At 33.0% G+C, this 144,179-nt stretch overlaps 3 protein-coding genes across 3 annotated transcripts; 1 reads left to right on the top strand and 2 right to left on the bottom strand.

Annotated features, from left to right (window-relative positions):
* Positions 1–45,606: 45,606 nt before the first annotated feature.
* On the bottom strand, positions 45,607–83,988 carry LOC115889584 (protein hunchback-like). The gene is made up of 4 exons (XM_030909636.1): positions 83,538–83,988; positions 75,563–76,954; positions 64,644–64,796; positions 45,607–48,017 (listed from the first exon to the last, which is right to left on the bottom strand). The coding sequence occupies exons 1-4, from the start codon at positions 83,673–83,675 to the stop codon at positions 46,665–46,667; spliced, it is 3,036 nt and encodes a 1,011-aa protein (XP_030765496.1). The 5' UTR covers positions 83,676–83,988; the 3' UTR covers positions 45,607–46,664.
* A 7,528-nt stretch (positions 83,989–91,516) lies between these two features.
* On the top strand, positions 91,517–92,489 carry LOC115889582. Its single transcript, XM_030909635.1, has 2 exons — positions 91,517–91,881; positions 91,994–92,489. Exons 1-2 carry the CDS (start codon positions 91,517–91,519, stop codon positions 92,487–92,489), a joined length of 861 nt encoding a protein of 286 aa, XP_030765495.1.
* A 6,988-nt stretch (positions 92,490–99,477) lies between these two features.
* On the bottom strand, positions 99,478–108,531 carry LOC115889581 (protein hunchback-like). The gene is made up of 2 exons (XM_030909634.1): positions 108,397–108,531; positions 99,478–100,852 (listed from the first exon to the last, which is right to left on the bottom strand). The coding sequence occupies exons 1-2, from the start codon at positions 108,529–108,531 to the stop codon at positions 99,578–99,580; spliced, it is 1,410 nt and encodes a 469-aa protein (XP_030765494.1). The 3' UTR covers positions 99,478–99,577.
* Between the last annotated feature and the right edge of the window lie 35,648 nt (positions 108,532–144,179).

The following is a 144,179-nucleotide window of genomic DNA, read 5'->3' as shown; positions in this document are numbered from 1 at the left end:
ATAAATGTTTTCGAAAATGACTCAACAATGAGGTTACGCAAATAGTATCGACACCTATTATATATTTTTAAAAATATCTTTAACAATGTTTTGGAAAAATTTGTAAAGTAAAAAATATATGTTATTATGCTGAAATGTTAATTTAAGCAGAAGAGTAGGTAGTGGCACGCCTACTTAAGTAAGTCATCATCGATTTATTCATATTTTTATTATAAGAACTAAAAAAGCAGTTGTGAACAAAAAAATCAGATATTAAGAAAGATTTTTACAAAATTATTACACAATATGTCAAATTAAGGTTAATATAATACAATATATGCATAAAGAAGACAAGGAATCAAATAATTAAGATTGTATTTGTATTCCTAATGAAAATTATTCATATAAATTTTAATAATGACTGACGCCTGAATCTCTGCTACCGTAATTATACTTTTCATAAATATTTTGTATAACTCTGAGGGGAGTTTTAGACCTTTTTTGGTTATTCCCAGCATATTTCGTTCCATTGAAGGTTCTGCGACCTGCAGTTTTCTTATAATGTCCATTTTAAGTATCCAGGTTTCGCATGCCTATAGGCCGAGACCGAGAGAAAAAAAAATCTCGGCCGAGAACGAGACCGAGACCGAGACACGATGCAATATTTATTCAATAGTTTATTATATGAAAAAACATCTGATAATAATGTAATAAAAACGTTATTTTCATGCAGAAACGGTTTTATTGGGATTTTCTATTTGATTGTTTTCTGGATTCTATTTTTTTAGTCTATGTTATAGGCTAAACGAGTAATTTTTCAGCATTGCATCCTTTCAAATTATGCAGTGTTTCATCATATTCTTTCTAAATATTTGTTTGCCAGAGACGCTTTTTGGTGGTGCAGACTAGAAATGTATAAACTGCTCGTTTCAGAACTCTGTATGGAGGTGAAACACTCAAAAATTTTACTTATTAGAAGGATATACGAGTAATTCATATAAAGGTACAATTCTGTTAAATTTATAAAACTTACATAATAAGACAGCCTATATCATTTCGTTCATTGTTTACGCATAGAAATACGAAGGCGATTCTTCAGCCGTCTAGGAAATCCCCTTTGTGATTCGATCAGATTATATATGGATTAGATACGATCCAGTCTTTTTTTTTTCGACTTCGGACGAGTATTTCATTCATCCACCCATCGATAGGTGGAACGATACGCTCAAAAATAAACTAATTTAATGATCGCAGCAGTCTCGACCGTGGCCGATAATCTCGACCTTTTTATGCCGAAAGCGAGACCGAGATCTCGGCCTCTTTTTTAGCCGAGAATGACTATAACCGAGACCGAGAGTTTCGAGACCGAGATCTCGGTCGGACCTTAGTCATGACTTGTAGTATACATTGGTTGAATGTTGAATGTAGTTTATATTGGTTGAATCTTTAGATAAAGTGGTAAACGCCTTTTGATTTCCTTCTATTTCTATGTTTTTCCTAATTTTCTTCAAAACGGTATGGACATTTTCAAAAGTATAAACGGGATTAACCATTTTAGAACAAGCAAAAATTTTTATGAAGAATGTATTTTTCTCAAAATATCAATAATAAAAAAGTTTTGCTAAAAAAATTAAATTCCAAAAAATTAAGATGTGTGTTGTGAGGTTCAAGTTAACGTCTCCTTTCTGCTGCAATAGCTAAACTGGACGGGACCTACTTTGTTTACGCGGAATCCGAACCGCGGTCCTCGGCCATATCATGGTCAATGGCCTACCGACTTAGGAAGTGTCTAAATTAACTCTTACTCACGAGATATCCGATCTCATCCGGCCTCGAACCGGCGTGAATGAGCAGTGTGTATCAATCTATGGTATCAATAGATTTTACACTTTTGCCTTGGACAACAGTAGGATGCAAAGTTTCGAACCGGTCACCCGTCCATCAACTAGCATCGCCTTACGTCGCTTAACTTCGGTGTTCTAATGGGAACCGGTGTTTCGACGTAGCTGGGCCGTTGCCAAAGAATTAAGATAATTATTGTAATATTTAGATCATAGTTATGAATAATTATTGTACTACACATCGATGGTAGTAACTTCGTAATATAAATAATTCTGTTTTTTTGCCACTAAAAGAAAAAAAAAAGAATCAAGAATCACCATTGCATTGAATTATTTTATTAGTAATAATATTTTATTAGTAAATTAATAAAGCAAATTTGTCTAACCGACAAAAAATGCTTAACGCGTTTCAGGGGGTACATCTCCTTCCGGTTATTTTTAGTAAAATATCACTGACAAATTGATTTCCGTTTTAAATTCAAAGTTTTAATTCAACTTTTTTGTTTTGCAGCTTTTTTTTAGTGGTGAAAAATCTTTTAAAGAAATGAACTTTGTTCTTTTCTTCCTTTTTAGAATCTATGGGATAGCTTTTGGTTTTGTAATTTGTAATACATTTTTGAATTATTGAGCTTTGCTTATTGAATACTAGTAATATAGCCAATAGCCAGTAGTCAATAATGCTAACCATTTAACTATTGATTAAGTTTCAATTTAACTCTTTCAGAGAAATAAAGCTACCCTGAAAACTGTTTTAAAAAATACCTGTCATTGAGTCGTAATTATAGATAAGTAATAATATCGAAGCTGCTATTTTTTTAATATAATTTTTCAGTATAGACCAACGCCTTTTTTAAATATTCAATAATTAGGTTCTTCAAAGCCTTAAAGTGTTTCAATTTAACAAAAATATAAATCTATTTTTCATTTCTTTTAAATATCTTTTAATCGTTTTCAAACATTGTCTTGTGATTAGAACAAATCTAATATTAGTTTTTAGCTAATAAAATAAATAAAAATAATAATTGCTTCTTTCACAATCAGCTTGGAAACCTCCATACGTATATCTATTTGCTTTAGTTATTAATTTAACAAAAAAAAGGTTAGACATAACAAAAATACCATAACCATTTGACTATAAAGAAAAAGATAATTTTTCATTATAAATTAATTTAGAGTTTAATGTGTTTTAATGTACATAATTACTTTATAATTTATAATTATTAAAATTTATTATTTATAATTATGATTAATAATACATGGCATTATACAGGGTGTGTCTTAAATAAGCGAAATAAGTGAATTTTTCGATTTTTTTTTAAGATTTTTTTTAATTCCTGGGGACATTTATGGAAACATAAGTTAGTGGATTAAATTTAGAAGAACTAAAACCCAGAAAAAATCCATTGATTCTCAAAATTTTAGTAAAAAATATGTTTTTTCAAATTAAAATAATTCGGTTATTTTGGAACTACCAGCCCAGAACATATTAACACTTATTTAAGACTTACCCTCAGCCTTATACCTTAACTATACAGGATGGCGCACCTCATTCGCCTCGGTTGATTATACGAAAACGGAAAGATGTAGAAACAAAATATTTTATGAGTATATGTGGGGTGGCAATGGGCACAATTTAAAATTATTTTGAAATGTACAGGGTGTTTCAGAACTAAGATACATACCAAAGTTATATTTTTTCTTACGGAACACCCTGTATTTTATTTCATTTTTGGATTCTTGGGCCCAAAAAAAGGTATTTGTTATAAAGGTTAAATATGTTTAAAATCTTTGGTTTTTGAGATATTTAAAGATATTTAAAAATGCATGCTATAATAAAAAAGTTTGTCAACATCTGACCTTTAAGCCAGAAAAATAAACTTTACTGAAAATTTTGATTGCTTTGTTTAATATATACATATCAAAAATTGCTGGTCTATTTTTAATATTTATTTTACATAAAAACTTCCTTATTTCAAACAGAACACCCTGTATTTTTTTAAATATATCGAAGCAGGTAAAATAAATGCTCTTTCAAACTATATTAGGGTTTCCTATACCTATCTAGCTCAGATTTTGAATAAAGAGCAATTTTTCAATAAAATGGCAACCAAGATGGCTGATGTCAAGTTTCTAGTGACAGTTAGTAGCTATTTTGAAAATCAAAATTAGTTTATGGACTTTATTTAAATTTATAGCAGTTTACTTTTGTTTAATTTGCTTACAGAATTTTTTTAAATAATATTTATTAAATATGTATTTATTATTCTATCAAGAAAAACGAAGAAGTAGTTCTTTCATTTATTTTACGTTCACTTGTAGATAGGTACCTATATGGATTTTCTATAAAAGAGCCACTAGGTTTTAATAAACCACACTACCATAGTTCTGCGAAATAGAAAAGTATTTTTTCAAGGAAAGCTTATCAGGAAGATTCCTATTTGGATATCTTTGAGCATAAGCCCTTGAGGCCAAGAAGCAATTTTCCTCACAAAATAAAATCACTGGTAACATATCCATTCGTTCCACCAGCAGATACTGCTTTATTTTTCTTGATAAAATAATGAATACTTACTTATTAAACTACTGTAGCTAAATTTAAGTAAACTGTTATAAATCTAAATAATAATGTCCATAAACTAATCTCGATTTTGAAAAGAGTTACTAACTTACTAACTAGAAAATTGCCATGGCGACACCAGCCATCTTTATTGCCATTTTATTGAAAAATTGCTTTTTATTCAAAATCTGAGCTAGATAGGTATAGGAAACCCTAATACAGTTTGAAAGAGCATTTGAATCAAAATTTATATTTAAAAATACAGGCAATGTAAAATAAACGATAGTTAAACGAAGCAATCAAATTTTTCAGTAAAATTTATTTCTCTGGCTTAAAAGTCAGCGCAGAAATTAGTGGTGAAGGGCAATGTACAGGGTGTTAATAATCTATTCTAATGTAGCATGCATTTTTAAATATCCTTAAATATCTCAAAAACCAAAGATTTTAAACATATTAAACCCTTATAATAAATACCTTTTTTTGGGCCCAAGAATCCAAAAATTAAATAAAATACCGGGTGTTCCATAAGAAAAAATATAACTTTGGTATGGATCTTAGTTCTGAAACACCCTGTACATTTCATAATAATTTTAAATTGTGCACATTCCCTCCCCACATATACTCATAAAATATTTTGTTTCTACATCTTTCCGTTTTTGTATAATCAACCGAGGCGAATGAGGTGCGCCACCCTGTATATATGTAGTTAAATCATTGAATCAAAAACTAAGGAGTAGGTTTGCCAAAATTATATAGCTGATAGCTGACTTAATCAGATTTCTCAAAAAATCCCCGTTCCAGCACATAATGTTTACATTTTATTTCTTAGTCTTAACATGATCTGGTTAACAAGATAATGCAAGACGTAAAAAACTTTTCAAGTATACCAGGCTATCCATATTTACTTTTTATAAGTTGCTGCGTAAATGTTTCTTCAAATTTGGTTAATAAGAATAATAAGGGTAGTTGATTTCAATATCTTCCGTTCATTTAAAAAAAGTGAAAAGAAATGATATTCATTATAAAATATTCATTGTTCTTTTGCTTTTCGCAACTTCTTTATTTCGATGTCAGGAACATGTCTATAAGTTTTTTATATAATTTTTTTTTTATTTTCTGTTACAAAATATAATACACTACTCAAAACTATTATCGCGTATTTTCTAAAAAATGTATTAATTTGAAAAACAAGAAACTTTGAATTCCCTGACTTACGAATTAAAATAGTATGGATTACAATAAGCCTACGCGTTGACCTGTAATTTTTAGTCCGACTATTTAGTTGCAAAAGTGAAAAGAAGACATACTTTAAGATCGGCCGGCTATTTGATTGCATGTAAGCGCGGATCCATAAAGATATATTGGTTATAAATATGCAACTAAATAGTCGGCCGATTAAAAATTGCCTGTCAACGCTAAGTTGCCTAAGGCTACGCAATGTAATCAACTATTGACCCGATCGGCTCCATAAGAATGTATTGTTTTCAGTTTTGCAAGAAAAATGCATGCTTCATTTAGAAATATGTAATAATTATTTTTAATCAAATATGCGATAATTGTTTTGAGTAGTGTATGCCGGTAATATGCCAACAAGGGTAGTACATTAAATTTAGAGGAACGAAAACTCCAGTGGATCTCAAAATTTAAGCAAAAAATTAACTTTTTTAAAATTTTGAAAGTAACCCGGCTATTTTAAACTTACTTGAAAAATGACAAAGAGAAAATTTATCTATTTTATCAAGATCTACCAGCTCTGAAAATATTTGCACTTTTTTTAGACTCAGCCTGTATAACAAAGTACCGTCGATTGAAAGTATATATCTTTCAATCAACAAAAGTATCTTTTACATTTAATAAGAAATCACCCCTTAAGATTTTTCTCATTTTTTAAACACCCTATACAAAACTAGTCTTTTTAGGGTTCCGTATACCTAAAGGGTAAAAACGGAAACCCTATTACTAAGACTTCGCTGTCCGTCCGTCAGTCACAAAGGTCTATCTTATGACCGTTATAGCTAGACAGTTGAAATTTTTACAGATAATGTATCTATGTTGCCGCTATTCTTATAGCGGCAACATTTGTTCTTATAAATACTAGTAAGTCCTCTGTGGCCGCGTGGTTAAAGCGTTAAGGCTGACGCTCACTAGACGGAAGCGCGACGGAGCGCAAGGCAGCGCGGCGAAAAGGAATTTTTATAATACATAGTTTTAAATGGGAGCGCGCTCACTTGGCGGAAACGCAGCGGTCGGCAGCGAAACGATTTAAAACTATGTATTATAAAAATTCCTTTTCGCCGCGCTACCGTGCGCTCCAGCGCGCTTCCGTCTAGTGAGCGTCAGCCTTTAGGACTTTACGCTGCAATGACTTTGGAGCCGTAGTAAGGCAGGTTCGAATCCTAGTCAAGGCGACTTTTTTTAATCGTTTGTTTTTAATTTTTACATATTTTTACATATTCATTATTGATTAATACAATTTTTAGTAATGTGTTTTTTCATTTTTTTTAAATTACTTTCCGAGTCCGACTCGCACTTGACCAATTTTTTAATTTTATGAGTAGAGTATATTATTATTTTTTCTGTATGAAGTTCATAGAAATGAATACAAATATCATCAGCTTAAACGACGCTGTTATGTGCAGTATATGCCTATTTTTATAAATTAAAAATCAAGGTCCACAAGTTTAATAAATGCTTAAATAATTTGAAAAAAATAGCCATTAAGTTGGTCGAATCGCAAAACAACTATTCTAAAAGGACGAAACTAGCATTTTTTTTCGTCAAAACAAAATTAAATATTCAAATTTGTCACCGGCAGAGATCATTATTTATGCTAAATGGAGGAGCGGCCGCTCGCCACTTCCCTGACCATCAGATATTACAACACGAAAAATGTTGGTTTAGTAAATTATTTGAAAAATAGAATAGTTGGGAATTTTATTTTCGGTAGAGACAAACAAATATTAGGTTCGTTCCAACACAGGTGAGAACTGTTCTTGGTAAGGTTACGCTTATGCGCAGCGCAGAAAATACGTTCCAACCACGAGAGAATCGTTAAAGGCGGATTTTTAAAGGGTTTAGGAAATCTGCTGGCAGACTGTCCGCCCTTGTTGGTCTAGCGGCGGGGATAGTGATGGGCATTACGATTCTTTTTAGTGAATCGAACCACACGATTCAATTTCTCATATTGAATCGACTCCTACGATTCGTTCATTTGAACGAATCACATGCACAATTTACGTTTCATAAAAACAAGAATCGTAACTGGCACTACCGGCGATAATGTGGTTGGATAATAATTACTTAAGGGGCCAGAAAAATAAATATACAGTTCTTTTATTTGTTTTTGAACACTTGGTGCCTGACTCGATGTCTACATCACCGCTGGCTCCGCGCTGCGTCGCTTCTTTGATAGGAACGATCGCATTGTGATCCGATTCATCATCGTTCGCGTCGTTCAAATCTTAAGGATCCGTGCTAGACACGATTCAATTGAACGAACCGTATTCTAAACAATGAATCAATTCTCACGACTCTTTGAATCATCGATCGCATTGTGATCCGATTCAATTCTCAGGACTCTTTTTTACGGTTTATCGTTCAAATGTTATGGATCCGTGCTGGCCACGATTCAATTGAACGAACCGTATGGCAAGCAATGAATTGAATCTCACGATTCATTTTTAATACTCGTTCAATCTTTGCCCGCATCTAGGCGGGGATTGTGTCGTGTTTGCTTGTAGTGACCGACTATAACCCTTTCCCCTGTTTTCTCTCTCAAGTGCGGTTGGAACTGCCCTAAGCATTACTTCAACCTCACAAAATATCTTTTATTGAGAATGCCTATACATTTCTTCTTCTATCTTCTATCTTTATTCGTCATTAGTCTGCTCACACTTTTCCAATCGTTCTCGCCTCTTAGGAGGACTTCTGCTACGTTGTATTTTGTAATTTTATGCCCTATTTCGTTGTACGTTTGTACCCTGTAAGCCTCAAAACCATGTGTGTTTTGGGGTTTCCACCTCTTCTGCATAAAACTAACAACATGCATCCTGCTGTTTTTTTCCTTTGCAGGTTTGAGCCAAAGACCCCATGACCAGTAACAGCCTGTGATCTGTGATGTATAAAAACTCATATCATCCCATTTTTTTTCGCACCGTTTTCTAATGTTTATGATGAAAGTCTTACCCCACTCTTGGTATTCATTCCATGTTGTTTGTTACTGTGCGTAAGTCATCTGCTTAGCCTCCGCAGTATAATCTTTTCCCCTTTGATAAATGAATGTTCTTTTACCAGCAGTTTTATATTAGAGTCATTCCTACCTGTCACTGCTTTTCTTGAAGCGGTTCTGTAGGCATATATGATGCTTGTTGCCATTCTACAATTAAGGCGCGATTCCCACTAGAGCGTACCGCCATGTTGTTTTTATAAATGCCGATAGGATTTAAACTTCAACCCCGATTTACAAGCTGGTGCCGCGTACAGCATTAAAGAAAGTACAGCTGTTGTTAGTACCCTTCACTTTGTTGTTCTTGGACCTCCGATATTTGGTATGAGTCTACTTAACTTATTAATGGCCATATTTGCCTTTTCACAGATTCTTTTAATATGCTATGTCATTCGTACGTCGTACGTCTAAGATATATTCCTAGGTACATGATTGCTTGTTGACTCTGTATTAGTAGGTACCTTTCTTCTACCAGATATTAATACCAATGCGGTCTTTTTATCGCCACTTGCAACTCCATTTCGGCCAGTTTCTACATTATAAATTTCATAACATGCTGAGTTTTGTCTTCCAGCTCTGTTTTAGATTTTGCTCTAGTTACAATCCAGGATTATCCTAGAATGGGAAAGAGGAATATCTCAAAGGGATATTCTTCTTTCCGTTTCAGTTTCTAATATTTTTCTATAGAAGATATTTTATAGTACTGGTATTTTTTTTACCCTGCGGTATTCCAACACTAACCTCATACTTCTTCCCGTGCTGCAATATTATCCAGCGATCGCTTAAGTAAGATAGTATTATTTTGATTACGTGTATGCCGATATTGGATTTGTCCATCGCAGTTATTATTTTTAGCCAGGGAACTGGGTTGAAAGGATTTTGCACATCCAGCGTTATAATGGCACAAAATTCACGGTTTTTGTTTGTTTTCTTCATGATTTCGGCAGATATGGCAAGTACTTCATTTATTGCACTTAAAGTGCTTCTTCCTTTTCTAAACCAATGTTGATGCTTATAATACTTTTTTCCTCGAGCTCTTTTTGAAATTGTGCTTTTATTAAATTCATTAATACTTTTCCCATAGTGTCCAGCAAACATATGGACCTGTATTCAATTGGCTTCTCAAAGTTTTTTTTCTGGGTTTCTCTATAAGCACTAGCCTTAAGGTCGTTAAAGGCGGGTTGACACGGTCCAAGTGTATTTGGACCAAGTACGGTTGGATAACGGTTGGTTTTTAATATGAGTATTTCCAATTTTCTTGTAAATATAATACCCCAAAATAACAAAAGAGAGAATATAGCCGTTAGAATTATAGAAGGAATTTCAGTAGTCCTGCGCTTAGACTCGAAATCGTTTCTTCGAAGGCTTCGTAAATTGAAGAAGTTACCGGAGAAAGCATAACAGAAGGCACCCGTTACCTCAATGCCATCAGATTGTTATAATCACGTATAATCGAACTTTACCATACCTAGGGATAGACTCTTAGGGGTGATACCTATCAAAACAGACATTCTGCTAATTGGAGTTCAACAAGCGGTCGCACTCGCCACTTCAATGAACCAACCGGTCCTGTGCTTTTTGACAACTGTAAACTGATATAAAAGTTTACAGAATTTATGAGGAACAAACTTTCTAGATGCAAAAATGAATTTTGGCAAACAAAGAAAAACTGCCTCGCTTTTTGCAAGAAACTTACCGAAAAACTAGTATACTTAAAAAATGGACAAAACATGATAAAAATAGTACATCTACTGTGAATAATCTAGGTTTGATGATATCTGAAAAAATTGAAAAAAACTGTTGACTGTCTTTTAAACGTGAAATTTTTCTATATTTTTCTGCTACCACGGTCCGTATCCTCAACTACATGGTCCCCAGTCGTAGTTCCATTCATTATTTTAAGTACTATTATTCAAAAAATAGAGAAGTTGTAGTAAAGAAAAAACTGTACATCTAGCAATGACAAACAAATAGCAGTATGTCTACAGCACATAAGGACATACTTCTGTTTGTTTGTCTAGTGCCAATACAGTACATAGAAAGTCTAAGGTATTTTCTCCATTTAATTCGAATGCGATAACATGTATTTAACACGTCGTTTCTAGCATCATATTGTAACTCTGTATAATGTAGTTTGCAATGCTACTTTTGGTTGAAAATCTTAAAAAATGGATAAAATTTAGTAACCATGTGTGAATCATGTTTTGGATTTAAATTGATGAATATTTTCAGTTGAACCGAAAAAGTTTTGTCCATTCAAAACTTATCGGTCAATAAATTAATATAAAATTAATGTAGGCGAATTAATATAAATAATAATAATAATAAATTTAATACGACAAAATGAGTATGAAGAAGTCTGAAAGTACTGTTACATTTTTTGCATTTACATCAACAGCATGATGTTTATGGAATACACAATTCGAAAGTTATCGAAACAAAAATTGACGGGATAAAGGATTTATCATTGTTAAATAAATGGAGAAATTAGAAGAATTCTCTTACAGACATTCTAAATTATTTTTGTAGACATCCTTTACAGTTTATTTCTTCGCTGTATGCAATTCTTGAGCTAAAATTGACGTTTTCCAGAATTTTTGCGAAATTTCGACAAAATGTCTGAGCTCTTCGTTTAACAGGAAATCTCGTTCGCAGCCATTTTAAAAACCACTACCGGATCAATTTTTGTTTATGCGTGTGAACAAATATTCGTTTCGATTTAAGTTGAGCAACTAAAATCTATTCGCGAGAACGCGTCTTTAATTGAGGCTCTTCATGATTACATTAAAAGAAGTAGGTAAAGGTATTCTTATAGAATGTAAAATGTATGGGAGGGGGGTTAACCACCGCGACCAATGAATCTAATTGTGTCTCCCTTTCTTGAGTGATAATGAGTTATAACTCATTATACAAAGCTTTGACAAATGCCAGTATCTGAGACGATTATATATTGCCTTCTATCCCTTGGTGGGCTGGCACCCAGAGTAGATTATTATCTTTGTCTAATTTTTTAGCTTCTTTGACCAACTTCGAATTGATGTTTACTGAGTTGATCGCGTTTAATGCTGCTTAATCGGCTATTTCTTGTTTCTTGATAGTTCCTGTCTAACTATCTACTAAATTTATTCTTGAGAGAATGCACCTTTAATTATTCATGATTACATTAAAATAAGTATTTATTTTAATGTTTTATGTTAATGTATTTATTTTTTCCTATTATAAGGAAAAGCGGCGAAGTTTTAAAGGCACAGACCCTCAGAGATACAGAGACACTCACAGGCTTATCAGAAATAAAATCAAAGAAGCCAAAGAACTGTGGATAACGGAGAGGTGCCGCGAAGTCGAGGAGCTCCACCGAAAACATGACTTGTTTAACCTACATAAAAAAGTCAAAGAAGTCACTGGGAAACACAAACCTCGAACATGTACCAGAATCGTGGACGGTGAGAATAAACCAATCCTAACCGAACAAAAACTAGAGGAGGTATGGACCAATTACATAAGGGAACTGTTCGATGACGGTGGCCCCTCTTTTCACTCCCAAATAGAAACTGAAAATGGTCCAGATATAATGATCTCAGAAATCGAGAGAGCTTTAAAGAACACCGAAAACGGGAAAGCAGCTGGACCGGAGAACATCTACCCAGAATTGATAAAACTAATAAACGGAGAGGCAATTTAAAGTTATTGGTAAACCTCTTCAATTCTGTATACAATACCGGAAACATACCGCAGGACTGGCTAAGGTCGACATTTATACCTATTCCTAAAAAAACTGGTGCAAAAAGATGTGATGAGTTTCGTTTAATAAGTCTGATGAGTCAAGTCCTAAAGCTGTTTTTAAAGGTTCTGCATAATCGAATCCGAAGAAAATGTGAGCTAGACATAAGTGAACAGCAAATGGGATTTCGCGAGGGACTGGGGACGAGAGAAGCCCTGTTTGCGCTATCGGTGCTTTTGCAGAAGTGCAGAGATCAACGAAAGGAGGTACACCTATGCTTCATAGACTACACGAAGGCATTCGACTGCGTCAACCACAGGGAATTGCTGAGCATCCTTGAAAGAAGAGGCCTGGATACCCAAGACCTGAAAATTATCCAAAAGCTATACGAACAACAAGTAGCGACAGTAAAACTACAGGACACTGAAACAACAGCAATACCTATCAAGCGTGGAGTTAGGCAAGGATGCGTATTGAGCCCTATGCTCTTCAATATGTACTCCGAACTAATATTTCGAAATGCGCTTGAGGGATCAGAAGACGGCATAAAAGTGAATGGCAGGCTGATTAACAACATGAGATATGCTGATGATACCGTCGTTATTGCAGACACCACTGAGGGCCTGCAAAGACTTCTTGATAGACTGTCCTCGGTGGGCGACTCAATGGGTCTCAGGATAAATACAAACAAAACAAAAGTCATGGTGATAAATAGAGATGCAAGACAGGCAACGGAGGTAGTCGTAGGTGGGACACCAATAGCAAGAGTCTCAAAGTTTAGATATTTGGGCAGTTGGATTAGTGAAGACCTAAACCCAGACATTGAGATCAGAGCTCGAATTGAGATGGCTAGATCAAACTTCCTAAAATTGCGGAACCTACTGTGCGATAAACGTCTCAACATCCATATAAAAGACAACTTCGTCAAGTGCTACGTACTTTCCACACTTCTCTACGGGGTTGAGTCGTGGACACTCAAAGTAAGCGCAATGAATAAGTTGGAAGCATTTGAGATGTGGGTATATCGCAGAATGCTGAGAATACCATGGACTGACCGTGTCTCGAATGAACGAGTTCTAAACCAAATGAACAAGGACCGAGAACTCCTCGACATAATAAAAAAGAGGAAAGCAGCCTATTTGGGCCATATCATGAGACATAGCAAGTATGAATTCCTTCAGCTCATCATCGAGGGTAAAATTGAGGGAAAGCGCGGACCCGGACGACGGCAATGCTCCTGGCTGAAGAACATCAGAGATTGGACAGGCCTGGACTCACATACTTTGCTGAGAAGAGCGAAAAATAGAGAGGAATTTGCCATGGTTGTTGCCGATCTTCACTGAATGGAGAAGACACTTTAAGAAGAATTTATTTTAATGAATCAGTATTTATTTTAATTTTTTTCGTCTTATTACATTAAAATAAGTATTTATTTTAATGTAATCATATGCTAAAGTGTAGAAATAACCTTTATTTATTAAATTTTGTTTTTTGTTGTATGCAGGTAAAGATCAATCTTTAGAAACAAATTTTTAGAAAATATTTGTCAAGCTTTTACCTTTTGTTTCTAAATTCAACAAAAAACATAATAAACTAGGCATCTAATTTAATTTGGCAAAGTTCATCATTGACATAATACGCACCGGTCGGTGTTGCGTATTGAATATTAAATTAAGTATTAATAGAAGTGTATTAAAATAGACCAAAAAAATATTCCTCGTATTTTTCTAGCCGAAAATGTAGTTCGACCCTGACCATCGGTCACCTCAACACGAAAAATATTGGTTCGGTAAAATATGCGTGAATCGGTCGTCGCGACTTTTATCAGCCTAGGCGTACAAAAATATTTTAATTTCTATTTTTTATTACGTTAAGCCATCTGCCGGCTGTTTTTATAAAATTTTCCTCAGCCTCATAAAATTAACTTTCTTAAACAGTTTTAATCTTATTTTCTGTTGCTTTTAATAAAAAAAGAAATTTGTTGTTTTAAGAAAAGGCTAATTTTTACCTCCAAATGTTTTGAAAGAATATATCTAGTTATTATTAATGCTGACGACTTATTTTTATTGAAATGAGAGGATTTTTTTTATTTGAATCTGTTTCAAAAATATTAGAAAGTAAATATTCATTAATAGTATAATAGTACCTTGTTTAAAAAGCTCGCAATATATTCGAACGAAATGGTTTTTATATCGGAGTACCTACATTGCCCATTACATTATCCTGGTGTAATGTCGTGTAGAATGTAGAATGTTTAGGAGGGGAGTTAATCACCGCGACCTTACAGATCTATTGTGTGTTCCACTTTCTTGAATTATCACGAATTATAACTCATCATACATAATTCTTCAAGGCTTTAACAAAAGCCAGTATCTGAGACGGCTCCAAAGAGGCCAGCTCTCCAACCTCGACATCAGCCGTACCAAAATTCATGGCACGAATGGTCGTCGTCTCGGTGAACTCAGTGATAAGGTGTTCTGGTGTTTCCCCATTTTCCCCACAGAATCTGCATTCTCCGTTGTTTCTCAGCTTCAGCCTACTGAGGTGTTCGTTGAGGAGACAGTGTCCTGTTAGAAACCCCGTGACAATCCGAAGATTGATTTTACTTAAATGGAAAACCTTTGATTTTTCTCGGTCGTAAGTTCTGAGGAACTTTTTCGAGTGTCTTAGACCGTTGGAGGACACCCATTCCAAGATACGGATGGAGTCTTCCAGATTCTTCAGTTCCGCTTTCAGTTGGTTCCCGTTTGGAAACCAGAACGGCTCTGGTTTAGTTAGTGGAGTGTTCGCCCCTTTTCTGGCTAGATCATTGCCTTCTATCGCTTGGTGAGCAGGCATCCAGAGTAGGAAGACTTTATTTTCTTTGCCTAATTTGCCTAATGCCGTGTGTATAACTAGATTAGATTAGATTCGATTTTTGAGGAGAACCTGTCCCTATACGACCTTTTCAAACCTATTGTGGTAGACCTCTTCTGATATCTAGGTTATATTCTCCAGTCCTATCCATTTCAAAAAGTCTAGTAACTTGTAGACTGAACCCTCCATATAGCTCTGTCAGTGGACTTCATTGCATATTGCAGAGAACCGCAATACTATGGATTCAGGGGAGTGCCGCTCGAATGGCTCAAGTCATATCTTGGCAACAGAAGGCAGCTTGTGATGATTGATACGTCTATGTCTATTTGTAAGCCTATAGAATGTGGTGTCCCTCAGGGTTCAGTACTTGGCCCTATTTTGTTTCTGGTGTTTATCAACGACATTGCAAATCTAGACATTAGCGGTAAAATCTGCCTCTTCGCGGACGATACCAGTTTCACTTGGAGCGGCCCAGATGTTGCGGCACTATATGATACTATATCCAGTGACTTACGCACCATTAAATCTTGGTGCGATTCTAATCTCATATGCCTCAGCCTATCAAAAACTAAAGTTTTGACATATAAAAGTACTATACAACCTTTTGTACTTAATAACACCACTATTGACGTCGTGGACTCTGTGAAATTCTTAGGACTTGTCTACAACATTCTTAGGACTTGTCTACAACAAGTCCTAAGAATTTCACAGAGTCCACGACGTCAGTTGTCTACACAACTCGTTAAAATGGGACTGTCACATCGAAGCTCTATCAAAGAAACTAAGCGCTGTCTGTTTTGCGCTAAGATCATTTTCTAAGGGGCTTAACTTATCAACCTCTAGAATAGCCTATTATGCTCTTTTTGAGTCACATCTTCGTTATGCCCTTCCATTCTGGAGTACTTGCTGCGCAACAAAATTTGATCGTATTTTCAGACTTCAAAAGAGAGGAGTTCGATATTTATTGGGACTGAGCAGTAGAACTCACTGCCAGAATTTCTTTAAACATTTCAAAATACTGACTCTTTCTTCTTTATTCATTTTTGAATCCGTTTGCTTAATCCGCAAGCACATATCTACATGCTATTCCCGAAAGGCCATCCCATAACTATCCACTTAGGAATGCGGAGCACGATCTTTATCTGCCAACCCCGAGCTCAGAACTAGTTAAAGGCTCAATACTGTACAATGCCAAAATAATGTACAATCATGTTCCTTTCAATATCAAGTCGCTTTCATTCTTTCCCGCATTTCGCAAAGCTCTGAAATCATACTTACTGGAGAGAGCCCTATATGCAGTAAACAACTTTTTTGTTGATGTTTAATCATGAACAATTTTGAGGTTTAAAATTTTGATCATCTCACACACTGGTCAAAGGTCAAGTATTTAAACAATTTAAAATTTTATAACTCTAAAAATTATATCTATTTACTGCTTACTATTCTGCAATTGTTCATGTATGTACTTTTTGTAATTATAATGACTTAAATTTTTTTGAATTGTATGATTTGTATTGTGTATATTTTGTTGTTTGTATATATATATATATTTTTTTTCTTTTGTTTGTTTTGTGATTGCTTTGGCGATGAAGCTGTTTTGGCTTTTTGCACAATAAATCATTGTTTGTTTGTTGTTTGTTTGTTTTCGTAATCGACAAACACTAAAACTAATGGTCTATTGTATTCGACCGATTTCTCAATTAGGCTTTTTAGAGTTTGAAGGTGATCATTTGTGCCGAAACCTGATCTGAATCCGGCTTGCTCTGGGAGTTGATATTGGTCTAACTTGGCATTGAGGCTGTTGGTAATTATTTTCGTAAAAATTTTATATAAGTGGGATAACCGGCTAATTGGTCTATATTATATAGTTTCCAAGAACGGTCGTATTCCCTTTTTTATGCATTAAAACAATAGTTGCTTTGTTCCATTGTGTTGGTGTTATGCATTTTGACAAGCACTCGTTGCACACAGTTGCACACACAGCTTCAGTGCCTTAGTAGTTCTTCTCCTCCGATTTTAATAGCGTCGATAACTACCTTATCCTATCCAGGAGATTTGTTATTTTTGATGCAATATAAATTTAATAACTGTAACTAATTAATATTATTTTTTAAAGTTAATTAAAAATCTAAAATGTGAAAACTGATCAATTAATTATATCATTTCGCCTTTTCAGTTTTACCCTGACCATATGACATTCGAATTAAAAAAAAACAACGTTGGGGTTTTTAATTATTCCTAAAATAGAGAGAATTTTAACGTATAAGTAACAATAATATATTTAAATTTTTGCATTTTATTAGGCATATTGTTAGTTGTTTGTTAAAACAGCTTTTATTAAAAAAATTCCATAATGGCATAAAATTAAAATTTCAATGCTAGCTGTATAGTTAAATTTCATGGAAATAGAAGATAATATATATTTTAAAACAGGTTTTTTACATATTGGTATATAAATCATAGGGTTTTTGATTTGGTTTTCAGAACTGGGGATATCTAAGAATAGTCTAGTATTAGAGAAACCTCTGAAACAAAGAATTAAAATATTGATTTTAATATGAGACAAGTTTCTAATTGGCTCTTCACCTACTTGTGTACAAATTAATCAAACAAATCAAAAACACTTGACATTTGAAGAGGCATATCTGCTCTAAGCGAGGCGCCTAAAGCAAAAAATAATAATTTCAAAGGTTTTTCATGTTTTGACTAAAAAATCGAAAGATTTCCACAAGAAATAGATTTCTTACGTACTTTTGAGTACTGGGGTCGTTGAACGACTATTACAGCTACAATTTAAAATTATTTTTATAAGATACAGAGTGTCCCAAAACTATTAAACTTGTATTTTATTAAATTTAACAACCGGTATATTATTACATTTTTAGTTTCTAGGATTTAAATAAAGGTAAGTTTAATAATAATAATAATAATAATCGTCTTTATTAACAATCAAATTAAAAAATATACATAGTTAATTCTTATACGTATGGCATAATTATTTTAAAAAATAAACAAAAAATACACAACCATCACCGCGCGCAAGATAAAAGAAACATTTTATATTTTTTTTGCAATTGACCAAAATTACATTGTTTGAAATCATTATCAAGGGAGTTATAACTAGTGACGGCCATATAGGTAAAACTTCTTTGAAAAAGGGCGGATCTATGTTGAGGTATGGTCAGTTAATTATGGTGTCTTATATTACAATTATGCATGACATTACGATTTATAAGTTTTTCACTGAGATATTAGGGGTGGATGTGCTCAGAACTTTAAACAGAAACTTGATGAAATGCAGCATGACAGTGTTTGAAATCTTAAGCCACTTTAATTCACTAATACGAGCAGAAATCTGATCGTACTTCCTCAGACCAAAAATGAAGCGACAGCAAACGTTTTGTACAGGGTGTCCCACTAAGAATAGCTCTCGGCTGTATCTCGGAAAGTATTAGCCGTAGGGGCTGCGGAAAAAAATATTTATAACTAAAGAGGCTATGAGAAATTGCTGGAAATTATTTTCAAGTTTGTAGAACGACCGCTAGGGGATGCAACTGGAACAAAAAATAAATAAATGGAGTTTTTACACAATTTTGCCTAGGTAAGGTGTATATTCGCTGGTGTACTACTAATAGCTTCATAATCTTCAGTAAATTTTGAATATTTTTTATTAAAGCCATTTTCCCACATCTACCAAAATAAAGTGGTGGGGGAAGGTTAGATCTATTTTTATTTAAATATTAATAACTTTGGACTGGATGATCGGAATCCAACAAGCGAGGGCTCGTTTAAAAGAGCGAGATCTTACTCTATATTGTACCATATAAACAACAATAATAAGCTTTTGAACGTAGATGCTAGGGCGCGTTGTCTTACAACTAAACAAACATTGCGCGTTTTTTTTTCAAAAAAATTAAATGCAATAGTATATGTAATTTTAGCTGATAGTAAAGAGTAGCAAAAGCTTAAAAAGTCAGCGAAAACCGCATTTTGATATGTCCTTTCAAACCGAAGATATTAGCAAAATTATAATAAATACCAAAAAATAAGCTCTTAATTACCTTATTTTTACAACACGGTATCAGTAGCCCTCTTAATTATGCCCATTCTAACAAAAAAATAAGATAGAAACAGTTAGTTTATTTTTAAATCGACAAAATACCAGAATACCATAATACCAGAGGTATTAATATCTAATAATTAAGATATTAATAACAGTGAACAAGAAACGATGATTCAGTGAAGTCATGGTAGGCTTGGAAAAAAAGTTGCTTTAGACGTAATAGCAGAGAATAGGTACATTAAAGAAATGCTAACTTCATGTTAAAAAATGGAAACAGACGCCACCTGGTGTCGCCTGGCAGTACTAGCTAAATTGAGGGGAATTGGAGGGGCGGGGCTTAAAAGAGGGAAATTAAAAAAAATATTTTTATAAGTATCACTGACTTACTGTTTAAAAGTTAATAAACATATTTTTATTACTTTAATATAATTCTAATGTATTAAAAATATGTCTATTAACTTTACACAGCAAATCAATGATATTATTAAAGGCTTATTATTTTCAGAGAAAATTCATAGTAAATAAATTACACATTAGTAAACAATATCATTTATTTTTTAGAGCTGCGATTTATATTACAATAATATTGAAATACATATATATATATATATTTTTAACAATGAAAAACAATATCCCGGAACCTGAAAAAGAAAGATGATCAATTAATGACTTAAATTAGTTCAAAATACATTTTGCAAATAACTAGTGAATTGGAAAGATAAACATACTATTAAAAAGACATTTTAGTAGTATATTATTATCTATTTACTGATAATACATAAGTATATAATAGGTAAATAACATGCATAAGGCACTATGATACAACTACCTGTATCATGATAATACACTAATATCACAAAAAATATATGCTAATTTAAATTCCTTTAATGATCTAATGAAACACTATCTAGCCTCAATGCACGCCATTCCAAAGGCAAAAAAAAGCTGTTATACCAAATAAATATAAGCTGAATAAAACATAAACCAAGCCAACGTGCATAAAAAACCAAAAAATGCATCAAAAAATACTTTTATCAGATCATACCCTTGGATATATTATGTATTTTATATATCGCACATCCCGTTCAAAAGTTTACTAACTCAAAATAGAGAATATAGAGAACATTGTCAAGAGAAGTAAAAGAAAATTTAAGTTAAGGCAATATGCTCCTTTTTGGATATTAATGGCCAAATAATATAATGTTGATTTAATAAAATTTTACTGGCATCCTTCTGAGGTATAAATCAGATTAAAAGGACATTGTTTTTGTAATAATTGTTTGTTTTGTAAACATTTTTTGAAGACAATACAGTTTTGAACGGGCTGTGCGATATAAACAAGGATCTTACTATTATTTGAGGTTAGAAAGTATTTAAATAACATAAAACATAATCAAAATCATTTGTCATCATAAATTATAGAGGTACTTACGTGTTTTGATATTATTATCAGGAAATAATACGTTTAGTTAAACAGGTACGCTGCCAGGCAAGTTCTATCGGCGGGTCTTTGCAAAAGTTGAAATCTAAAAATACAAAACTACGTTTACATCTTAGTTGTATTTACGAATAAAGTATTTGTGTGTAATTTCTGACTTACCAGTTAATTGAATAATCGCATTAAATACATCCAAATGGTAATTTATATTGTAAAAAGCAAAATTGTTTTAAATCACTTGCCAGGACAGCCCGGCCAGCTTCTTTGTTGACAAAATGGCCGCGGTATCATGATTTAAGCAATGTGAGTGACAAAGAAAGCCAATGCCTGGCAGATGTTGCTTTCTTTGTCGTTGGTCCTGGCACGTTTAAATTTGACTGTTGCCTGTTTTCCCATACAAGTGACACCCCCGTGCGTAATAGTATAAACGTCAAATTGTTATTATGGTACGTATACATTGGCGCGCTGCGCCACGAACGCGCGGCACGCGCGTACCGATTCGCCTCTATTGGTACGTGTTTTCAAGTTGCGCGCAAACAGCTAGCCGCTAACCATCTCCAGTCGGTTTTTCGACGCTCCGCTTTGTTTGTTCGTTGTTCAATTGGGACGGCCGGTGAAGACACCGCGCGCATTCCGCGCGCATTTATCAGTTACTATGTGTGTTTTCTTTGAATAAATTCTCTTTTTTGTGGTTTTCTTTGAATATTGTTTATTAATGGAGTGTTTAAAGAGTCGCACTAGTCATGATTAAAATTGCGTAGTTCTTTTCGGACGATAGAGACATGATTAACAACTAAACTAATGTTCGCGTTATTTCTATGGATTACGGGATGTTCGTTTAAACAATAAAAGTAACGCTCGGCCAACGCTCGGCGCGCGCGTTCGCGGCGCAGCGCACCAATATATACGTGCCATTAGATCTACATTTTGATAGTCTTATCAGCGTTTTTTATCTTTTGATTGCTTTTTCAAAATGCCAACAATTCCAACTATTTCAAATAATAAAGGCATTTTGAAAAAGCAATTAAAAGATAAAAAAACGCTGATAAGACTATCAAAATGTTGATCTAATAACAATTTGACGTAATAGTATAAACGTAAAACGTTTTTCCACGTTTGCTTTGGAAAAAAGCAACTTTTTTCCAAAGCCTACCATGACTTTACTGAATCATCGTTTCTTGATCACTGTAATTAATATCTTAATTATTAGATATTAATAACAGTGAACAAGAAACGATTATTCAGTGAATACCTCTCAGTAATACCTCTGGACCTCTGGTATTATGGTATTCTGGTATTTCGTCGATTTTAAAATAAACTAACTGTTTCTATCTTATTTTTTTATAGAATGGGCATAATTAAGAGGGCTACTGATACCGTGTTGTAAAAATATGGTAATTAAGGGTTTATTTTTTGGTATTTATTATAATTTTGCTAATATCTTCGGTTTGAAAGAAGATATCAAAATGTGGGTTTCGCTGACTTTTTAAGCTTTTACTACTCTTTACTATCAGCTAAGATTACATATACTATTGCATTTAATTTTTTTGAAACAGATTTAACAAACGCGCAATGTTTGTTAAATTGTAATACAACGCCCCTTTGCGTCTGCGTTTAAAAGCTTATTATTATTGTTTATATGGTACTATATAGAGTAAGCAACGTTCTTTTAAACGAGCCCTCGCTTGTTGGATTCCGATCATCCAATCCAGAGTTATTAATATTTATATAAAAATAGATCTAACTTTCCCCCACCACTTTATTTTGGTAGATAGCAGAAAATGGCTCTAACAAAAAATATTTAAAATTTACTGAAGATTGTGAAGCTATTACTTATAGTACACCTTATCTAGACAAAATTGTGTAAAAACTCCATTTTCATATTTTTTGTTGCAGTTACGCTCCCTGGCGGTCGTTCTACAAACTTGAAAATAATTTTTAACAATTTCTCATAGCCCCTTTAGTTATAAATATTTTTTTCCGTAAACCCTACGGCTAATACTTTCCGAGATACAGCCGAGAGCTATTCTTAGTGGGACACCCGGTACAACATACTGCAATTTGTTTTTAGAAATTAGATCCAAACATGGATAAAAAATAATATTGGCATAGTTGAAAACAAACAGTACCTGGGACTCTCACAGTTTTTTTCGCATCTTAAAGTTTAAAATGTATCTATTGGCATATCATATTTTAACTCTAGTGTAAGTTGTTTGCAAAAGTTTCTTTCTTCTTTAAACCTAAGATGCGTGTCAAGATATAGCCCTAAGTTCCTAGCGGAAGCTAAGTAGCGTAGCTCTTCATTACCTAATTTTAGCGTTATGCTTCGCTGGAAAGTTGCTCTTTTCTTCTCTGAACAAAACAAAAGAACTTCAGTATTATTGGCATTTATTGTCAAATTGTGTTCAGTAGAATATTTTAAAATAGACTGAAACCTAGGTTCAATAGAAGAGAAGCCACATGAGAATTTATTGGATCAAAATAATGGAGAAGCCGCGTGTCATCGGTGTATGATTGTACGTGGGAATTATAGACACTATCAAAAGTGTCGTTTGATTTAGCTTTACCTCACTCACATCATTTTTGTGAAGATACACTTACAATTTTGTTACTTAAAAAAATATATATTTATTTTAATCTCTAGTCTCAACTTTTAAAGACATATGTATATAGGGTGTCATATTTTAGTGAGTTTTATAGGGTTCCTCCTTTATGTCAGCTTAATAATATATTTTCGTACTTTTGTGCTTAGGCGTAAAAGCAGGGTCTATTTTTCATCTGGTCGGGCCTTAAGGCCCAAGCCAAAATTCGGGCCCTCTTTTCCAATAAAATTCAAGAAATTATGAATATTTTACAACCTTTAATGGACCACCGGGCCTAAGGCCCGGGTCTTATAGGCCTTATGGTAAGATAGGCCCTGTCCTTAGTCCCACCCTGATGAAGATGTAAACGAAACATCGTATCCAAATTTGCAGGGTGGAACCGTGTGCTCAGCGATTCAGTGATCGATTAAAACGTGACTAAAACTGTCTTTTAAAAGTGGGATAAAATCAGGGTCTATTTTTCATCTGGTCGCGCTCTAAGGCCCAAGCAAAAAATTTTTTACAACCTTTAACTTTAACTTAACTTTTTTTTTTATGGTACAACAAGCCCTGCGTAAAAGTGCTTTACTTTTATGTCTAGGCATTAAAATGAGTTTTTCATATTGTCAATCGCGTCGCAAAAATTAATACTTCTGTGAGGTTTGCAAACAAATATTCAGTATAAAAATAAATTATAACCTTCTGACTGTAAGCGCCATAAACAATTAAAAAAAGAGCACGGACAAAGTAAAAACATCTACGGCTTCATCTCGCCAAAATTATCGTCGATTGTCATTCCCAGCCGTCATTGACGCCGTTTTTTTCGATCGTATGGTAGGTATCTACTATTCCAATCCTTGTTGATTGCATCGTATTACCTGGCATAGTGCTTTAATTTCTTACAAGAAATATTATAAAATGATTTCTTAAAATTTGTTTAGGTAGGTCATTAAAAAATATATGAAAATAATTATATGATAATTTAATTTTATTGACATAATATTGCTAATTAATGAGTTCGATTATGTCCCGCATTTAGCATACACAACAACTAGGATATAAAAACAATAGTGTTAATTTACACTATGTTGCTATTTTAAACTAGATAATTAATATGTCAACAAATTATGTTATATGGAATGGAAATGTAAAAATATTAACTATTTTTTTCTTTATAAAATTATGCAAACTTGGCTTATAGGAATGCCAATTACAATTATCTGTATTATTTATTATACTGCCTTTAATTTATTAAATATTTAAACACGTACGATAATCGAAAAAAGTTTATTTTTTAATTTTGATTTAAATAATGAGCCTGACATTGAAAGTCATTAAGCTGTTTACACATTTTCGATATTAAAAATAGTTTTATTCGGTGAATTCGCTCGCTTTATAATAATTACTTAATGCCTTTTGATATTTATTTTTATTAATTAGGATATACTATAAAAGAGAATAATTTATAGCAATAACTCGATCGACTCAGGATATGCGTAAATAAATCTAAAAGAAGTGGCAACAATGAAAAAAATCTTTAAAATACGAATAGACATTGGCGTACCTACAGGGGTGCCCGGGGGTGCCTGTCCCCCCCAAGTAATGCTGTGCACCCCCTCCCCCCATAAAAATCTTGAATTATGACTCTTGGCTACGTATTAATTTTTATTTGCTTGTGATGTAGTAAAAATCACCTTTTCTAGTTTTGGTTAGTTAATATTATTTTCTTGTTGTTTAAGAATGTGTTATTTTTTATTTTTTAGAAAATTTGTAGGTATTTTAGTAATCTACGGGAACACGGATAATCAATTTTTTGATAGAGAAATTCATGTAAACGTTTTATTCCAAAAATGTGATTTTTAAAATTATTCTTCATTTTTTAAAAAAGCAAAAGCCCTAGGCCCTCCCCTGGGCTCAACTCCCGACCCCCCCCCCCTGGGTGAATTGCCAGTTACGCTAATGCGAATAGACCTATTTTCATTTTATATTTATTTTTATATTATGTGCCATAATACTGTTAACTAATGTACCATATGCATTTCTTATTTGTTTTTATTTCTCTGAATAAAAACAAAGAAGTACAATGCTATCCGTGTATTCATGCATGATAGACGGAGGTAGGTACCTGGCTAGGAATCATGATACAAAGAATACAAGGTATGATATTGCGCAGGTTGGTCATTACGTCACAGGTGATAAACGGCACCATTGGTCGGCAAGCTCCGCGCGCCAATTTCAAATTGTCAAACAGATGACACAAAAAATGTGAAAATAATTTTTCAAATGTCAAGCTCGATGATTTGACATAACTTTTGGGGTTATGTCCTAATTCTTCCCTATTTTAGGTCTTTTTTTATTAGTGGCAATTGAACAATATGGATATTTTTTTGTATGGCGTATGACGTCACAGGTGGTATGCGCAAACTTAACGAAATTGGAACCGCTATCGATTATACCTTGTTTTCTTTGTACCATGGGTAGGAATCCTTACCAGTTCTGTTTGATGTTTCATTTGACACATTTGAATTTGATTTGAAATTTTATAGATTTTTCTGTCTTAAGTGAGCAGGCAGTTCTAAAAAGTTTTCTAAAATATACAGAATAATTTTAAAATTTCGATTTTTTCTCGATTTTTATTTTTTTTGCGAAAAAAACCCTCATAGACGTGTTATACTACCCCTGAAAATATTTACATTTATTAAATACTCACCCTGTAGAGGGCTAGTCTTAAATAAGTACAAATATTTTCAGGGCTGCTAGATCTCGATAAAAGAAACATATTTTCTCTATACCGTTTTTCAAAACCAAGTTATTCAAGTTTGAAAATTAAAAAAAATGATTTATTTTTTTTAAAAAATTGAGAGCCACAGGAATTTTCTATATTTGCATCCCTTTTACTGCCGTAACCATGGTAAGATTAGATATTAAGAAATTATACAGTTGGAAAATTTTCGGTGAACAGGCAGTTCTAAAAAGTTTTCTAAAATATACTGAATACTGAAAATATTTGCACTTATTTAAGACTCACCCTATACATATACTTATATTTTTACTTTAATGTGCTTACACAGGGATTTTCACGAACTCTTTTATTCAGGTTTGGTAGGTATATGAACTCTGTAAAATATTTTGTACGGCGTGGGTATAACACAAAACTTACAGCGTGTTGCAACAATTGTAACAATATTAATTGTGAAAGAAATTCGTTTCTAGTTACGTATTTAATTCTGTAACTCTAGTAAAATTGTACTTAACTACTAAATATGATGATATGTTTGAAAGGTTTCAACAAGTGTAATCACAGAACTAACAGTGACTTATACAGTATGTCCTCGAATTGCTTAAACAAGAGGAAAAACTTTTTTATTATTAACTTTTGAGGAAAATGCATTCTTAATAAAAAAATTTGCTTGTTCTAAAATAGCTAATCCCGTTTATACTTTAAAAAATTTCCATACCGTTTTAGGGAAAAAGAAAATAATATAACACCTCAGTAAAATATTTTTTTATAATGCTGTTATACAGGGTGAGTCTGAAATAAGTGCAAATATTTTCAGGGGTGTATATCTAGATAAAAGAAAAAAAAAACATATTTTCTCATAACATTCTTACCGTTTTTCATATTTTAGGCAAGTCCAAAATTATCGAGTTATTATATTTTGAAAATAAAAAAAATGATTTTCTGCTTTTGAGAATCGCTGGATTTTTTCTTCTGCATTTAATATGCTGTCGTATTATTAATATGTTATGTTTTTCAACTAACAAACACTAAAAAATAAAATAGAATAGGACAAAATTGCCAAAATAAAAAAAATCATGAGAAAAACCTGGTTTCTAGCGTCGAGATCTACCAGCCCTGAAAATATTTGCACTTGTTTAAGACTCACCCTGTATAAAAAGACAGTTTTCCTTTATTCTGGATCAACAAAAATATTTTTTTTATGACGCTACGCGAAGAGAAGATTAGATAAATCAACAGATAGTTGAAAAACATAATTCTTGAAAATACTGACCTTCAAAACATTAAAATGATATACCTTAACTACTAAACTATTGCTTAAAATTAGATCTTTTGTCAGGTGTTATTTACCGTAAAAAATAAAAGGAAAAAAAAACATTTTGGATTATGATCTTGTTTATTCCATCAGACGAGATATGTGTAATGAAGAGATAGTATTTTATCTGGGATGTTTACAACTAAACGGAAAATAGTATGTAATTTTTAAGATTAAAAATAATTATCAAATAACAAAACCAAAAGTCATAATATATTAGGTCATATTATTATTAAAGTTCTCTGAGAAAAATTCTGAGATTAAAAAAGTTAATTGAAAACAAAATGACATATATGGGTGCAATTCCATTCTAATTGGAATTTTACACGTACTATTTGCTTTTACTAGTCGTACATTATCAGTATATTAATAGAATTTCTGTTTCTATGTCAGTAGAATCATCACAAATTTACCTCATCACTATTTTTTTAATATGAACTCTATGTTTTATTTAACAGCGCTTTCAGATGGAGCGGGACTGTCCGTCGTGTTTTTTCAAGATATCTGACGAAATCATCCGGACGGAGCATATGCGACCCATGTGAAATTGTTCATATAAACTCATGGTACTTGCTCACGTGGAAGTCGCGGACGGTCCGCTCCAATTGAAAGCGCTGTAAAACTTCTTTGTAACCCTAACAATAATTTACTGATAAACCCTAATATTTAGGGTATTCAGAAATATTTAGAGCGATACCTGATGCAGGCTTTCCTATTGAAGGTAGTGGGAAGCAAATGCAAGACCAGGACTAGGTTGGTCTTGGTCTTGTAGCTCTGATTAAAGGAATAACCAACCCATCCTATTCTTTAAATCAACGCTAATATGTAGTAAGGTCTGACCGAACCTGGATTTTTTGTCTCGGCCTAGAATGAGACCGAGACCGAGAGAAAAAGAAATTCTCGGCCGAGAACGAGGCCGAGACACGATGCAATATTTATTCAATAGTTTATTATATGAAAAAACATCTGATAATAATGTAATAAAAACGTTATCTTCATGGAGAAACGGTTTTATTCGGATTTAATGCTATAAAATTACTAATACTAATAATATTACTTTTTAGGCTATGTTATAGGCTAAAAAAGTAATTTTTCAGCATTGCGTCCTTTCAAATTATGCAGTATTTCATCACATTGTTTCTAAACACCGTATGATCGAAAAAAACGCCGTCCAGTTGGCTTGGAAATGACGATCTTTGACATTCCCCATATAATTTTACATATAAAATGACAGTGATTTCATAGCCATCGCTGACGCCGTTTTTTTTCCCATCGTATGGTAGTTGTTTGCTATAGACGCTTGTTGATGGTGCAGACTAGAAATATATAGTACTTCCGGAATCAACTCTTAATTTCTATGTCCCGACGATGCCGACAAAGACAGTGCCAGGTCCCAATCTATTCCAACTGACTTCAGATAAACTATATAAGCTGTTGGTTTCATTCTATTAAATTTATAACTTACATTAATAAGACACTAACATCTAACATTTCGTTCATTGTTTACGCATAGAAATACGAAAGCGGTACTTTAGCCGTCCGGGGAATCCCCTTCGTGACTCGGTCAGGTCATATATGGATCAGATATGATCCACTCTTTTTTTTTCGATTTTGGATGAATATTCCATTCATCCGTGCATCGATAGATCGTGAGTAGTCTCGGCCGTGGCGGATAATCTCGGCCTGATTTTTAGCCGAGAATGATTGTAACCGAGACCGAGATCTCGGTCGGACCTTATATGTAGTATCGGTCTGGGCCTAGCTGCAAAACTCTTGCAAGTCTTGCACTTTTCAATACTTCTTACTAGAGGCACTTTCTTTTTTTATGGCATAAAAACCTTTAAATAAAAAGTATTTTCAGTAATTTAATGCAAAAGAAACTTTAATGAAACAATATTATTTGTTTGATATATTATCATATCATCAATATATTATCGTTGATTGAAGAAACAAGAAGATGCGCAACCTTAGACGATTTTGTGGCACAAAAATTGTTCTACATGTAGCTGGTGTTAAATGTCCGAGATTTAGTTTCGCTCTGCGGAGTGAGTGGTTGCCGGAGACAGTGTTGCGAGAATTACGGATTAATTCGTAGATTTACGGATTTTGGGTACAGTACGTTAATAATACGGATAACTTGTCATTAAACAATTTTATATTATATTATACGATTAAACAAAGAACGGCGCCAGAGTTGGCTTGGAAATAAAGATCGCTGTTATTTCATATGAAAAATATTATGGTAGATGTCAATAATTCGTCATTTCCAAGCCAACTAAACGATTTTTTTCGACCATACGAAATATCAATTACCTATAAAAGAATTTTTATTTTTGTTGTTCATTCTATATTTAACACGAATAAATTTTCAATGCATAAATGCAGATTTTTCATCCAAAAATATTTTCGTCAAATGTATAGAGATATTTACATTTTAATATGGCAACGCTGTCGCTTTCAGTTCCACACCGTCTTCGATATGTCTTCACTAGCCGAATTAGAGAAAATGAGTGTTTTATGCGTTGGCTGCAGAACGAGTAGAGGCAGGGGCGGATACAGGAATTTATTTTAGGGGGGCCCAAATTAAAAAATTATGTAGAATATGCTTTTTAGAGCCCCATTTTTAACCCAAAAGGCTAAAAAAAACCCAAAAGGCTAACTATTGCCAGACACCGGGTACCGATCTAAACCGGAAAACATGGTCAACTTTGAATAGGATACGCTCTGGCCATGGAAGATGTGCGGATTCCCTTTATAAGTGGGGAAAAATACCTTCCCCAGAATGTGATTGCGGATCCCCTCACCAAACCATCCATTACATAACTAGAGAGTGCAACTTATGCGCTTATGGTGAAGACTGGAGGGACTGGACTTTCTGGAGGCTTCTCCATCAGCTTTGGAATGGATAGGGCATCTAGATGTTAATATATAGTGTTCGTAAATACGATTTTTAATTTGTCTTTTTATATTATACTTGTTTTTTTTTATATTTACATTGTAATGTTTTCATTTACATTGTAGTTTATTTTATGTCTATGTTTAAGTGTCTGGTTTTCTGGCATATATATGAGCCATACGATAAATAAAATAAATAAACCCAAAAGGCTAATATTTAACCCAATTTACAGATTCTAGAGGGGGCCCGGGTCCCATGCCCCCCCTCCCCTCTATCCGCCACTGAGTAGAGGCTCCATCGTACTGAACTTGAGACGTAAGCGGAAATCCAATCAGACTTGTCACGAATTGGTCCAGTAGGTTGCGTATCTTATTAATTCTTTCTATTAACGATATTATCGTTGATGGCACATGTTCCTTGAAAAACTATGTCTATGTACAGCGTGAGTGAATGATAGAGCAAAGTCCATTATTATATTATATTTATATTACAATATTATATCATTATTATAATTTTTTTTGTAAACCTCGAAACAAATCAGAAAATGGACTTTACTATAACGTTGACTCACCCTGTACAGTAAAATTTCATATTTACCTTTTTTTAAAACCTCAAATTAGTAATGAGCAAATCCAAGACCAGTACCAAGACTCCCTTAGTCTTGGTATTGTAGTTAATAAGTAGAGTTTGATCCAACTAAAAACATGCCACGAGCGCCATCACTAAGTGTGCGAACACAGTGCAAGCAGGTTTGCCGCTTACTGGTAGTCAGCGCCAATCTGGGTACCTATTCTTGACATCGTTCGCAACTTTGCGTATACGCATCACGTGTATTGTTATAAACAGGGTATCCCAGAAATAAGTGCAAGTATTTTAAAGAGTGGTAGATCTCGATAAAAGAAACATATTTTCTCTTTATCGTTTTTCAAATAAGTCCAAAATAACGGAGTTATTTTACTTTGAAAATTTAAAAAAAAAAATATTTTTTGCTAAAATTTTGAGAACCTTCTTCTTCATGTGCCTTCTCCTCATCGGAGGTTGGCGACCATCAATTGGAATTCCTCCCTGTCTTGAGCCAAACGGATAATTGCACTGGCACAGTTTAAAGAATATAAAATATATTTATATATTTTATATTCTTTAAGCTGTGGCACTGGCCTCTCCTATATTAAACCACTGGCGCAAATTCCGCAACCAGGAAAATCGTTTACGCCTGATGCCTCGTCGTCCTTCAATCTGTCCCTCAACGATCAGCTGTAGGAAACTATATTTGTTATTTCGAAAAATATGACCAAAATATGCTGCTTTCCGTCGTTTTATTGTAGTCAATAGTTCTTGGTCCTTACACATTTTTTCCAATACTTCGAGATTTGTTTGAGAACCACTGGATCTTTCTGGATTTTCTTTCTTGTAAATTTAATCTACTACCTATGTTGCCATATTATCAAGAAATAATTTTTTTTTAAATAAAACTAAAAAAAATTGAAAAAAAATTCCAAAAATATTTTCAAAAACTTCCGAATTTTCAAAAACAAATTATTTAGAAAAAAACCTCATAGGCGTGTTTCTGGGGTTGAACTATACTACCAGTTAAGTTAAAATACTTGCACGTATTTCTGGGACACCCTGTATATGGGTACATAGTAGCGCCGCGCCGCCTAGCGCTTATAACCTTGAAAAATTAAAGCGTGTTATCAAATCGGCTAGTTCACAGTGAAAGCAGGTAGGCGCCGTCAACCAGCGTTCATCGGCTTTCTCGCTTTTACCGGAACGAAAATTTATTTATTTCTGCTTTTGCACGCGCCGACGGCGCACAGAGGGTATTAAGAACTAAAAGTTGGCCAAAATTATGTTTTATGATTTTTTTGCTTTTTTGCTAGTAATATTAATTATTAGAGGAGAGGAGATGCTAATATGGAACCCCATTTTGTTTTTCCTACACAATATATTTTCCTCTACTCTGACACCCTTTCCACCGATCAAATAGGGCCATTCTGTGCAAAACCAAGCAATTGGATGAGGATGCTAGAACAAGAAAGTAATTTGTATATTATAGACGATATTTGAGCGAGGATGGGTGTTATAGGGTAAAGACTATTTCCTTTAAGAATCTATTTAAATCAATGTTTTTTTTGGCAGTGGCAAATATTGGCAAGATTTTTCTACATATTCCAAAGCTGGAGACTTTGAGCATTGAACGGATACTAATTTCCATGCGGAATATTACCGAATAGTCTTACACCTTATAAAAATGCCTCTGATTTTTTAAATATAAAACATTATAAAGAAATAGAATAGAAGGAAACGTTTCAAAATAAAAATATGGGATAAGACAGGACTTGCCAGCTGGCTCTGTATCCATCATGACAGTTATTATAAACCATTTGCAAAAAAAGCACTACAAACAATTCTACTATTTTATAATCTTAGAAATATTCAGAATACACTCAAGATAATTCATACTTATAACTGAAATATATTATTTATTTGATAGTCAACTTACGACTTAAAAAAAGCTAATAAACGTGCTTACATTTAGTATTTATAGATTTGTATTCAGTTAAGATAAAAAATGAAAATAAAAATATTTCACTTTTGGCCAGGTTTATAAACCAAATACCCCTATGTGCGGCGTTTGAATATGGATAGGTTAGTTAATCAGGTAAATTTCCTCTTAATTAACTACTTCCGAACCAAAGCTCGTATCTCTGAAAAGACGACAGTTCGCGCGGTACACGTGATGCATATACGCAGGTTACGCATCACGCGTATTGTTATAAATTTTCTTTTTTCGCGAGAAATGCGAGATGTGAGCGATATTTGAAGATGCGAGTGGTCAAGTATAGGTACCCTGAGACGGCGCTGCACATGGTCTAAATGAAAAAAATAGAAACGGGGAAATTACTCAATTTCTAAATTTTATAAATAAAGGAAATAATAATTATTTATAATGTTGTATGTAGAATTACACTCAATCAAAAAATATTTTTACATTTCGTACCTTCCTATTTTATATACAGGGTCGATGTGCGATAAAGACCAGTATCTCGTTTGCTATTAAGAATTTTAAAATAATGCTAATACAAAAGTTATAAGTAATAATGAATTGCTTCTTATTAAAATATTTTTAATTATACGGGGTGTATAAGAAAAGTGCTACAGACCAAACTTCAGTTTTTTTTTTAAATAAAACACCCTATATATTTTTTAAGATTTCAATTCCTGGTACTTTTTCCAGCATTTTGATATAGGGTTAAATGGTTTATACTATGTAAGAAAAAGACCTTACAGGCATTCTTTATAAGCACGCTCTATACCATTTACAGTACCTAATATTATTTTGTTTTATTGCGTCAGGATATTAACAAGATGGTATTTTTAATTGTATTTGTTGCAATTTACAACGATACTGAATATTTACAACTTAAAACAATGTTGATAATGATATTGTGTTACTTGGGTATTTTAACTGAATGTATTTACTGGTCTACAAAATGTTATCTTTATCAAGGCTTCCTCTGGAGAAAATGGTTAACTCGTTATTTAACCTTTCTAATTTTTTTTTTTATTTTTACCAACTCGATCTGGACTAGAAATCTGTAGCTTTGATGGCAAAAGCAACATTTCTCTTTCCTTTTGTATATCCAGTCTGAGTAGCAAACGCAAGTTCACATTTCCATATTGAGAAATACGTTCTTGTGTACGTCTTCTCTTAGTTCTAGTACTAACAGCACTAAATTTCTTGAGTTCTTTCAAGAAATATTTTTGCATGTTGCTGAAAGGTGGTTTGGCACTTAGATTTATAAACATATTCGTTAAGCGAAATTACATGTTTCTTTAAAAAGTGTTTCTTATTTCGGTAGCACCTTTTCCAACGTAAAGCAATTTGAGTTGAAAACCATGATATTTTGTTGGTTAGGTCATCATCGTCAGCAGTAGGGATGCGTTATTTGACAAAGTCAGCCATCTTTTTTCTCAGAACTAAAGAAGTGGCACTTCCCATCCAGCCATTTTCATTCAAAAGCTCATATAAGTGTTTTCGACTCACGCCCGAAACTGTACATAATAGAAAAAAAAAATAAAAATTTCACAAGGCTGCACCTATCAGCAGCTCAGTATATTGTTACACGATAGGCAGATATAATAGCTTTAAAATAAATTGAGTTTGACGGTGAAGAAAAGGGTCGTTTTTTTTCTGAGCCTTCCATTCTTTAAACTTTAATAAAATTGTAAATACTTCTTTGACAACTAATTATATCAAAATTCGTGTTTCGAAACAAGTAACTAAACTTACCTAACAAATGAGTAGACAAGTCTGTATTAAAAAACAAACCACGATATTCTAATCTCAACACAACTATACCAAAACGAACTTCAAGATACTCGAGAACAAATTCTATATAAATGAACATTTATATTTTTGTTTACTTTGTCCTCAATTTTATCGCATTCCGATCCACCAAATACAAAACTCTGATATACAAGTAAGATGGGACTTTATTCTATTTATAAAATTATACATACTATTAATCTTCAGTGAAGACAAACTTGTCACCTAATGTCCCCGTAATTTTTACATTTAGACCATTGTGCGCTGGTTGCCGGTAAGCAGAAACCTGCCTCCACTATGTTCGTACCCTAAGGCATCGTTTGTCTCGCTTGCACTTACGAGTGGCGAATCCTTGATTAGAATCAATAGAGAGGGCGATAATTGTTCTCTTACGCTTGTGGCATTTTCTTAGTTTGTTCGTACTCTAGTCTTGGTCTTGGAGGGTCTTATCTTGGTCTTGGCTTGATGTTAGAATCTTGCAAGTCTTGCATTTTTTTTAAATATTTTTACTCTACATTTTCTACATAGACTATTTCTTTTAAGTGAAACTCTTTAAATAAAGAGTATATTTAGCAATTTAATGCGTATAAAACTTTAGAGAAAGACATTATTAGAATATTTGTCTAACAAAAATTTTTATTTTTCAATTTCTTATATTGAATCAGCAATAGGTACTTCCTTTAAAATGTTATGCAAATATCGGGAAAACACTATAGGTATGCCATAAATTAAAACAATAATTTGGAACAAATAAGCAACTTTTTATATCATATTTATTTATTTTAATGGTTCAAAAAACATGAACGTTTTAATAGGTCTAATGCTAGTCTTTGTCTCGGTCTTGCTTGCTTTTTGTGCAAGACAAAGATCGATCTCGCTTATGACCAGGTAGTAAAAACTTGTAAAAAAAATGTAAGCAAGCGTTGTAAGGAAATCTCTCTAATGTCTCCAGAAAATGAAATTAAATAGACAAAAGACGATCATACTAAGTTAAGAAAAAAGTATAACTTCATTTTTTAATGGAACACCCTACATATTTTAACTTTTTTGATATGAAAGATTCTTCTGATTTCAAACTTAATAAATTTTTTTCTCGGATTTAAGTAAATTGCTGTATTTGAATTACTAGTGCGTCATCTTGGTACATCGAGATTAACAAAACAATAATTACACTTTTATGTAGATGAAATCGTACCACAGATAGTACTATAATAATATAGGATATGGCGCCATTTTACAAAGGTGTGTCATAAAATTTCTTATCAGTGCTGTGGTATTTATAAATTAAAATAACTTCATCATAATCATTTTTTTCTGTCATCATAAATTATTGTCTGTACTTATCAGTAGCCTATGTTATATGTTAATAATTAACATATAACGTTATCAATAATTATTATTGAATAATTATTAATAAATTTAAAAAAGTATATACAGAGTGAGTCTTAAACAAGTGCAAATATTTTTAGGGCTGGTAGATCTTGATGAAAGAATCGTATTTTCTCTTTACCGTTTTTTAGATAAGTCCAAAATAATCAAGTTATTCAAGTTTGAAAATTTAAAAAAAATTGATTTATTTTTAAAAAATGTCGAGAGCAACCGTTTTTTTTTCTGTATTTGCATCCCTTTTAGTGTCGTAACCATAAAGTAAATATATTATTAGCCGTAACCATGATAATATCAGGGATTAAGAAATTATACCGTTGGAAAATTTCGTCTAAAACTAAAAAGTTTTCTATAAAGCTGCGTATAAATATGTCGAGACGAGTGCGAGAGACACCCGAGACGAGTCAACCTCAAGCGGATTTGAGGTTGACTCGTCATATTGGGACGGGGTCTGAGCTTCGAGCCGAGCCTATGCCCAGCCGGACGGCGTTGTCTCCGTTTTTTCCGGAGCCTTTGGCGAACCATCAAAAAGATTGGGGCGTCTATTTAACCAGTGGCGTATACACCGCGGCTCCGCGGAACAATTGCCTCGAGTCTCAAGGGCTCGGATTCCACATCCCATTTTTATATAAAAATAAATATTCTTTCCTTTATTTGTAATAATGTTAATAATGCATCCTAACTAGAGAGATGCAATTTTGTCTGTAAGGGCTCAAACGTAAATTATGCGCTATTTCTGCTGAACGGAATTAAAGATGTAAAACAAGCTTCTTTACATATAGGATACATAGAAGATAAGAGAGGCAAATCGAGTGTGTTGAAAAAGGTGGCCATGCTCTCAGAATTCCTTACGGTACTCTCATAAATTAAGGGAATCGACAAAGAAAGGAACGATCTGATATAGAAAAAATCCAGAAATTTGAACTATCCAGACTACTAAGAAACTTAATTTATGGCAAATATGAAAATAATAAAGTTCCGCCATAGAAATAATTAAAAACTCTACGAGCTTTAAAAAATCCCTGTTCAGAAAGCACATGGCGAAGGTTTAAAAACTGGGAATTAGATTTAAAATTATATACATAATAATATTTTAAAAATTATTAATAACGTGCTGCAATGATGGAAAGCCATAGAATAATAATGTGGCGAATTGAATACCTTGAAAAAATATACAACTTTAGAAATGAAGAAATGCAGATATATTATTTACAATATATGTTCCAGGTTAGTTATTGGCATTTAAATGTAGATTTTTTTAAATTAATAATTTAAATCTTAATTACTTAAATTTCTAATTTTTTAAATAAATAAAGTCGAATTAAGTTTTATCTTACAGCGCTTTCAGATGGAACGGAGCGTCCGCGACGGACCGTCCGCGACTTCGAGCAAGTACCAGGAGCTTATATGAACAATTTCACCGGGGTCGCGTATGCTCCGTCCGGATGGGCTATCTTGTAAAAACATCCGTGCGGACGCTCTGCGCGTACCATCCCGCGCGTACCAGCGCTCCATCTGAAAGCGCTGTTTATAGAAATTTATAGATATACAAACTATAGAAATTTTTTTATAGATATACAAACCACATACAAAATATATTATTGAATAAAATAATTAAAGACTCAAAAAAATGGCAATGGCAGAAGGCTCCGCCGCCGCCGCTGCCGTGCCGTTATCTCCAGGTAGCTCAGTCGGCGTTCTCCAGTTTTTTTTTATGTAAACAGTCCCAATATAATTTAAATTTATCATGAATTCCTTTAATTTATCTAGCTTGTTTTTTTACCTATTTTGAAATTAAACAAACATATACAGGGTGTTTCTAAAAACATGTTCCATCTCTCGTGGGGAAGTTCCTCACGTAAAAATAAGATTTATTTTTTATATCAACCAATCCAATTCTGCTTTGATTCGTAGCTACAGGGGGTTAAAATAGAGTTCGCAACCGTCCTCCATTCCAGAAACAGTCCTCTTTTGATCTGATTGTCCTCTTTTCTCTCACGTATTGAAAACTTTGTTGCATACCAACTTTAAAATCTAAAAAATATTCGTTTATCGCCACAATGCTTTAAAGAATTGTTAATCTGTGTCTTTTATGTAATTTTATGTTTACTTACTGTTAGTTTATGTCTTGAAAAAAAGTTTTGTTGACAATGGTTTGCTTTATTTTAAGTTTTGAGTATAAATATTTTTGTTTGTTTTAAATATTTATCGCATACCGTTTATATAACTTTTTGGTAAATTCTCGACATTTGAGCGACGTTTCAAAAATGTTTCGCCTGTGCCTCTTTTTATCCTCTCGCCCCTATTTTTTATTTTCAAAGTTGCCAACCCTAGGTTAAGTGTTTTATCATTTTCTTCCAAGTGCTTTTAGTAATTTGAGATCGTTTGATGACTGATTTAGTTCTGATCCGGGTAGTTTTTTGTATAAAACAGTGCCACCATCGTCGATTTTTTTCGTTAAATGCGAATAAGAAAATATCCTGATTATATTCTGGCCCTATCCCTTATTATTTTTATTTACAAGCGATCTTAAGTTTATAACATATACATATATTTTATTTAATTGTTAACATTAGGGTAGTTTTACCAATTGTGTATGTGTGGAATTCCACTGATATGTGTTTTAAGTTGTTTGTTAAATTTTTAAAATTTTTTGATTGTATTTTGCTCTCTTAACTTTGTAGTGTCCTGAAGATGCAAATAAATTTTGCGAAACGTCGACAAATTTAAAACAAAGGACTTCTGTTGATTTTTTTCGATCCTAATCCAATTAAAAAACACATTATACTTAAATTTATTAATTAATTTTTTAAAATATTGAATGGTATCGAATAATACTTTAATATATTTATCAATATTTTAAAGTATCGATACTTTATATTCAATACAACCGATACCAAAATATCGATACTGCCTCAGTATCGCACAGCCCTATGAAGAATTTTGTGGGTTCGCCAAAGGCTCCACTGAAAATGGATAGCCGCGAGACGACGCCGTCTTCGACTGGGCAGGGACTCTGCTCGAGGCTAAATCGCTCGGCTCGAGGCTATAATATGACGAATTCCGCTTGAGGTTGACTCGTCTCGTCCTCGTCTCGGCATATTAGTACGCCTTTTGGAAAGAATTTGCTATAGCCTCGTTTCATACTCGTTTCGGGTTTGTCTCGTACTTGCCTCGACATATTTATACGCGGCTTAATAAGGAGAATGCACGATTTTCAACGATCTCTCTTTTTGCGAAAAATCCTCTTATACGTGTTCTCGGGGTCGAAATCAGGGTACCGAAAGTACCGGGAATTACCGGTTCTTTTGAGACATCAAAGAATCGGGACTCGAAATTATTAATTCTGGGTTCTTTCGGTACTTTCGGGAGTCGGTAATAATAATTAAAAACATATTTTTTATTACGTGCGAAAGACTTGATACTTTCTAGCGGTCGAAATCAAACTCTTCTAAATTAAGTAGTGATGCTATCTCTTACTGCCCTTACTTCTGAAGTTATTTTGAAGTTTCTATAATTTTTATTAGCAATTATTGAAGTTTAAATATGTTTTATTTTATTATTTAGTTTAATATTGCTAAATGTAATAGTTATATTTTTTTGTGTTATGTTTTTATAGGCATTTGCATCTTAATTGAAAATGTAATTTTTTTTTTCAAATTTAGTTAAGTTGGTTTTGAGGTTGGTTGATGTTGTTTTATGTAAATTTTTAAGAAACATTACATATGTTTGTTCTTTTTTTTTTTCGCTTGTGTTCATTATTTGCGTTCATGTTTACTTTCTTATGACTTGATAATTTGATATTATTTTCATTTGAAACTGAATTTTTTATTGGTTTTACTTTTCAGAACCTTCTTTTGCTTGCTAATTGACGAACTCCACAATCACTGAACGAAAATATTTTAGTACGGTTCCCGAAACTCTAATTAATACTACCAATTAGGGTTCAGATCTTTTTGGCCATCACAGAACAGAGCCTCGGTAACAATAACTAAAAAATTATTTTTTGTTACGCGGGAAAGTCCTTTGATACTTTCTAGCGGTCGAAATCAAACTCTTCTAAATAAGTAATGATGCTATTTCTTATTGTTCTTGCTTCTTCTATTTGTTGAAGTTCTTATAAAATATATTATGTTAGGTTTTAATAGAGATTTGCATTTTTAATTCAATATTTTAGGGCTTCTGCAGTGGCGGACTAAGCCTGTTGGGGGCCCGGAGCGGCGAAGCTAAATGTGGCCCCCGGTCTATTTAGATAATGATATACTTCTAATGCACAATTTATAAAAATTGAATGACGTATGTATAATGGTTGACAAAATTCAAGTATTTATACAGCGTGTCCCAGGCTGAGCCTGCGTTAGAATTACTACAATATAGATACGAGATTTTGTGCATATCATTGTTTCACAATGAGATCTATCGATTAAAAATATTTAGTAGTAGTAAGTACCGGAAGTTGACAGCAACTTTCTTATTTTAAATGTGTGACCCCATTTTTTATTACATACTTAAATTATCTGTAATATTTTATGAATTTTGATATTAAACACTCTATACCTAACGTTAACCGTTTTTAAAAAAAATATATTTATAATTTTTGGAGGAAAAAAACTGCCTGTCAAAAGTATGTATATAGCCCAAACGTCAAATTTAGTGATTGCCACAGCCACTGTACCATAAAGAGAAGACATGTGGCTATCTATGTCAAAAATTAGATTGTCCGAATGTCATATAATAATGGCCGCAGCTGTCATGGAATTGAGCTATTAAAAAATTATGATAAATCATTTTTTTTTTCAAATGGAAATCCACTTTTTTTATTTCACTCGTGAAAAGGCTTTCGATTTTAAGTTATTTAGCTTTAAAGCGTATATTTTTCTTGATTTTAACCAGTAGCATATGACAGTATATTATTGATCATCATTTCCAAGCTAACTTTGCGCTGTTTTTTTTTTCGATCGTACAGTATATTATTAAAATATCAACTATTAGATATTACTAAAGAACGAAAATACGACATATATTTATATAAATACACTTTTTAAACTTTTAAGCAGCATGTAGGAAATTCAAATAATTCATTTTCTGACAGATGGAAATAAATTGTGTGACTGTTATTATAAAATCAAGAAAAATATACCTTTTCAAACTAAATCTTAAATAACTTAAAAACGATTTATTTTCCGTATAGGAATATGTCTAGTTAAAACGTAACGAATTGGAAAACCTTTTCACTAGTGAAATAAAAAAAGTGGGTTTCCATTTGGAAAAAAATATTTATGATAATCTTTTAATCGCTCAATTCCATGACAGCTACCTCCATTATTATATGACATTTGAACAATTTAATTTTTGAAATAGATACCCACATGTATTTTCTTTATGTCATAGGGGCTGTGATAATCACTAAATTTGACTTTCAGGCTGTACAATTTTTTTTGACAGGTAGTTTTTTTCGTCCAAAAATTTTAAATATTTTTTTCTTAAACATGCTTCCAGGGACAAAATATCGCGATTTTGTAGGTCCTCCAAGATCCGAGGGGCCCCTTCGCTGTCTCAGGCCCGAGGCCCCCGTTATACTAAAGACTTCACTGCTCATCATCAGTAATGAAGCTAGAATACAAGTTATGCTGTGCATTGGTTGTAATTTAAAAGTTTTACTCAGTAAAAATAAATAATGAAACCATTGAAAAATAACTAAAAAGCTAAAATGAATAAACTCCGTCTCAAAATATATAAAAAATAATAATTATTCGATATTTTAAACAAAGAAAATTACCCCTTGATTTAATTTCCTAAATATAAAATGCCATTGACAATTACTGGGGCCTGATAATTGATAATTAAATAAATATCTACTTCCATTTATACTGTTTATAGTTGGCGTATACGTATGGATTGCATACTCCACCTACAAACTGCTTTATAACTACTGGACACATATTGGCCTTGTTTGTCAGCTGAAAAAAAAATTACTTAAGATTCGGAGGCCCCCTAAAAGACGGGGCCCGGGGCGGACCGCCCCTTCCGCCCCCCCCTTAGTCCGCCACTGGGCTTCTGTCTCAAATTCAGTTAAGTTGATTTATGTTTGAAGTGAAATTTAAGTTACCTAAACTTTTTTCCTTACTTGTATTCATGTTAATTTTTTCAAGACCGATTACTTAATAATTTGATGTTATTTATATTAAAAATCTCAATTGTTTATCCATTTTTCTTTGAAGAACCATCCTTTGCTTTCTGATTTGATGAACTGCACCACCATTGAACAAAAATTAGTCAGTACCGAAAGGACCGAACAAAATGGGAAATCCCGGCTCCTAAGAGGCGCGGTACCGAAATTCCCAGTTCCGAAAAACAGCTCCGGTTCCGGAAACCCTAGTCGAAATATACTTCCTCCAAAATTATATGCAGTTATTTATGACTCACCCTGTATAACTAATATTAAAATTACAAATTCACTACATTAATAGTGGTAAATTTTGAATTTGAACATGTTTTAACACACTTTCTTTTTTGGTTTTTATTTTCATTTTTAGATCTCTTTAAAACACAATACCTAACTACAGGTTATACTTTTTATTAAAAAAAATGTCTTTATCGTTAACAATACGAAAGAGGAATATTTAATAAAACAAAAAGTATATCTTAAATCAGATTATATTATAAAATCTCTTAGATGATATGATAAGCGATTAATAATGCTTACATAAACAAATTTTGATTAAGTTGTTCAAGTAAAAGACAAAATACACAAAAAAATTAAACTAACAACATTTAAATCTCGCAAGTACAAAAATATAAATATAAAATAATATACTGATATATTTAGTAAACACGGGGATATTATAAATACACAAAGACACTGTAATTATAATGTAGTTCATATTTATGTCCTTAAATAAAAATTATTCAATCATAAAATTATTCATACGACTAGCTGTGCGACTAGTTTATAGGTATATACATTTTATATGATGCTATACACTTTAAGAAAGGTAAGCCTATTTTATTTGAGCCTATTTCATTTGAGAATTTTTCATTCAAATGGAAATATTTGGTCAGGGTGAGTCCAGACCATCGTAGGAAAAGCTGGAAAGAAAATTTCTAGTAATTCTTTTGGCTGAAAATTTTCGAAAATTTATGTGTCAAAAATTTTAGCCAATAAAATTGCTACAGATCGATACGCTGATCCACCGTTCTGCTTTTCTAAGATGTTGTGGATTCAATCTCCAGTCTTTTCTTAAAATATCCTAATTAATTTGATAAGACTGAATTTGACTTCTTAATAATATAAACTTTAATCAGGTCTAAACCTATAGAATTCTATAAATATCTAAACAATTAGATAAATGTTAAAATTCTTAATCTAAAATTAGGTAATTTATAAGAAATTAATAATTAAAAATTTTTAAAACATATTTCTGACAAACAGGAACAGAGTATTGTACTTTCATATTAACAAATCACAATTATACACAGACTTACTACTCTATCAACTAAAACTTACACGCAATCTCTTTAAGAAATACCTTTCCACCTATGAACATGTAGTATAGCTTAGAAGAAAAGATGAAATAATTTTATTTTTGTACTATAAAAAAGTGGTTCAGAATCTGATTTTGCGTCTATGTGTACTAAGTTTCATAAATATACAAAGACACTAAAATATATAAATTAAACGTATAATAAAATAATCATTTTTGGAAAAATAATTTAAATAATACTTTTGTTGGTATGATTGATTTGGGTTGTAGTTTTTCTTTTCTATAAACCATAAGAAAATTGACTTTTTTATATTTTTTAGGACTAGTCTATAATGAAAAGATATATTAGGAAATATTCTTGTTGAATTTACATTGTTTGATGTAATTTTATCCATTTTGAAAATCATCCGAAATATGTCTTTTTAAATCCCTATATATTTATGAACTTGTCACATAATATAAGTTTTTTTTTCAATAACTCAATAATATTTTTTTTTCAATTGTTACGCTCTTTTGGTATACCCTGTACATATGTTTCTACAACAATGTGATTGTTATTACTAGAAAAAATCAGTCCATATTAAATAATAAAAATCTAGTCAAACACATACAGGGTGACAATTTGAAAATGAACAGTATTTAATAATCCCTCTACCGATGATAGTATGAAAATTTGACGAAACACGTCAATTTACATATCAAGGGGGACAATTTTTGAGGCATTTGTTACTTTCAACCCTTTGACCCCCAGGGCACTTACCCCTAAAATTTTAAATAGCAACCCCTATTTCTTTTACCATTTTTGTGTTTCTTATAGACATAAACTGCATTATTTTTTTGAGAATTTTATAAAAAATACAAAAATGGTAAAAGAAATAGGGGTTGTCATTTAAAATTTTAGGGGTAGGTGCCCTGGGGGTCAAAGGGTTGAAAGTAACACGACAATAAATGTCTCAAAAATTTTCCCCCTTGATATGTAAATTGACGTGTTTCGCCAAATTTTCATACTATCATCGGTAGAGGTAATATTAAATACTGTTCGTTTTCAAATTGTCACCCTGTATAGACCCTAACCAGGTGAATTATAAACCCTACTCTCTTATACAGGGAGTTTCAAAAAATAGGTGCTATCTCTCGTGGGGATATTTCTCACGTAAAAATAAGATTTATTGTTCATATCGACATAGGTCCGATTCTGCTTTGTTTCGTAGCTACAGTGTGTTAAAGTCTTAATAATCTTTCGATTTAAGTATTATAAATTTCTTCCATGTACTTTTAGTGATTTGAATGAAATTTTGAGGGTAAAAGTTTACTATAAGTGCTACATATTTTAATGCTAAAAAAGTGGCGATAAATTCATCAGAGGCGTGCATATGGGTTATCACTGAAATGTTTTTCAAAAAAAAAACATGTGCACCACTGACTTTGACATCTAAATTATATAGGCCGTTTAATTGTTAACTGGCGAAACATCAAAGAGATAGTTTTTAACTTTTTAGTTAAAAACTATCTTTTGATGTTTTGTCGAATTTGGCCTCCTTGATGAGATAAACGCAATTTTATTAATGACAATAATTAATAAAATTAACAAATTATATATCTTACATAATTTCTTATTAAATATTATTACTATTAGTTATTATTGCTATTAGTCCAACCTACAGCAATTTCAAATAAAAAAATAATGCTATTTAAGGTAATTACAAAAAGCCTAATTTTAAGAAGTTTTAATATCTTGTAACTCTAAAACTATGAGGAATATATGATGAGGAATCAATGAGTACTTGTTTAAAACTTTCGCAAGTTAATGACATTAGGCTCAGATTAATAAATTTGCTTGACTTGGATCAATGCAAATTAATAAAATTGCATTAATACCATCAATGGTATCGACATAATATTAAGAGACTAACAAGAGAAAAAAGGTAAATGGCGTACAGTTTTTTTTTAGAAAAATATGTCCCTGGTGAATATTTCGACACTACTTTAGCTTTAAAATATGTCACATTTGTAGTAACTTTTACTCTCAAAATTTCATTCGAAACGCTAAATGTACTTGTAAGAAAATTATAATATATCGAAAAAATATTAAGATTTTAACACTCTGTAGCTACAAAATAAAGCAGAATCGGACCTTTGTTGATATAAAAAATAAACTTTATTTTTAAGTGAGGAATCTTCCTATGAGAGATGGTACGTGTTTTTTGAACCACCCTTATAAGCAACAAAATCTCATTCAGTATTTTGCTTCCGTTTATTCTGAAAACAGCGACAGCTTCAAAAGCTACTGCCACAATAATTTCCAATTATGTAATTGGAAAATTTCAAAATCGTTTCCGTTTTTTTGTATTCTGTAATATTTACGCTCAAGCCAGCGTTGATTAAATAAATGTTTTTACTGAAATAACGATTATTATCACAGACGGCAGAAATAACATATGTTTTCTAAAAATTGACAGTTCTAGACAAAATGATATTAAAGGATACAGCTTAAAATTGTTTGTTTCAAGCCGAGAAGTGAGATTCTCGTATCCTAATATAGTAATTTTTTAGATTTTTTTAATTTGATAATTATACGGCCTTTTCATTCATTTATCAGACTAGTTTTTTATTAATAAAAATAAAATAAATATGACAGTATAGAAATAGGAGTTGATCTATACTGTTGTTTGAAATAGAAGTAGGTATAGTTGATCTATGACGTTTTAAATATTAAATCTGCGTACAATAGATGTATAACTTAGATGAATTCATGAAACTTAATGCCACAATTCTGAACAATTTCAACTATAGATTCACTTATTCATAGGATAATAAGGCTGATGATACATTAGATCAGAATTCGTTTGCAAATTTGTCTTTAGTAATTCTTATGAACACTGTAGGTTATGTTCGTTTACTATTCGTAATAGAGGTTCATATAAAGCTCAAAAATAAAAGCAGTTACTTAATTATATATTCTCATTGCTGTAATGTCTTTTATTGGAAAAAAATAGAAGAAAATGTTTGAAACTATTTTTTATCTACAATATTCTAAAAGATTACTTGGGAAAAGATAAAAAAATATGAATATTCAAGAATGACAATCAGATTTAGAGAATACGAAGTAACGATGTTGAATATCATTCGTCATCACTACTTCAATATTTTGTAATCTGATGAAGTCATGAATTCGGACCCAATGTATCCGCCGTCTAATATTTAAAATATGCAAAATAATTCAATTCGACAGTCTACAGGTTTAATTTGATCTAATGTGAAGATCTAGCAACGTGCAAGAAGAAATTAATGCTATTTTCACATTCTTCGCCGCACATTTTACAAGTGAACGGGTTGCCGAAACCGTGATAACTCATGTGAATTCTAAACATTACCTCCTCGCTAAATCCGATGTTACAGTCATAACAGTGGAACCCATATTGTCCAGCATTTTCAGCGCCTTGAACATTGTTTTCGTTGTGATTTCTATTAGACGTTTCTGATGAGTTCAAAACAGTAGAATCATGTTGACTATCATGTACAACTTCGACATTAGGAAACGCGGTATTCATTGATTCCGCTTCTTCGCAGTCAACTTCTGAACATTTGCTGGGTGGTTGACTCAAATCCAGAACACCTTCTTCGTTTTCAGATTTCATCTGATTTTGTTGTTTAGCCCATTGCTCGAAATTTTCTTTAATGAACTGGAGTTGTTGGAGCAATTCTGGATTGGGTAAGGCGACTGGAAAAGCGGGCAACAGTGGCAAAGGAAGCGGTACCATTCTAGGTTGATTTAGCAGAACCGGATTGCATGGTAAAGATGATACATACGGATGCTCGGATTTGGGCGATGGTGATTTTGGTAAAACCGAAATCGTGGATGGGAGTGAGGGTCTCTGCGATCTAGGACCGCGTTTGTTTCCGTAGACGTCGATGAATGATTCTGGATTAGGCCTACCGTCAGGCTTGAGTACCACCCCAGGCTGATGCCCTCTTTTTCGTAAATGCATCTTGAATATATGAAGGTGTTTGGTACAGTAAGGACAATCTGCACATCGGTACGGGTAAATTTCCCAGTGTGTTTTCTTGTGCGATTGTAACATAGATAGTGTTAAACTGCTATAGTTGCAAGAATCACAATGGTGAGGCTTGATTCCCTTATGATGGTTAATGTGATAATCCATATGGTGTTTATATTTAGTGACAAATGGGCACATCGAACACGTTAACAATTTTTCTTTTTCAATGTGGATTCTTAAATGTTCCCAGTAGCCCCCTTTGGTAATAGCAACATATGGACAGTGTTTGCACTTGTGCTTCTTGACTTTTCCCTTTGAATTGAATTTGGGTTGGTTAATGTCTGCTTGGTCATTATTACTACAATTTTCGAGGTGTTGACTCGACAGATCCATGTTGTTCATTGATGATTCGCTATCGGCTGCGGAAGTTGATGGCATGGATAAATTATTATTGTGATATGCGTATGGCCCGTAATGTCCATCTTGTGGTGGTGGTGTATGGAACCTCTGGTCACCACTTCCCGCACTTTCGAGCGAAGCTGATGGCCAGTCGCTTTCAGATGTGAACCCCGAATAATTTCTGGTACTATCAATTGGTTCCTGTTTCTGGAAAGAAAGAAACAAAAGCGTATATATTTTTATCTTGGTGGTGTTTGGAGCAAGTTAAAAAATATGCATGTGATTATAACGTCGAAACCATGTTTTAAAATGTTAAAAAAACCATAAAATTATTTCAGTTCAATTGTTCAATGTTACTGAAAGAGTGATACTAGTTATCCAAAAAAGTGATACTTTAACAATTGAAAAAAATATAACGTAAATCAAAATTAATAATAACCATCTATAAAGTAATGCAAACAAAAATATATTAATATAGAAATGCGTTTTGATATTTCGGACTTATTCAACCACATTTTCATGTTTTTGGTTTAAATTTTCTATAAAACGGTATATAAGTTTGGAGTATAAACTGGAACAACCATTTTAGAACAAGCGAGCGTTTTTTTATAAAGAATCGATTTCTCTCAAAACGTTAATAATAAAACAAAGATCCGTATGTGAAAACGATCCAGAGACATTATAGAGTGTCCGTCCTATTTAGAAAAAAAAGTTAAAATAATTGACGAATAGTCCTATAAAAATTGGGCTTTTAACCAAAGTTCTCTTATGAATAAGCGTTAAAAATAGATTACAAAAAAATATATAATATAAAAAGTTGATTTTCTAAATCAAATTTCCATTTATTTCAAATTCAAAAATTTAATTCCAAATCGACAAAAACATTGTAAATAAATTAAATATTATTAGAACCGAAATTGTTTTATTAAAAGACTATACCTACAGGGCGTTTCATTTAACGATGTGTTTTAGAGCTAAAAAAGGGTGGGCATATTTCAATATTTTTCCAAAAAAAATGCGCGCCACTGATTTTTTTTCCTAGGGAGCAAAATTATGTAGGCCGTTTAATGCCGATTGAAGTATCTTAATATTAATAATTAATTAATATTTCGATCTCCTTCATGAGATAAACGAAATGTCTTTTATGTCAAATTAATCATTATTACTAAAATAAAAATAAAATTAATAAATTATTTATTTCATCTAATGTATTATTACATTTTATTAACATCATTTATAACAATCAGTCCTACCTGTAAAAGATTTAACATTGTGTAACTTTAAAACTATGCATTTCCGCGCGTTTATAGGATTTTTTTTTCATATTTTTTTTTGTTCGGGAATCAAATAACACTTTGATTAGTTATTTAATTTTTGATTTAATTGATTCGGATTCAGAGAGATTAATAAAAGTGTGTTTGTGTCATCAAGGAGGTCGAAATCGAAGAAATATCTAGAGATAATTTTGTGCAACATAACTGTGCCAATAAAAGAAAAAAGTCAGTGGCGTACAGTTTTTTTTAGAAAAATATTTGAGTCATAACCTATCTGCATGTCCCTGGTAAATTTGTCGATACTTTTTTAGCATTACAGTATGTCGCACTTACAGTAACTTTTACCGTTAAAACTTCATTCGAATCGCTAAAAGAATTTGGAAAAATTATAATAAACCGACAAATAAAAAGATTTGGCCCCCATATATGTAACACTATAGTGAGATGTTTGGACTGCATCTCAATGTCTCCAAGACCAAACTATTGGTCTTTTCTAAGACTCCAATAAATGCACACCTGCGTGTCAAGGGACAAACAATCGAACAAGTGACCTCAATAAAGTATTTAGGAGCTAACATCAATAGTCAGTGCGACCCGAAAAGAGAAATATTTTTAAGAATTGAGCAAGCGAGAAAAATCTTCGTGGGAATGAAATCATTTTTTACAAGAAGAGACCTCAGTGCGGATCTCAGAACTCGAATGGCCAGATGCTACGTCTTCTCTGTATTACTCTATGGATGTGAGAGCTGGACACTGGATTCACAGACCGAGAAGAGAATAGAAGCCTTCGAAATGTACAGAAATACAGACGGATGCTGCGAATCTCATGGGTACAAAGGATCACCAACAATGAAGTACTCCAGCGCATGCAGAAACAAAAAGAGATACTGAACACCATCAAGGAAAGAAAAATGCAATACCTGGGTCATGTGATGAGAGGTGGTAGATACGAAATACTGCGCCTCATAATAGAGGGCAAAGTGCAAGGGAAAAGATCAGTAGGAAGACGCCAGAACTCATGGCTAAAAGATTTGAGGAGATGGTTTGAACGCTCGTCTGCGGAAATCTTCCGGGCTGCAGTTTCCAGAGCCACAATTGCCATTTGGATCGCCAACCTTCGGCAGGAGAGGGCGTGATAAGAAGAAGAATATGTAACAAAGCGGAATCGGACCTATGTTGACATAAAAAATGAATCTTATTTTTACGCCAGGAATCCCGAAACTAGAGATGGCACATACTTTTTAAAACACTGTATTATTTTTTTGGTAAATATTAAGAGTTTGTAAACATAAGTATTTTTAAATTTACAATCCCATGTAAAAAATGAGAAAATATTATCTTCCCAGATGATTTTATACAAAAATTGAATTTAGCGCGCCTGAAAAGCTTTGGGCGAGTCTGGCAAGGCTTTTGGGATGTTCCACATTAGCCAAACTATATTTGCAGTTGTAATTATAATACACAGCTCCAAATATAGTCTGGTTAATGTGGAACATCCCACTAAATTATTGTAATTATAATATAAAGGTGCCCGGTGGCGCAGAGGTACAGCTCTAGTCTACCAATCTAGAGGTTGTGGGTTTAGAATCCTACAGCCGGCATTTCATCAGCCACCTATTTTTATTATAATAAAAATAGCTTTGCTTCCTAGGTTGACGCAGCCTTAAACGCCTCCTACTTGGGATTCACAATCCTGAAGTAATAATAGACGGTTGAAGGGTAGTGCTAGCCACATTACCTTCCTTGTATACCGAACGGCTTTAGCATGGCAAGCTGTACCTTGCTACTCCCAAGGCATTAAACGCTATACCGGGTGCGTCTTAAAAGTGGCTCACCCCCTATAACATTTTTATTTTTTCAGATAAAAAATCGAAATTTGGTATGTCAGTATACGACATAAATTAGGATTGATTGACGCCTTCAATTGTTTTAGGTCACTTCATGTTTCACCGGATATGTCCAGAACTTCTGATTTTTAAATGGCACCGTTGGGTTGGTATTTTGTTACTTTATTCGATAGAAAATGACACTCTGAAGAGAATGACATATCATATGTCAACTTTTGACATTTTCGAATATGATTTATTTTAAATTGCAACATGCGATTCATAACGACAATTTGACTGAAAATACCAAGTGTGTGGTACCAAAATATTCGCTATGCTAGTGAGCCACCCCCGTTTCATTTGAAAAAATTGAGATATGATTAAAAATACGTAGACGATTAAATTTATTTTTTCAAGGCTCCTTGATTAAAAATTAGTGTTTTTAACGCAGCCATGTAGTGTGTTACATTCTAGATTGAAATTTAAAATGCAATTTTGTATTAAGCGAAAATGTCAAAAGTTGACATATAATATGTCAATCTATTCAAAGTGTTCCTATTCACTTCCCCTAGGAGATGCACTTCCCCTAGGAGATGAAAGACCTTGTCGTTGGTGGGGAAGTTCCTGGTTAGGTGCTGGGGGGAATCCCCCCTAGCACTTGGCTTGGTCTAAAAAGCATCTCACTCATCGTCTTGTCCCTGACTGTAGTGTCGTGGCCAGGGAATTGCACCAAGACATATAACGATACCAGGCGGGGCTACGGACAGCCTCAACCTTGGGGCACCGGGGGGTACCCCATTGTATTTTACCCCTTACTTCTACATGCGGGGCTCTGTAGAAGTGGACCGACTGTCCCTAGCGACTCATAGGAACACTATGAGATCTGGTAATAATAGAACAGTAACTGGGAACAGTAACAATGAAAGTTCCAAGGGGCCAAACCCAAAGAGAACTACAGGAGAGGTGGCTGACACTTGCGTGAGACCATCCTCCGCAAGTGGCATACAAGCTACCACCTCCTCCAAGGGTCGGGAGCCTACCTCCTACCTCTAAACCCAACAGGCGACACAAGCTACCGTTTCGTCTACCCGGCCTAGGTCGTAGCTCCTCGACTGTGAGGGACACGGGTCTCCGTAGGAAGTCCTGGGACTGTATGATGAGTTATAACTCAAGAAAGGGGGACACAATAGATCTCTAAGGTCGCAGAGATTAACCCCCCTCCCACTTATTCTAAATTCAAAGTGTCTGTCTATTCTCTGTCGAATAAAGTAAAAAACTACCGGGGGTGCCATTTAAAAATCAACAGTTGTAGTCATTTCCGGTGAAACAGGGAGTGACCGATAACAATTGAATACGTCAATCAATCCTTATTTATGTCTTATACTAACATACCAAATCTCGTTTTTTTTATCTGAAAAAATAAAAAAAGTTATAGGTGTGAGCTACTTTTGAGACGCACCCGGTATACGGGAGCCCTATTATTATTATAATTATATAATATAAACTATCATTTGACAAATTTTTAAGATTGCGAAATTATGGGCAATGGTTACAATAACTTTTATCCAATTTTTCACCTGCCAGGCATATTAACCATTGTCACTGATTACTTTTGCATAATATCTCTCGCTAAAGGCGCATTCTCACGACTCGTGTACTTGGCAAGTATTTTTTATTGGCATACAAGGTCTGGCGAGAATGCGACGTAGTTCCTATAATAAATAACTTAGAAATTCTGTATAGATGCCCAACGCACCATGTATACCCTGTATACCAATTACAAATGTTTGTCAAGTACACGAGTCGTGAGAATGCGTCATAATAGAACTATTCTTATCGCTGCAAAAAAAGTGCACTGTATTTGTACTTTCTAACTAACGCATTTTCCGCCTCAACCCATCGGAAAACCCTCGTTAAGGTGCATTCACCTCGGCTGCGCCGCGCAAAATATTTTTTTAGCATGTACTTTTGAAGTGTATTTTTTAGCGCGCAGAGAAGTATATGTCAAAAAATTATTTACGCGGCGCGGCGCGGCGCGGAGCGGCACAGCCTGTGAACACACCTTTACATATACATGAAATTTGCTTAGAATCATATACCGAATAATTCTATCGGTGTTTGATGACTGGGAAAATAAGTACTGAAAATCTTCACTGCCTCCTAGACTATTTAAATATCTTTATTAACTCTAAAAAATACCCAAATAAAAATTTACAGTTTACTTGGAATTTGTATGAATAAAAAACATGAGTTAGTATAAAATACCTTCAGTACAAAAACCACACATCCTGCAAATTGTGTATTTTTTATGCTTTTAATTTTAATACTTAGTCATAAAATACATTTTCTGGGAAGAAATATTTTCTTAAAAATTTAGGAAGAACATAATTTAGAACAAACAATACGAATATTCGAGATATAAAGAGATTTACTGCATTGGTTATATTTATGTATGCTGGTTGAGCAACCAACTATTTTAAACTAATTTTTAAATGAGAAAAAACAATCTGCTATTCATAGTATTTCATAGTGGACCACGTATTTCTACGCCTTCGTTTGGAATAAAAAAACAAACATTACTTTGTAATAATATTTCAATTGCGGAAATTATCTTTAAAAGAGTGAGATAAAATATTTTTACCTAATTAGGTATGAGTTTAAAATGACTCAATATAAAAATTACAAATGATCTCGGATGAAATGGATTTTATCTAAGAAAATTATTAGATCACATTATAGCAGCGTTATTAGTTACAGCAAATATATGAAATGTAACCTACCGGATGTTTTTCAAAAGTGGCTTACCCCGTATAACTTTTTTATGTTTTCAGATAAAAATACGAGAATTGGTATGTTAGTATATATGACCTTAATCAGGATGGATTGACACATTCAGTTGGTTTCGGTCTCTTCTCGTTTCACTGGACATATTTTTTACATTATTTGATAGAAAATGACATTTTGAATAGAGTAACATAAATATCATATGGCAACTTTTGACATTTTCTCTTAAAAAATAGTATTTTTAATTACAATTTGAAGTGCCATGGCTGTTTTAAAGCCACTAAATTTTAATTAAGAAACTTTTGACATTTTTGCATATGGTATAAATGAAATTGTAACATTCGGTTCATAACGACAATTTGGCTCGAAATACCAAGTGCGTGGTATTAAATTATTAGTAAAAAAATGAGCCACCCTCGTTCGATTTGAAAAAATTGACATATAATTAAAAATACGATTTGGGCCTTTTTTAACCGGACAGGATAAGACACGAAAAATATTAGACGACTAAATCTATTTTTCCAATTTTTGATGAAAAATTAGTGTTTTTAACACAACCATTCTAGATTCAAATTTAAAATAAGATTTTTTTAAGCGAAAAAGTTGACATTAAGGTTCTATTCAGAGTGTCTATTGAATAAAGTAAAAATATTTACCGAGAGTGCCAAAAGTTGTAGTCTTTTCCGGTGAAACAGGAAGTGACCAAAAAACAATTGAATACGCCAATCAATACTAATTTATATCATATCCTAATATACCAAACCTCGTTTTTTTTATCTGAAAAAATAAAAAAGTTATAGGGGTGAGATATAGGGGTGAAGTTATAGGGGTGTATAACTTTTGAGACGAAACCGGTATATCGCTTTACGTTAACCCAATTTGCGCGTTTTAAATAAACAAATGCAGGGTGAGGGGGAGTCTTAAATAAGTGCAAATATTTTTAGGGCTGATAGATCTCAACAAAAGTAACATATACATTTCTCTTTACCGTTTTCCAAAATAACCGAGTAATTCAAGTTTGAAAATTTCAAAAAAATTATTTATTTTTTAAAAAAATGAATAGCCACTGGATTTTTTGTATATTTGCAAATTTGCATCTCTTTTTTTCGGTAATATCACATAATATCTAATATCAGAGATACACATAAAGTACACCGTGGGAAAATTTGCGGTTAATAGGCAGTTCTAAAAAGTTTTCTTTAAAAATATAGAGGAAAATTTAACAGAAAATGCACGATTTTTAACATCTTTATTTTTGCAAAAAAAACTCATAGACGTATTTCTGGGGTCGAAATAATAATAAATCGAGTAATAAATTGTAAAAATATTTTCACTTATTTAAGACTCACCCTGTATATTCATCTAAGTACATGCAAATAGAAACCACGAAATATAAACTCTATTGGATGAACAGAAATTAATGCAACTTCAACGAAAGACAGTTAATTGTTTTTAGAATTATTCAATATTTAGAAAATGCAATCATATCTAAAAGATCTAAGTACTTTTCTATTTATCCAAAATCATAATTGAGTGTAAATTAGTACAAATTAATCAGTCATGTAAAATGTAAAAAAAAACAAAAAAAAATACTAACTAGTTAGATTACAATTAGGTAGTTGTCATCTATACAGGGTGGCGCACCTCATTCGCCTCGGTTGATTGTACGAACACGGAAAGATGTAGAAACAACATATTTGTCAGGGTATGTCAGAAGTAAGATCCATACCAAAGTTATATTTTTTCTTATGGAACACCCGGTATTTTATTTCATTTTTGGATTCTTGGGCCCAAAAAAGGCATTTATTATAAGGGTTAAATATGTTTAAAATCTTTGGGTTTTGAAATATTTAAAGATATTTAAATTTGCATGCTTCTAGAGAATAGATTATTAATACCCTGTACATTACTTTTCAGAATTAATTCTTGTGCTGAGTTTAAAGGTAAAGAAATAAACTTTACTGAAAAATGGCATTACTTCCTTAAATTTATACAGGGGTATCAAATATTGCTGATCTATTTTAAGGATTTATTTTATATAAAAAGTTCGTTATTTCAAACGCAACACCCTATATTTTTTAAAATAAACTGAAGCAGATTTAAATACTCTTTCAAACTATATTAGGGTTTCCTATACCTATCTAGCTCAGATTTTGAATAAAAAGCGATTTTTAAATTAAATTGGAATCAAGATGGTTATGGTGTCGCCATGGCAATTTTCTAGTGACAGTTAGTAACTATTTTAAAACTAAAACCATTTTAACTAGAGTCGACAGTAGTTTATGAACATTATTATTTATGACTTATAATAGTTTACTTAGATTTACCTAGAATAGTTTAATAAGTAAGTATTCATTATTTTATCAAGAAAAATAAAGCAGTATGTGCTGGCGGAACGAATGGATATGTTTCTAGTGATTTTATTTTGTGAGGAAAATTGCTTCTTGGCCTCAAGAGCTTATGCTTAAATGTATCCAAAATAGGAATCGTCCTGATAAGCGTTCCTTTAGAAAACTAATAATAATAATAGCTCCCGTGTATAGCGTTTAACGCCTTGGGAGTAGCAAGGTACAGCTTGCCATACTAGAGCCGTTCGGTATACAAGGAAGGTAATGTGGCTAGCACTACGCTTCAACCGCCTATTATTACCTCAGGATTGTGAATCCCAAGTACTCATTTAAGGCTGAGTCGACCTAGGTACCCAAACTATTTTTATTTTAATAAAAATAGTCGGCTGATGAAATGCCGGGTGTGGGATTCGAACCCACTACCTTCAGATTGGTAGACGAGAACCTGTACCTCTACGCCACCGGGCACCGTCCATTAGAAAACTACTTGTCCTATTTCGCAGAGCTGGTAGTATGGTTTATAAAAAAAACTGTTAGGCAGAAATCTGTCGTTGGAAGTGAAGTAAATGAATTTGCCATAATTGTCCCTTTTATAGAAAGTCCATTTATCTACAAGTCATCGTAAAATATATCAAAGAACTACTTCTTTGTTTTTCTTAATAGAATAATAAATACATATTTATTAAATATTATTTATGAAACTATTGTAGGTAAATTAAATAAAAGTAAACGGGTATACAGGGTTGTTCATCACATACGACGCGGAGTATCGTAGGTAAACTCTTAGATTTTTGCAAATTGTACGTTTTGGGTTCATTGAATTATTATTATTATTAGAGCTACAATTTAAAAATATTTTTACAAGATACAGAGTGGCCCAAATAAATAAAAAATATCAAAGTTGTATTTTTTTAAATGGAACACCCTGTATATTATTACATTTTTAGTTTCTACGATTAAAATAAAGATAAATTTGATTAAGGTTTACCGCATTTTAATCTTACCCTTTTAAATATTTGTAGTCAATTTTGTCAAAATACAGTAATAATTTTAATGCTTTATTTCTCCAGGCGTATTTAAGTTTTTAAAACCAAATATTGTACTGATATTGTCTATTTACTAAATTTTGTGTTTCATTAATAAAAATTATACTACCTTATTAGAATTTAGAATTTAGAATGAGTGGGAGGGGGGTTAATCTTTTTTACCTTATTATCCATTAATATTCCCCCTTTCTTGAATCATAATTTTTCATACAGTCCCAGGGCTTTTGACAAAGCCAGTATCTGGGACGGTTTTATAGAGGGTAAACTCCATCTCCAATATCAGTCGTACCAAAGTTCATGGCACGAATGGTTGTCGTCTCGGCGCACTCAGTGATGAGGTGTACTGGTGTTTCACCATCTTCCCCACAGAATCTGCATTCGCCGTTTCTTCTTAGTTTCAATCTACTGAGGTGTTCATTGAGGAGACAGTGTCCTGTTAAAACCCCGTGACAACTTTGAAGATTGTTCTTACTCAGACCCAGGAAGATCTTCTAATGATTTTTCTTGATCATATGCCTTCAGAAACTTCTAAGGAGTGTCTTAGACCATTGCAAGATTTCTATTCCAGGTTGCGGATGGAATCTTCCAAGTTCTTGAGTGTCCGCCTTGAGTTGGTTACCACTGGAAAGCAGAACGGTTCTGGTCCAGTTAGTGGAGTGTTCGCTCCTTTCCTAGCTAGATTATTTGCTTTTTCATTGCCTTCTATCCCTTGGTGAGCAGGCACCCAGTGTAGGAGGACTTTGTTTTCTTTGCCTAATTTATTCAGCTTCTCTATGCATTCTTTGACCAATTTCAAATCGATTGATACTGAGTTGATCGCCTTTAACGCTGCTTGACTATCAGATAAGATGGCTATTTCTTGTTTCCGATAGTTCCTATCTAAGATAAGTTGTACGCATCTCTCGATAGCGTAGATTTCTGCCTGTAGGATACTAGGGTAAGTGCCCATTGGTTCGGAGTAATTAGCTCTCGGCGCAAACACTCCGATCCCTGTTCCCGTATTGGTTTTGGAAGCATCAGTATACCAAGTTATGGTATGGTCTTTTAACTGCTGGGCAAGCGTTTCGCTCTTCCAATCCTTCTTATTGCTCAATGATCTGACAATTCTCCCAGAACTAATTCCGTTAGTGACCATTCTAATCATTGTCGCATTGGCATATCTACCAATGACAATGTGCAGTGGTGTTAGATCTAGAATGACCTCCATTGCTGCTGTTGGACAGGTTCTCATGGCTCCTGTGATGCAAACACATGTTAGTCTCTGGACTTTGCATAGGTTTAGCCTTGCCGTCCGTTGCTCTAGTTTGTTGTACCAGGCAACTGATCCAAAGTAATCATGGGTCTTACTATCATGGTATACATCCAGCGCAAAATGTTAGGGGAGCAGCCCCATCTATTTCCGGCCAGTCTTCTGCATATCATGAGAGCCTTTATGGCTTTGCTGGTAGTGTTCTTAATATGCCTGTTCCACAGGAGTTTACTGTCCAGGGTTATTCCCAGGTATTTAACTTCCTGTGTTGGCAGTATTTCCTTTCCATCTAGTTGGATTCTTTTCAAGTTTTTCAGACTTCGCCTTCTGGTGAATGGCACTATCGCGGTTTTGTCTGAGTTGATACTCAGCCCGACAGTCCTACACCATCTCTCAGTGATACGGAGTCCTCTTTGGATAATATCACACAAGGTGCCTTCATGTTTCCCCCGAGCGATCATGACTATGTCATCTGCATACCCAATGCAGTGTATTCCCGCTAGAGTTAATTCATCTAGTAGTTCATCCACCACCAAGCTCCACAGCAAAGGGGAGGTTACTCCACCTTGTGGAGTTCCTTGCGTTGTTTTAACAGCTACAGTTTTGGTGCCCATCTGAGCCTCTGCTGTTCGTGTTGACAGCATTTCCCAAAACCAGCGAATAATAGTTCTGTTCACCCCTCTTGTTTCTAGAGATCGCCTGACCACCTTATGTGGTATATTGTCAAACGCCCCCGCAATATCCAAGAAGGCACAAATTGCTGTTTCTTTGCTATCCAGACTTGTCTGTATTAGCTCCGTTAATTGGTACAGAGCAGTTTCTGTGGATCTGCCCGTTCTATATGCATGCTGACTATCATGCAGTGGTTTAACCTTTAGATGATTTTCTCCAATATGGTTGTCAACTACTTTCTCCAGCGTTTTTAGTATGAACGATGTGAGACAAATAGGCCTAAATGACTTGGGATTTGTCCAGTCAGTTTTGCCTATTTTGGGTATGAAGATTACTTTTGCTCTTCTCCATGTGGTTGGTATATATCCCATCGCTAGACTGCTTCTTGTAATGCTTAGTAGATGGTGAGTAGCTATTTGCTGACCCTCCTTTAGAAGGGCAGGAAAGATCCCATCCACTCCTGCTGCTTTATAGGGCTGAAAGGTGTCGATCGCCCATTTCAGCTTTTTGTTCTGTTATTACTAGCTTACCACTTCCCAATCTTCCTGCAAGGATTGTGGGGTTCAGTGGGAGCTACATAAGTATCAATAGGTCCGTTTAAGCTTCCGTCAGATTTCTTAATAAACATGTTTGGGATAGATCCGCTCTGGCCATAGCTTTGTGTAATCTAGCTGCATCAGGAGTAGCCGTGATGTTTTCGCAAAAGGATCTAAAGTCCGACCGCTTTGCCTTTCTTATCTCCTTTCTTATACTCAGTTAATTTCTCGCTGTAGAGCTGCCATTCGCCACTGGATTTAGTTCTATTAAAGAGTCGTCGGACCTCGATCTAAGTTTGGCCAACTTCTTGTTCCACCAGGGCTTGTTGTTACTTTTTTAGTATGCCTTTACTTGCAAGGCAACTAGATTCATATGCATCCAATATTGCACTACTGACTTCCCTCTTAATACCATTCTAGATGCAGATGGTTTCTGGCCCTACTCGCATCTATACGGTTTAGGTTGTCTACGAATATTGGTGTTATACATGTCCCAGTCTGTTTTTCTTGGATTCCTTCGAGTTTCTGTTTGGGGTGTGATTCCTCCTAATTTGAACTCGATGATTCTGTGATCTGATAGGGAGGGTTCCGTTGAGACCCTCCATTGTTTCACGTGACTGATTACACCAGCACTCCCGATTGTTAAATCTAACACTTCTGCCCGCGTTTTTGTCACAAACGTGGGGCTGTTCCCTACACTAACTACTTTAGACACTCTGTATACTACCTTATACAGAGTGTCTAAAATTTTATTTTAAATAATAATTAGCTATAAACGGCAATAACTTGTTTAATTTAAATAGAACATCCGGTATATTTTACAAGAATCAGATGCACAATTTAATTGTCTATCAAATTGTATTGTATCATATTTTACCTATGTCTTCAGGTTTTCGTAGAAAATGCATTTTCTTATAATTTAGACCTCAAAAATCAATATACCCATGGAATATTGACATTTTTGATTATTTTTAAACATGTAACAAATTTTTAAATGGTACGGATACTAATATTGTCGATATAGTTCGTTTATGTTATTAAAAAATAAAAAAAATGTTTAAATATTTGTAAAAGAGAACAAAATAATATGATTCCAGTATTCAAACTACATTAATTGACTGTTTGCGTTGATTAATAATAATTGCTCCAAATACTAAAAACCTTAATTTTGTATGTGCATTAGACAGCCTGGTAAAAAGTAACACCTTAAAAATGTTATTTCATTTTTTGACGGATGCTTATTTATAACAACAGAGGCGTTCATTTTCATAACTTATTATTATATTGATTTCTGATTCCAAATCCACATTTATTTAGAATAATTTATTAACTAATACAATTAAATATGTAATTAATTAATATTTTAGCGGAAATAATGGCGGTATATTTAATTAATGTTTCTCTTTTATAAAGATATAAATAGTTTTATTTTTGTATACCAATACTGGTATAATATTATCGTTTTTAGCACCTGTACATTTGTTGCTTTAAAAACAATCTAAAATAACAATATTCCATGGGTATTTTGATAAATGAGGTCTAAATTATAAGAAAATGCATTTTCTACGAAAACCTGAAGGGATAGGTAAAAATGGCATAATACAATTTGATGAACAATTAAATTGTGCATCTGATTCTCCTAAAACATACAGGGTGTTCTATTTAAATTAAACAAGTTATTGCCATTTAAAGCTGGAAATTATTTAAAATAAATTTTTAGACACTCTGTATGAGGTAGTATTATTTTTATTATTGCAACACAATAACTGATCAATAATTAAACTTCAGTAAATATCTAGTATTAAAAACTTTGATACCCTTGGAGAAATGAAGCCTTAAAATTTTTACTGCAATTTCACAAAATTGAAAATATTTATAAAACGGTAAGGTTTAAGGGTGATAAACCTTAATCAAATTTACCTTTATTTTAATCATAGAAACTAAAAATGTAATAATATACAGGGTGTTCCATTTAAAAAAATACAACTTTGATATTTTTTATTTATTTGGGACACTCTGTATCATGTAAAAATATTTTTAAATTGTAGCTCTAATAGTCCTTCAACGAACCCAAAACTTACAATTTGTAAAAATCTATTCGTTTAGCTACAATACTCCGTGTCGTATGTGGTGAACAACCCTGTATATTTAAATAAGTCCATAAACTAATTTCGATTTTGAAAATAGCTACTAACTGTCACTAGAAACTTGCCATGACAACACTAGCCGCCTTGGTTGCCATTTTATTGAAAATGTGCTCTTTATTCAAAATCTGAGCTAGATAGGTATAGGAAACAATATAGTTTGAAAGAGCGAAATAAATAAGATTTGGGAGGATTACAAAAAAAGCAAAAAAAATCTTAGAGATGCTATTAAGAAAGCTAAGAAAAAGCATTGGAACAGATTGTGTGATAACTTAGACTGTGATATTTTCGGAGACGGATATAGAATAGTAATGAAGTGGATGAATGGTTTTCAGGCCAGGCCCAACCTTACTATGCACCAGGTGGTGGAAGTGGCCTCAAGCCTGTTTCCAATTGATCCTAATGTGATACTTAACTGTGATACTAGCTTTAATACTAACTGTGATAAAATTACTTTTACGTTAGAAGAGTTATATATGTCTTCTGAGCGTCTAAAAAATAATAAATCTCCTGGTCCAGGTTGTATCCCAGGAGAAGTACTAAAAGAAATAACGAAAGCGAAGCCCGATTATCTGTTGACTATTTACAACCGTTTAGCGGAAAGGAAAATATTTCCATTTGAATGGAAGATTGCAAAGCTAATTCTCATCAAGAAACCTAATAAAGAAGTAGGAAACCCTTCAGCATATAGACCAATATGCCTTCTGGATGTGGAAGGAAAACTCTATGAACAGATGATACTTGCAAAACTAAACCATGAGCTTGACAGGACGGGTGGCCTGTCCATAAATCAATTTGGCTTCAGAAAGGGAAGGCAAACCGTAGACGCTATTATGCAGGTAATGAAAATTGCCAAAGAAGCAGCAGATTATGCCCCACAAAACCGAAAGCTTTGTGGAGTCATCACGTTGGACGTTAGAAATGCCTTTAATAGCGCATCTAGACAATTAATTCTAAATAGACTTGTCGAAAGGGAAATAAATAGGAACTGATTGAGATTATTGCGTCATACTTAACAGACAGACGAATAATTATGGAAGCTGAAGGGACCGCAAAAATTATTAGTGTCACTAGTGGCGTACCCCAAGGCTCAGTGTTGGGGCCAACACTGTGGAATATATTGTATGACAGCCTGCTAAACATAGATCTACCTAGCGGCGTGATGTTAATTGGATTTGCTGATGACGTGGCCCTAGTTGTTGTTGCTGACAATGAACATCTGTTGATGAGTAAAGCAAACATTGCCCTTATTAAAGTTTCTGCCTGGATGATGCGTAATAAATTAAAATTAGCACCGGAGAAAACAGAAGCTGTGGTAATTTCCACAAAGAGAAATATTTCTCCCGTAGTTTTCGAAGTAGAGGGTACTAGAGTAAAGCCGAAAGATACAATCAAATACCTGGAAGTGTGGCTGGACAAAAAACTCACCTTTAAAGAGCACATAGGCATGACCATTCTGAAAGCTGAGAAATCTTTAAGAGCACTATCACGTTTACTACCAAATGTTGGGGGCCCAAGAGCTTCAAAAAGAAGAGTCATGCTTGGGGTAGTCCATTCACAACTACTTTATGCCGCTCCTGTATGGATGCAAGCAATATCAAAAGCCCAAAATAAAATAAAGCTTGCCCGATTGCAACGGGTTGCAGCAATCAGGACATGTTGCGCGTATAGGACTATCTCGGGAGATGCAGCCTTGGTTATGGCAGGTATTTCCCCGATACACCTAATGCTACGAGAAAGACATGAAACATATATGGGCCTTCATAAACAGGAGGCACGAGAAAACTTACTAAATGCATGGCAGCTGGAATGGGAGTTGACTATTTTATGACCCAGGCCCTCTCCGGTCATGGATGCTTTAACAAATACCTCTATAAACGTGCTCGATCACAAACTGAGAGATGCTCATATTGCACAATGGAGGAGGATGTTGAGCATACTCTGTTCAACTGCCCACGCTGGGTTAATGAGAGGAAATATTTTGAGGTGCAGACTGCACAAGTATTCACTGTGGAGAGCATTATGCTGGACTGGTTGGCGGTAAAAAACTATGGACCGCGACACATGCCACGGTTAAGAAAATACTGAAGAAAAAGGAAGAGCAACGCAAATAAGCGAGGGCTGCCCTCATGCTGAAGTAATGCGAGAGCGGTTTCCAGCATGAGTGGTGTTAGACACGGGGTGGTTTTTTAGTGGGTAGGTCCAATCGGAAGAGTCCCACACTTCGTCTATAAAAGATCTTTCCACCTCGCTAAAAAAAAAAAGTTTGAAAGAGCATTTGAATCTGCTTCGATTTTTTATAAAAAATACAGGGTATTGTATTTGAAATAACGAAGTTTTTATGTAAAATATTTATGATTATTATAAATGATATTATTCATGATGATATTATTTTATGATGTATTATAAAAAATATAGGGTATGGTATTTGAAATAACGAAGTTATTATGTAAAATAAATCCTTAAAATAGATCAGCAATTTTTGATACCCCTGTATAAATTTAACGAAGCAATAACATTTTCCAGTAAAGTTTATTTCTCCACCTTTAAATTCAACACAAGAATTAATTCTAAAAAGAAATGTATAGGGTGTCAATAATCTATTCTATAGAAGCATGCAAATTTAAATATATTTAAATATCTCAAAAACCAAAGATTTTAAACATATTTAACACTTATAATAAATGCCTTTTTTTGGGATCAGGAATCCAAAAATGAAATAAAATACCGTGTGTGTTCCATAAGAAAAAATATAACTTTGGTATGGATCTTAGTTCTTAAACACCCTGTATATTTCAAAATAATTTTAAATTGTGCACATTGCCTCCCCACATGTACTCCTAAAATATTTTGTTTCTACATCTTTCCGTGTTCGTACAATCAACCGATGCGAATGAGGTGCGCCACCCTGTATATAGTAATATAATTTCTAGATAACAACCGGTGGTACTTACTACAACAGTATTGGTATCATTCAATAGCGTATCTGGGGCTAAACTGGGCATAGGGTTGCTCTGCTTTCGCCGATGCCTGTCCATGGACTTCCTGTTCTGCATGTGAAACGATGACCTTTCGGTATTATTGACTCCCATTTTCACAATAAAAATCTACACTCAAAACACACGAGTAAAATATAACAGAAAATCAAGTTCCCTTCGGCAAAAAAGCCTGTGTATATGAGAAGTCTACGAAAAACACTGAACGCACTACTACACTGTATGTATGTATGAGTGTAAACACATCAATTACTACGATTGGTACATTAGTATCAGAAACTATGCGCGTAGTACTACTACAAAATGCTGCTGCAAGGTGGATAGATTGAGAAGAGCCTCACAGACGCTCAGTTCTTTAACACAAGCGGCAGTCCTACTTGCCTACACAGTTGTAGGCAAGTAGGCCAGTTTGCGCACTTTTAACTGTGTAGTTTTACGCTAAATTAATGTTTTTTGAGATATTGTTCTATTTTGTTTTCTGAAAAAACTTCTTTTATTATTAATATTCAACAACTGCTTCCCTAGTCGCTTCCAAATCAATATCCTTTAGTTTTTCTACTGTATATGAAGTGTTTATAAGTTGCCGATTTTTTTATTCTTGTCGCAATAATCCTAATTTTTTATTTTCCTTAAACATGGTATGATTTTATATAGGTTGTTTCAAAAAATATGTGCCATCTCTAGTGGGGAGATTCCTCACGTAAAAGTAATATTTATTTGTCATGTTAACATAGGACCGATTCTGCTTTGTTTCACAGCTACAGGGGGCTAATTTTTTTTTTCGATTTATTATAATTTTCATCTAAGTGCTTTTACCGATTTGAATGATACTTCTAATTTGAGGCTACTATAAATGCGATATAATTTAATGCTAAAAAGTGTTCACATATTCACCAAGGTCGTGCATATTATCAATAATAATCAATTCAATATCAGTCAATCAATGTAGGCCGTTTAATGTCGATTAAAGGTTGTAACTTGATATTTTGTCGATTTCGATCTCTTTGATGAGATTAACGCAATTCTATTAATCAGAATTAATGAAATAAAAATAGTAATTGAATTAATAAGTTATTTATTTAGCCTAATTTATTATTAAATTTTATTAAAATTTAAAATCACTGATGTTCTAAGTGCTACCTAAAGCAAATTAAAAAAATAATAATGGTATTGAAGATAATTACAAAAAACCTATTTTTAAAAAGTTTGAACATCCTGCATGCAACTTTACAAATATGCATTTCGGCACCTAGGTTTATAAGAACCTTTTTTTGAGATTTTCTGATTAGGAAAGGTTACTATTTGACTTGGATTAAATAAAAAACATAGTTTTAGAGTTACAGGATGTTAAAGCATTTTAAAATTAGGTTTTTGGTGAAGGAGACAGAAATCGACAAGATAGCAAGAGACAACTTTCAATCGGCATTAAAGGGCCTACACAATTTTGCTTACAACAGAAAAAAGCCAGTGGCGTACATTTTTTTACAAAAATATTCCAGTGATAACTCATATGCAAGACTCTGGTGGATATGTCGACACTTTTTAGTATTAAAATATGTCGTACATATAGTAACTTTGACCCTCAAAATTTCATTCGAATCGCAAATATAGCACTGAGAAGAAAATTATAATAAATGGAAGAAAGATGATGACTCCCTATGGATGAAGAACCCTCTATAACTACTAAACAAAACAGAATCGGACCTATATGTTGATATGAAAAATATATTTTATTTTTACGTCAGCAATCTCTCTAAGAGAGATGACACGTGTTTTTTGAAACACCCTTATAGTTCATTACATTAAAATAAAAACTGTTGTACGCGCAGGCCGAATTCAAGCACGGTCTGATTTAGCACATGTCAGCCTGTACAATGGGCTACTCATAGAGAAACTAAAATAGAAGAGTGTTTGAAAGGTTGTCTAACTTGACCATAATGATGCATAGTTCAGTTAAGGCTCGAGAGTGGCGCTACCTGCTATCTGTCAAATGTTTTGACAAGAATGACAAGTGGCGTGAAAGCAAATTAGTTGAACTTTGTAACTCCTATAGTTTAGTTCGGCTTTTACATTATACAGGGGTCCCAATATTTCGTGGACATAGTAAACTACTACTTATTTTTTGAGTGAAAATAAGTTCAATGGACATAATTTACCACTTTACAAAAGTGCTTCGTTTGTCCGTTAGAGAACATCAAAATTAAAAAAAAAATAGTATACATTACTTACTTACTGCCATTTCTCGCTGACGACACAGTATACATATACAATAGTATACATATTGTTTTATTAGGACAGTAAAAATTATACTTTTCGTGGCTATTTCTAGATGGTTTTGAAAATTTACCAATACCCATTAGCAGTTTACAGTCAAAACATTTAATATCGTATTACAAATTAAAAAAAAATAGATTGTAAAAAAATAAGTACCTAATAATGATTATGTACGATTTTTTCATACCTTTTTAGTTTCTTGCATCTTAAAGAAATCTTTTATTATTATTATAACCATGACAAGAAATAAATAACATATAATCTATACTAATATATAAAATCATTGCATGGTGACATCATATGACCATGGATTAATCAGACATGCTGATTAATCACGATCCTGCTCAAACCATTCAACGTAAGATGCTCAATTTTGGCATACAGGTTGATTCTAGGGTGTAGAGGTTCGATAAGAAGGGATTTTTCGAAATTCCAGTTCCAACAGAGTGAAACCACCCCTCAAATATTACAATATTTTTTATTTAAAAAACGGTCAAGTTTCCGAAAAAACGCTGAAACACGTATATTTTATTTTGCTGTTTTACATATTTTAAGATTTTTTATAAATTTATACAGGGTGTTTCATAAAATATGACTACTGAGTAATCACGATTCTGCTTAAACTGCTTGACATTTAAAGCTGATTTCTGGCAAACGGATTGACTGTGGGGTGTAGAGGTTCGATAAGGAGGGGTTTCTCGAATCTCAAATTCCAAGAGGGTAAAAACGCTCCTCAAATATTACAATATTTGTTATTTAAAAAACGGTTAGTCTTTCGGGAAAACGCTTTGGACAAGCATAATTTATTTGTTTTTTTGTACATATTCTGAAATTTTTTAAAAACTCATACAGGGTGTTCTAAAAAGTTGGGTAATTGATTAACCACGATTCTGCTTAAACTACTTGACGTAAAAAGCTTATTTTTGGCAAACGGATTTTTCGAAAGTCAAATTCCAACGAGATGAAACTACCCCTCAAATAATACGTTATCTATATCTATCTATATCATAAGTTATATAATAATATCGACATATTGTTTTTTCTCATGCTAACATAAATGTGAGAAAATTTTATCCAGTTTGTATGTTAATGGAAATTCTTGCTTTGCTTTATCATCACCACTACAAATGATTAATTCGACGCGAACGAAGTCGCTGGTACACGCTAGTAAATTTATATAACCTAAAAACACAATTCGCAGCGAATATTCGCCAAAAATTAAATCAGTTTCAATATGTCCGAACCCCCCCCCCCAATTTTAAATTATGCGAATTTGCATTAAAATATTAAATCAAATCTGCTAATTTTGATATTAAAATCAAAGAAACGATAGGCATACATTGCTAAAGTCTACAAATGCCTAAGCAATACATTTATTTATATTAGATTGAATTAAAAAAGCCACTTTTATTTTTTCTAAGAGGCTATCGGTTTTTCATCATAATTTTTGCGGTGGTAAAATCTATTTTGTGCCGTGTGTCCATTATAAATTAATAGTAGAGTACTAGTACTATAATAGTTCAGTACAGCTTTTTATTCAACATCATTTCACCACAAACCTTCGCAGCTTTTCGCAAATGTATTTTCTTACTATCTGTTCCAAAGCTCGTTTAATTATATTTTATCTCGATCATACGATATTAGTAAAAATGCTAGTTGCTGTATACAAGAGTGGAAAAACAGGTTATTAGTTCTAATCAATAAAGAGTACATAACATTAATTTAACTGGTATAAACGTGGTACTTTTTATTAGAGACTTAAAACAGCAGTTAAGTTGCATACGTGAATTTCAAGAAATGCAAATTATATTATGTGCTCGTTAAAAGAAGCTGAATAAAATGATGCGGTTTCAGATACTGGCGATTCTGTTTGTAGATGCCTACTGTTGTAGAATGAGAAATATGCCTACTGTTACTTTTTAATCCAAATTATTTAATTGTTTTTTTTTCAATTTAGTGGTCCGATTTATACGATGTTGCCGCTAGATGGCGAGGGCATCTAGTCCTCGTCATTGTAGTAGTGTTCTTGGTACTCCAATGCTATTACTACATTTTGTTTGTCAAATCCAAGGATCCAGCAAAGTCTGTTGCTAACAACAGCCTGTTGATGATGAAATCCCAAAACCGGTCGTCGGATGGCTGTTTTTTCCTGTTTTCTTCTGTCTAACTTAGTGATGGGAATAATCGAATTATTTTCACCATCGAATAATTAGTAATAATTCATATTTCACCATCGAATTAATAATTCGAATTATTTAGTAGAATTATAAATTTAACCTAAAAATAAATTTGTTCCAGCTAGTGCTCGGCTAGGGGCTATTTTAAACAATTCGCAGAAATTCTGAACCATTGCCATACCTATATTCTATCATTGAATAAAGAATAAAAAAAAATATTCTTTATTCAATGTATTCTATTAACTGTGCCGAAGCCGTTTAATAAATTAAACCATAATTTATACTTTTAAATTTAAAAGTGCCGAGTTTATGATTGTTGTTATGGCCTTTTATAAACATTTCAATTCCTATTGAAAACCTCCTCTCTAAAATAAAAGCTTCTTCTAAAACGATATAAGTAGGGAATGCAATCCCGCAAATGCTGGATCCCCCAATCCCTCTGAGATTCCGCGGGATCGAAGTTGCGGGATTTATCGTGTGGGATCCGCGGGATTGACACATTACTACTGGGTAATCGAATCGATCTCGATCAAGCTCGAACCCCTTCGGTCCGGGCCGATGAGTCGACGCTCGGAACCCGGGGGACCCGTTACTGGTGGACAATTTCGTCAAATATACTGCCGGACATAATTATCAGGACAAGCAAAATTTTAGGGTAAATTTTAAGTTGAATATCTCTTGAACTAAAAAAGATTTCGGGATGCGGTTTGGACAGGTTTTAGATGCATCTATTGTGATTAAGATGCTATGTGGTTTTCGAAAATGTATTTAGCGAATTCTCGTATACAGGGTGTTTTATAAGAGAGTGAAAATTTGGTCAAGAATCTTTTTTACCGCAAATTTACGAGTTTTAAAAAATCGAAATTTTTACCAAGTACGACTAATCTGTATTGAAATTAGAAAAAAAATTTGATCGGTTTTTATTTTTTTTTGTTTTAAGGAAAATTGACTTTTTTTCGAAAAATATGCATTTTTAGTCATACGTATGGTCCTAAGTGGTACAAAAAGCTTTGTACATTCTGCATATGCCAAAAAATTATTAATTAGTTAAAATTATTAATTAATAGAATCCCATCAACTAAAAGGTCTATTTAAAACAGATAATATTGAAGTGTGTCACAAAGGCTTTAATTTATTATCGGAATGTTACACAAAATTAAAATCAAAGACTTCTAAAAACAAAAAGGGCAACATAGTGTACCAAATTCCTTGTAATAATTGTGACGCTGTATATATAGGTCAGACAGGCCAATATCTGGAAAATCGTCTAAAGAGTCATAAATATGACAAAAAAAACATTACAGCACTTGTTACTCACGAAAAAAATAATAATCACACCTTTGATTACAATAAAACAAGAATTTTAAATTTTGCGGATCCGCGGGATTCATTGCTTTAATCCCGCGGGTTTGCGGGATTGAGATTTTGGTGCGGGATTGCATTCCCTAGATATAAGTATGTCCTTGTTTACGTGCGGTTCGTATTTCTTTTTATTTTATCAGTGGCAATTAATAATTATTTAGATAAAAGAAGAAAATTAATTTTAGTGTTCGGCAGGTGTTCGGTGAAATTTGGGTGAAATGGAAAAGAACCAAATAATAGTAGTATTCTTTCGTTCTGAACGAAATGAAAATTTTCACTTAAACTGATTTATTCCTACGTGGTATAGGAAATAACAATGATTTCTGAATTTTTTTAAATAGGATCTTCCTTTCTTTGTCGATTCCCTTTATAAATCATTTTAAGTGAAAATTTTCAGTTCGTTCAGAACGAAAGAATACTACTAATAATTACTAATATTCGTCCATAAGAGGTTATGTTTTATGTTCATTTGCAATTCGGTTACCACAGATATAATATAAAATACTACTAATTTTTATCTCGATTATATCGAAAAAGATAATGGAATTAGTTAGTTTTAATTTACTATCGAATTAGTCGAATTATTTAATTCGAATTTTCCCAACACTAGTCTAACAACTGTATTCTACAGGGTGGTCCTAACTGTATTCCAAAAACTTTGGCAGCCTATTCTGCAGATAAAAATAAGCAAAAAAGTTCGTATAAATGTATATTCTAAAATGCTTATTTTCGGAGATACAGGGTGTAGAAATTTCATTTTTATTTTAATTTTTTCCAAATAATTTCTGAAGTAACGTTAATATTTGGATGAAAATTGGTGTCTGGGAGTTTTTTGACATGAGAAATTTGATTTTGATGTCAATACACACCTACTTACAGAGGGCGCCACCTTTTTAATTGTTTTGAAGAGCAATAACTTTTCGTCCGTACCTGTATAAAACTACTGAGTGAAAAAATATACATTTCCGTGATTTTTTATGTAAAAAATATCTCTTGGTAAAAATCGCTAGGATCAACCGTTCTCACGATATTTAGAATGGAAATAGTCAATACATGTCATTATTGACGAAAAATAAACGCGTGTTGAGTAGATAGTTTAATTGACTGAAATGACAAATTTGGAAACTTTTTATTTTTTTAATTCATTCATAAATTTTTCTTCGAAAAAATGATGATAAAATAGTTTCTGTTGAACTTTTGGCACAAAAACATTTCAAATTTATGATTTCAGTCTAATAACTATTTAGTCAACATATTTAATTTATGTCAATGATGACAGGTATTGATTCTATTCCAAATATTTCGAGAACCATTACTCGTAGCGATTTTTACCAAGAGACCTTTTTTATGTAAAATATCTCGTCAAAGTAGATTTTTTCACTCAGTAGTTTTATACAGGTACGTACGAAAAGTTATTACTCTTCAAATAAGTTAAAAAATTTGTAGGTGGCGCCCTCTACAAGTAGGAGTCGTATTGACATAAAAATCAAATTTCTCATGCCAAAAAACTCCCACACCAATTTTCATCCAAATATTGACGTTGCTTCAGAAATTAGTTGGGAAAAATACTTCAGAAATAACTGCACACTGCATTTACCAACTAATAGAATCATATCAATTTTCTGTGATGTAGGATAAGTTTGCATTTTCGGCCAATTTCTGAGAAATTTTTTTATTTTAACTGACACAAAATGATAACTAGTTGTTAAAGTTGGACATTAGACAGTTATGTTGAAGTAACGTCAGACATATCAGCCACCTAAATTTTATCAAATAATAAAGATCTACTCAGATCAAATCATGTAAATGAAAATATCTAGGAAAATCTTTATTTGAGGGGTAGGCAACGTCAATAGTATTTTGAAGAGCACATGAATTCTCAATTGGATATCGGAATAGTATACTGGGTGTTTCTTTTAAGATAAAAGAGTAGGTAACATACTTTTGAAGGTGACCAATATTCAATATTAATTTTGTCTCACCCTGTATAACTTTTTGGATCAAGTTTTAATTTGATTTAAAGTACAATAGTTAATTTATCTACATATTAGGTTATACCGGACAAATTCCAATTTAGGTGGCTTTTATTGTAATTTAAAAATTGTCCTTTATTTCTAGAAAATATTAGATATGTCAAAAACCTTACATTTTAGTCATATACTTTCATATATTTTCTCTTATAAAATTCACCTTTATGTTTCTCCTAGAATCCGAAAATCAATTAATATATAGGGTGTTACAAAAAACAAAACTTTGATATGTAACTTTTTTTGAGGACACCCTGTAGAACTTTCTATATTCTTAAAAGGTGCTCTGAATTAACCTACATAATAATATGCTCACAAAATTTCATTTCAATACAAACTGTCGTTCTTCTTGGAACCTTGCGGCGTATGAGAGGCGCCACCCTGTATTTAATGTTATTCAATTTTATACCAAAAAGTGGTGATTTTAATCAAGTTATTTTTTTATTTTATTGTTTTTTATTTTTATTTTATCGAAAGCCTGCCTAAAATGAATCTTTCTTAATTCTTAAGAAGCATAAATATTTATTTTTCGTTAAAGGTTTTAAATAATGTATTTATCTTTAGTAAACCAGCTAGTGAATAGTTCTTTTTACTAAGTTATGCGAATACGTAATTTGAATAGGTATTAAGAAAATATAGTAATTATTAAAATTATAAATGAAATAGTTTTAGTCCCTAATAGTATAAATTTTGAAGGTAAGCATCAAACATGTGTCAGGACTGTTATTTTTCAATTTCTGTTTTAATTTCATTTTTATTTTATATATGCTCTTTTTACATATTCTTTAAAAATTTAGACTAATTAACTCTTTTGTTGTATTTTTTATTAAAAAATAATTTTGTATTAGTTTATATTTATATATATATAACTACATATATTTATAAACCATACGAGGAATGTAATTAAATAAAACACAAATTATATCTTAAATCGGATTATATTATAAATCTGTTAGATTATATATAGCGATTAATCAATCTTACATAAACAAAACGTATATATAACAAATTTTGATTAAGTCGCTCCAGCAAAATCACAAAATACACAAAAAATTTAAACTAACATCAGTCTCAAATCTTGCAAGTACAAAAATATAAATAGAAAATAATATACTTACATATTTATTACAAGGAGATGTAATAAATACATAAGGACATTATAGTATTACTATAATTATAATATAGTCCATATTTAGATCCTTAAATAAAAATTATTTAATCTTCAAATTATTCATGTGACTATTGTAATATATTTTAAGAAATGTAATATAAATATAGAGCCTATTTCATTTGGAAATATTTGGTCAGCCATTTCTTAAAATATACTAATTAATTTGATAAGACTAAAGTTGACTCCTTAGTAATATCTAAAATTTACTTAAATCTAACCCTATATCTAATACAGTTAAATAAATGTTACCCAAATCATACATACAAAAATTCTTAATCTAAATTAGGTACATTTATAAGAAATTAAAATTGTAAAATATATTTGTTACAAACAGGAACAGAGTATGTACTCGAATACTAACAAATCACAATTATACACAAACTTACTGTCTACCAACTAAAACTTACACGCAATCTCTTTTACAGATAACTGTTTTTCACAGTTTTACATTTAATATAAATATGGCTTAAAAGAAGAGATCAAATAAATATTTTTGTACTATAACATTGTTGATGAAAATAAAAAGTATGAAACCTATATACAGGGCGTAAAAATCAAATAAAGTTGATCAGAATTTGATTTTACATCTATGTACCAAGTTGTATTAGTTGGTACATGGACTTACATTGTTTGATGAAAGTTTAGGACATTTTGAACATCTTTCGAAACACATGTATATATTTTTTAAAAACCCGTTATGTTAATAAACTTGGCACACATATTTTTTAAATAACTCAATAATAAAAGCTTTTTATTTGTGGCGATGTTTTAGTCACATCCTGTATATATGTGCTTCCAACAATGTGACTATTATTACTAAAGAAAATCAGTCCATTAATCTAGTAAGTCAAATTGTGATAAATACGATAGATAAATGTTAAAAATTCACAAAATGCAAATTTAAGAGGTAGAAAGAAATGCTGATTAGTAAAATCAAACATAGGCACTAAAAATATGAATATTATATGTAAGTCATACCATGGATTTACTTAGGAACCTGCATAGACCATCCAGACAAATTCTGAGAACTACGGTCTGCTCTATTATATAAGCAACAAAAACTCGCTCAGAATTTTGCTTCTATTTCAGAGAACAGCAACAAGTTCAAAAGCTACCGCCACAAGAATAATATCTTTTAAATATCGTCTTATATATCTTGAGGAATACTTTTAAGCCTGAGAAACAAGCTAGGTCTTAAAGTATTTGTCTTTTGAATCTGCAGCTGTCGCGATTAAACTTTATGTTTCTTTAGTATAAAAAGTGTCGATCAGTCATTTTAATTCTAATGCCTAATAGAATTAATCAATTGCACATTAATGTGACTAGTATTAAATATTACTAAATCAGTGTACGATAGAGTGACAACTTACACGAACTCGTGAAACTAAATGCTACAGTTTTGAACAATTTTAACTATAGATTCACTCTATTGTACATTGATAGTATAATTAGGCTGAAGATACATTAGTTCAGAATTCGTTCGCTAATTCGTTTTTAGGAATTCTTACGAACAGTGTAGATTATAACCGTTTACTATTAGCAATGGGAGTTCATAATAGAAGTCAAAAATAAAAGTTGTTACTAAATTATATACTGCTGGAATATTTTATCTGCTGTACCTAATGTATTTTATTGATGAAAAATAGAATCTCAATCTCAATGATTATTTGAGAGAAGAGAGAAAAAAATAATGCATTTTCAAGAATGACACTCAGGTTAGAGAATAATGAGGTAATGATGTTGAATATCATTCACCATCACTATTTCAACGTTCTCTAATTTGATTATGTCATGAATTCGGACCCAATGTATCCACAGGTTTAAACTATGTAAAATAAATAAATTCGACAGGCTTAACTTGATCTAATGTGAAGGTCTAGCAATGTGCAGGAAGAAATTAACACTATTTCCATTTTCTTCGCCGCACATATTACAAGTGAACGGGTTGCGGAAACCGTGATAACCCATGTGAATTCGAAACATTACCTCCTCGCTAAATCCGATCTTACAGTCATGACAGTGGAATCCATACCTTTGAGTTTCAGCGCTTTGCCCGCTGTTTTCGTTCTGATCCTTATTAGACGTTTCTGGTCCGTTGATAATAGTAGAATCATGTTGACTATCATCGACAACTTCGACGTTAGCAAACGCGGTACTCATCGATTCCTCATCTTCGCACTCAACTTCCGAAGATCTGCTTGGTGGTTGACTCAAATCCAGAACACCCTCTTCGTTTTCAGATTTCATCTGATTTTGTTGTTTAGTCAACTGCTCGAAATGTTCTCTAATGAACTGGAGATTTTGGAGCAGTTCTGGATTGGGTAAGGCGGCTGGGAAAGCGGGCAACAGTGGCAAAGGAAACGGTACCATTCCAGGTTGATTCAGCAGAAGCGGATTGAATGGTAATGATGATAAATGCTGATGCTCGATTTTGGGAGATGGTGCCTGTTGTAGCGGCGGACTTGAGGATGGAATTGAGGGTCTCTTCGATTTAGGACCCCGCCTGGTACCGTAGACGTCGATAACTGGTTCGGGATTTGGCGTACCGTCCGGGTTGAGTACTATCGCAGGCTGATGATTGTATTTTCTTAAATGCAACTTTAACGAATGGACGTATTTGGTCTCGTAAACACAATCAGAACAACGGTACTGGTAAACTTTTGAATGCGATTTCTGGTGCGATCGTAGCATAGAGTTATTTACACAGGTATAGTTACAAGAATCACATTTGTAAGGCTTGGTTCCGTTATGATTCATAATGTGGTACTCTAGGTGGTGTTTAAATTCTGTGACAAACGGACACTTTGGACACTTTAACATTTTATCTCCTTTAATGTGGATTTTTGAATGTTCCCAATAGTCCAGTTTGGTAATAGCGACATATTTACAGTGCTTGCACTTGTGCTGTTTGACTTTTCCATGTGAATTGAATTTGGGCTTGTTAATATCAGTTAGATCATTATCACTAGAATTGTCGACGTTTTGACTCGAAATATCCATGTTGCTCATTGATGAATCGCCACCTCCTGAAGTTGATGGCATGGATAAATTACCATTGTAATATGCGTATTGTCCGAACGGAACTTGCGAGCCGGTGAAATGGTTATGGCTAGCGTCGGTCCTGCAGTCTCCATCCTGTGGTGGTGGTGTATGGAATCTGTGGTTACCACTTCTGTCACTTTCGGGTGAAGCTGATGGGCAGTCGCTTTCAGACGTGACCCCGGAATCGTTTCTGGTATCGTCCATCGGTTCCTGTTTCTGGAAAGAAAGAAACAAAACCGTATAAATATTTATGTTGGTGGTGTTTGAAGCAGTTAAAAGATGTGTGATTATAACGTCGAAACCGTAAAGAAGAGCAATAAAAAAGCTCTGTTTACGTAACTAAATCAATTGTTTAAAAATTCAGAGACAAGTTTGCGTAATGTGTAACAGCACGCATCGGATAGATTTAGAAATCGTAAGCAAAACATGTTTGTTTATGTTATATTTTTAAGAAAGATCCACAAAGATTCCACTAATATAACGCATAAGGAAACGTAATAAAACCAGGCTTATCTATAAATATATTAAGAATTTTGAACTATAAATTGATCATTAAATGATCTTAACATGCAATTTATTGATTTGTTTTATTTAAGTTAACATTATTCCAATTCGTATTTGAGATCGGATTTAACTTATTTATGCCAAAACATTCATTAAAATCTATATAGGGTTGTTAATTGTCAAGTTTTCCAAATAATTTCTGAAGTATCGTCAATATTTGAATGAAAATTGGTGTTTGGGAGTTTCTTGACAAGAGAACTCTGATGTTGATGTCAATATGACTCCTATTTGTAGGGTGCGCCTCTTACATGTATTTTAACTGTTTTGAAGAGTAATAACTTTTCGTTCGTACTTGTATAAAACTGTCGAGAGAAAAAATGTACATTTCCGTGATTTCTAACGTAAAAATGTCTCTTGGTAAAAAGCGCTTCGAGCAACCGTTCTCAAGATGTTTAGAATGGGAACAGTCAATACATGTCATTATTGACAAAAAAATAAACATGTTGAGTAGATAGTTATTCGATAAAATGATAAATTTGAAGACTTTTTATTTTTTTAAATTAATCATAAATTTTTCTTCGAAGAAATGATGAGACGCTTTTGGCACAAAAAACATTTCAAATTTATGATTTCATTCTACAACTATCTTGTCAACAGGCTTATGTCAATGATGACAGGTATTGATAATTTCGATTCCAAATATCTCGAGAACTATTACTCGTGGACAAGATACTTTTTTATGCAAAAATTGTATATTTTTTTACTCAGTAGTTTTATACAGGTACGAACAAAAAGTTATTACTCTTCAAACTAGTTAAAAAATATATAGATGGCGACCTTTATAAGTAGGAGTCATATTGATATGAAAATCAAATTTTTCATGTCAAAAAACTCCCAGATACCAATTTTCATCCAAATATTGACGGTGCTTCAGAAATTATTTGGAAAAAATCGAAATAAAAATGAAACTTTAACGCCCTGTATCTCCGAAACTAAACTTTTTAGGACATACATTTACATTATACGAACTTTATTTATTTATTTTTATCTGCAGAATATGCTGCCGAAGTTTCCGGAATACAGTACTGACCACCCTGTATAATATGCGGGTGATTCCATAAATTCCATTTGAGAAAATTGAGTTATGATTAAAAGTATGCATTGGTGTAACCACAGGGGTGCCCCCCCCCCTCGGTACTGCTTACGTATTAATTTTTATTTGCTTGTGATGCAGTAAAAATGACGTTTTCTAGTTTTGTTTAGTTAATATTATTTTGTTGTGTTCAAAAAATGTGTTAATTTTTATTTTTTTAGAAAATTTGTAATCTACGGGAACAAGGTTTGATAACCAAGTCTATGAAATTTATTGATAGAGAAATTCATGTAAACGTTTTATTCAAAAAATATGTTTTTAAAAATTATTTTAAACCCTGGGCTCCCCTGGGCTCAACCCCAGGCCCCCCAGGCCCACCCCAGAATAAATTTCTAGTTACGCTAATGAAAATATGGTTTAGGCATCTTTTAACCGGCCAAAGACACGAAAAATATTTTACGACCAGATCCATTTGTTCAAGACTCGTTGGTTAAAAAATTGTGGTTTTAACACAGTCTTATACCTATATACTCTAGACTGAAATCTGAAATTCTATTTTTTTAAACAAAAATGCCGAAAGTTGACATATGTTATGTCATTCCCTTTGGAATTTCATTTTCTATTAAATAAAGTAAACAAGTACCAAGGGTACCATTTAAAAATTAAAAGTTGTAGTCACTTCCGGTGAAACAGGAAGTCACACAAACTAACTGAATACCTCAATCTACCCTGATATATATGTATACCAAACGTCGTTTGTTTATCTAAAAAAATAAAAAATTTGGGGTCGTCCACTTTTACAAAACACCCGGTATAACAAATTAAGCAGTTCAGTTGTTGATTAACTTATCAATTTAGTACGCATTGCGGTGTTTACTCATAATTTTTATCACCACAGATTTTTTTAACAGTTCCAAATAATTTTCATGGTTTTATTTTTCGAAAACATGTTTGTTCGGATGGTCGTTGGCGGCAGTTAATGTTATCGATGACGTTACGAAATGTTTTTTACTAGAAAATAGACTAGCCATTTTCTCAAGATATTTCCCAACGAATCCTGTGACTCATTATTTTTTAGAGAATAGAAAAAACAAGTCTTTAAAATCAAGGCGACGGAAAGTTTAGGAACTAAAAATAATTACGGATCAAGAATGAGGTTAACCGATGTGCAAGAGGATCCGAACGAAAATATGATTAAACAAAAAATCTCCTGAAAATAAGCTTTTTATAAATATCGCTTAAAAACTGTTAATAGGTAAAATAATTATTAATTTCGAACTTTATGCAGTATCACCATCAAAGTTTAATTTTATTAAATATTAATTTTTGATAGGCTGTATCTTTTTTTTTAAATTTTGTGAATAAATGTACAGGGTGGCGCCTCTCATACGCCTCAGAAGTTCCAAGGAGAACGACAGTTTATATCGAAATGAAATTTTGGCAGCATATGTAGGTTAATTGAAAGCATTTTATAAAAATATATAGAATTATACAGGGTGTCCCCAAAAAAAGTTACACATCAAAGTTTTGTTTTTTCTAATGGAACACCCCTTATATTAATTCATTTTCGGATTCTAGGAAAAAAATAAAGATGAGTTTTATTAAAGAAGCCTAAAATCGTAATAATAATAATAATGTACCTAAAATCTAAGGATTTTACTCCTTTATTTCAAGTGAAACACCCAGTATATTATTCCGGTGTTCAATAGGGAATTTATATATCTTCAAAATATTATTAAGGTTGCCTACCCCTCAGACCAAGATTTTCCTAGATATTTTAATTGTTATGATTTTGCGTCAGTCGATCTTTATTATTTGAAAAAATCTAGGATGGCTGTGTGATATACCTTTTGGTAATTTAACAAAAATTAAAGATTTTCTAGTAAAATACTCAACGGTAATAAAAAGATACACGTTTAAAACATATTTTAATTATCACAGAATTAAAACTAGAGCAACATAAGCAACATACATTATAATTTTATGTAAATCCCACGTATTTTATTGTAATTTAAAATTTGTTCTTTATTTCTAGGAAATGTTAAATATGTCAAAAACCTTACATTTTAGTCATATACTTCTCTTATAAAACTCACCTTTATTTTTATCCCAGAAATCCGAAAATCAATTAATATATGTATAGGGTTTGTTCCATTACAAAAACCACAACTTTGATATGTAACTTTTTTGGGGACACCCTGTAGAACTCTCTATATTTTTAAAAAGTGCTCTGAATTAACCTACATATGCTCACAAAATTTCATTCCAATATAAACTGTCGTTCTCCTTGGAGCCTCCGCGGCGCGGCGTATGTGAGGCGCCACCCTGTATAATTTGGTTTTTATATTGTTATTTAACATTTAATATCTAAACGTTTTAAAAAGTTGATTTTCTAAACAGACTCCCTCCCCCCATTTTTGTTCTTTTTATTTGAGAGTTACACATGAATATAAATGATAATTATACAGGGTGAGTCTTAAATAAGTGAACATATTTTCAGGGCTGGTAGATCTCGACAAAAGAATTATATTTTCTCTTTACCGTTTTCCAAATAAATCCAAAAGAAGTCTCTTGTAAATTTATTCTACTATCTACCTATGTTGCAATATTATCAAGATATTATGTTGTTCAAGTCAAAATAAAAAAAAATCCAATTTTTTTTCGAAAAATTATTTTTTTTTTCGCCAAATAAAACTCAAGACTTTTTAAGACACACCCATATTTACAGACAACAACGTAAAAACATGTTATAAGCACAATATTATTGATAATATATCAAACTAATGCAATTGATTTGAGCATAAATATAGTTGAAATTTTAGTGCTTATTGTTTGTAATTAATAAAAATGAAAATGTTTTGACAGCATAATTGAAAATTTGATGCCGTGAAAATATTATTTATTTAAATAATTTGTTGCAATAAACACTGTATTTTTTATGGGTTAAAATGATTCATTATGAATATTTAACGTTATTAAACCAAGAATCATGCTTTTTTAGCTGGGGGGACTTCCAAATAATACTGAATCACATCTTGAGTAATTTTGTTTTTTAACTTGGTTACGATATGACTGGAAATTTTATTTCATTCATTCGGAGAAATTATTTTTTGGAATCGCTTGTAATTATTTGGATTTTAGCTTTGTGTAAATAATTAATTAGAAAATATGATGAAGAAGTATTAAAACAATAATTTAGTGTATTTTTAATCTATGCATAATTGTATTTTCTAATATTCGAGATTTAAAAATAGACCAATAAATGTTTTGGGTCAAATAATGTACTTTCATTTGTCTTCAGACTCGCAACAAGCAACATACATTGAAATATTTTTGACATCAAAAAATACCTTCAGTAGGAAAACCACATATCCTGCAAATTGTGTATGCTTTATTCTATTAATACTTAGTCATAAAATATATGAGAATACATTTCTGGGAAGGAATACTTTGGCAAAAAAAAAAAATAGGAAAACACTCCAGAAAACATAATTAATTATAAGAACCAACAATACGAATATTCCAAATATACTGCATTGGTTATATTTAAGTATGTTGGTTGAGCAACCAACTAGGTATTTTGAACTGATTTTTATATGAGAAAAACAATCTGTTATTCATAGTGGACCACATATTTTCAAGCCTTCATTTAGGATAAAAGAAAACAAACATAACTGTGTAATAATATTTCAATTTGCGGAAGTTTAAAATTTTCAAATACGTTGTAAACACGGAAAATTTATTGGGAGAGATAGATAAAAACAGTTTCACCTAAATAGGTATGAGTTGAAAATGATTCAATATAAAAATTACACTTAAATTAAACGGTGTTCATCTAAGAAATGATTAGATCATAGAGCAGGGTTATTTTCCCGTTTGTAGTAAATCTATAATATATGAGGATTTGTTTGAGGATTGCAAGTACCTACAGTTTGTTGGTGGTATTATAATTTAAAAAACTTTGCATTATTTTAGAATTTACGACTCTAGAGAGATTAAGCATTAAATATTGCTAAATATATAAATTTTAGTTACTTCTTTCAAATTCGAAAGAAAAATTTTGGGCTAATAACTCCAGAAGAATTATGAAATTTAGTACCTTGCAGTGGTGTGTTTTCAGAAACTTTATCTGAAACTGTGTCGATTCTCTTATAATTTTGTAATATTTTTACAAATATATTGGTTTTCGTTAACCTAAACTTGAACGTTCCAAATATATATAAATCTACATGAAAATCCCAACCAGGAAATCGCAAACAGTTAATAAGTACTAGATTATACAATATTTGGAAGATCTAAGTACTTCTCTATTTTAATAAATACACTGCTTTTCGATACACCAATTTGTACCTTCTAAATTTATATATGAAAATCCGAACCATGATATATAAATTCAATTTAGATGAAAAGAAATTTATTGTTACTTAAGCGGGAAACAGTTAAGTTGTATTAGAATTATACAATATTTAGAAGATGTAACGAATATCTGGAAGATCTAAATACTTTTCTATTTTTATAAAAATACTGCTTTTCGTTAGCCCAAATTTACACGTTTTAAATTTATATATAAATGCATGAAAATCGCAACCAGGAAATATCAATTCAATTTAGATGAATAGAAATTTATTGTTATTTAAGTGGAAAACAGTTAAATAGTATTTGAATATTATTTTTCTAAGTACTTTTCTATGTCCAAATTTATATATAAATATGCATGAAAATCGCAGCCAGGAAATATAAATCCAGTTTAGATGAATAGAATCTATTGTCATTTAAGCGAAGAACAGTTAAATAATAGGTATTAGAATTATGCAATATTTATAAGATGCATTGAATATCTTGGAGAACTTAAAACTTTGCCGTAAATGGACCGAGATATAGAAAAAGGAATCACCCGTCTTTACGATGAATAAACGACTAAACCAATGTAATAATAAAATATAAAATACATAAAAAATCAACTTAAAAAAATAATATAAATTTAATAATTATTTTAATTTTTCAATTGTTTGTAATTAGTATTTTTTTACATCTTGCAAGCTGTAATATACCGGATGTTAAGGACAAAAAGTTTATCATCGTTTGGTGATGGTGGGGTGTTCCTTTTTCTCTAAATTTCCGTCCAAATACACAAGAACATAATTAGTTTTCATCTAGAATTGAAATGACAATCGGTGTTTTTGATGGATGTCAGCAACTTACCACAACAGAATTGGTATAATTCCATGGTGTATCTGGCGATAAACTGGGCATAGGGTTGCTCTGCTTGCGCGGATGCCTGGCCATAGACATCGCGTCCTGCATCTGATGCGATGACATTTCCGTATCATCGACCCTCATTTTCACAGTAAAAATCCACACTCAAAACACACGAGAAAAAAATAAGGGAAGATCAAGTTTTCTTCGGCTAAATTGCGTCTATGAAAAACACCGAAAGCGCTCACAACATACACGCGTATGCGTCTGTAATCTCGACTCGACTGTATGTATGAATGTAAACACGTCAGCCACTACGCTCGGTACGTCTGTATCAGAAGCTACGGCGCGTAGTACTACTACTACAACCTACAACATAAATGAGAAGTGCTGCTGCAAGGCGGATAGATCGGATTACGATAGTTGGCTAAGGCTAAGGCAACTGTCGTTGACCGAGGACAAGCAGAAACTGATTTGGAAAATAGAGAGCTTGCTCCTTGCTCAAGTTTAGAGCCGGTGCGCTTTTCCCTCTCCACCCTCGCTAGAGCTTAACTCCGCCCACTTATGCAGCATGTCCGAAGGGTCTTTACAAGGGGAAACAACATTTTTATTAACCTTTTGAGAAAAATGCATATCTTATAAACATTTGTGCTTGTTCTAAAATGGCTAATCTCATTTACACCTTTCCAAATTTCCATACTGTTTTAGAGAAAAGCAGTATATTGGTAAAAATAAAAAAGTACTTAGATCTTCCAGATATTCATTACATCTTCTAAATATTGTATAATTCTAATATAAGTTAACTGTTTTTCCGCTTAAGTAACAATACATTTTTATTCATCTAAATTGAATTTATATTTCCTGGTTCCGATTTCAATATATATATTAATTTATAAATTTAGAAAGTTGTAATTGGTTTATCGAAAAGCAGTATATTTAGAAAAATAGAAAAGTACTTAGATCTCCCAGATATTCATTACATCAGAATCTTCTAAATGTTGTATAATTCTAATATAAGTTAACTGTTTTTTCGCTTAAGTAACAATACATTTTTATTCATCTAAATTGAATTTATATTTCCTGGTTCCGATTTTCATATATAAATTAATTTATAAATTTAGAAAGTAGTAATTGGTTTATCGAAAAGCAGTATATTGGTAAAAATAGAAAAGTACTTAGATCTCCCAGATATTCATTACATCTTCTAAATATTGTAGAATTCTAATATAAGTTAACTGTTTTTCCGCTTAAGTAACAATACATTTTTATTCATCTAAATTGAATTTATATTTCCTGGTTCCGATTTCAATATATAAATTAATTTATAAATTTAGAAGGTAGAAATTGGTTTATCGAAAAGCAGTATATTTAGAAAAATAGAAAAGTACTTAGATCTGCCAGATATTCATTACATCTTCTAAATGTTGTATAATTCTAATACAAGTTAACTGTTTTTCCGCTTAAGTAACAATACATTTTTATTCATCTAAATTAAATTTATATTTCCTGGTTCCGATTTTCATATATAAATTAATTTATAAATTTAGAAAGTAGTAATTGGTTTATCGAAAAGCAGTATATTGGTAAAAATAGAAAAGTACTTAGATCTCCCAGATATTCATTACATCTTCTAAATATTGTAGAATTCTAATATAAGTTAACTGTTTTTCCGCTTAAGTAACAATACATTTTTATTCATCTAAATTGAATTTATATTTCCTGGTTCCGATTTTCATATATAAATTAATTTATAAATTTAGAAAGTAGTAATTGGTTTATCGAAAAGCAGTATATTGGTAAAAATAGAAAAGTACTTAGATCTCCCAGATATTCATTACATCTTCTAAATATTGTAGAATTCTAATATAAGTTAACTGTTTTTCCGCTTATGCAACAATACATTTTTATTCATCTAAATTGAATTTATATTTTCTGGTTCCGATTTCAATATATAAATTAATTTATAAACTTAGAAGGTAGAAATTGGTTTATCGAAAAGCAGTATATTTAGAAAAATAGAAAAGTACTTAGATCTGCCAGATATTCATTACATCTTCTAAATGTTGTATAATTCTAATACAAGTTAACTGTTTTTCCGCTTAAGTAACAATAAATTTTTATTCATCTAAATTGAATTTATATTTCCTGGTTCCGATTTTCATATATAAATTAATTTATAAATTTAGAAAGTAGTAATTGGTTTATCGAAAAGCAGTATATTGGTAAAAATAGAAAAGTACTTAGATCTCCCAGATATTCATTACATCTTCTAAATATTGTAGAATTCTAATATAAGTTAACTGTTTTTCCGCTTAAGTAACAATACATTTTTATTCATCTAAATTGAATTTATATTTCCTGGTTCCGATTTCAATATATAAATTAATTTATAAATTTAGAAGGTAGAAATTGGTTTATCGAAAAGCAGTATATTTAGAAAAATAGAAAAGTACTTAGATCTGCCAGATATTCATTACATCTTCTAAATGTTGTATAATTCTAATACAAGTTAACTGTTTTTCCGCTTAAGTAACAATAAATTTTTATTCATCTAAATTGAATTTATATTTCCTGGTTCCGATTTTCATATATAAATTAATTTATAAATTTAGAAAGTAGTAATTGGTTTATCGAAAAGCAGTATATTGATAAAAATAGAAAAGTACTTAGATCTCCCAGATATTCATTACATCTTCTAAATATTGTAGAATTCTAATATAAGTTAACTGTTTTTCCGCTTAAGTAACAATACATTTTTATTCATCTAAATTGAATTTATATATTTGTTGGTTGCGATTTTCATAAATTATATAAATTAATATATAAATTTAGCATGTCCATGGGCTCTAAAGCAGTATATTATTTGTAAAATATGTGATAGGAGTAACTACAATAATAAATATAAAGAGATGAGATTAATTCATATCATTACATAAAAAAAAAGAGAAAGGAAAAAAACTATAAAATTTTTCCCTATAGCACATTTCATCAAAGGTCAATCACTTAGTGAATAAAAGAAAAAATAATTAAAACTATATAAAAATTTTGTAACTTACAACATTTAGTCATTGAATATAATCCTATTATAACACGAACATTTTACAACTTGCACAAGATAAAACATTTGAATCTAAAATATATGTCTGCAATTAACAAACCAAGTACAGTGGACAGAAACAGAATCAGTACTGATATTTAATATTCACGTGAAAACGCGGCGGAACGCAGTATCTTTATTATCACCGTTTTTTTTATATTTCGCATTAAGATCAATACGTATGAATTTTATAAGTATGGACGCTTACTTTGGCACGATATGCATATTCAGTCGACAGAGCCCAAATAAACGTCCACACTTACGATACAAGCTCTTGATGCGTGATACATGATCCTGATACAACAGAGTGCTACATATGTGGACCCGGCTTTACAATACCGGGTGCGTCTCAAAAGTGGCTCACCCCTATAACTTTTTTATTTTATCAGATAAAAAAACGAGATTTGGTATGTTAGTATGTGAGATAAATTAGGATTGATTGACGTATTCGATTGTTTTTGGTCACTTCCTGTTTCACCGGAAATGACTATGAAACTTTTGATTTTTAAATGACACCCTCGGTATTTTTTTACTTTATTCGATAGAAAATGACATTCTGAATAGAATGACATATCATATATCTACTTTTGACATTCTCGCTTAATAAAAAAGTGTATTTTAAAATTCATTCTAGAGTGCCATGGCTTTGTTAACCCATTAGTGCATGAAGTTTATAAAAGCAAATATAAAACAAAAAACACAGAAAACTATTTATTTATATCCCAAATAACACAACAAAATCATGAGCGATAAAAAAAATCAATGTAATAGTAAGTAATACGTCATCCGATATATCGGTATCTATGCTAACTATTGAACTCTTAAAAACTGTGATAATTTTTATAACATATCTTTGGATGAAGACCGACTCCACATTTACTGCAAACTGCAAATAAATTTGCTTTTCCCATTACAAAACCTACACAATCTTTCGGTTGGTACGTAGCCAATGATCCCGCCTGTCGTATCTAACTTCATTCAAAGGAGTTGGAATACTCTTTCCTCGATTTGACGATACGCCGTATCTTTCAAGCAATGAGTTAGCAAGTGTTCTTCGAAAAGTAAGGAGTGTGGAACAGTCTTTATTATTCAGAAGTAATTTTCTCATAAGCAGCCATGCATTTGTAACCGATGCGTCGAATAAATAACAGAAAATTGGCCAACACCATTTTCTTTGTCTCATTACGATATACTGCAATTAGCTGATCCATTTTATCGACACCTCCCATGTATAAGTTATAGCGCGCAAATACTTCGGGTTGGCAAATACTGATCTTACTTTTGTTTTCTTTTGACCATCTTGAACATTTACCTTCGGACGAAGGAACAAAGTTTGTTGCACAAGTCACAACTTTGTTATCTTTCCATCTTTTTATTTTTTCCGCATTTTATTCTGACTGTTCTGTATTCATATGCTCCTCGTTCTCGCTTTTCTAATCCTGTTTTCTTATTCAAAAAGCATTGTCCAGTTCAGCCGTCCTGAATTGTTTCCGTTTCCGCGAAGCCTTGTTCTGACAGAAAATGAAAGTCTCACAGAAAAAAAAAATATCAAAATATAACTTGAATCCCCGTTTTTCTGAAATTTCATCCGTACGAATGAGTGAAACTACAGTATCTCCGCCAATGCCAAATATTTTTTCTTTGTCACTCTTTCCTGTGTATATATCAAAAGCAATCATGTAACCGTTACTCGTACAAAGAGCCCAATTTTTAAATCCGAATCTTATGGGTTTTCCTTTTATATATTGTTTTGCGTAATGCCGTCCGTAATATGGAAACATAGATTTATCAATAATATGTATTTACAACATCAATAATATTTACAACAATATTATATTATTTATATAATTTACAACAAAAAAAGTTAAGTTTTACTCAACTTTACTTTTTGCATACAATCCGATATATCGGATGGTTAAATTAAATAGCCCGCAATTCATTATTGAAAAAAAAAATCCCACACAAATCTCTTAGCACGATAATTGATCTTTTCTCAACGCATTTTTACGTCATGAAGTGTATTTGAGTCGTTTTCTAAGAAATAATTAAATGTTTTCTTACCCTCCGTGCCTCTTGTTGTAAAGTGACGAATCCATGCTTCAGAAAAACACTACTTTTTGCAATTCAAGCTCAAACAAAATCAATATTATTGGCAAAAAAATACGAAATAACCTTGCCGGTATGGATTTTAACCCAAATAAATTTTAAAGTTATGTTGACATTTCTTGAAAATGGAAAACTACGTTCATCCGATTTATCGGATCATATGCATTAATGGGTTTTAAAAACACTAATTCTGAGTGAAGGAGCCTTGGAAAAATAGATTTGCTCGTCTAATGTTTTTAGTGTCTTGTCCAGGCCAGTTAGAAAATGATCAAATCGTATTTTTAATCATATCTCAATTTTTTCAAATAGAACGAGGGTGGCTCATTAGCATATTTGGAAAAAGCATTTTTTACGAATAATTTGATACCACACACTTGGTATTTTGAGTCAAATTGTCGTTATGAACCGGATGTTACAATTTCAAATAAACCATATGCAAAATGTCAAAAGTTGACATATGATATGTCATTCTATTCAGTGTGTTATTTTCTATCGAATAAAGTAAAAAAAATACCGAGGGTGTCATTTAAAAATCAAAAGTTGTAGTCATTTCCGGTAAAACAGGAAGTGACCCAAAACAATTGAATACGTCAGTCAATCCTAATTTATGTCATATACTAACATACCAAATCTCATTACGCACCCGGTATACAGGGTGGTCCGAACTATATTCCGGAAACTTCGGCAGCATATTTTGCAGATAAAAATAAGTAGAAAAGTTCGTATAAATAAATAAATAAATAAATAAATGCCTTTATTGTCAAAATTTTTTTCAATTTGTAGACAAAGGTAAACTAACAAACAAAGTAAAAAACAAGGTACACAAACAAACAAACAAAAGATAATACAATACATTATACAAATAATATTGTCAGTCTTATTGTTTAAAATAAACATTTATAAATGCAAAAAGTTTATAGTATAAATGTATGTCCTATAAAATGCTTAGTTTCTGAGATACAGGGTGTTGAAGTTTCATTTTTATTTGTATTTTTTCCAAATAATTTCTGAAGTAACGTTAATATTTGGATGAAAATTGGTGTTTGGGAGTTTTTTGACATGAGAAATTTGATTTTGATGCCAATATGACCCCTACTTGTAGAGAGCGCCTCCTACATATTTTTAACTGGTTTGAAGAGTAATAACTTTTCGTCCGTACCTGTATAAAACCACTGAGTAAAAAAAAATACATTTCCGACGTGTTTTACATAAAAAAAAGTCTCTTGGTAAAAATCGCTACGAGTAATGGTTCTCGAGATATTTGGAATCGAAATAATAATACCTGTCGTCATTGATATAAATTAAATATGTTGACTAAATAGTTATTAGACTGAAATCATAAATTTGAACTGTTTTTGTGCTAAAAGTTCAACAGAAACTGTTTTATCGTCATTTTTTGCAGAAAAATTTATGATTAATTTAAAAAAAAATAAAAATTTCCCAAATTTATTATTTCAGTGAAATAACTATCTACTCAATGTGTTTATTTTTCGTCAATAATGACATGTATTGACTATTTACATTCTAAATATCTTGAGAACGGTTGCTCGTAGCGATTTTTACCAAGAGACATTTTTTGCGTAAAAAAACACGGAAATATATATTTTTTCACTTAGTAGTTTCTACAGGTACGGACAAAAAGTTATTACTCTTCAAAACAGATAAAATACATGTAGGTGGCGCCCCTACAAATAGGAGTCAAATTGACATCAACATCAAATTTCTCATGTCAAAAAACTCCCAAACACCAACTTTTATCCAGTTCAGTTACTTCAGAAATTATTTGCAAAAATCGAGATAAAAATGAAACTTCTACACCCTGTATCTCCGAAACTAAGCATTTTAGGACATACATTTATACGAAAATTTTTATATATTTTTATCTATACAGAATATACTGCCGAAATTTTCGGAATACAGTTCGGACCACCCTGTTTATTGCTTAAGTTGTTTAAATCCGATTTATAGTTAATACAGTTTATATTTTTCTGTATATTCACCATTTCCAGAAACAATATCTTTCCATAACTTTTCGAAATCCAACACTCGTACATTGTCGAAATCAAAACTATGCCCTGTGTTTATATGATGGTGCACTACAGCACAATGTGTATCTGCCTTGTTGCGTTGGGAGTAGGACCAGGTTTGAGGTGTTCGAGGACCAGGGGTGCAACTTTGTTCATGTTTCAAAGCGATAGCAAAGTAATTTGTAGCTTGATGAACTATGTTCAGTAGCAACATCGATTCCTAGCGATATTCTGATTTCTCGCTTTGTGGCGAGGCGACAGTCTAGACACGTGTGCAAGAGTGTGATAGTGATACCATATTTCGCAGCATTTGAGCGACAATAGTTTTGCAATGAACATAGTATCGATCTGGTTTTGACATCGCTTCTAAACGATCGGTTGCTAACTTGAACAAAGTTGCACCCAGGTGGCAAAACTATTAAGACTTATGACACAGCAACCTTGATAGTGCAACCTTCCAAGTTAAATTAGATGATGACCTCAAAACAGAAAAAATACCACTCGGCAAGGGCGTGAGACAAGGAGATACCATCTCTCCCAAGTTATTTACACTGGTACTGGAAAATGTCTTCCAGAAATTGGAATGGGAAAATAGAGGTCTAAACATCGATGGGATACACCTTAGCCATCTTAGGTTCGCAGACGTTATTGTCTTTCTGAGCACCGACATTCAAGAACTGAACACCATGCTAAAGGAGCTAAATGACCAATCCCAGAAAATTGGCCTTAAAATGAATTTGAAGAAGACCAAGATAATGAGTAACTCAGGCCGCGTATGTGGCCTTGGGGACGCAGAGGGTATACTAATTACTGCCCCGGGAGTACCCAGACCTAGGGCATGTATTTTAGTAAAAAAGAGCGTGCACTCTTTTAACCTTTGCAGGTTCTCCTCTCAGGATGTGGTGGCGGTGCATATCCAGATCCCAGCGGGGAGGAGCGGTGGTGGAATGGAGTTTGTTGCCTGCTCAGCATATTTTCCGGGAGACAAGACAGCAGAGGTGTCCAAAGAAAGTGAGAGAACTAATCTCCTTCTGCAAGAGGAAAAATCTACAGCTGGTGATAGGATGCGACGCCAACGGCCACAACTAGGCATGGGGAAGCACGGACACCAACTTCAGAGGTGAGTTAATTCTTAATTACTTGATATGTGAAGGGTTAGTAGTTAATAACGTAGGCTCCGAACCAACCTTTGTTACCTGTAACACGAAAAAGGTTTTAGACATTACGGTTAGCTCCAACTATTTGAGCAACTGGATGTCCAAATGGAGGGTATCATCTGAGCCATCGTGCTCGGATCACAGACAATTTCAGTTTGAAATAATCGTAGGTGAAAGAACTCTTCTGCAATATAAGTATCCAAAATGCACAGATTGGGAAGGATACAACCGTTCACTCGTGGGTCTGCTGGAACCCACAATTGCAAAAGTGAGAGATCGCGATGAGATCGAGATTGCGGCGGAACAACTGCGGTGTGTAATCATAACGGCTTATAGTGAAAACTGTCGTCCACTTAAAACAAAGAAGGATAATAGGAAGTCCTCTTGGTGGAACAACAAACTGGACAAGAGAAGAAAAGAAGTGCGACAGCTCTTTAATCGCGCTAAAGTGTCAGGTAACTCGGAAACCTATCGTATGACGTTGACGGAGTACAATAAGGAAATAAGAAGGGCGAAGAGAGTGTTGGAGAAGGTTCTGCGGGAGTCTGGTCGATCTACCACAAAGCACTAGAATTTACAAGATTCTCTCAAAAGAACCAGTGAATAAGTTAGGGACGACACAGTGCCCCGACGGTAACTTCACAGAGTCGAGGAAAGTAACGCTAGAGATTTTGATCCAAAAACACTTCCCAGGCTGCCTGATTCTAGGTGATGAAGAACGACCTCCCCCATAAAAAGAGGATTGGGAGATAGCAAAGAAAGTAAACACCTATAGGGAAACTAAGGGGGCGATCGAAAGTTTTGACCCATTTAAATCTCCAGGATTATTTCCGGCCTTATTGCAGAAGGCTGAAAGGATTATCGTCCCTCGCTTAGTAAGGATCTTTAGGGCAAGTCTGGCGTGGTCACACCTGCCAGCGGATTGGACGAGACCAAAGGTGGTATACATACCAAAGGTGGGGAAACAAAACCTACAACCTGGCTCATATCGACCAATAAGCCTTACATCATTTCTACTGAAAACCCTGGAGAAGATATTGGATGGGCATACCTTTGATCGATAAGAATACCTTTGATCGCAAAGAAATTGCGATAGGACATTAAGGGAGCATTTAACAATGTTACCCCTCAATCGCTCCTAGGCGCTGCGCTGTAAAAGCCCGAGGAGTCGAAGCAACCATAACTGAATGGATTGAGCAAATGCTCAAAAATCGAATAGCAACGACGTCGCTCAGCGATGAGCCTGTCAGGTTTGTTCCAGGCAGGGGATGCCCGCAAGGAGGAATTCTCTCCCCTGTTTTGTGGACCCTGTTAGCGGATGACCTGATGGCAATCATCGATGCATACGAGGTTGAAGCACAAGGATATGCGGACGACCTGGTAATCCTAGTAAAAGGACACAAAGAGGAGGACATCTCTTCAAAAATACAGGAAGTCTTAGATGCAATTCACGGCTAGTGCACACTGGGACAATTAAGTGTAAATCCACATAAAACCGTGATCATACCATTCACCAGAAGAACGAAAAAAGACAAACTAAAACCGCCCACTCTTCTTGGTGAGACAATTCCGTTTGCGGAGGAAGTTAAGTATCTAGGATTAAACCTGGACAAAAAACTTAGCTGGACCTCCCATCTGGAAAAAAATATAAAAAAGGCTTGCTATGCTCTATGGGCCTGCCGCCGAATTTGTGGTAGAAACTGGGGATTAAACCCCAAAAATATGTACTGGCTATATGTGACAGCCATCAGACCTTTTATCACGTATGGCGCAGTTGCCTGGTGGCAGAAAGCCAACTAAACAACGGCAAAGAATAAACTGTCAAAATTACAACGACAAGCATGCTTAGCGGTGACTGGTGCTTTTCATTCTACGCCGTCAAAAGCTATGGAAACCCTACTCGACTTACCTCCTCTTCAAATTCTTTTGGAGAGAGGCGAGATGGGCTACATATAGTATATATATATATATATATATATATATATATATATATATATATATATATATATATATATATATATATATATATATATATATATATATATATATATATATATATATATATATATATATATAAATATGGCACGAGAGAGCCAAGGAACAATTATGTTCATACAAAACCGTCTAGTAGACGAACTACAATCGGATGAGATTCTGGGAATGGTCTCGGATCTCACAACACCAATCCAACTTTTGACGCGCATCTACAACGTCCTATTTTCGAATAGGGACAAATGGGATAAGCCCAGAAACGGCTTATTACATGCGGAAATGTGTTGGGACAAGGGTGGATCCAAAAACGTTAAAGGTTCTGGCGCGGGAATTTACTGCAGCAGTCCAAAGACTGAGATCTACCACAGACTTGGAAAATACACCACAATTTTTCAAGCTGAGCTATACATATGCTATTGAAACCTGTGTGCAACTGCTGGTAGAACAGCAATACACCGGGAAAACAATAAGCATATTTTCGGATAGTCAAGCCGCGTTGAAAGTACTTGAGGCAACGAAAAGCACGTCTATGACGATTCTTCATTGTAAGAAACTACTCAATATATTAGGAGATAGGAACACAGTGTCGCTAATATGGATACCGGGACATGTCGGCCTAGAGGGAAATGAACGTGCTGATTCCCTCGCCAAAACTCGTGCAGGCTCGCCATTCGTGGGCCCAGAACCGACGCTTAGAGTACCAGAAAATCTCGCAAGAGACAGGCTCGGTGAATGGGTTAGGGGTGCGACGTTTCGGGACTGGTATGCCAGTCCCGGAATGGAACATGCCGAGACAATCCTAGCAGGGCCATCCAAACGTAGAACAGATGAACTAAAGGCTATTAGGAACGGAGCGCTTACGCTTACTGTATTATACACGGGCCATTGCCGGCTGAGATTACACCTACAGAGGATGGGATTGGTGGAAGATGCTGAATGCCGACTCTGTATAGAAGATGACGAAACAATGAAGCACGTTATGTGTACATGCCCCGCTGGGGGCAGGACCAGGTTTGAGGTGTTTAGCAAACCCACGCTAGACCTATCAGACCTAGAAGACATATCACCCTCGGACATAACGGCCTATGTTAAAAGGCTGGGTCTTGAGGGTGAACTTTAATGCTCTTTTTCTATTAATGATCTTGTAGAAACTAAGCCACAATAGGCTCTTGCGGCCGCAGTGGAGGGTCCCACCTGGGACCCATTCTTAGTGAAATAAAATACAATACATAGATAATGAGCAATAAGATCCATAACATTACTGTATACAACGTTATTATTAAAAACGTAGACCATTATATATATTTAGGTCATAAAATCAAGCTGGGTAAGGAGAACCAAAATACGGAGATCAAACGCAGGATCCATTTGGCATGGGTAGCATTTGGAAATATGTGCGATATTTTCAAGGATAAAGAGCTGCCCATCAACCTAAAGAAAACGGCTTACGACAGCTGCATTCTATCTGTGCTTACGTATGGCTTAGAGACTGTCAATTACCCGAAAAACAGCAGAACAACTACGAGTAGCACAAAGAGCCATGGAAAAAATCATGTCACCATTAGGGAAAAAATACGGAACACAAACATGCTTCAATAGATGTTGTTAAAAGAGTGGCAAGTCTGAAGTGGCAATGGATAAGACATGTGGCAAGGTAGGATCCAGACCGATGGCCCCAAAAAGTCATTCTATGGAGACCTAGGGGAACAACAAGATGTGTGGGCCGACCAAAAAAGAGATGGGTCGATGACGTGAAGGCAGTGGCGGGAAGACAATGGATAAGATTAACTAGAGATCGCGAAGCATGGAAAAACCTAGAAGAGGCCTATATCCAACACTGGATGGAACCAGGCTGAGAAAGAAGAAGAAGAAGAAGAAGAGGACCAGGTGGCAAAACTATTAAGACTTATGATATCTTGGTGACATATTATTCTCCCTGATATAAAAGCCTATGTTAAAAGGTCTTGAGGGTGAATTTTAATATGTTTATTATTTTTTTAGAACTAAGCCACAATAAGCTCTCGCGGTCGCAGTCGTGGTTCCCACCTGGGACCTACTCTTAGTAAACACAATATTAATTGTACCTGTGATTGTACTTTCATTGCTAAAATGCTATCATTTATAGATACACTAGCTGATACGTGCCCACTTCGCTGTGCATAAAAATTTGGAACGATATATTTCTTTATAAATCTTACAATGTTGATATACAGTGTGAGTCTTTAAGGTGGAACAAATTCATTATATCTAACACAGAACTTGAACAAAGTGCTGAAACATGTCAATTATTATTTCAACGAAGTTATTTTAACTCTTGGTCTTGATCTGGTCGGTTTGGTCTTGCAGACATGCAAAATAAAATTTGGTTGGCTTCCACAAATGGCGAAGATCAGTTGGGTTGGAATTGGCGATCGTTGACATTCCCCATATAATTTTACATATAAAATGACAGCGATATTCATTTCATAGTCATCGCTGACGCCGTTTTTTTCGATCATATTGTACTTTTTTATTAAAAAATAATATATACCTATTTATTAATTTATATGTGTCAACAATACCAAAAGAGGAATAAGAAATGCGATTAAATAAAACACAAACTATATATTAAATCAGATTTTATTATGAATCTGTTAGGATTATACAGGGTGAGTCTTAAATAAGTGCAAATATTTTCAGGGCTGGTGGATCTATACAAAAGAAAAATATTTTGTCGGTTTTCAAATAAGTCCAAAATCACCGGGTTATTTTATTTTGAAAATTTCCAAAAAAGATATTTTTTGGTTAAATTTTGAGAACAACTGGAGTTTTCCTTGGTTTTCTTTCTTGTAAATTTAATCTTAAAAATACTAAATTTAAAAGAAAAATTGCGAGAAAAACTTCGAAATATTCATGAAATATTCAAAATATTTGTGTTGTTCGAAACCCTATTGATACCGATATTGTTTGTTCGAAAACCTAAAAATATTTGCACTCATCCTGTATATAGCGATTAATCAATTTTACATAAACAAAATATATAACAAATTTTGATTAAGTCGCTCCAGTAAAATGACAAAATCGACAAAAATTATGTTTTACCAACACCAGTCTTAAGTCTTGCAATCTTGCAGTCTTTAGCTCCTTAAATTAAAATTATTCATATCATCAAATTATTCAGATGACTATTGTGATACATGTTAAGAAATTTAATATAAACATAGAGCCTATTTCATTTGAGAATTTTTCACTCAAATGGAAATATTTCGTCAGTCGTTTCTATAAAACGTCTATTAATTAATTTGATGATAATGAATTTGACTTAATCTAAACCTATATCTAAATAATTAAATAAATATTAAAATTCTTATTCTAAGATTTAAATTATAGTTTAAAATAAATTAAATTGTTACAAACAGAACCGGAGTATATATTCGGATACTAACAAATCACAATTATACAGACTTACACTTTACCAACTAAAATTTACACACAATCACTTTTTTTCGAAGATCAGATAATTATGTTTGTACTATAGCATTGTTGATTGAAATAAAAAGTAACGGAACATGTATACAGGGTGTAAAGAAATACCATAAAAAAGTTGTTCAGAATCTGATTTTACATTTATGTACCAAGTTTGATAAATACACAAATACTCTAGAAAAATATGAAATTTTCTGGTCTGGATGACTTTGGTTGAAGTTTTGAATTTGTATCGTCCTTTTAATCACACCCTGTATATATGTTTCTACAACAATGTGAGAATTATTATTAAAAAATATCACTCAAATTATATATCAAATAATAAGAATCTAGTAAGTCAAATAATTGTGATAAATACGCCAGTTAAGCGTTAAAAATTGGAAGGAACCTACATATGCTGTCCAGGTAAATGATAAAAATTACAGCTTGCTTGCTCTATTATATAAGGAACGAAATCTTCCTCAGGATTTGCTCCTGTTTATTCTAAAAACAGCGACAGGTTCAAAAGCTACTGCCTCCATAATTCCCAATTATGTAATTGGGAAAAATACAAAATCGTTCTCGTTATTTTGTATTATGTAATACTTATATTGAAGTCAGCGTTGACTAAATGTTTTTTAGAGAAATTAAATGACAAATATTATTATCATATAAGCCGAATAACATATTTTCTAAAAATTAATAATTCTAGAAAAAATGTTACTAAAAAATGCGGCTTTTTAACTTATTGTTTTAAGTCGAGAAGTGAGTTTCTTGTGTCATACAGAATTTTTTTATTTTTTTTTTATTTTTTAGATTTTTATTAATCTGATAATTATATGACCTTTTTCATTTATTATCAGACTTGTTTTTTTCAAATAATAATAAAATCAATAGAATAGTATAGAATTACAAGTTGATCTATACAGGGTGAGTCCTAAATAAGTGCAAATATTTTTAGGGGTAGTATATTTCGACCCCAGAAACACAAAAATAAAATAAAATATTTTTTTTTAGTTTTTAGTTAACAAACATAATTTCTTGATAATACGACAACATAGGTAGTAGATTAAATTTACAAGAAAGGAAACCCAGAAAGATCCACCCGTTCTCAAAATTTAAGCAAAAAACTTATTTTTTGGAAATTTTCAAAGTAAAATAACTCGTTTATTTTGGACTTATTTGAAAAACGGTTTGAAAAAAAAATGCATTTATTTGAAAACGGAGAATATATGTTTCTTTTATCGAGATCTACCTGCCTTGAAAATATTTGCACTTATTTAAGACTCACCCTGTATATCTGTTTATTGAAATAGAGCAGAAAAGAAAATAGAAAAATATAGTTGATCTAATATGCATTAGAAAAGTAAGGGAATAAAAACGAACTGAGTTAAACAGGTTGCTACTGTTTAAATCTGTACGTTTTTTTAAGATATTTTAGAATTTTTTATTTTTTTTAATATTTTTTATAGAATAATTTTAAGCCTGATATGGAAGCTAGGTTTTAAAAAGTTTGTCTTTTGAATCTGCAGCTGTCGTTATTAAAGTTTAAAAAAAATGTTGGTAAGTTATTTTAATTCTAATTCTTAACAGAATTAGCCAATTGCACTTTAATGTGACTAGTTTTAAATATTGCTATATCAATGTACAGTAGAGTGACAACTTAGATGAACTCATGAAACTTGAAGCTACAATTTTGAACAATTTTAACTATATTTTCATTCTATTGTACATTGTTAGTAATATAATTAGGCTGAAGATAAATTAGATCAGAATTCGTTGCAATTTGTAGCAAATTTGTTTTTAAGAATTCTTATGAGCAGGGAAGGGTAACGACCAATCACATCTGTAACAACCGTTTACTATTAGTAATGAAAGTTCATATAGAGGTCAAAAACAAAATCTGTTACTATATTATATACTATTGGAACATTCTGATTCCTGTAATATATTTTTTTAAAAAATGGAAGAACATTTTTTAAATTATTTATTTATCTAGAATATTCTGAACGACTATTTGAGAAAAGAGAAAACATGATGAATATTCAAAAATAACAGTCAGATTAGAGAATATTGAAGTAATGGTGTTGAATATCGTTCATCGTCATTACTTCAATAATCTCTAATTTTATTATGTAACGAATTCAGACCGAACGTATTCACCGCCTAATTTTTAAACTATGTAAAATAAATAAATTCGACAGTCTACCGGCTTAACTTGATTTAGTGTGAATATTTAGCAATGTGCAGGAAGAAATAAACGCTATTTTCACATTCTTCCCCGCATATACTACATGCGAATGGGTTGTTGACACCGTGAAAACCGATGTGAATTCTAAACAATACCTCCTCGCTAAATCCAATCTTACAGTAATGACAATGGAATCCATATTGTCTATTTTCAGCGCATCGATCGTTGTTCTCGTTCTGATCCTTATTATACGTTTCTGTAATATTAGAGTCATGGACATCATCGACAACTTCGACGTTAGCAAACGCGGTACTCATTGGTTCCTCTTCTTCACTGTCAAATTCTGAACACCTGCTGGGTGGTTTACTCAAATCCAGAACACCCTCTTCGATTTCAGATTTCTTATCATTTTGTATAACCCATTGTTCGAAATTTTCTCTAATAAACTGAATATTTTGGAGCAGTTCTGGATTGGGTAAGGCGAGTGGGAAAGCGGGCAGCAGTGGCAAAGGAAAAGGTACCATTCTAGGAACTGGATTGCATGGTAAAGATGATGCATACGGATGCTGTGATTTGGGCGACGGTGATTTTGGTAAAACCGAAATTGTGGATGGGAGTGAGGGTCTCTTCGATCTAGGACCGCGTCTGGTTCCGTAGACGTCGATGACTGGTTCTGGATTAGGCGTACCGTCAGGGTTGAGTACCACCCCAGGCTGATGCCCTTTTTTTCGTAAATGCATCTTGAATGTATGGAGATGTTTTGTTCCGTAAGGACAATCTGCACATCGGTACGGGTAAATTTCCCAGTGTGTTTTCTTGTGCGATTGTAACATAGATAGTGTTAAACTGCTATAGTTGCAAGAATCACAATGGTGAGGCTTGATTCCCTTGTGATTGTTAATGTGATAATCCATATGGTGTTTATATTTAGTCACAAATGGGCACGTCTTACACGTTAACAATTTTTCTTTTTCAATGTGGATTCTTAAATGTTCCCAATAGTCCTCTTTGGTAATAGCAACATATGGACAGTGTTTGCACTTGTGCTCTTTGCCTTTTCCATTTGAATTGAATTTGATTTGGTTAATGTCTGCTTGGTCATTATTACTAGAATTTTCGAGGTGTTGACTCGACAGATCCATGTTGTTCATTGATGATTCATTGGCTGCGGAAGTTGATGGCATGGATAGATTATTATTGTGATATGCGTGAACTTGCGAGCTTCTGTCGCTTTCGGGTGATGCTGATGGGTAGTCGTTTTCAGATACCCCGGAATCAGTTCTGGTATCCTCCATCGGTTCTTGTTTCTGAAAAGGAAGAAAAAAACTTTATAAATTTATATGTTGGTGGTGCTTGGAGCAGTTAAAATATATGCGATTATAAGGTCGAAACCGTAGAGAGTGGCTGTTTACGTAACTAAGTCAATTGTTTAAAAATGCAGATACAAATTTGCGTAATGTCGCGACCGCACATGCGACATTTGGCGATTTCCAAGCGCAGTTGGAATTCGGCGACTCGACCGGCGGCGGCGACGAGAACGAGCGCTCGTCTCTATGAGACGACACTAAAACTCACGAAAACCTCGAAAGCATTCGGATCCTACACGGAGAGTTCGGTTTTGTTCAGCGAGAAGCGCTTTGCGGGAATTTTGAACATTATGAATAATCGAGAATCGAACAATAATCACAGACAATAATTTTATTATGCGAAATTGCTAACAGTAGTTGACTGTTTTGGTTGTTCATTTTGTTTTTTATAGTTTTTGACTATTTTTAGAAATATGGCTATATTTAAAAACTGATCTGCATTCATATATTTTTAAAACATACAAGTATCATTAAAGTTACGAAATGTAATTTGTCATTATTTGCTCATTTTAAAGAAGGAAGGTGGTTAATGTATTTGGCTTGTATTTGATAATACACCTATATTGCCTACATCAAGTGATTTTAGTCAAAGTTGCATTGATTATTGGTGTAAATTAAAAATTGTTTCATTTGCAGATTGCATGATCACTATCTAATTTGATGCATAAGTGAGAACCATAGCTTTACTTGGAGAGAGCTAAAATATCAGTTCTTAAATTGAATCACATTTTCATGGGGAAATAAACGTTTTGGGACAATTTGTTAGCTTAATTACTGTAACATATTAGAAATAAAAAAAAACAAATTTATAGTTCTAATTTTATTAGAATGTTGCAGTTTCGATTACGGCCTATCCTATAAGAAGAAACTGCAAGAAACTTATGGCTGTTCTATGTCAAGAAAATACAATAATTACAACAATACAATACAACAATTTTAACAATAAACAATACCACATTGTACAGGTTAGTAGTACAAAATAAATATAAAACCCTTAACCAACAGTCAATACATATTTACTTAAGTAAGACCAAAAACAAAATAAATAAATTCTGTTTTTCATACCACAGTTTATAACTTTCCTTTGTAGCAAAGTCATAGGCAAAGTTATGTGTTTCCATTTCCAATTTTACTTCATGGTGTTTACCTTCAAATGTTGTTGCAATATACTGCAACTTCCACAAACTATATACAGACTACCATATTTAGAGTACACAGTGGGCAAATAATACGTTTCTTTTTATTATAGTGTTTTTCACAAAATTAAGCGAAACAACACAAATTAAAAATAATCCTATCTGTAATATTAATTATCAAAGTTCTATGAATCGCTGGATCCCCAAAACGCATTCACAAATGTAAATCTTTAAATGCTTTTAGTATTTTTTGTATTATTTAAAAATACAGGAATGCTGTTGAGTTTTTAACTTTGTTTTTAAATAGGGCCATATTTATTCTGATATTTATATCAGTTTTTTATCCGTTGTTTACAAAGTCCATCAGCGGCAAAGTTCAGCTGTGGTTCAGCTGAGTTTGACGTAGACCGCGGTTGCGCGGTTCAGCTTCCGAGTATTTTGTCCTTAAAGAAGGAAAGAGAGACTCTCTTTCCTTGTCTAGGGTATCGTGAGTTTTAGTGTCGTCTGTCTCTATGTTGCTTCTATCAGAGCTCGGCGATGCCTGCATGTGTGGACGGAAAGGCGAAGTCCGATGACGAGCGCGATATGTATCAGAGCACATCGGATAAATTTAGAAATTGTAAAACATGTTTTTGATATACATATGTATTTGTTATTTAATAGTCCAGAAAATAAGGACACGAAAAGACCCAAGTCTCGGCTCAATTCGTCGACCATGACTCTTAGGCGGATTGCGTACCTACGTTTTGAGGAGTAGTTTTAGGTAAAAAAACACCGTGCTCGGCTAGCTTTGGCAGAAAAAATGGTCCCAAATGGCCGAAAAATCAGTTTTCGCAAATATCTGCCAAAATATACAATTTAAATTTTTTTCTTGGGATTAAAAATGAGGCTTAGGTCATTATTTACAAAAAGTACTGACAGTTTTTTCATAAGTACCGGGAAAACGCTTAAAACCCGCTCTAAGAGGCGAAAGAACTGGTTTTCCACCAATATTGACCGAAATATGGCATGTACTTAGATGATGTTCATGATCAAATGGAAGATTGGGTCCTTAACTAAAAAATGATCCTGACACCTTTTTTCGTAAAAAGATACCAATTCGACTATTCGTAATTATTTTTTATTAACGACGCTTTCCGGAAATCCTCAAAAAGCGGAAAAACACACTCACAAATAGTTGTTTTTTATTAAAATGTGATTAAACAAATACTTCAAACTTTGTAAGTTGCCTATAGAGACTCTAACAACAACTGTTAAAAAATATCTTGACAAATAAGTTATTATTAGTGTAATTTAAAATTATGTAATGGAAAATAGACTAGCCATTTTCTGAAGATATTTCCCGATATATTATTTTTTTAGAGAATAGGAAAAACAAGTCTAAAAATTTAAGCAACGGAAATTTTAGAAACTAAAAATAATTTCAGATGAAGAATGAGGTTAAGAGCTCAAACGCACTGACGACCAGGTCGCAGTGACCAGCCAACGGCCAGGCCATTTAATGGTATTACTGCTGCGACAGCTTGATACGTTTTTTTTATCATTTCATATTTAATGGCCTGGCCGTTGGCTGGTCGCTGCGACGTGGTCGTCAGTCTGAGCTCTAATAGGGAACAAACGCACTGACGAACAGGTCGCAGCCCCAGCCAACGGCCACCAATCAAATGATACAACGCGTATTACCATCCTGGTCGTCAGTCCATACTAATGCGCAAGAGGATCCGAACAAAAAATCTAATTAAACAAAAATATCCTGAAAAATAAACTATTTATAAATATCGCCTAATTTTTGTAGGCATGACGGTTACATTGGAGCTTATACAATGCTAGCATAAGGCTAGGCGTAAATTGAGTGGCGTGTAGCGTGTGGCAGGACCAGCATGGCGCGACGCGCCACAAGCGCTGCCTGGTGGTCCGCAAATTGGGACGCAGTTTCTGAGTGACGCGCCTTTGCGACAGTATAAAAAACTCATAAAAATGTCCGATTCGTCATCGAAACAATTATTGTTTTAAACTTTAGGTCTGAATCAAAATTAGATGATGCCAAAGTGGAAATTTTATTGTATTCAATAATAAAAAATAATGCATGCGAATGCCGATGTGGCGCTAAAGTCTGTGGCTGAAGTACAGAGACGCGCGCTGGTTAGGTCTTATGGGTCGCGCCGCGCTGCGCTCTGTTGCTAATTTGCGCTGTCCCATTTTTTTGTGTAGTTTACAAAAACTCGCGTCGCGCCAGATAATGTCACACGCAATACACACGACTCAATTTGGGGTTAGACTTAAAAATGGGCGATAATGGATTTTACCTATCCATAATTTATGCATCGATATTCATCTATCGATATATTGGTAGATATGGATAGTTATATTACCTTTAAGCGGGGTTAGATTCTGAAATAATTTGAGTTTTTTTTCACAAAAATTTATCAACTTTGTCAGTAAACGCACATTCGGTTTAATGGAATTTACGTTTTTTGTTTTTATTTCAAATAGTTTGTTATCTCCGTAAATAAAATTATTTTACTAACTTTTTTCATTATTAGTCATTATTGTCATCAGCAATAATTTCCCATCTTTATGCGTATAGGTTAAGAATTACCCTGTATATACAGGGTGCTACAAATTGGAAGTACGAGCATTGGTACCTCAGTAGCAGTAGGCGTAATAGATACGAACAAGGTTAAATTGGGGCAAAGTTGCGCTTTGCGATGTTCAACAAGATGATATCAAAAAAGTTTTAAAAACTTCAAGGATTGCTGAGTTTTTTTTGGAAAAAAACATATTTTTTGGAAAATTAATTTTATTTTTTCCTGTCGTTACTTTTTAGAAAATCTGAAACTAATTATACGTTCTCAGGGCCACTTTATTAGGGCTATCTAATAGTATTTTTAGAATTTCAAATTAGCTGATAATTTATGAGACACAGAGGCCAACTTAATTTTTTTTAAAATACGGATCTGGATTTTTTATTTCAGGTTTGGAAAGAACTCGGTCTCCTTTACTTTATACTTTTTTTGTTTTGGGTACTTGAATGACAGCAAAACTATTTAATTATTATTTAAAATAATTTTAAGTCCGACTCCGTTTTTTTTAATTATTTATATTTATTTAATCTGATCAATAATTCGAAGGACATGTTTAATGTAAAACCGGCTATCAAAACAGCTCCAAGTCGCTCTGCATAGACTATTCGTCCCCCTCCCAGCAGTCTCTGGTTTCGCCGGATGGCGCCGAACGATCGCGACGGGTCTAAAGCTCCGCGCGCACTGAAGGGGTATCGACGAGAGCGAGCTGTGCGAGCGGCGCGACCGACACGACCGGTCGGAAAGTCGATTGTAGCCGCGCACTGGAGTCGCACGATCGACGGTCGAGAGTACGTTATCCAAGGTTATTAAAAGGTAAGGTTGTCTCGTAACTCGATCCGCCATTATCGAAAACGTCATCTACTACGTCACAGGGATGCTACCGCTCATGAATAAATGGATAAAAACTGCCGACAGTCCGACGGTGCATTTCCGAATCGATATTCATTGTGTATATGGTTTATGGCGTCCATAGTTTTTAGTTGTTTGATGTTTGTTTTCTTTATTACATTGCCCATATATCTCTCTTTGTCCGTTGCATTCTATTCTTTTTATCTATGATTTTATACGTTCTGTCTACGTCACAGTGATGATATTCCGCTTCGCTCCAATTGGTCCAAAAGTTACGAGACAACCTTATCTTTTAATAACCTTGTACATCACCAGCATAAATTTGAGCATAGACGAGGAGAGGTTTATTCAAATTTAGTCAATTCATTCGGCATTTCAAAAAATTATAAAGTATTATTACTATTTATATTTTTATGCAACTTTTTATATTTTATGCTTTATGATGGAAATTAATATTATTTAGATCTTAACCAAACACACATTAATATATTTAGATCTCAACAAACCACATAAAATTAGTGAAATAGAGTGGAAGATTGGGATAAAATATACTACATGACTCTTAGCTTAACCGATTTTAACAAATTTGGTATCATTCAAAAGGGTTTAATTTGTTCTTTAAAAACAAAGTTAGATATATGTTATATGTAGTGTCATTACAAACAGTTATATATAGCTTTTATTTTCAGTTTTTAAAATCTTTGTTATAAGTCTGTAGTAAATAAAACGAAACTTGTGTTTACATTTTGTTTGATTGACGTTTCGGCCAATTTTAATTCCGTCTTCTTCAGAATCTATAATATACGTATAAATAATTTTCTACGTTTGTGGTAAGAAAAAATTATATATTAAACACATTGTTAGTGATAAAATTGTATTGTATATTATAGATCCTGAAGAAGACCGAATTAAAATTGGTCGAAACGTCAATCATTAAACAAAATGTAAACACAAGTTTCGTTTTATTCACTACTGACTTAAAACCAAAATTTTAATAAACTTAAAATATAATAAAAAAGTCAAAGAAAATTGAAAAAAGAAAAAATATAAATAGTTTTTATAGTACCGTATTATCGAAAAGGAATGGCATCAGCGATGGCCATGAAATGAAGGTCGGTGCCATTTTATATGTAAATTTATATAGGAAATGTCATCAATCGTCATTTCCCATCCAACTGGACACCGTTTTTTTCTATCATACGGTAGATATATGTACAAATATTTTATTCAAACATAAATATTATTTTCTCTATTTGTACCTTGTACGGAGCGATCAACATAGTAACATAGGATGACTATTTATCAACTGTTATTACTAACGTCAAAACAAACCAAAAATTAAATAATATGATAAGTTTTTGACGATATTTAAATTCGATTTCCATAATAATGTGAGATAATCAAAATGAGATGAGAAATAAATGGGTTTAATCGGAAGGTTGTCTAACTCAGTTATTGAATAAGTGTAGTAAACAATATAGGTTACGTGCTTGTAAGAAACTTTTATAAAAAACCGCATATTAAGTATGATATGGTCTCATACACTTTCGATTAATAATTCATCGGACATGTTTAATGTAAAACCGCTCCACTAAAAACAGTCGCTCGGCGTAGACTATTTGTCCCCCTCCCATGCATTCTCTGATTTTGCCTGATGGCGCGAGTACCGCCGATAGCTCGAAGCGCACCGATCGTACCGATTTAATGCGGTGCGCGGGCTTATATTTATTTCAACGTAAACTGAAAATTACGTGCCGCTCGCTCGCGCCTATACCCCTTCAGTGCGCGTGGAGCTTAACGCAGTGCGCGGGCTTACATTTATTTCAACGTAAACTGAAAATCACGGGTCGGTCGGGGGGTTCCGACTTTACAGTTACACTCCGCGTTATATCACCGAGCACGGTTAGATCTCCCAGATATTCATCCCTTCTTCTAAATAAATATAATTCTAATAACAATTAATCCAAATAATTAGAATTATATCAATAATTTAGACATTTGACAGTGACAGTTTACGTCATTACCTAAATTATAAAATTAGAATTATATATCAATAATTTAGACATTTGGCAGTAACAGTTTAGTTTATTACCTAAATTAGAATTGTATCAATAATTTAGAAATTTGACTTGTCAAATGTCAAAATTATTTATGTTCTATTATTTAGATTAATTGGTATTAGAATTATACAATATTTAGAAGATACAATGAATATAAGGAAGGTTAGGTTAGGTTATAAAAAAATATGTTTGAGTTAGTTCAAATTAATAAGTCATGTAAAATCTATATGTCGCTGTAAATGGCCGAAATGCGGTAAAACCTACGTTTTACCGCATTTCGAGTCGGTTAGCGTGGTTATTTGGAGGATGTTAATTCATTGGTAAATCCTAGGTTTAGCGCGCTTATCCTAGGTTTTACCGCATTTCGGACATTTACAGTAAAGGTACATTCAGGCTGAGAGCGTCGCGTCCGCTTGTCGAAATGGAATCAATTCACTTAACTTAAATTAGACCGTTCAGGCAGACAGCGTCGCGTTTGGCGTTGCGCCAGCGTCTGCTGAGCGTCGGGGTTCGAGTTCAATGGGGCGGACGTGACGCAAACGCGACGCTCTCAACCTGAATGTACTTTAACATATATACAAAGTGGTTATATCATAATTACGTAGTTTTCATCTAGAAATGTTATTTAATTCTACCTATAATTAATTATATATTCTATAATATATTTTATATATATAATTCTATAATTAAATAACATTTCTAGATGAAAACTACGTAATTATGATCTAACCACTTTGTATATACATTTACATGACTTATTAAATTGTACTAATTCAAACATTATAATTGTCATTGTTGTTATCATCTATATGACAACTGGCGTTTTTGATGGATGTCAGTAAAACAATACTTACCACAATAGTATTGGGATAATCCCATGGTGTATCTGGCGATAAAGTGGGCCTAGGGTTGCTCTGCTTCCGCGGACGCCTGGCTGTGGGCTTCTTGTCTGGCACCTGATCTGATGACATTTCTGTATCACCAACCATCGTTATCCACACTTAAAACACACGAGAAAAATCAAAGTTCTCTTCGGCACAAAAAAAACGTATATGAAAAACACTGAGTGTATATTTAAACACGTCGGTCACTACGATTGTGACACGTCTAGATCAGAAGCTACGGTTAAGACAACCGTCGCGTCGTTGACCGCACTCAAGAATAATCAAATTCGCACTGGACCATGTGCTTGTCATTTAAAACCCCGCCCCCTCTCGAACCCCGCCCCCTCTCGCTCGTGCGACGCCTCGTGGACACTGTCCAAGATAAGGATGTCTCTCGCCCCAAAAAAATAATCGTCCAAAAAATATAACGATGTGATTAATTGATAAACTAAACTGTAGAGTGAGAAAAATCATATCTTTTTCGAAAAGACCATGATTTTTTTTATGTTTCGGGTTTATTAGTTGTAAATACCGATTTGGTAATATTAGGATTGTGGTCTGAATTTTAACGTGTAAGACAGTGATGGAAAGTAAGTAAAACAGCTTAATGGAAAATAAAATGTATTAAAAAGAGATAAAAGTTGGGTTGATATATTTCTTCTATGCGGTATTGCCGAATTTTGCATCAAAATTTAAACCGCACAAGGAAGTGTTTATGGAAAATGTTGCATCAAGGGTTGGAACCTTATTTTTCACAATTAGTTGCTCATTTTACTACAAATGTAATAGATTATATTTAGATTAGATATATTATCTTCATTTCAGTAGTATACATAAAAAAAATTAAACTGTTTTTTTTTCTACACAATTTTTTTTTCTACACACATTTTCCTACAAACGTAAAAACCGGCAACTCTGTATGCCGCTTTTGATTTTGTCTCTCTATCTGTTAACTGGTCGATGGGGTTGAACTATACTACCTGTTGAAATACCTTGCACTGATTTCTGGGACACCCTGTATAGTGACTAAAGCCTGGACTAGTCTCGAAACCCATAATGTAAGCAAGAATACGCTGCCTACTTCAGATAAAATCATATAATCTTTTTCTATATTTTACATTATAACTCATTACTATTTCCACAGATATACGCGATAAACATTTTTTATCTTATTTTTATTCTATAGAAACTATGTATCGGAACGCAAAAATTTCATTTCGAATGCTTCGCTCGCTGTGCTCCAGTATTTTTTTCAGCCTTTAAAAAATGCCAGATCTAAAGAAACAGAAGATTAAATATTTATTTAGACAATTAACATTAAATAACTTCTATTATTGTATAGCCCCTTTATTGTGTCTTTGTAATATCTATTCATGTTATTCATCCTTTATTTGGGTTGTTAAATTATGGGTTCAAAAAAATATTTTTATACCTAGTCTTTCTAATGTATTAATAAAGGCAAAAAAGAAAGTTATAAACGCTGAATAGATATTATGAATGAATTGTGAATAGGTAATAAAATAATTTAACATAATTTTTATTACCTATTCAATCCATTCCATTTCTAGATGAAAATTACGTAATTATGATCTAACCACTTTGTATATATGTTAAAGTACATTAAGGCTGAGAGCGTCGCGTCCGCCCCATTGAACTCGAACCCACGCCAAACGCGACGCTGTCTGCCTGAACGGTGTAATTTAAGTTAAGTGAATTGATCCCATTTCGACACGCGGACGCGACGCAAACGCGACGCGACGCTGGACGCTCTCAGCCTGAATGTACCTGTAAGAATTAGAACCTTTCGTGTTACAACAGCAAAATAAAACACTAATTCACTACAATACACACACTTTAATGATTAAAACTGATGTAACATTAGAATTAGTGCTTTATTTTCCAACTTTCCTTATGTAAAAATATCGGTTTCGAAATATATATTATTCCGACTTTTTTTAAAGTAAAATAGACATCCTAATAATATCATTAAAACAATATAACATTACTTCATGGTATTAAAAAAGCGTCGACAGGAATGACATTCATTTATAAGAACTAGGGTTGCCAGATTGTACAGGGTGGTCGAAATTGGTCTGTTTTAACAGAGAAAACCTATTTCCTGACTAGATAGAGCAAAACCGACATAGATGTCATGGGCTCGATTTCTGAGACACGTTTAATGGCGTAAACCCCCTGTTGATATTTTCACTGCCAACTGAGATACGGAGTCTTTTTGATTTTTTTACCATTTTGAAAATTGCCCATAACTTTTTTATTTTGCGATATAATAAAATTTAAGTACAATCCAGTGGCGTAGTCAGTTTTTTTCTATGCTTGCTCTTTTTATAACAAATAATGAAAATATAATTTTTAAATGGAAATCATAGTCTATGAACTTAAAAAATGCTGGCGTTTAACCCTTTTCAACGATATAAAGTTAGGGGTATCTATTTCTAAGAATGAGAGAAATATTGGGTGTTTTATCTTTGTATCGAAGTGGGCCTTGATTTTGTGTAGACCTATGTGCCTAATTATTTGTTATCACAATTTAATATTCAATGTTATTATTTATCTGCACAATTAAAGACTTTTGGATATGTAAATTAACATTCTATATTAGTATTAGTAATTAAAATTGAAATAGATACAATAAACAAAGAACAAAACTAAAAAAACATATTTTTGTGTGGCGAATATAGTTTTCTAAAAAAACAACGATTTATTAGGCGAACTAGTGTAATACGTCCAAAAGCTTGCCTAGTAATCTTCTGCTTCTCTCGTCCCAATGGTTCTTCCCTTATAGATAAGGTCTTTTAATTCCCCCCCATAAAAAAGTTGAAAGGAGTTAAATTACGGGACCTAGCAGACTAAGATATGGAGCCCTTTGTTCCAATCCAATTCTCTCTAAATTCTCCATTTAATAGTGCAGTTGTAACCCTGGCGTTTTAATTGTAAATGGTAGTACTAATATAGAATGTTGATTTACCTTTTCAAAAGTCTTTAATTATCCAGATAAATAATAATATAGAATATTAAATTGTGATAAAAATTAATTAGAAAACTATAGGTCAACACAAAATCAAGGCCCGCTTCGATACAAAGATAAAAATGTAATATTTCTCTCATTTTTTGAAATAAATACACATAACTTTATATCGTTAGAAAGGGTTAAATGCCAGCATTTTTTTAAGTTCATAGCCAACTATGATTTCAATTTAAAAAATTATATTTTTTATTATTTCTGACAAAAAAAAGCAAGTATAGAAAAGAAATGACTACGCCACTGGATTGTGCTTAAAAAAGTGCCTTAAGAACGTTTTTACAGAACTTTATTATTCCGCGAAATACAAAAGTTACGGGCAATTTTCTAAATGGTAAAAAATTTAAAATGGTAAAAAATTAAAAAGTATCTCAGTTGGCAGTGAAAATATCAACAGGCGGTTTACGCCATTAGACGTGTGTCAGAAATCGAGCCCATGACATCTGTGTCGGTTTTGCTCTATCTAGTCAGGAAATAGGTTTTCTCTGTTAAAAGAGACCAATTTCGACCACCCTGTACAATAGTGAAATTCCGGGAGGCCAAAAAAAGCGAGAGCAAAAGAAATGTGTAAGCTCTAAAAAGATACCCCCATCACCAACCTCTTCCTATCTCACATACAGGGTGGCGCTTCTCATACGCCGCGGAGGCTCCAAGGAGAACGACAGTTTGTATTGAAATGAAATTTTGTGAGCATATTATGTAGGTTAATTCAGAGCACTTTTTTAAAATAGAGAGAGTTCTACAGGGTGTCCTCCAAAAAAATTACATATCAAAGTTGTGTTTTTTGTAATGGAACACCCTATATATTAATTGATTTTCGGATTCTGGGAGAAAAGTAAAGTTGAGTTTTAAGAGGTATAAGATAATATAATAATATAAGATATATAAGATATAATTAAGAAGAGAAGTATATGACTAAAATGTAAGGTTTTTGCCATATTTAACATTTTCAAGAAATAAGGAACAATTTAATCTTTGTCTGAGGGCAACAGGCAACTTTAATAATATTTTGAAGATATATAAATTCCCCATTGAACACCGGAATAATATACTGGGTGTTCCATTTAAAATAAAGGAATAATTTGCTTTTAAAAGGGAATAATGTTCCATATTAATTTTATCTCACCCTGTATAACTTTTCGGGTCAAATTTCAATTTGGTTTAACATACAATGGTTACCGTAATTAAGTATCAGGCTATACAAGGTCAACTAAAATTTGGGTAGCTGTTATCGAAATTTAAAATTTACTCTTCATTTTCACAAAATGAGAAATATATCAAAATCCTTAGATTTTAGGTATATACTTCTTTAACAAAACTCACCATTATTTTTTTCCTAGAATCCGAAAATAAATTAATATATAGGGTGTTCTATTAAAAAAAACACAACTTTGATTTGTAGCTTTTTTTGGGGACACCCTGTATAATTCTATATATTTTTAAAAAGTGCTCTGAATGAACCTACATATGCTCACAAAATTTTATTCCAATACAAACTGTCGTTCTCCTTGGAGCCTCCGCGGCGTATGAGAGGCGCCACCCTGTATACAGGGTGTCCCAGAAATAAGTGCAAATATTTTAACTGGTTGTATAGTTCAACCCCAGAAACACGCCTATGAGGTTTTTTTGCGAAAAAAAATTTTGAAAATTCGAAATTTTTTGAAAAATTTTTTGGATTTTTTTTAGTTTTTAATTAAAAAACATAATTTCTTGATAATATGACAACATAAGTATTAGATTAAATTTGCAAGGAAAAAAAATCCAGAAAAGATCCAGTGGTTCTCAAAATTTTAGCAAAAAATATTTTTTTTTTGGAAATTTTCAAAGTAAAATAACTCCGTTATTTTGGACTTATTTGAAAAACGATAAAGAGAAAATATGTTTCTTTTATCGAGATCTACCAGCCCTTAAAATATTTGCACTTATTTCTGGGACACCCTGTATAACATGAGTCTCCACACTTTAAAATTATCTATATTATTCCACATTATCCGTTTTAGACAAGTAATTTGTATTCAATAAAAAAGTGATTTTTATGTATTTATAATAATGCATATATCGCTTACTTTTTTAATTTAGTAGGTCTTCGAAATTATTTTTTAATTTTGTACAGTATCGTATAATATATTAAGAAATTTAAATTACAAAAGATCTATGTTATTAAAGGTGCTTTAATTTTCATTATAAGACTTTTAAATTGAATAATTTTATGAAGGTATTTCTTATTTCCGACACAAAAATTAATTAGAAACATAATAAATTACTATTATTTTTTTTCCACCGATGGGCCTTTTTTTAACTAATTTGACTGGGGTTAAGATATGGTTGTATTAAATTCATCTGGCATCATTGAGATATTATCAGTTATCAGTGTGTTTGTGGGTGAAAGAGCGCTTAGCTTACAGGTTGGGTAGGGTTAGGTTAGGTAAAGCCGGTACAAAATTGGAAATAATTTTATACTTCCTTTAAGAGAAAATTTTTTGCATCTATTTACAGGATCAAAATTATATACCCTCTATTACTGTATTGACCGAGGTATTGACCTTGTGTTATGTTTTATGCCTTTGCAAGGTCTATTCATGTCTATTCAACTTTTATGACTTTTTTATATAGAACATAATTTCGAACAATACATTTGAGTAATATAGATATCTTAATAAGGCTATCAATAAAATAATTTAAGATTATTTAATTGATGTGAAAAAATTAATTCATACCTATTCAGCTTTTTTGGCTTCCTTTAAGTAAAAATATAAGTTCTGAAATATAGAATAGTTCCAAAAATTTTTTTATAGAATAATATTATATAGACGTCCAAAATTTGACGTTAACTAAATTATTAGATTGCTTTGTTTACCTGATTTAAACCATTTGCCTACATTAAAAATTTATAAAACACATTTTTTAACCATACTATCAACTTTTATTACTTTTTTTATGCAGAAAATAATTTCGAAAATTACATTTTAGAGTAATGTAGATATCCTAGTGAGTCTATCAATAAAATAATTTAAGATTATTTAATTGACGTGAAAAAATGACACAATAAATGTGAAAGTAATTTTTCAAATGTCAAGCTAGATGATTTGACATAACTTTTGGGGTTATGTCCTAATTCTTCCCTATTTTAGGTCTTTTTTTTATTAGTGGCAATTGAACAATATGGATATTTTTTTGTATGGCGTATGACGTCACAGGTGGTATGCGCAAACTTAACGAAATTGGAGCCGCTATCGATCATACCTTGGAATAATATAGACGTCCAAAATTTGACGTTAACTAAATTATTGGATTGCTTTGTTTACCTGATTTAAACCGGTGGCGGTGGCCTACATTAATAGTTATTTTTTATACAAGACGATAAAATGGTATTTTGCGAGTGAATTAATTTCGGGAGACGATAATGCAATTTTATCGTCGTGTATAAAACAATATTTTTTTTTCCAAAGCAAGTTACGTTTTAAAAAATATTCAGAAATTATTATTTAAAGGAATTTATTACGAGTAGAAAAAATATTATGCTTGGCGTTGGTTTCTATGTAATTTCACAAATAAATAAAGCTGTCTCTTTAGTTGTCAGTTTTCAGTAAATATTTTTTAATTCTCTTTCCTGTAGATTGCTGATTGAATTGGAGCCAGAAATGGCTCAAAACGAAATAAGTAAATTACTAACATATATTCAGGTTGAGGCGACAAACGCCATATCCAAACTACTTCCATTTAAATCCCAAATAACTTATGAAAAGGAATACAAAAATTTTCAAAAATGGAAGCAATTCAACAACGTGCGAGAAGAAATAAAGTTTTTAACCTATCCTCGCTGTTAAAGTATCATTTAATCTACCCTTGCGGTTAAAGTACTATTTTATCTACTATTTTTGATAGATATAGGGCAATTTTAACAGTTGTTATGGATTTTTTTTTACAAAATACATTTTTTAACCATACTAAAGCTACATTCGAAGTCAATTCGCTGGCCGAGTGGCACTTCGACGTTAAAGTCAGCACGAAATTAACCATTCACAACAAATTTCAATTCGAATTTTGCGCATGCGTGTTTAAACGTTCTCCTGACATTTTTTAGGTTAGTTGTTGGTTTTGATTTTGGAAGAGTCAAAATCCGGGACAGTTGTTAATTAAGTTTTCCAAGTTTTTATGTTTAGAAAAATGGAAACAAGAACGTCATTTATTGATGATTTTTTTCTAAAATGTGTCTCAAGCACCCAAAACTTTTTTTTGCCATTAATATGGGTCGGACACCCCATTTTTTGGGTTTTGGGAAACCCCTTGGTTTTCGGTCAAGCTAATTATTGAGCTGCAACAATAATTGCCGTTTTTTTTAACAGCAAAGCCACAAGTCCTAATAAAATAAGAATAGCGTCCTTCACTCATTTTTCTTTTAATAATTATTTACTTTTCACAGAAAAATGGCTTGTAACAACGACACAAACAAAATAATCATTAAAATTTAAATGTCAAATTTGTCATAATTGTCAAACGAAAATTCCGTGCTGAAGTGGAAGTTTGCAGCTTGCAAGCTGCAAACAACTTACACTCTGGCGTCGAATTTTGTTGTGAATGAGTACACTGAAGTACATAAGATAAGCTTGCGTGCCAAAGTACGACTCGGCCAGCGAATTGATTTAGAATGTAGCTTAAGTATTAGTAGTATATTATACCGACACTCTATATCAATCAGATTCGTCGTACTTGGTAAAAATTTCGATTTTTTAAAAATTGTAAATTTGCAGTAAAAAAGATTTTTCATCAAATTTTCACATTCTTATAAAACACCCTGTATACGAGAATTCGCTAAATATATTTTCGAAAACCACATCAGCATCTTAATCACAATAGATTCATCTAAAACCTGGTCCAAACCGCAGTGGTGGACAAAGCCTGTCGGGGGCCCGGGGCGGCGAAGCTAAATGCGGCACCCGGTCTGTTTAGGTAATGATATACTTCTCATGCACATTTTATAAAAATTAAATGACGTATGTATAATGGTTGACAAAATTCAAGTATTTATACAGGGTATCCTAGGCTGAGCCTGCGTTAGAAGTTTCTAGAGAACTACAACATCTAGATACGAGATTTTGTGCATATCATTGTTTCACAATGTGATCTATTGATTAAAAATATTTTCAATATGGCAGCACTTTCGGAAGTACCGTAAGTTGACAGCAACTTTCTTATTTTAAATAGGTGACCCCATTTTTTATTACATACTTAAATTCTCTGTAAAATTTTATGAATTTTGATATTAAATACTCTATACCTAACGTTAACCGTTTTTGAGAAAAAAAAATATTTATTATTTTTGGAGGAAATAAACTGCCTGTCAAAAATATGTATATGGCCTAAACGCCAAATTTAGTGATTGCCACAGCCACTGTACCATAGAGAGAAGACATGTGGCTATCTATGTCAATAATTAAATTGTCCGAATGTCATATAATAATGGCTGTCATGGAATTGAGCGATTAAAAAATTATCATAAATCATTTTTTTTTCAAATGGAAATCAACTTTTTTTATTTCACTCGTGAAAAGGCTTTCGTTACTTTCGTTTTTAAAATTTGTTACTTTTTGACTATACATGTACCTAAAATAAATCGTACAGTAATAAATAAAACAGAATCAGTACAGTACTGATTCTGTTTCTGTCCACTGTACTTGATTTGTTAATTGTTGACATATATTTTATATTGAAATGTTTTGTTTTGTGCAAGTTGTAAAATGTTCGGTGTTATAATAGGATTATATTCAATGACTAAATGTTTTACTCCTGAAGAAGTTAATAAAAATTAACAAAATATCGAGTTTAAAAACAAATTAGTTCAAATTGAATCTACAGACCGCTACCCGATATTGTTCCACATTAAATTTCGAAGTATACAGTCGAGATTACCACTATCATATATTTATATAAATACACTTTTTAAACTTTTAAGCAGCAGTAGTTATGATATAGGAAATTCAAATAATTCATTTTCTGACGGATGGAAATAAATTTTCTGACTGTTTGACACTTAATGTCAAAGGAAGCTAGATAAAATCAAGAAAAATATACGTTTTCAAACTAAATCTTAAATAACTTAAAAACGATTTATTTTAGGTATAGGAATATGCCTAGTTAAAACGTAACGAATTGGAAAACCTTTTCACTAGTGAAATAAAAAAAGTGGGTTTGCATTTGGAAAAAAAAATATTTATGATAATTTTTTAATCGCTCAATTCCATGACAGCTACCGCCATTATTATATGACATTTGAACAATTTAATTTTTGAAATAGATAGACACATGTCTTTTCTTTATCTCACAGGGGCTGTGATAATCACTAAATTTGACTTTTAGGCTATACAAATTTTTTTGACAGGTAGTTTTTTTCCTCCAAAAATGTTAAATATTTTTTTCTTAAAAATGCTTCCAGGGAAATATCGTGACAAAATATCGCGATTTTGTAAGTTCTCCAAGATCGTGGGGCCCCTTCGATGTCTCAGGCCCGTGGCCTCCGTTCTACTAAAGACTTCACTGCTCATCATCAGTAATGAAGCTAGAATACTGTGTATTTCTCCAAGATCGTGGGGCCCCTTCGATGTCTCAGGCCCGTGGCCTCCGTTCTACTAAAGACTTCACTGCTCATCATCAGTAATGAAGCTAGAATACTGTGTATTGGTTGTAATATAAATTGTTTATTCAGTAAAAATAAATAATAAAACCATTGAAAATAACTTAAAAGCTAAAATAAATAAATTCAGTCCCAAAATATATAAAAAATAATAATTATTCGATATTTTAAACAAAGAAAATTACCCCTTGATTTAATTTCCTAAATAGAAAATGCCATTGACAATTACTGGGGCCTGATAATTGATAATTAAGTAAATATCTGCTTCCATTTATACTGTTTATAGTTGGTGTATACGTATGGTTTGCATACTCCACCTACAAACTGCTTTATAACTATTAAACACATAATGGCCTTGTTTGCCAGTTGAATAAAAAATTACTTATTAAGATTCGGAGGCCCCCTAAAAGACGGGGCCCGGGGCGGACCGCCCCTTCCGCCCCCCCCTTAGTACGCCACTGCCAAACCGCATCCCAAAATCTTTTTTAGTTCAAGAGATATTCAACTTTAAATTTACCCTAAAATTTTGCTTGTTCCAATAATTATGTCCGGCAATTTATTTGACGAAATTGTCCACAAGTACTAGTTAAACGCTTTTCTTCACTTACGCACATACGCCAGAAAGAAATCTAAACAACTAGCCTGTTTGTTTCACTTATTTTAATGGCCAAGCCGTAAGGGGAATCCCCCGGGTTCCGAGCGTCGACGCATCGACCCAGAACGAAGCGGTTTGATCTTAATCGAGATCGATTCGGTTACCCATGTGTTGATTCCGCGGATTCCGCACGGTAAATCCCGCAACTTTGATCCCGCGAAATCTCAGAGGGATCCCGCATTTGCGGGATCCAGCATTTGCGGGATTGCATTCCCTATATCATATCTTAATTTTTTCAAATGGAAGGAGGGTGGCTCATTAGCATATTTGGAAAAGCATTTTTTACTAATAATTTGGCACCACACACTTACCATTTCGAGTCAAATGGTCGTTATGAACCGCATGTTACAATTTCAAATAAACCTAGGGTTGCCAACCGTCCTCTATTCCAGAGGACAGTCCTCTTTTTGAACTCACTGTCCTCTTTTCTCTTACATATTGAAAAAGTCCTTTTTTTACATATCAAACTCCAAACTCAAAATCTAAAAAATATTCGTCTATCACTACAATGCTTAAAAAATTTTTTAATATGTGTCTTTCGCTTTTCGCTACTTCCACTCATTTGTAGAGGAAAGGAAATTTTTGTACAAGAAATATTATTTGTGGAAGCGATAAACATGTTTAACTATTTTATGTTTACTTACTGTGTAACTTAAGTTTTGAAAAAAAAGTTTTGTTGAAAACGGTTTGAATTATTTTAACAAGTTTTTTGAGTATCAATATTTTTAAGAAAGTAAGAAAGACGAATTCATATTTTTAAGAAAGTAAGAAATATTAATTGCATACCATTGACATAAGTTTTTGGTAAATTCTAGATATTTGGGCGAGGTTTTAAAAAATGTTTCGCCTGTGCCTCTTTTTTACCCTCTCGTCGAGGCACGAATGAGTTTTGATTGCTTTGGTTTCAACCTTTTTTTTGTGACTCTCATCTGTGTTGTAATTTTAATATCAATTTGATTGCTTTTGATGACTCGATTTTAAATTTGAATGTCACATCAAATTTTCAGTCAGCTGCTTTATAGATCGGCCTTAATCATAATTTCCAAATAGTAAGTGACCGACAGTGGCTAGAAGTTACTTGATTTCGAGGGTATTTAATTTTAAAATACAAATTAATTCAATTTGCCACCGACATTCGCTGATATAGAAATATCATGCCGCCGGATGACGGTATTTTTTTGTATACACCAGTAGCGTAACTTGACAAATGGGGGCCTCGGTCCAAGATATTTTTGGGGGCCCCTGATTAAAGAACAAAACCAAAATAATGTGTATTTTTTTAAATATTTTTTTTGAAAAGCTCTGGCGGGGCTCCAAGCTCCTGTGGGGCTACGGTGCTTTGCACCGAACTGCTCTGTGATAGCTACGCCACTGGTATACACCAACAATAAGGCCGGCGCGGTGCGGCGGCGGTTGTTTAGTTTTAGCCCGTATGTTAAGTAAAAGCAGTTTTAGTTTAAATTTAATAACAATTTGTATTTCAAGTGATACTGTATTTCAAGTAGGTATTATCTGTGGTATTATCCATTTCTTTTGAAATATAATAACTTTTTTGAAACGAACAGATAAATAATTAATTAAATTTAAACGAAAAAAAAAAGATTAATTAAATTTATGATCTCATGATTTACTTTTCACAAACAACATTACAAACAAAATAAATGCATTAAAATCATACAAATATATTTTTAAAATTTTCAACAAATATTTATTTTGCCATCATCAAATCAATATATTATATGAGATCAGTTTTTGTTTAGTTATTTTTTTTTTAGTTTTGAGTACTTTGATTGTATTGGTGCATTTTATTCTTAACTTTACAAGAATACAAACAAATTTAAAAAAAAATAAAATTTATAATGGTTTCAAATTATTTTATTCATCTCCACCGTACAATATGATCGAAAAAAAACGGCACTAGAGATGGATTGAAAATGAAGTTCGCTGTTTTTTCAAGGTATCACTTGACGCCGGTTTTTATCGATCATACGGTATATTATTTTTTACCGATTATAGAATTTAAGTTCCTTTGTATTGTTACATCTATTTTATGTTACTTAAACTTAATTTCGTTTTAATGCTGGATAATAAATAACAAAAAAACTGGATATCATAAAGTATCAATAATTTCATTTTCTCTAAAGCCGCGTCTAGACATAACGTCTAAAGTGTCTATATAAAGCTATTTGTTCAATATCAAAAATAATGGTTTAAAGTTTTTGCTGCTGTTCTATCTTTTATGAGAAAAGCAACTTTATAAATTATTATTACTTTCTTTTCAGATACAGAGACTATATATTTTTATTGTCGTATTGTATAAAGCTATAATCAATTACAGTTGGGGGTTAGGTTAGGTTTGGTTTGGTTGGGAACCAAATACCAATATAAATATTGGAACCAATGACCTCTAAATAAAGTAGACCTGGCATTTCATTCATAAAAAGGAAAAGATCAGAATCAGACATTCGTTTCTTGTTATATGCGAGTGGGAACAAGACGGGCTGATCGCAGTCATGAACAGCGTTGTTACAAGGGCAAAAATGTTTGTACTATAAATGGTGTCGAAATTGTACTTTTTTAAGTGGGATTGTACATTTTTGGTGCAAAAATGTGGCGTCATGTGATCTCTCTATTTTCCTTTTTACCAAGTTTTGGTACCTAGGGTGCATCCACACTATCCTAAAAACAGCGGAACGGCGTATTGGCTTAACGATCTTGAATCGATTTCCTGCAATTCTATTGGCTGAAATTTTTGCCAGGTGAATTTGACAGATAAAATTTCTGACAGATGAATTTTTCAGCCAATAGAATTGCTGGAAATCGATTCAAGGTCGTTACGCCGATACACCGCCGCCGATCCGCTTTTTTTAGGATAATGTGGATGCACTCTCACAGAATTATACACCAAAACTGTCGTGACTAATTACAATTTTATATTAGGTATAAAAATATTACTATATAACAACAATAATAAAGATCTTTGTTAAACAAAAGAAAATTTCTAAAATATTTACTTATTTCTATAACAGTTTCTTCGCGGATAATCGGGACCTTGTACTGAATAAATAATTAACTTTTCATCAAACAAAGACGCATTCATCTTTTAAACTATATATATTTTTTTAGTCTTAATAAACAAAACAAAAAATACATTCCTCTATTACCACAAAAATTATACCATCAGAAAAAAACGGCGTCAAAAATGACAATCGGTGATAATTTTGACGAGGTGATGTCATGACCCCTACTCTTGTTTATTTTTTAATGGCACTTACTGGCAGTAGTAGGCCTTAAGGTTGTATTTGATTTTTAAATGGTGTAGTATAAATTCGAAAAAATTTTTTTTGGATATCGATTTGTGTTTCTGGAAACGTTCTATCCTTTCATAATTTTTCTATAATTAGTATTAGTTTTTGACAAGTTTTATGTCAATTTTTAATAAATGACATCTAGAAATAGACCTCGCCAAAATTATATTCGATTGTTATTCCCAGCCGTCTTTGACACCCTTCTTTTTTCGATCATTCGGTATTTCGTATGTAATATCCAACGTACTCTTCCCTCAACTTTTTTTCAATCATTATATAAATCTATTTTGATTTTACACTTAAAAAATCAACATTAATAACTAAAAATCCTAATAACAATCAGTATGATCGAAAAAAAACGGCGTCCAGTTGGCTTAGAAATGAACATCGATGACATTCCCCATATAATTTTAAGTATAAAATGACAGTGATCTTCATTTCATAGCCATCGCTGACGCCATTTTTTTTTTCGATCATATGGTATTTCACTATTGAACATTTTTCGTAATTGTGACATCTTTTCTTTCTAATTTTTTTTATATATTTTTTCAAAAATTACTATTCGCATTTATATACTTCATTTTGATAATATTTAAATATTATGAGCAAAATATTCAATAAAACCAAACTTCAGGAAACTAACTTAATGTAATGGTTAATTACTTATAACGGTACATTCCAAAACTGTGTGTCACAACCAAAACTGTGATTTACCAATATTTCCAAAGATTTTTCCCTATTTTACCTTTCGGCACCGCACTGATGTAACATAGCCTTACTCACCTTCGAAATGAAACTTCCATGTTTAAATCGTCTCTATTTTTGCAAATTAAGCAAGTTCGCACTATTGTTTATTGTTTACCAATAAAATCACTAAAAACAATACCACAAAACACTAAAATATCTGGAAATCACCTCGTAAAACATTTCAAAAAACCACAACACATTGGCAACGCCGTAAAGCAATTTATGAATAAATTCGAACTGGATGTTTTGTTGGCTGCCTAAATTTAGGAGTGAAGATCATAGAGTTAAAAAGAAAAGTGAAGATAGTAAAATGCGTACGTTTTCGGCATCAGCTGGCGTTGCGACGTTGTCGATTGTTTTATGTTAAATTTCTTAAAATCTAAAAATTATAATTAGAGAAGATTTAAACCTTTACTTATTACCTTTACTACCTTTAATTGTTATCGGTTTAAAGTATTCTACGACGTAATCTATATTTGGAATTCATGGTTTACAATGTGGGTTAGCTATCGCCGTAGGTACAGTACATCTGCTGGATCTGTGCCTATGAAAAGAATGCGGACAAAAAAACATTTAAATAAACAGCAATATATTTTATACGTCGACTTGACGAGTACGTCACCGCAAATCGCTCCGCCCACTCATTTTATTGGCTACTTGCAAATTTGTCGAATTTTTATTGATGAGACGCGTCGTCTAATTTTTTATGAAAAACATCGAAAGAATATCGTTTTCTCTCTCACGGATACCCCGTAGCTACAGAACGGACAGACGTACTGTATACGTAGGTAAGATTTCCTTTTAAATGCGGCCGAAGTGGAAATTTGGCAAATATGCAATTTTCTGGCAATGATTGATTTCGCCAAAATGTAAGTCGCCGGGTCTAATTTATTTCGATGTCATTGGTTGGAATCTTTGGTGTTACACAGCAAAATAAAACACTAAATCACCACAATACACCAAAACACTTTTACTTTTACACTGGACGCGCATTTCGCTAACCATGTTAGCATCATCAGCAGATGATTAAAACTGAGCTGTGAGATTTAATCATCTGCTGATGATGCTAACATGGTTAGTGAAACGCGCGTCGAGTTTAAAAAATAAAAGTGTTTTGATGTATTGTGGTGATTTAGTGTTTTATTAAGCTATAGTCAGTTTAATAGACATACACGGAACAAACTGAATTAGAATATTTGGTCTAACAATTTTCTTAAATTAAAATTGCTACAAATTTTATCGAATTGTGTAACAACTTTAAATGTTCTTAAAACAACTATATGCCTAAACCAAATTAGTTAGCAAGTTAGTTGAAATTTTTATATTTTTATATATATTTTGATTACAGTTTGTACTTGTGTCTATGTATAATTACAAATAGAAATAAATTCTACTATTGTCCTAAATATTGCAACAATTTTTTTTCTGTGTATATTTCTGTGAAAAAAAAAGATAGACATCTAGTTCCAGTTACATACAATTCCTAGTACATCGGTCATTTTAACAGGGTGGTCCGAACTGTATTCCGGAAACTTTGGCAACATATTCTACAAATAAAAATATGTTTGTATAAATGTATGTCCTAAAATGCTTAGTTTCGTAGATACAGGGTGTAGAGGTTTCATTTCTATTTCAATTTTTTCGAGATAATTTAAGAAGTAACGTCAATATTTCGATGAAAATTGGTATCAGGGTGTTTTTTGATTTTTTCAATTTGATTTTGATGTCAATATGACTCCTATTTGTAGAGAGTGCCACTTACAAATTTTTTAACTGGTTTGAAGAGTAATAACTTTTCGTCCGTACCTGTATAAAACTACTGAGTAAAAAATATATATATACGACGTTTTTTACGTAAAAAAGGTCTCTTGGTAAAAATCGCTACGAGCAACCTTTCTCAAGATATTTAGAATGAAAAAAGTCAATACTACATGTCATTTTTGACAAAAAATAAACATGCATGTTGAGTAGATAGTTATTTGACTGAAATGATCACTATGGGAACTTTTGGTTTTTTTAAACTAATAAAACAGATTCTGTTGAACTTTTGGTACAAAAACATTTCATGATTTCAGTCTAACTATTTAGTCAACATATGTTTAATTTATGTCAGTGATGACAGGTACCGATAATTTCGGTTCCAAATATATCGAAAACCATACCGTAGTTCTATGGTACCGTAGTCTTGGTCTTGAATTTGCTTAGCACTAAGTCCAGTTGAAGTTTTGTTGTCCACAGTTGTCCACTTTCGAACTTTTTATGTCATATGTTATTTATTTACTCGTGTCCAACTCAGTATAAAAAAAATCAAGAAATAAAAAAAAACGGCTCAACGACGTCATATGTTGAAACTACTGTATCCATTAAGATAAAAATGTTTTGTGAAGATACTACCCTCTACCTCTACCCTCTACCTTAATCGAAAGTATCCTTCCAGAACTGCTACAGATTTTTACGCTATCGCCATTCGCTTTGGCATTAAAATGTTTGTAAGAAAACCAGATTTCAAGGAAAATGTTTTGTAGAATGTAGAATGTAAATTATCTACCATTTCAATGGCAATAACTTCTTCAGTATGTTCGTATGATTTTTTTTCTGTTGTGTAGTACCGTATGATCGAAAAAAAATTGGTCAAGTGCCTAACCGGACTCGCGCACGAAGAGTTCCGTACCATTCATTATCTATACAACATTAGACACTATATTATTATAAACTTTTTTTCCGATTTAGCTGAAATTTTGAATGCGCGTATAAGTAATAAACGAAGAAACACATTACTAAAAATTGTATTACTCAATAATAAATATGCAAAAAGTAAAAATAAATATGTAAAAATATGTAAAAATAAAAAAAAAAACGATTAAAAAAAAGTCGCCTTGACTAGGATTGGAACCTGCCTTACTACGTCATAGCAGCGTAAAGTCCTAACGCTTTAACCACGCGGCCATCGAGGAGTTGAAAGATTCTATGTAAAATTCTTACTTAAAAGATAATGTTTAGTGAAAGTATTTTTATATTTATAAACATTTATTTAATTCTGTTTTTAGTATTTGTTCTTATAGCGGTAACATAGATACATTATCTGTAAAAATTTTAACTGTCTAGCTATAACGGTTTATAAGATAGACCTTTGTGACAGACGGACGGACGGACGGACGGACGGACAGCGAAGTCTTAGTCATAGGGTTCCCGTTTTTACCCTTTGGGTACGGAACCCTAAAAACGGCGTCAGCGATGGCTATAAAATGAAGATCGCTGTCATTTTATATGTAAATTTATATGGGGAATGTCATCGACTGTTATTTCCCAGCCAACTGAATGCTGTGTTTTTTTCGATCACACGGTATCTTCCGTGAATTGTGGTACACTAATTTGTTTCATTCTGTATATTGTGTTCTTATTAATTCTCAATTATTGTTTCATATCTTTGTTTTATTTTGTTTTCCTGCAAAATATTTCTTTTTGTAATTTCATATTATGTCTCTCCAATTGCGTATTTAAACGCCATTGTTTATAAAAATTTAGTGAATCTCATAATTGATAAATGTAAATAAAACTGAAAATGTCAATAATATGTTTTTAAACAAGACGTTATATATTTAATCTTTGTGCAATGTGTTTTCTAAGTTTTTGATAACCAGAACTTGTGTACGATTTTTTACGAATTTAAATATAAGTTTATTATCTTGTTTACTACGGTTTAAAATAACTGGTATTTGAAAACTATCAATTTTCTGAGAAAATATAAAAGTGTTGTGTGCTTTATAAAAAGTAATTCACAAGTAGTCATAGGGAACAGAAAATCCAATGAGAAACGCGTTTTCTAGTAATATTATTTTCTATGTAAATAATGTTTATAAATTTGTGGCGACTTCATTTCTTGAAAAGACTTCTGGGTTTATCGCCACTAGAAGAAAATCTACAAAATAAAATGTTATTTTTTGTAAATATTACTGCGTTGATCCAAAGGAGACCAATTTGTGTGTGTGTCTGTGATATTTTATTAAAGCCCCATAGCCACTAATCACTAGGTGTTGATGCGGTTCGTCACTGCTTGGATTTGATGCACCAATGCGTTGATGCGATGGATTGTCCGGTTCGCCCAAAAGTCGACGTTTTTGGACGAACAATTTTTTTTGAGACATCAAAAGAAATATCACAAGCCCAATGACCAATTTCCATTAGCTTTATAATATATCATTATATTATATCATATTATAATGTCATTTTAGACGAGGCTAGTGGATGGACGAGTGACCGTCTGGAAACTGTGTTGTGTTGTTCCATGTTCCATGATGGCAATAGTTAGCAAGAGTGTAAAAATCTATTGATACACACTGCTCGTTCACGCCGACACCGCCGCACAGTGTTGCGGCCCATGGCCAAAAATACGAAAATCCAAATTTAAAATAAAAAGTAAAATACCCGTACGTAAAAAAAGCAAAAAATTACTATGAACGTCTTCAGGTCACAAAAATTTGTCTATATTTCTATAAAAAAAATACTCGATAAAGCATTAAGTGTTCAACGTTTTTCGCTGTCACTTTAGTAGCAGATTGTTTCTTTAATAGCATTTATATAAGTTTTATTTTGCTATGTTTGCTCTTAGTGACGGTAAGTGTATTAAAAATAAATAACAGAAATCCTATGAGTTCATCACCCTAAATTTACAATCTTCGTATTGTCATCTAAATTACTAAAGTTATTAACAATTAAGTAAAAAAAGTAGTGGGTAGGGGTTTGCTTTTTTTAATATCTCGAAATATATTGAAGATTTTCGAAACTAATTTAAATCAATCGTAGCTCAGAAAGTACCTATAATTTTTTTTGGTTTTATATTAGTTTTATTTATGTTATTATTATTTTTGTGATTTTGTGTTTTGATACTTCTATTTTGTAGGCGCCCGGTGGCGTAGAGGTTGTGACAGGCTCTCGTCTACCAATCTCAAGGTAGTGGGTTCGAATCCCATACCCGGCATTTCATCAGCCGACTATTTTTATTAAAATAAAAATAGTTTGAGTACCTAGGTCGGCTCAGCCTTAAATGAGTACTTGGGATTCACAATCCTGAGGTAATAATAGGCGGCTGAAGCGTAGTGCTAGCCACATTACCTTCCTTGTATACCGAACGGCTCTAGTATGGCAAGCTGTACCTTGCTACTCCCAAGGCGTTAAACGCTATATACGGGAGCTTTTATTATTATTATTTTTGTAATACTTAAGTTTCATTTAAAATTGATTCATTGCGATATTATGAAAAATGTTTGTTTATTTATATTTTGTGCCAAAATGAATTAAAAAGACTGATTTGAAAGCTCTAGGATTTTTGTCCCAAAATGACCATCTTCGCAATACTGTGTGCCGCCGCACCGGTTCGAGGTTGGATGAGATCGGATATCTCGTATACTTAATAGTCTGGTTCACATGTACCATTTTTAGTAAATTTTTTCAATATTCTCCGAAAATTATGAATGTGGTGTCATTCGATTCGTATTGTCATCTAAATTACTAGTAAAAAAAGTAAAAAAAAAAGTGGTGGGTAGGGGTTTGCTTTTTTTAATATCTCGGAAAATATTGAAGATTTTCGAAACTTGAAAAAAAAAACGGATGAATAAATTTACTAAAAAAATTCTAGCTCCGGAACTGTAGCTCTAATATTTATAATTTTTACAGAGCCCTGAAAATAGAGCTAAAAACGGGTAGATTGCCTTCCTCGCGTGTTGCGTCATTATTTAACCATATTAAATATTAATATTAAGGAATAAAAAAATTCATACATTGTTGGGATACATCAATAAACAACAATCCGCGGTCGAAAAGTTTGCATCCCAATTTTAACATTAATAATTATGCATTTATTAATTAATAACTTTTTCTAAACCGAAAGTTAATATAAAAACCCCAACAATTTTTAAACTAAAACCTTAAAATTACTTTTACTTATTGAAGTTATATACGCGAACAAATGAATTACCGTTAAAAAAATTAAACAATTTTCATATTCTACTTTTTTTATTAACAATTGATAACTATAAAATAAAAAAATAGGTAATAATTTTTTTTTTCAAAAAATTCTAATTGTTTTGATTTGTAATCGTAAAAATCTACTTGAGAATATTTTATTTTTATTTTTTACTACTATATTGTTCAAAAATTTGTTATAAACCAATATATTGTTTATTAGTTAATATTTTTTTGTATTATACAGAGTGTTTCTTAATGACATGTTAATATTCAAGGGGGTGATTCTTGGCCTTATTTTAAGAAAAAAACTTCATATGGATGTATGAACACACTTTTACAGGGTGGTAAAATTTTCTAATTTTTTTTTCATAATAACTCTGATTTTATTACAAATATCTTTATAAAACTTGATACAGGTCCTCTATGCTTCAGACTACCTTTTTGATGTATAAACAATTTTATTTATTTCAACCTGTGTCATCCATACGGGTCTTATATTGAACATTTTTAAGAAAGAATTGGTACACTACTGACTTCTCTTAAAATAAAAATTATTTTCAAAATCTCTGTTCATTCTGTTCGTGTCTCGGTTCGTGTCTTGTCCTGGCCGGTTAAAAAATGTGCAAATCATATTTTTAATCCATATCTCTATTTCTTCAAATGGGACAAGGCTGGCATATTTGAGAAAAGTTTTTTTATGAATAATTTGGTACCACACACTTGGTATTTCTAGTCAAATTTTCGTTATGAAAAGGTTATGAACCGGATGTTACAATTTCAAATAAACCATATATGCGAAAATGTTAAGAGTTGATACACATATGATATGTCATTCTATTCAGAGTGTCATTTTCTATAAAATAAAGTAAAAAAATACCGAGGGTGTTATTTATCAAAAGTTGTAGTTATTTCCGGCGAAACAGGAAGTGATCAAAAACAACTGAATCCCTCAATCAATCCTAAATTATGTCATATACTTAAGCACCAAATCTGGTTTTTTTATCTGAAAAAAATAAAAAAGTTCCAGGGGTGAGTCACTTTTGAGACGCACCCGACATTTAAAGTTTTTAAAACATACTGTTTTTATAAATATAATTATTTAGAAAAAATAAATAAGCTTATATTGGAGAAAAATTTGTTAAAACACACTGGTCAAACCAAAACAATAAAAAATAAGGAGAATCCAGATCGTAATAGCGAATCCATAACCATTGGCATCGGCAAATAGCGCAATCGTAAAGTTTCCACGACCATTTTCCGAAGCGATGAGACCGTTCGTCCGACCCACGCCCGTTTTCCCCCGTAAAAAACAACTTTACGACCTTTTTCTATTTATACAAGGAGCCATATTTCCGATATACGAGTGGCCGTTTTTTATTTATTTTGCAATAAAAAAGCTAGCCTGTGCGGCGCCCGCAGCTCCGGCCGTAACTCTACGCCATTTTTATAATCCATTAAATCGTTTCATCATTCTCCTAGTCCGGGCTTTTATTGCAACTTTTATTATATTCCTTAAAACTAACGATTATATTTTAATATCACCTCGACAATCAAACTTTTAGATATACACATACGTCGAGATCGTTTGGCAGTGGTGGAAATATAGAATAAGAATGACAAACATGAAATATAGATAGTTTTTCTGATGTTATTTATAAACAAACAACGCTTTATTGTACAAAAAGCCAAAACAGCTTCATCGACAAAGCACTCACAAACAACAAAATCACAAAAAAATACAAATAACAAAAAATACACAGTACAAATAATACAGCTCAAAAAAAATTTTAAGTCTTTAAAATTACAAAAAGAATATACATGGGCAATTATAGAACAGTACGCAGTAAATAGATATAATTTTAGAGTTATAAAATATTAAATACTTGACCTTTGACCAGTGTGTGAAATGATCAAAATTTTAAAATTCAAAATTGTTCATAATTAAACATCAACAAAAAAGTCGTTTACCGCATAAAGGGCTCTCTCCAGTAAGTATGATTTTAGAGCTTTGCGAAATGCGGGAAAGAATGAAAGCGACTTGATATTCAAAGGCAGATGATTGTACATTTTTTTGGCATTGTACAATATTGAACCTTTAACTAGTTCTCACCTTGGGGTTGGCAGATAAAGATCGTGCTCTGCATTCCTAAGTGGATAGTTATGAGATGGCCTTTCGGGAATAGCAGATATGTGCTTGCGGATTAAGCAAACGGATTCAAAAATGAATAAAGAAGGAAGAGTCAGTATTTTCAAATTTTTAAAGAAATTCTGGCAGTGAGTTCTACTGTTCAGTCCCAATAAATATCGAATTGTTCGCTTTTGAAGTCTGAAAACACGATCAAATTTTATTGCGCAGCAAGTACCCCAGAATGGAAGGGCATAACGAAGATGTGACTCAAAAAGGGCATAATAGGCTATTCTAGAGGTTAGGAAGTTAAGTTCCTTAGAAACTGATCTTAGCGCAAAACAGGCAGCGCTTAGTTTCTTTGATAGAGCTTCGATGTGAAAGTCTAAAATTTCACAGAGTCCACGACGTCAATAGTGGTGTTATTAAGTACAAAAGGTTGTATAGTACTTTTATATGACAAAAATTTAGTTTTTGATAGGTTGAGGCATAGGAGATTAGAATCGCACCAAGACTTAATGGTGCGTAAGTCACTGGATATAGTATCATATAGTGCCGCAACATCTGGGCCGCTCCAAGTGAAATTAGTATCGTCCGCAAAGAGGCAGATTTTACCGCTGTAGCGTTTTTTAAACAACTACCACTGCGAACGGCAGCTTTTCATCGGAGAGCAGTCGTGGATAAGGTATTTCACCAGAGAGAAAATTAATCAATAATAATAAACAAAAGATATCTAGATATTGGGCGCCAGGCATGTACAGAGAAAGAAAACACAATTGTATAATACTTAAAACTAATGACTATATTTATTCGTTACGAATTCTGATGGTGAATATCATTGTACAATTTTAATAATTATTATAGTGGTTACCTGTTGAATAAAACTATATATGTAAATAATATTAAATACGTTCTATGTAAAGACTATAAGGAAAATACAATGCGTGTAATATTAGAGAAAATATAAGAAAAGTAGCATTACTTTATTTAAATTGTTAAATTTATACGGTGTTCAATCAGATGTGTTGCAACCTGTAGATTCTAGAATCTATCTCGTCATTCATCTATTAGTATAGCGTAATAATGATGTCTATAGAAAGTAATACCATTACAATGCGTGATACTATGAAATCTAAAATCTAAATCACACTTTTACTACTGCATTGACATAAATATTCTTAATAATCTAACCACTAAATATAGTCTGTACGCTATAGTTTAAATGTACGTTACTGTTTAAGACTGAAAACATTTTAGGTGTTAAATGCAATACTAGAACTTAAAATTACACTTAGCTGTCCATTAATGTAACCCTGCTTCAACCAGTAGCAGCGCGAGGAGGTCTTGCATCTCTGCACTGTCTGTCGGCGATCCAGGCTTAGAAATGGGGGTGAAGCAGCACGGGGCTCGAGCCACACCCACGCTGGGGCACTCTATGTGAAGACAAATCAATCCTACAGGGGACACTTGTCCATGGGACATCCGTCCATAAGACAGTGGTACAAGGGAATACTAGGACCTTGGATAATGCCCGTACCTTGTAAATAGTCCGTCCGTAAGACCCTAAGAACACGAAACTCTTGTTTAAAATCAAACACCGTCTAATAAACAAAATGAACCTACCTCGAAATACTCCCGAGGGCTCAATAAATAATAAACAATCTGTCCTTTCTTCCAAATGACATTCTGGAGGACAAAAGCAAAGGGACGCCAACGTGCCAGCCAAATACAAATACAAGTTGGGACATCCGTAACTCTACCCTAAAAATATTCACTAATAATATCGAATCTAAAAGGAAAATCAGCTTTACCTGTAGCTTCGAAATGGCAGCTGATTCAGATTACACAGCAAGATTTAAATAATCACCATTTCTCAAAAACTGGGACTAATGGCGTCTGACAGGTCAAACAGTCTAACCAAAAGTGAAGTTAGATCACAGAGAATTGACAGAAGCGATGTTGACAGCGCGCGCTCCCACAGAGCAATAACAGGGTTGTGCCAAACCATAACAGGGTTGTGCCAAACCATAACAGGGTTGTGCCCAGACATCATATATCATAATCAAAGACATGTAACGAACTAAAAACGTTACACTGCCCTCCTCCGAAAAGAAAAGAAATGGACCTGTAAGGGACACTTTCTTTTTCCCAAATCTGGGAATAGTAAAAAAAGTCAAAAGAAGAGAACTACTTCGTAAATTTCAGAATACATGACGCTGGAGATCTTAAAAAATTTAAAGGTGTAAAATTACTAAAGCTGCTGGTTACTGGATACGCCGTAAAGTAGAGAGATACTCGAGCCATTGTTCTGCTAAAATAAAATAATACGGAGGTATATCAGCTATTATGGTATGCAAGATTAAAAAATACTGTTATAGTTAGGTGTTATAAAACGATATAGGTGTAAATTATCGATAATGCAGACTAGACAGGTGCAGACTCAAAATTAATAACGCTTTGTTCTAAAACAACGCGACTCAACAATCATTAAAGAGAACGTCGATCCATTCATGGTATCGATACGTCTCGGTTTATAATCTTGGTGATAGTTTCTGAAACCAACATTCTAGTTCATGTCAGATCAACTACGCCAGAGAAGGAACACTACAATACTAGAGCAGATAGAGGTATATAACGGCCGGTAACCTAAAACCAAAACAACCAAACAAATTTACTGTGCAAGTACAAACCTTCTCTCGGACGGAATGAACAATACTAACAACGCCAGACAAGGAATTATATGGGACTAGAGCAGTTAAAGGTTGACGGTCGGTACTACAAGACCAAGACAACCAGACAAATATACTGTTCCAGTTCAAACCTTCTCTCAAACGGAATGTATCATACTAACAACGTCAGACAAGAAATTACAGACTAGAGCAACAGAGGCTGAAGAAGGCTAACCGAGCCTAAACACCTCAACAAAATTTGCACTAGCTCAACCCTTCTCTCCAACGCAGTGACTGGAACAAACAACAACAAAAACCAGAGATAATCACCAAGAGACAGAACTGCAAAAAAAAATCAAAATGAAATGAATATGGAAAAATAATACCCTACATCTGTCAGCATGAGGGGATGCACTGTAGTGTACATCAACTAAAATGGGATAAATAGAGCATATCTATAACGATACCCCAAAATGACTCTACATAAAAAAAATACAACTAAAAACCTTCTGAGCCTTAGCTCAGAAAGAAAAAAAAACAAAATACTCATCGCCTAGGGTAGTCGACGAAAGGTCAACGCCCTGTCAAGCAAATGGCGACGGAACCCTAACCAGGTATGTCAATCGAATCAATTTAATAAAATGAATAAATATAAGTTTTACTTACCAAAGTAAAACCTATTAAATAGGTATTACGATAAAGTAATACTATACAGGTAATACCACATACGTAATACTATTCACGTAGTACCACATACGTAACATCTCACCCATACAACACCACACACGCAATACCATATACGTAGTACCATATACGTAACATCACATACATAATACTATATATGTAACATCACATACATAATACTATATCAATAGTATGTGGATAAGGTGGACGGAAAGAATTTCCGACACTCTCGATGTTCTGAGACTTATAACATACTACGGTGGCATTTGACGGACTCTTACCGTCACGAGGAACCCGTACATGGTTATTCTTTACTGTTGAGCATGCAACTAACCAGTAGCACACTCAACTCGCCCACCATGTAGAGCGGAAACACGTGCCCCAAGGCCACAAACCATGACCATAGGCTAGATAATAGCCATAGATCGAAACAAAATAAAATACATCTAAAAATGACAATCAAACAAATTCAAAGACTTACAGAAAACTGTAAAGTCAAAAATCACAAAAATGTCAAACACGACACTGCTCAAAGCCAGACTCAAAAAAAAACACAATTGCTAAACGCAAGTAAACTGTAGGGCTAAATAAAACTAACGAGCTAAACTAAACTATACATAAGGGACTAAAATGATGAAATTGTCTTTATGACAACTCATCAGGCAAAAAAAACAAACTAACAACTATCTCACTGACAGTTATTCTAAACCAAAAAAGTGGTGTAATTGCTCGCAAAACAATACACCTGGACTAAAAAACCAGAAAAACTAATAAAACAGAGCAATCATCATCTCGCTATGCACGCCGCTAAAAAACTCAATGCATCTGCACATACCATACAGACACTGCCAAAATTCACTAAAAAAACTAAAAATGATATAGATGTCACCAAGACAAAAATATCTCACAATACAAAAAGATCTAAACCTGACAAAAGTGTCATCAAAAAATATCTCTCCAAATAAAGAGAAAACTAGATCTCCAACTAAACTCAATCTATTGACGCGTTTTGACACAGATATAGTTCTTCGGAAACATTGCATTGGTTATCAGATCTAGTAAAAACTATTAAAACCAGGCAACAGAATCCGAAAACAGAAATGTCAAACGTCAATCCTCCATAAACTTGAGTCACAAGCGCTAAATCGCTCAAATAACTCAAAAACTCATCATTTCAAATGATGACAACACGTTAATGATCTTGGACGTCTCCAAAAAAAATCATTAACAACCAAAATGTTCACAGTAGCCTCCTGCTAACTGTAAACCATAAATACGACAAATGCTCACCGCATATGTCGTCTGCAACACTGCAAAAAAATCTAATGTCCTCCTGACATTAAATCTCTAAACGGTAAATGTCTGTATATGAAGGTTTTCGGCAACAGTCATAACAGGACAAGTACCAAACATTCCTTTGACACGTACATAGACAGCTGCCAAAAGAAAACAAAACGATACCACACGTATCAAATATGACAAGTCACCCTCGTCATACACTCAAAAAAAAAATCAAAGGATACACTTCCTGTATCAACATAACAGTCCTAGTATAACTGTCATGACAAAAAAACTCAAAATGTACCTAAAGTACCAAACAGGACAGTCTAACAACTGTCGATAGTAACTGACAACACTGAAGGTTCAGATGGTGAAACATAGTGAATGCGATACTAAATAAAAATATTGGCATAAAAAACATTGGCATAGAAACCTGAAGGTAAACTAAACAATAAACGAGATGAGATTAACTCTAACGTACTTCTATACCAAAAAATAACCCTAAATGCAAGTTTAGCAGCTCGCCCTAACAGTTATCGATAATCACAAAAACTTGTAAAATTAATTGCAATCAATTAATCAACAAAAACAAAATCAAAATGGTCAAATTGTGACCACCCAGTATAGTAAAATTATCAAAATAATCTCAACTAAGTATAACATTCAAAATTTATATGAAATTTCAAACACCTAGAGATATAAAAAAAAATCAAAGTCCAAAATTTAATGCTTGTCCACCCTGTATAGGGAAAATACGAACCAAAATGTCTGTAAATATAAAGTTTCAAACTTTATGAAATGTCAAACACCTTGAAATTTAAAAAAATTCAAAGTCACAAAAAGCTATTGACCACCCTGTATAAGGACGTCCCAACAATATATAAACTTTCAAGTTTATCTACCAAGAAAAAATTTTAAACTATTAAAAAAAATTTTAACCCCAAAGAAAATTCAGGTCCAAGCATTAAATCTTGACCGCCCTGTATACCAGGTTCAAAAATATATCAAAATATCAAAAATATCAAAACACACAGCTGACACATCTCCGTTATATGAAATTGTCCAAATTCCATAGACCCAAATAATAATAAATAGAAATATCAAAAATAAGAAAGAGAATAAAAATTTCAGTCTTAAATCGTACCAAGAAAACAACAACTGTTTCCTCCTCTGTATCATGCCAAAAAAGATTAAACTACAAAAATTAATGTAAGAAAATTAATAAGAAAAACTGTCAGACTCCAGTGAAATGTTACGAGTAAAAATTTCTCAAGGCCCCACGTTTATGGGTGCCAAATTAAGTGTAGCGTTTTTTAAAACAACTACCACTGCTCTCCGATGAAAAGCTGCCGTTCGCAGTGGTAGTTGTTTTAAAAAACGCTACACATAATTTCCTCCATCTTAAAAAAATTCAAAATTCTGAAAAGATAAAAATCAAAAATAATATAGCCTGTCGTTATCGACAATTCCAAAACCTGTTAAATTATGTGTAGCGTTTTTTAAACAACTACCACTGCGAACGGCAGCTTTTCATCGGAGAGCAGTCGTGGATAAGGTATTTCACCAGAGAGAAAATTAATCAATAATAATAAACAAAAGATATCTAGATATTGGGCGCCAGGCATGTACAGAGAAAGAAAACACAATTGTATAATACTTAAAACTAATGACTATATTTATTCGTTACGAATTCTGATGGTGAATATCATTGTACAATTTTAATAATTATTATAGTGGTTACCTGTTGAATAAAACTATATATGTAAATAATATTAAATACGTTCTATGTAAAGACTATAAGGAAAATACAATGCGTGTAATATTAGAGAAAATATAAGAAAAGTAGCATTACTTTATTTAAATTGTTAAATTTATACGGTGTTCAATCAGATGTGTTGCAACCTGTAGATTCTAGAATCTATCTCGTCATTCATCTATTAGTATAGCGTAATAATGATGTCTATAGAAAGTAATACCATTACAATGCGTGATACTATGAAATCTAAAATCTAAATCACACTTTTACTACTGCATTGACATAAATATTCTTAATAATCTAACCACTAAATATAGTCTGTACGCTATAGTTTAAATGTACGTTACTGTTTAAGACTGAAAACATTTTAGGTGTTAAATGCAATACTAGAACTTAAAATTACACTTAGCTGTTCTTTAATGTAACCCTGCTTCAACCAGTAGCAGCGCGAGGAGGTCTTGCATCTCTGCACTGTCTGTCGGCGATCCAGGCTTAGAAATGGGGGTGAAGCAGCACGGGGCTCAAGCCACACCCACGCTGGGGCACTCTATGTGAAGACAAATCAATCCTACAGGGGACACTTGTCCATGGGACATCCGTCCATAAGACAGTGGCACAAGGGAATACTAGGACCTTGGATAATGCCCGTACCTTGTAAATAGTCCGTCCGTAAGACCCTAAGAACACGAAACTCTTGTTTAAAATCAAACACCGTCTAATAAACAAAATGAACCTACCTCGAAATACTCCCGAGGGCTCAATAAATAATAAACAATCTGTCCTTTCTTCCAACTGACATTCTGGAGGACAAAAGCAAAGGGACGCCAACGTGCCAGCCAAATACAAATACAAGTTGGGACATCCGTAACTCTACCCTAAAAATATTCACTAATAATATCGAATCTAAAAGGAAAATAACTCAGCTTTACCTGTAGCTTCGAAATGGCAGCTGATTCAGATTACACAGCAAGATTTAAATAATCACCATTTCTCGTAATGTCTAGATTTGCAATGTCGTTGATAATCATCAGAAATCCATAATCCTTCTGTGACACTACAAAAGCAGTTATAAAATGGCTGAAGATTTCAGAGATAGGTGAAAAAGTTTTTATAGAAAAATCAATAGTGTAAAGCAATTTTGGCAAGTCTTTAGATAAGAAGAGAAATTTTCATGGAACCACTCTTTACATATTATACATTGCAACAAATCCTCCTTCTTCGGGTGTTGTAGCTTTCTCCACAACATAGACGTTTGGTTCATCCACTTCAGAAAAGGTATCACTATCTTCCTCGTATTGGACTTCCGTATCCTCCACATCATCAAGTAAACAATACCGGGTGCGTCTCAAAAGTGGCTCACCCCTATAACTTTTTTATTGTTTCAGATAAAAAAAAAACTTTGATTGAGATTTGGTATGTTAGTATATAACACAAATTAGGATTGAATGCTTTATTCAATTGTTCTTAGTCACTTCCTGTTTCACCGGAAATAACTACAACTTTTGATTTTGTAAATAGTACCCTCTGTATATTTTTACTTCATTCGATAAAGAATGACACTCTGAATAGAATGAGATACCGTAGGTATGTCAACATTTGACATTTTCGCATAATATGGTTTATTTGAAATTGTAACATACGGTTCATAACGACAATTATTTGATTCAAAATAACAAGTGTGTCGTACCAAATTATTCGTAAAAAGGTGCTTTTTCAAATATGCTAATGAGCCACCCTCGTTCCATTTGAAAAAATTCAGATATTTTTAAAAATAAGATTTGGGCATCTTTTAAACGGCCAGGACAAGACTCTAGAAACATTAGACGATCAAAACTATTTTTCCAAGGCCCCTTGATTAAAAATTAATGTTTTTAACACAGTTATGGCACTCTAGATTGAAATTCAAAATACAATTTTTTGTTAAGCGAAAATGTCAAAAGTTGACATATGATAAGTCATTCTACTCAGAGTACCGAGGGTGTCATTTAAAAATCAAAAATTGTAGTTATTTCCGGTGAAACAGGAAGTGACCAAAAACAAATGAATCCGACAATCAATCCATATACTAACATACCAAATATCGTTTTTTTTCTGAAAAAATAAAAAAGTTATAGGGGTGAGCCACTTTCTCTCCTTGCTATTTTGTGACCGTTCGCCCAAAATGCTAGAAAGAGATGGCCAGCGGGAAAAACAGAACTAACCGCATATTTTTAACTGTTTCTGATGGTTAAGATTATCTAATAAACATTGTACTCACCTAATAAGTTGAAAAATATAGTAAATTCATTAACATACGTTCACAATAGAAGGTCAGTCAAATCCATTGTATAATTTTATAAGAATGAGAAAACGTTTTTATTTCTTGGGTGTTTTATATCACATTTATACCGGGTGGTGCATCGAAGTTGGAAACATAGCAAATCCCATGCAAATTTTGAACTGTTCAAATATTGGCTCCCGTATTAATTTTATAGCAAAGTCGTAAATATATTTTTATCTACGTCAGTGAGTAAAGAAGCTCTTAACTCATGCATTTTGAGTGAGTGAAGAAGTGAAGAGCTTCGTGAATAGCTCTCGGCTGTATCTCGGAAAGTATTAGCCGTAGCGGCTGCGGAAAAAAAATATTTATAACTAACGAGGCTATGGGAAATTGCTGGAAATTATTTTCAAATTTGTAGAACGACTGCTAGGGAGCGCAACTGCAACAAAAAATAAGAAAATGTGTTTTAACACAATTTTGCCTAGATAAGTTGTACTATAAGTAACAGCTTCATAATCTTTAGTAAACTTTGAATATTTTTTGTTACAGCCATTTTCCCCTATCTACCAAAATAAGGTGGTGGGGGAAGGTTAGATCTGATTTTATTTAAATATTAATAACTCTGGACTGAATGATCGAAATCTAACAAGCGAGGGCTCGTTTAAAATAGCGTTTCTTACTCTATATTGTACCATATAAACAATAATAATAAGCTTTTGAACGTAGACGCTAGGTGGCGTTGTCTTACAATTTAACAAACATTGCGCGTTTTTTCAAAAAAATTAAATGCAATAGTATATGTAATTTTAGCTGATAGTAAAGAGTAGTAACAGCTTAAAAAGTCAGCAAAAACCGCATTTTGATATCTTCTTCCAAACAGAAGATATTAGCAAAATTATAATTAATACCAAAAAATAAGCCCTTAATTACCTTATTTTTCTCGTGATTATGCCCATTCTAATGTTAAATGAGATAGAAACAGTTGTATCGTAAATATCTATTAAAGGTCTGCGTTTGGTAAACACACATGCCAAATTTGAACAATTTTGGACAAGCCAATTTTGAGTAATTTGAGAAAAAGTGCATCTATTTTTAAATTAAAACTGAACAGGTAACAATCAAACACCAGTCAAAAACTGACATAGGTATCTAAGTTGCCAAAGGCATTTTCAAACGTAACTTAATTTGAATAAAATTTTAATATTCAGTACTAGTAATAATTTATTATAGTAATTTTGGCCCCTTTTTCCCCTACCCGTATTTTTGTTTATTTAATTTATTATTGTTATACACATAAAGAAAAAGTGATAAAATGGGACTACGCGGGAAAGTTTTAGACAGTGTATCTGACATGTTTCGGTTAATTTCCCCTGAATATTAAACTTTTATTAACAATGACAAAATCATAGTTTGTAAACCTAAGGTAAGTCAGTTTTTGACTGGTGTTTGATTGTTACCTCTTCGGTTTGGTTTGGTTTGGTTTGGCTTATATAAAAATAGATGTAATCTTTATTAAATTACTCAAAATCGGTTGATCCAAAATTTTTCAAATTTGGCATATGTATTTACGATACATAATCCTTTAAAAAATATATTTACGACTTCGCTGTAAAATCAGTAGCGGAGCCAATATTTGAACAGTTCAAAATTTGCATGGGATTTCCTGTTTCCAACTACGATGCACCGCCCGGTATAAGCTACACTGACTGTGCTTATACAATAATGTTCTTTGTAGTTGATGTCAGGAAGCTCCATCGGAAGACGCGTTTTTTGAGTTTTAGCCGTTGGTCATCTCTCCCGGCTGGCCATCTCACCCTACTTTACCAAAGTGTCATCAAAATATTTGACGTGTGAACTTTGCAATATTGCCGCTGCATAAATATAGAAACGATTTTTTAGAGTGTTATGTTTAATTTTAAAAGCTTCTCTTAAAAAAACTAGGACATTTGAGTTCTTAAAAATAATTATATTTACGTACGTACAAAAATACATGTCGAAGTAAGAATGAAAATTGTATTTTTTTTCAATATGGGATTTTTACTGTAATATTTTGCTAATATCTGTTACAAAATTATTAACTTTCGTTCGGTTCGTCTGGGACTGTTATATTTAATGCAGTTTCTTTTTCCTTGTCGACCAAAATACCCAGATTTCCCAAAAGAAAATCAACCATCGGTGCGTTTTCTGATGAATCTATGAGGGAGGCAGTTACTCTAGTGCTCGACGGAAGATCTACTCGTTCGGGGGCAAAAATGACAAGACTGTCACGTGCTACTTTGTCGAGATACGTAAAAAAACAAAAGGAAAATGTTGGACAAATAATAAATCTAAAGATTTCTTTAGATTCTTTCAAAACTAAAAGCTTTTTAATCTAAAGAGCCGTTTTCGCAGAATATTGTTGCGGACCCGTGTGGACTCGACCTAACCTAACTATATGTCCCGCCCTCAGATGACCTTAACATCGCATTAAAGAATAGACACCGTAATGATTCATTCGTTCGAGAAGAATCGAGTCCCACTGGAATGGACTAGTACATACGAGAACATTCGAAAACCTTCTCTACGCACCTAACGATCTATGGACTATTCTAGAGTTCTTTACCTGTCGGTATAAAAGCCGGCGGCTGTGGCCTACAAGGGGCAGTTATAAATATACCAGTGCAGTTGACGCGCTAAAATTCAAAATAAATTCTTAGTTATAAATCGTTTGTAAATAGTTCTATAAGTCTTTTTATCGTTATTGTTTTGTTAATTAGTGTTAAATAAATAGTGTTTAAATAAATTGTGACTTTCTATCCACACGGAACCGACGAAAAACGTAACAATTGATGTCAAGTGTGGCGTGTGTGTGATAGATTAGGAAAATCAAAAAAGACAGACAATGGCTCCGAAAAATTGTTGAAAGACTTGAAAGTGTCGGAATTAAAATGCGTACTGGAAGAGAGGGAATGCGAAACAGATGGAAAGAAAAGCATTTTACAAGCCAGACTGAGAGACGTTTTGATTGAGGAAGGTGAGGATCCTGACACATTTTGCTTTGAGCTGGAAGATGACCTTGACTCGTCCTTACAAAAATTAGAAGACAGTTTGAATGATAAAATGACAGAGAATTCTCAAAAATTAGACAACTTGAACAATTTGAATAGTAAAATAACTGACTTGGAAGTTAATTTAGAAGATAAGATCGCAGAAAATTCTAAAGACATACAGGCCAGCTTCAATAATAAAATATTGAATTTAGAACAAAGTTTATACAACAAGATAACAGAATTAGAAGAAAAGATAATAGATACACAAGACAAAATAGCACAGATTGAGGACGATGTTAACAGAAAAATCGAAATTCTAAAAGAAGAAATAGCGAAGTCGGATTCACCAAAATGTCAAGAAACATCGGAGGGACCGAAACTAGTCGAAAATAGGTATGCCTCAAAATCAGTTATGAAACCTCCACAGTTTGACGGAAAAACCGCTTGGGCCAATTATTTTTGCCAGTTTGAGGCCGCTGCGAGAGCGAACGGATGGACAATCGCTGAAAAGGCTACCGCTTTGACTGTCGCACTGCGAGGAGATGCGACTGATATCCTGCAGACACTGTCACCATCGGAACAGGGAGATTATCAGCAATTGGTACGACATTTAGAAATGAGGTACGGCCAAGCTCATTTGGAACATGTCTATCATTCCCAGCTAAAAAATCGCATTCAAAAGTCAAATGAGTCTCTGCAGGAGTTTGAAGCCGACGTAGCCCGCCTCGTTCGCCTTGCGTACCCTGCTACGCCCGAGAATGTTATGGAGCGGTTGGCAGTACAGGCATTCTCCGACGGTTTACGTGACAACGAGACAAGACAAGCACTTCTCCTAGCCCACCCAACGCACTTGGTGGATGCTTTAGCACGTGCCCTAGAATTTGAGGCCGCGAAACAAAGTTCTCGGTCTTTAGGAAGAGTACGGGCCATCGACGAATGTTCTGACTAATCCGTGGAAGGGATTGTTCGGAAGGTAATGGACCAGGGGCACACGCCGACCTGTACCCAACATGCCGCAACGAAAACTGCTCAAGTCACCTCGCTACAACACAAATTCAACAGCATTTTTGTGGATGGTTTTGTTGATGGAGAGTTCCGGACCATGCTGTTGGATGCAGGTGCGACGAAAACTATCATCAGACCGGACATTCTTAAAACATCGAAGAAGGTTAAAACAACACAATGGCGACTACGTATTGCTACGGGGGCCTCCGCTGCTGTCCATGGAGAAGTAAACCTTAATTTTGTTATTGGGAGCACCAGTTTTGAACATCCAGTGTTAGTAGCAGATATCGAAGATGAACTTATTCTCGGAATGGACATCATGACCACTAGAGGTTTTGAGCTAAACCTCAAACAAGGAATTTTGAAAATAAATGAAGAAGAAGTGGTTCTGCATCGAAAATGTGAGGAGACGCTTCGCGTGGTGGTAGCAGAAGATGTTTCGATCCCTGAGCGCTGTGAGATATTTTTGGATGGTTGCCTAGAAGGTAAAATGAATAATGGGAGTATTATTCTGTTGGAGCCAAGGAACCATGACAGCGAAATAGGACGAGGGATCGCTGTTGGAAAAGCCCTGCTACGAGCGAAGAAAACTGTACCGG

The sequence above is a fragment of the Sitophilus oryzae genome, unplaced genomic scaffold (assembly GCF_002938485.1).
Source record: "Sitophilus oryzae breed Bouriz unplaced genomic scaffold, Soryzae_2.0 scaffold_815_pilon_pilon, whole genome shotgun sequence".
Taxonomy (NCBI): domain Eukaryota; kingdom Metazoa; phylum Arthropoda; class Insecta; order Coleoptera; family Curculionidae; genus Sitophilus; species Sitophilus oryzae.
The sequence above is the reverse complement of the archived record's forward strand: the minus strand, read 5'-3'. Positions and strand labels throughout refer to the sequence as shown.

Bases quoted from the DNA above. Each gene is read 5' to 3' on its own strand.
- LOC115889584 (XM_030909636.1), bottom strand. From the start codon at position 83,675: ATGAGGGTCGATGATACGGAAATGTCATCGCATCAGATGCAGGACGCG. The intron at 76,955-83,537 runs GTAAGTTGCTGA...CTTTCTTTCCAG, and splicing joins ATTATACCAATTCTGTTGTG to AAACAGGAACCGATGGACGA. The intron at 64,797-75,562 runs TAGATCAAGTTA...TTTTGAGTGTAG, and splicing joins ACATTGCTAGACCTTCACAT to ATTTTTATTGTGAAAATGGG.
- LOC115889582 (XM_030909635.1), top strand. From the start codon at position 91,517: ATGAGTAACTCAGGCCGCGTATGTGGCCTTGGGGACGCAGAGGGTATA. The intron at 91,882-91,993 runs GTGAGTTAATTC...CATTACGGTTAG, and splicing joins CACGGACACCAACTTCAGAG to CTCCAACTATTTGAGCAACT.
- LOC115889581 (XM_030909634.1), bottom strand. From the start codon at position 108,531: ATGGTTGGTGATACAGAAATGTCATCAGATCAGGTGCCAGACAAGAAG. The intron at 100,853-108,396 runs GTAAGTATTGTT...CTTCCTTTTCAG, and splicing joins ATTATCCCAATACTATTGTG to AAACAAGAACCGATGGAGGA.